The sequence below is a fragment of the Thermobia domestica genome, chromosome 8, assembly GCF_964235325.1.
Source record: "Thermobia domestica chromosome 8, izTheDome1.hap1.1, whole genome shotgun sequence".
Classification (NCBI taxonomy): Eukaryota; Metazoa; Arthropoda; class Insecta; order Zygentoma; family Lepismatidae; genus Thermobia; species Thermobia domestica.
In genome coordinates, this window is record NC_137461.1 from 47,395,587 (window position 1) to 47,533,776 (window position 138,190).

The 138,190-nt window shown below is 36.1% G+C and overlaps 2 protein-coding genes across 7 annotated transcripts; one reads left to right on the forward strand and one right to left on the reverse strand.

The window, feature by feature from the left end:
* Positions 1-16,582: 16,582 nt before the first annotated feature.
* Sas-4 (spindle assembly abnormal 4) lies at positions 16,583-82,229 on the reverse strand. 6 transcript variants are annotated; one of them, XM_081768425.1, is made up of 10 exons: positions 82,101-82,229; positions 77,572-77,771; positions 76,703-76,929; positions 71,919-72,584; positions 52,085-53,377; positions 48,828-48,983; positions 35,817-36,802; positions 32,679-32,874; positions 29,551-29,704; positions 16,583-17,232 (listed from the first exon to the last, which is right to left on the reverse strand). In XM_081768425.1, exons 2-9 carry the CDS (start codon positions 77,738-77,740, stop codon positions 29,576-29,578), a joined length of 3,822 nt encoding a protein of 1,273 aa, XP_081624551.1. In that variant the 5' UTR covers positions 77,741-77,771; positions 82,101-82,229; the 3' UTR covers positions 16,583-17,232; positions 29,551-29,575. The 6 variants fall into 6 exon arrangements, with proteins under 6 accessions (XP_081624551.1, XP_081624553.1, XP_081624549.1 ...); XM_081768427.1 differs by having other exon boundaries at positions 52,085-53,374; positions 82,014-82,169; XM_081768423.1 differs by having other exon boundaries at positions 82,014-82,169.
* Positions 82,230-108,792: 26,563 nt separating this feature from the next.
* On the forward strand, positions 108,793-136,506 carry LOC145692884 (coiled-coil domain-containing protein 86). Its single transcript, XM_081768430.1, has 3 exons — positions 108,793-109,121; positions 114,472-114,676; positions 136,308-136,506. The coding sequence occupies exons 1-3, from the start codon at positions 108,931-108,933 to the stop codon at positions 136,398-136,400; spliced, it is 489 nt and encodes a 162-aa protein (XP_081624556.1). The 5' UTR covers positions 108,793-108,930; the 3' UTR covers positions 136,401-136,506.
* Positions 136,507-138,190: the final 1,684 nt, after the last annotated feature.

Sequence of the window (138,190 nt, forward strand, 5' to 3'; positions counted from 1 at the left end):
TCCTTATTACATATGGTTGTAAACGAGATTTTACGACAGAGTTCCACTTATCGTTATGTTTACCGCAATGAAGTATGAATTGTCTTTCTTAACACATACAAAGAATTTACCAACTTGGTCTTCACATAAAACGGTTCTTTTAGCAATTGAGCCATTAAAATACATCAATTTATCTTTTATATACTTAGTTTAATAAATATAAATGAGAAGTGTACAATTTTCCTCTACACACTTTTCTTCAAGATGTCTACCTAGTCAACTGAATAAATCTATTTATTTTTATATTGTCATGACGACGACAAAACCTTATAATTTCTTTATATATTGACATTATTATTTCTTTTTCTTTCTCTTCTTCTAATAAACAGAATCAGCCTAGTACAAATTTAAAATGCATTATGGCGCAAAATTACATGTAAATAATGATTTACAAGTAAAATATACAACATAATGTTGTATATTATGGCGCTCGACGAACTTTTCTTTTTATTCCATTATCCAATAAAAAGATAAAGAACTGGACCATTAACCTTTATATACTTTTAACTGCCCTTCGTATATACAATATATCTCATATCACAATAGACATGTATTTCCTTATGTTTACATAACAAATATTATTATTAATTAGATTTCTTCATAATCATCGATTACAAGGCACAAACAAAAAATACGGTCAACATTATAATTAAAGTCCATTATGGGCCATAAAGAGATCAGTTATTAACAAAATTTAAATCACTAAATTTGGGCATAATAAACGAAGATGTCAACATACATGCATTCCAGGCAAAAGTAGTCAGATAAATTGAAATGTATATAATTTCATTATTTTAGACCGAAAGTAATTATAACAAGAATGAACATGTGAATGAAAGTAGAAATTAAGACTGAATCCGTAATACGTTTAAATTCAAAGTTCTTTGAAAAACATATAAATTTGATTTTCATTTCTCGTAATCGTTCTATAAAACACATAACATCAATTTTATATAACTGTTATTACTTTCGTACGTTTTCATTAAAAATATCCTCTTTTATTCTTTAATATTTATATTATTTACATAAAATCCAAATAGAACAAGAATATAAAAGCAAGAATTGCTTAAATACGAATTCATTAGAGAAAACATAAATTATTAAATTTCATATATATTTTCGCATTACAACAGTGATTTCAAATATACTCTATAACATGAAACACGAATAATGGGATTAATATTGCGTTTTTGCAATCATAGGAAAACACATGAATAGTATAAAATACAAATATCAAATAAAATATAACTTCTATTTATCAATCCAAACACTATACGATTATATTTGTATCAATAAACGGTATTGGTATCTAAAGTTTTTAAATCAGTTTCATAATCAGAAAATTGATTGGAAGTATCTAACGCTGACATGGGTTCAACCCCTTCCATATCAGTACAATTTAGTTTAAATTACTTTGACTCATAACTTCGGTTAAATTACACTATATTCCACAATCTTGAGTACTTCCTTGGCGATTATGCACTGCTACAGCATTCGGATTTCTATGCGTGTAATTACTGCCATCTGTAAATAGATTTTGTGTGAACAGGCGGTGATTATTGTTCCTATTGAAATTCCGACTACTATTTCTAAAATTCCTGTTTCCATTTCTACGATTAGGTTGCGTTTGATTACCGGTAACATTGTGACTATTTACTCTACTATTAAAACGATATAAGTTAGAAGTATTTTCAGGTTGTATATTTAAGTTGCGAACAGGAGCATACAGCATAGGGTTACGACCAGAATTACCTTGACCTCTATCCTGCCCTCTATTACCATCTTGTATTGCAGATTGATTCTCATAATTTTGAATAAGCATAATCAAATGATTGAAATTGATACACTGTGCGGACATTCATAACCGTTGTAACCTGAAAGGTAATAGAATTCGGATGGAAGCAGTAATTCGGGATTCCGGATGACTTGGATTTAAGGCTCTTAACTCGTTATAAGTAGAAACCACAAATTCAGTAACGCTTCTATGTACCTGGGGATTGAATGGTTTCGTTCTCAGTAAGGCATCCCTATTCGCTATCATAAAATCATTCACATAATTGGATAGTAAGGCGTTCTTAAAGTCGGAATAAGTACGGAGACTACTTTTAATGGCCTTGAACCATGTTAAACAAGGTGGCAATAGTATATGTGGCAACAACTTTAAAAATTGAGACTCGTCTACGTTTATTAGTTCGCACTCATCCTCAATTTTTTCAAGAAACCCTCGCGCAGGTATGTTTCCGGTACACCACTAAATTTAGTAAGTGCTTTTACTTCACTAAACCGTAATGACCTGTATTGACCTTCTTCAAATACCTGTAGTGATTACGTTTCTGCCTTGACGATTGCCTAGTTCTCCTTTCTCCTTCGGTACTATCTTCATTACAGCTTGAAGGTTCATTACATTCAAACGTTGCTCTGCGATGACGTGTAGATTCCCAACCGATGGACGTAGGGTGTACAGTATTCGTGTGGCCACCTTTTCGCACTGCACTCTCGTGAATACAATTTTCTTTAATGAAGTTCACTTCATCCTGCAACTGTTTAATTTGATTGGCATGTTCGTTTACCGCAGTTTCTATAATATCTACAGAGTCCTGAACTTCGGTGCTTCTCTGTACTATCTTTTCCATATCTTCATCATAACGTCCAAATTTGGCTGCAATTTGCTAGTTCATCTGATTTAATTGTTCTTGTATTTGGTCCCATTTGGCGTCGTTGCGTTGCTGCAATTGCTCTAGCTTTTCATCAAAATGTTGTGCTTGTAGATCCATTCTTTGGTCTAACTTCTGTGCTTGTAGATTCATTTTTTGGTCTAACTTCTCAAACTGTTGAGCTTGGTCCTTAATTTGTTGTGATATATCTCTTAACACATCTATCAGGTTCTCTGGAGAATTCCTTTCAGTCTGAACAGTTTGGTTATCAGTCGCATCACTATCCGTAGTACTCATGATATTCCTGTTTATTATCTTTCCACTTCTTAAAATAGAGAAATTGATGTTGGGCTCAATGGTGATCGTTTTACTATTCTTCTAAACGATGCACTTCTTTTCTCACTCTCGGCGTTTCGGCACCAATTTTAAAACGGTTCGTTTAGCAATTGAGCCATTAAAATACATCAATTTATCTTTTATATACTTAGTTTAATAAATATAAATGAGAAGTGTACAATTTACCTCTACACAATTTTCTTCAAGATGTCTACCTAGTCAACTGAATAAATCTATTATTCTTATGTTGTCATGACGACGACAAAACCTTTTAATTTCTTTATATATTAACATTATTATTTCTTTTTCTTTCTCTTCTTCTAATAAACAGAATCAGCCTAATACATATTCAAAATGCATTATGGCCAAAATTACAAGTAAATAATGATTTACAAGTAAAATATACAACATACTGTTGTACACACTTGACGTATTTCAAAATATATCTATATATTTAATAGCACTATAAGCTGTTCAACACATATCAAACTGATGATACGCTTCAATTCATCCCATACAGGGGTATGTTGTACGTTTAGGAGAAAAGAACTCGAAAAGGCGCGCACTTTGTAACGACTAGCAGCGTGGAGGCTGCGTCCACGAGGGTGCCCCAAGCATTAAAGCACTCTTTGCACAAAGGATATACAGACCGCAAACTTCCAATATGTGGAATTGAAATCAGTTTGTATCGTCTGCACAGCGAAAGAGCCAATCAGCGCTCGGGTGGGCGGGACGATGCATCGTCCCAGGTGATGGTGCTGCCATCGCTCTGTGAACGTGACGTCATGGGTTGTCATAGTAACGCACTGTTGCCACACTTGGTACAATTGTACCAAATTCAGCCCTTTCTAACATTCATCGGCCAGTTGGTACCACGCCGGTACTTTCAGCCCCTTTTGTGAAAAACTTGGTACAATTCTACCTAATTCAGCACCATTTAACAAATACTTCTCACATTTTCAAAAGTGTCAGTAAAACTTTTCATACATTTCACGTTACTTGTGTCTTGGACTCTTAAAAAATGCTGTTGAGCAATCATTCTGTGACGTTGCATAGCATAACGCTACAAACTTTGTATGTCTTTCGTGATCCTTCGATCGTGAAATTCGCGAGAATAAGGTGCAATAATTTATATTTTAATATTTTATTATAATATAACTGTTTACACACAGAGATGATTGATTTGTTCCTTGTTTTATATATTTTTCATATATGGCCATAATACCGTTTTGGTTTTTTGGTTACTTCGAAATAGAGGCGCGTTTGATTTCCTTACAATACGTACCGAATATCATAACTATACCCTATGAATTTACGGCCTCTTGTTATACTTCCTACGTGAGAGAAAAGTTTCATCTACTCTCACGATTGTTCGGGGTCCTCCTATTTGGATGTTTTTAAAAAGAGCACTTTCTTGATTTGGACTCTTGGGAGAGGGGGAGGGGGTATAGAACTTTACCTCTTTTAGTTCAGTGTTACAGAGCGATGTATTACACTGGCTTGAAATAATGAATTCAGCCCTTTTTGTCACAATTTGGTACTATTTTTCAGCCCACTCCAGAGCGAGGACTGTGGCAACAGTGTAGTAACGAGCGAATTGTTTTCGTCTGCTTTGCATCTCAAGTGTTAGACGCAGAGCAGAAAGATTAGATTAGTTAGTGCTCAGTTTTTCTTGTACTGCGCCTAGACCTGACATTCCTTTCCAGCTCATATATATATATATATATATATATATATATATATATATATATATATATATATATATATATATATATATATATATATATATATATATATACAATAAACCGTGTATAAGACAAATGTATATAAACCGATTTGTCTTATTTCCTTTTCACTTTTTAGAGTTCACTTTCAAAGTATCAAAGTACAGAAAATGCTGTTTCCCAAATGCAACTAAAGGACCGAAAGACTAATGTTTGAAATTAAAAGAATACAAAAATTCCTTCTGGAAATGTAATCTTACATTTTTATCCAAACTTGTATCCGTGTACACTTAACTCCTTGTATATTCATTGACAAATGTAAATAGAATATTTCATATTTAATTTTTTATAGCAGAAAGAATTTATACTAAATGGCTTAATATCTCTTGATCTTTGTTGCAAGCTTCAATTACAAAATATTGCATCCACGGTGTTTAGAAAGTTTTTGAAAGGTGAACCACTACAGTATCCGGAAACCAAACTCATCACTGTGTATACAAATCTATTAGTTGCAAGGTGGGGAAACAGCTATGAAAATAAAATGAAATCTTTCGGTCTGACGTGCCACGATTATGCTCCTGAGGGTAAAGGGAGGGAAGAATTGTTGGAACGAGAAAGTGGAAGGAAACGGGAGTATCCTTAGAAAACCCAGAGATACGATGTTGTTCTCCACAAACTTATTTGCTTGGGGTAACCAGGGACCCTACGTATTAGAGGTAAGTGCCCCACACAATTAAGCCACCTTGTGCGCTTTGGAGACAGTTATGCATTGGACGTAACTCGTAACAAGTGTTTAAGTTTAATAGTGTAAACCTATTCTCTTGAAATATTGGGGGGCCGCGGTGGCTCAGTGGTAGAGCGTTCACCTCTGGTGCTTGGGGTCTCGGGTTCGATCGCAGCCCCCACCAAGTGAAATTTGTGGTGGACAAACCGTGTGCGTTGGTTTTCTCGGGGCTCTCCCGTTTCCTCCCACTTTCTTCATTCCACCATTTCATTCATTTCTCATAATCACCATCTCCTTTAGCCTAATCGGCATAACCGTGGGACGTTAAACTTAAAGATTTCATTTCATTTCATTTTTCTTGAAATATTGAGGTCACTAACAAATGCATTTCACTATATTTGACAAGTACTAGTACACTGTGAGCTAAAATTGATACTGTTAACTTCAACGTGAAATTTTAAAAAAAATATACCAAAAAGTAGAATCCTACCACCAGTTTGGTTTTAACCTGAGACCACGTATAACGAAGACGTCACGTAAGCTCAGTGGTAGTATGTTCACTTTTGGCACAAAGCTTCCTGGTTCGATTCCAGTTCCCGACATGTGAGCTTTGTGGTGTATGAGTGGGTTTTCCCAACTACTTGCTTCCTCCTATCATCGTCCATCTCATTATCACAGTCTCCTGTAGCGTCGGGGGTTAACCGTGGGATGTTAATGAAAAAAAAAAATGTTCCCAAAAGAAAGTGCTTTCATCCCTTGGCGGCATAGATGCGTACAAGACGAAATTACCCAGGAATTAAATTCAAATGTTTCACAGTAGGCACATTATATTGGGCTATACTGAACATCAATAACAGCAGATCGGTGGACACCAGTCAATTTATATAGCAAAAATCTAGAACACCGTTAACCTCAAAAGTGAGTTCCCTCTGGTTAGCATTTATCAATTTCAATGATCAGATTTGAAGTAACGTTTAGTTAAAAATAAATCACTGAAATGAAGGAAATTATTACAGCTTCTCATGGGACAAACTAATTGGAGGTAGTGCAATGCATCTTAGTTTCTCTCGAACAGTCGAAAATGGTTAGTAACCTCTATTTATCCACTTTGCAGAGGCGGCTATTAAGTAAACTACATCAGTAAAAACTTACATTTTCTCGATAGGACTTGACGACAAAACGCCTTGTATACAATGATTACTACATATTTTAAGCATTAATCCCTTATTTTATACTGAGAAAACGTCAATTTTCAGCAATGTGCCTTCCCTCAGAGCAATTCTGTTCCAGTCACTTGTAACTCACAAGATTGAGAATCAATATTCTAGTATACACAACGAATAAATAATGTTGTCTCATTTTATATTTAAATTTACTTACCAATAAAAACAAAGAAAGAAGGGCAACTAAGATTGGTCATTACTTTCGTTACCCATAATTCCGTAGTGCATGGATTACAGAAAAGTCGAAAATAGCAATTTTGCCTTACAAAACGAAAACGTTTTGCGCACTGTTGAGTCTTAACTCAATTTCGGCATATAGTGACTGCGCCTCGAAAAGCCGATATGTGCATAACTGGGATATCTCCAGAAGCAAAAAATATGTTTTCTTATCATTAACATTTTTAGCAAGTATCATTTTTGTTTCCTTATTAAAACAAAATTATTAAGAATTCACATATAAGGCACTTATTACAAGATTAAACACAACTTTGGGCTCGTAACGTAGTCAATCGAATATACTTGTTTTCGTCGGACATATTCGAGGAAAATGTCACATAGCGATTTATCAAAGCGCAGCGACGATATAATGTACTGAGAGAATGAATAATACTAATAAATAAATTTTTACAAACCTTAAACTTTTTTTTTTTTTTTTTTTTTTTTTTTTACAAATTTTTAAAACATGAAACAGTGAACTTTAAGTTCCTAGTATTAGACCATAATTCAAGGTACAAATACTTATCATTTACTCCTCCAAAACTATATTATTTTTATGTGCGAAGCTCATATATCCTATATGAAAACACGATTCAAAGTTGACTAGAAAAAGAAACTGCAGCCCAACTTCTTATGATAGCTGTAAAAGGAGTTAGAATTTAATTCCTTTAAACGTAAGTATCGATTGGATCACGAAAATGTTACAAATCACTTCAAACTACTTCCATATGAGCACGACATAGCTTGACATCGACTAATATTTAAAAAAAAAAAAAAAAGTCAAATTATATACAAGAGGTGAGAGAGAATGCACGACTGGATTAAGATTTGAACCTGGATCTCCACCTTACCGTAACGATGCATTAACCACTACGCTACTTACTGTTCCAGAACAGTCATACACTCTATCAGTAAAGTCGGTGTTAAAGCATCAGACTGCACTGACTGTACCGCAGCTTGAGCAATCACTCTTTACTAGAGATGCAAGGGCTCAGAAAAAAAAACGGCTTTTTTGGGAGAAAAAAAAACTCGGTGTTTTCTGCTTCGCTTTTTTGCTTGGGAAATTTTGGGCTTTTTTCAAAATTCTGCTTTAAATTGATAAAGCAGATTTTGTTTCGCTTCTCTATAACACAAAAAGTCATTTAATTAGTGGTTGATGCCGATAATAATATAATATCTTATACGTAAAGTTAGTAAGATTCTAACTACAGAAACCTTGAAAACAATTTATTTCGGATTGATCCAGTCAGTTCTATCGTATGGAATCATTTTCTGAGGTAATACCTGCTATGCGAAGAAAGTATTTACAATGCAGAAGAAAATGTTACGAATAATGTTATCAGTTCCGTTTCATACACCAAGCAGACCACTGTTTCAGAAACTTAATATTACCATTGCCGTGTATATACATTCTCGAAACAACATCATTCATACATATGAATAAAAGTAACTTTCAACTCAATTCGGACCTACACCAACACAACACAAGAACAACCAATCATATTCATATACAAAATTTCCGCCTAACAAGAACTCAAAATTCGTTACACCACATGGGAATAAAACTTTATAATAAATTACCAGACTGTGTCAAACGAATGCCAAACTTGCAGTTTAAAAGGCACCTCAAGTTACTGTTACTTAAACATCTTTTCTATGGTTTAGATGAATATCTTCAGTGTGATATTTCTTTGTAATGTACATATTAAGATTTATTTGAATTTTGAAATATATAAAACAAGATACAATTTATATTTTCTCTAAAAATACACTTTGTTTTATTGTTACGTATATATTTTGTATTATTATAATATATATTTTTTTTAAATAATTGTATTATTAATTGTAGCGTTTCTCTTGTAATTATTATTATTATTAATTGTAATAGTAACTGTATCTCTTGACGAAGCCATGAACGCTAAGCTCTTATGGCGGAAAATGAAATAAATAAATAAATAAAACCTCGAAAATAAACCATGAATTTCGAAAAGAAATTTCAAACAATTTTACTTCTCAACATATTTACATTATGAATTCCAAAGGATTAACCAATGCATATAGGATTTTTTTAACTTCCTATATACAAAAGTAAGCTGGTTTGGGAAGAACCATGGTTTTTTGTTGAAAATGCCAAAAACCCGCTTTTTTGGGGGGAGTTTAAACTAGGCTTTTTTGGCTTTAACCAGGTTTTTTGTGTTTAAATATTTTGCTTTATGTATTTATATTACATATTGACAGAAATAAAGTACGGGTCAAGAATAAACGAACACAAATGCCATTAAAACTAATGGCGTTTTTGGTTGTTTATTCTTGTCCCGTACTTTAAGTTTGTTTCGCCTTGGTGTTATTATGCAACAACGGGGTTATGCTGGAAGAGGTCACATAAGCTTAAATATACCCGGTCAGTAAATTTCTTAAATTGGGAAACTCCCGCCCTAGCCATCAGGAAAATCCCGTTATTACTCTAAATGTAAAACAATAACGGAAAAATCCTGTTATTGCTTTGCATGTAAAATTTAAAGGTCAACATATCATAATCAGTACGCTAAAACTGAGGCATTAAATTACACATTTAGTACGTACATATCATTGAAAGTCCAATCCAAGCTAATATTGGAAGCTACGTAGGCAATCGATAAATTATGCTAATTTCTATCAATATATTTAAGCAACCTTGGCTTCTTTATAAAACAACAGGCATTTGGGCATGCAGAAATATACAATTTGGTTTCGTTTCGTAGTTTAGGCTTAACATCCTTACGTAATAGCGAGGTTATCAAGGAGAAGACTTTCGCTTAAAGTTACATCCGAACCGCTACTTTGTTTACGCATGAAAGAAGGGTTGTGGTTCGACCGAGAATTGAACATGGGACACCTTGATTAAAAGGTGAAAAGGAAATAAAACTAATGCAGATTGTTTGATGTGTGGAAATGTCACCATAAAGTTCACACGCTTCGCATTTTCGTTTTTTTTTTTTATTTTTTTGGTTTAAACCAGTTGTTTATTTTTTTAAAAAAGAAAAAACAGCTGGTGTAAACCAGCCGACACTAAAAGTAAATACTTCTTTTAAAAAATACACAAATAACTAGGAAAATTCTATGTAGAATTTTTACTTCAAAATATTCCATACCCTCTTTTTGGAACAAATTAAAATTAAAATAAAACATAAGAGAAATACTTAGATTTATATGATACACTTAAAGGCTGCACATCTAGAGCTTTTGGTTTTGTATATTCTTGAAATTCTATAGTTTTATATAACCATCATCACGGTTTACTCAGTCCTCAAGTTTTCTGAATTTTTAACAAGAGGGATCCAACATATGAAGGGCGTGAGGCAAGAACATGGTAACCCACAATTTTACTATTTTAAGAAATTAGAGATTTTCTGCTGCACAATTCATTTTGAAAGTCGGAAAGCTGATTTATCACATAAGACTATACATGAAGGATTAAACGAAGCGGTATGTGTTGCTGTCTATCTGGTGCTGCATAACTCAGCAATTGAAAATTTGTTGGATACCATGTTCTTGGCTCATACCCTTTATATCATTACGGAACTCTCCCCACCCCACCACCACCAAAAAAAGAAGAAGAAGAACTACGGAATATATTTAAGATAAATACAACTGCACAACAAACATGACTGAGTGGAGCTTTTGCGATTCTATCAACCCAGCATTCGACCATTCTGAGAAAGCCTTTCTTTATTCCATCTGTGAAGTAGAAATACTGCGTGTACTGTGAGTTGGCCGACTTCCTTTCTTATTGTTTTTAAATCGTTATTATTACTAATCACCAGCAGTGACAGCTTGGCGAAGGTTAGAGGGACGGTCTTTCGGGCTGAAGCCTTTCCCCAAAATTATGGAATGTCTAAAGCAAAGGAAATATCTATTAGTTATGCCTTTACTCAAACTTTAAGCTCCCGTCAAATAAAAAAATGAAATGAAATCTTTGAGTTTTACGTCCCACGGTTATGCCTGTTAGGCTAAAGGAGACGATGATGATGAATAATGAATGAAATGGTGGAATGAAGAAAGTGGGAGAACCCCGAGAAAACCCACGAGCACGGTGTTTGTCCACCACAAAGTTCACTTGGCGGGGGCTGGGATCGAACCCGGGACCCCAAGCACCAGAGGTGAACGCTCTACCACTGACTACCGCCCCCCCCCCCCCGTCAAATAAAAATTACGAATGTTTAGAAAAACTAAACATTAGTAAGAAAAACCCCTCCCAAAATACTCTTCTAAATCCGCCACTGATTCTCAGAATAAAATGATCTTCAAGGTTGTATTCGGAAGATTATCGCTAAATATATAAACGAAACGAAATATTATGCCTGTACTCATAAACTTCAAGCTCCTCCCAAATAAAATTAGGACATTTTAGAAAATGAAACAATCAGAGAAACCCGTCCCAAAGTACTTTTCTCAATCCGCTACTGATTATTTGTATAAATTAGTATTCAAGATTGTACCCGGAAAATTATTGCTAAATCGTTGCACAGCTACAGTGTAATAGAAATGTGGAAGTACGGATTGACGGATATATTAAAAAACGTACGCTTTGACGGATATATAGAAAAACGTAAGTTTAACTTTTGCGCTAGAAGCTAGACTACTAAGCTCTTAGAAATGAAACACGGATGACAAACTATAATGATCTAGAGAAGAAAAAAATGTTGATAACTCCAAAGTTAAATAGCCTCTAAAATTGCCCTCAAATACTACATTCTTCATGTTAGCTTTAATTCGTAAAACATGTGCTCCATCCATCTTGATGGTGAATTTCTGAGCGAAATATGGCATTTAGGTCTTGGAATTCTTATCTAACTATAGAATATACTATAAGAAAGCTATTTAGATAGAAAAATCATGAAAATGAAAAAAGCCAAAATTTCCAAAATTCTCGTTTTTTTCCCAAAAAAGCCGGCTTTTTTGCATCTCTACTCTTTACACTACAGAACACCTCTGATGGTTGGATATATATATATATGAGAAATGAAGGAAATAACTGATATTATATCACGTATATTTTGCTAATATTTAATGTGATACAATCGATTATTGTCTCCAGTTATCGTATATAATAAAGAAACAGTTTATCCTTAAAATTATATAAATTCCACCATCCTACATTACTTGTGATCGCATAAGAAGTTGAAAGATAAACAAAGGAATGAAGTTTCGCAAAAGACAACACACAAAATAAAACCCTGTTCATTTATTGAGAATGGTTACAGTAGTAATTAGTTAAATTTAGATTAAGTATCCATTTCTAGAACACAATATATTTAATGTGAATACATAAACCAAAAAAAAAAAAAACTATAATAATTTAACTTTATCGTATTTGGAAACAATGTTTCATCTACTGATCCAATTTGAAAGCAGCTGAATGGAATCTTTTCACTCTTCAACAAACTTTGTTCTTTATAGATCACAATGCTAGTAATTGCATATTATACATTAAAACAGTTTGAAACGTATATAGGAAAATCCTCACTATCTTTTAAATTTTGGCTTCAATAAACTCATTTGTGAATCTTACATTGATATAAAGCTATTATGTTTTTAGGATAGGGCCATATGTTCGCAATTATCCCGCAACGAAATTGTATCACTGTTAACAGTGATATGTCTCAAGTTACTAGAATAGCAGAAAAAATCAAGACCGTCCCTGTTAGTTTTTGCGATTTTAAAAAATGAACATGTTAATGATCTGAACTATTACGAATGTAAATACGTTAGAGAGGTTCAAGCATTCAATTTAGGTCGTAGTGAGTAACGATAAAATTAGTGAAGTGCGTTGTTAACCCCTGGATTTCTTCATTTCCCTCAAAAAAAGCTCTTTGAAAAAGTTTATTTTTTCTGTGATGGAAAATAATTTCAAAAAATGTTAATGTTGTCAACATTATATAGGTGTACATTGACAACAGTATGATTAAAGCATATCAGGTCTTAGCTCTTACACTATTTTACAAAGTTATAATTTATTTGTTTAAGAGGAAAGATCTTGACTTGCAAGAGGAAGTCATGACTACTTACAGATAGGTCATAACAGAAAGATTGTTTTTACGAACACGATACCTGGGTTTAGTATTATCTATGTGGGTAATCTTGAAACATACTTTTCACACTACGTTCTTCAAAATTATTTTCGAATATCTTTCATTATTTGAGTTATAAAAATATTCAGTTAAAAAAGTTAAATGTGCGCTAGAATTCTTCTAGAAGCTGTCAGAACCAAAAGGTCAGTGCGAAGTCGCTGCTTATCTAACATTGGGTAGCTTTCAACCGCAATGTCCAGAATATGTTCCGGAAATTTCTTCGAAAAATCACTAAAATTTTTAGAATCCGGAAGTTTAGCGGCATCCAAATGGCTTGTTTTCTCAAATCGATTTCGCGCCTCCGCAGAAATGCGATCACGTATTCTGCAATATTCAATACGCCCACATTTGTTTTCACCAACTGTTGGAACAACCATATCACTTGTTATAATATTGTCAGTAACTAACGACTTGGCGTAACAGTCCAAATTTCTGAGCCGCTCCATGCCATCTGTTAGCGATTGGTGGAACTACATCCATCCTAGAGACGAATGCGTGGTCATCGCGCCGCGTCACCGTATCGTTAACCGGGGTATCGGGAGCTTTCTAGACCTAGTAACCGTCAGGTCTTTTATTCTTTTATTCACATGACTTCCCAGTTTGCCTCACGAGTCTGAGTGGACGCCGAAAATTGGGGAAGCACCGGTCGGGAATCGAACCCAAGACCACGCGGACAGCAATCTAACGCTCTAAACACTAGACTACGAGGTCCCCATAATACTGTCAGTGTCATTCCGAATTTTCTCAATGGCTTCCATGAATATTTAACTGCTTTGTAATTTGATGGTAGGCCTATCAGTTTGCCTGCACTGAATTTGATTATAGAAAATATCCACATGGGGAAGGGGCGCACAAAATTCGGGAGGAAAAAGAAAATATATAAAATGGAGGAAAAAAGTAATAGAAAGTGCTCAAAATCAAGGAAAAGCATGGCTTATTCTTGAAAATTTTCTTGTGCTTCGCGGCTGGTCTATCGGTTTCACTCATATGTACGGGAGGAGGGCACCGTCGTATACTCTCGCCCCGGGCGCTGATTTTCCACAGCACGGCACTGGTTGCGGTTACTTCTTGTTTGAACATCATCATCACAATTTGTAAAATAAAAAAAAATCATATTTACCGGAATGTATGACTTTCTTTCTTTCTTTTCTACATTTCTTCAAAATTCTTAATTCATTGTAGATCCTAAAATCTGCAAAGTTTCTACTCCAGGTTAAACTATAAGTCTCCATGATAAAAAAAATATCGTTAAGTTTAGTCAATTGAAATTCTTCGAAATGAGGCTCCTTACCGGGTCAAAGCATCCACTTTGAAAACAAACCAAACTGAACTGGACAACGGTTCTATTTTTTATTGATCATTAACATGTTCTCCCAAAAATATTAAGATAAAAACACGGGAAATCGTAATTTCGTTCAAAAGTGAAACACCAGTCCACAATTACTTAACTTAAAATGAAATCATTACATGCCTTTCGAGCTACTCTAAAATATGTAAGAATATTCTTGGACGTGTCAATCTAGTGTCTCTTTTCAAGTTGAACAGAACCGAATTACGGTTGTTTCTCCCTCATGTCCTTGCTTTTTTTTAAAATTTAAGTTCTCTGGACTATTCTTTCTAAGTAACACCTTAGTATTTTATAATGACCGAAATCAAGACTTTATGTCGTTATTACATTGGAATCTTGGTGCAATTTGAATAAAAGCACTTTACAATGAGACGTATTTTCTCTTACTTAACAATGATGTCTTCGAATAATGACTTAAGTATCCGTTTCACAAGTTAGGGGATCCTCGGTTAGATTCCCGCTGAGTTAAGAAAATTTTTATCATTTCCAATATTGATACTTCTGATGTATAATAACATGAAAAATATTCAATTTTTCTGGGTTTTAGAATTGAGACGACTTTCTTTGCAGGTGAAATACCAACAACATAAAATGACGTCAGTCTTATCAATCTTGATTCGTACTGTCTGGGAACGTAACGTGTTTAGACAATTGATGAATACAAAAGGCACATCCTTTGTATGGGTAAAAAATGTGACTGATCAAAAACAGACGTTGTTTTCTAGCAATTTGGAATTGTTCATAATTTTCTACTTCTATTACTACTGCTAGAAATAATGTTTTAATTTCCAACATGTTTCATACATTCATTCAACCAAACTTTGTAAATCGGAACAATTCTTTATTATATTCGTATGTATATTTTCTTAAAATATCAATATAACGCATAAATAATCCTAATACTTTTACTCAAAAAAAAAGGGCGTTACCATGTACCGTGATGAAGACGACAAATGCTTCGTATTTTATTATGAGCACTATAACGTTACTATCAACATCAACACACAGACAGATCCTTACAGAAAACTAATCTTTCATTTCTATTCTCCGCTTTAGTTTTTGTTAAGGAATCACATGTTCGATCTTCATATCGTTCATGAGCTGACACGAGTTTATATTCTTAACGGTTGTCTCGAACTTTTCATTTATACGTTACGCCACAGCACAGATCTGTTGTCCCTTACTTGTGGAAATTTCATACCCCTTTTCATTAATAAATTACCACATATTTTAAAACTTCACATTGGATAATTATTTACGAAAAAGGCGAAAAGGATATGGAAATTTTCATAAAGCTGAGAGCACAACTCTTCGTTTTAGAGTACGTGATGAATATTTATATTCGTGATAGTAAAGAAAATAAATATACCTTCATTGCAGTGAGTGTATTTTATCAAAAAAAGAAAAAGTTTGTTTTCAATTTACCAGTATTGTATGCTTAATTGCTGTTCAAATATGTTTGCAGTAGAAACGTATTTTATCAGATATACAATTAGTTTTGCCTTTCTAATTACATGCTTATTTGCGCTTATTTCAGTTTAATTTCACAACTATCCAAGTGTCACTGATTATTCTAGAGATTTTAAACCGAGAAATGTTATAAAGTATTTGTTTTGGAACTAATAGTAAAAAAAATGCAATATACAACAATTTTAACATCAAAGTATTTAAGATTTAAATGTTTAACAAACACTACACTTTTAATTATTTCATTTTAGCTTCCTGTTTAAAGAAGAAATAAAAAAAAAGTATCTCAGTCCGAGTTTCGAACCCTCGATTTTCAAGTTTCATAATTTCTTTACGAAAACTCAGTGCCTCATCATACTTGGCTACCGTCAGTACAATCATTTCTTGCAGCAAGTGTCTATATAGAGGACAGAGGGAAAATGAATTCCGTCTGTACAGATCTGTAGGCTCACGTTTTTGGACTTACTGGACGAGTTTCTAGGTTTATGTGGACAGAAGTGTACAAATTGCAAATTCAGAAGATGAGGGGAAATTATGTTCCATTTTTTGATTAATGCTAGTGTAAATGCTTAAACGTTTCTGCCGTGGACACACATTACAAGAGACGTTTGTTTCAGTGTACCCATTAAAAGTTTGACCTATGAATTTTGAACTACACGTTGTATTTTAAAGATACATTACGAAATTAATTATCTGTGGTAGACATATTCCCTTAAACACAACAGAACTAGAACAATAATGATCATAAAAAAATACTTTATTACAGTTTCTGATTACATCAATTATTTTCAAAATGAAATTCGATAACTACTAGCGTACATACATACATATTTTACATATACAAGCATTCACTACAATGAGGAAGATTGTACTCTGTGCAACGACACACAATTTATATAATCACAAAATCTACAAATTGTTCTTTATTAGTAAAAGAGGCAACGTGATTTTAGATATAAATTCTGCTTTTCACATTCTCCGTACAGGAATTGAAGGTTCTCATTTTTTAAACATGGTGCAAGATCACGTTACCACAAAAATATACATTTTTTATAAATTATTATGGATATTCGAGATTTTTTCAAACGAAAAAAGTGCAAGTTTTGCATATGCAAGACGATCAATAATAAATCAAATCCTTTAAACCTAGGATAAAAATTACAACATTCGTTGAATACAATGTCTTAAACAGAGATAAATGCATCAATTTATGCTGCATCTACAATAAGATATTATCTATCAGTTTTTCAGTAACTGAAATACCAGTACTGACAGCAATTAAAAGAAAGAAAAAACGTTATGTCTATATCTTTATCATCCTCGCTTACTTCTTTTTCAGGCACCAAAACGTCCATTACAACCGTTACTGCGTCTTCAACTGCATAGAAAATCTAAAATAAAATAAATATTAACTTAATTCTTGAATATGTAAACAGAACTAGAAAAGAAAGTGCAAGTACTGTTTATTATACACGGTGTGACAATAACGAAACGAGATTGAATTTGCTGCAAGTTAACTTTGACAAGGAAATTTTTCATAGTGCAAAAATTTTGAGCTCGGCCAGTCACCAATATAGTGCGTGACGCACCTCACGAAAGGTAGAGAGAATTAGAATAATTGATTAGAATGTTCTAGGTGTCATTCGACAGAGCTTCTTGTGACCTACTCATAAGTATTTTCAATTTCATCCTGTTCGATTTCATTCGAATTTCCTAACTTGCTTTATTTCCCATATTCTTCCAAACTAAGGTATATTTAGCAAACGCCAACTACTGGATAATATGTCACGAAAAATGCGCCATTGCTTGGTGTACAAAGCACCCAAAAGTAGTTAAAAATAAATTCATACATGGACTAATCAAGAAGCAATGAACAATTTATGTACGGTTGACTCTCGTTTTATCGGGGTAATAGTGGGCAAGATATTCACGGTTAACTTAAAATTACGCTTAATCCAATGGGAGGGAAAAAACGAAAAAGATAAATAAAAATTATATAATTAACAGAAAAATGCAAAATGGAAATTTACCTGTACTGTATTTTCAGGAACGCTTTAAAGTTTCAACTCAACTTTATCAACAAAGAAAAAAGAAATACGCAAAAAGAAACAAAAAACAATCTGACACTTCAAATTCACGTAAAAAAGTCAATCAGAACTTTCAGTTTCTTTGCTGAGTTTTCTTATTTTAAAATCGATTATCTTATCATGTGTAGCGTCATTTTGTCATTCAGAGACTATCTTCTCTCCTTCTAAGTAGTCCAAAAGGCACTCGATGTGATGAAGTGCAGGTCTGCGCGAGATCTTGTTTTCAGCTGACTGCTCCACATCTTCACTCAATTCCCCCTAACTGTCACTTGATGCAGTCAGGTTACTTAAAAAAAAAAAAAAAAAAAAAAAAAATGGGTAAGAACGATGGGAAGGAAACACCTAAAAAGCCATTCTCAACTTGAATCTTATTGTCAAATTCCATGTCTGTTCTCTCTCTCTCACTTTCTCTTTAGAGTGCCTGCTGATGATTCTTGCGATGGATGTAAATCTTTTCTTTTTTCGTTAGCCCGGTTAAGCCTCCTCCGTTAAATCGGAAGTCGACTGTAGAAGAAGTATAATATATAAGACAGCAAGAATATACAAAACGTAAAAGCTTATAGTAAAGTAACTTTTCAATATATCTGCCGAAAATTATCTCTACACATTTCTCTCACCGTAGCACAAGTTTCAAAGTACTCTGTTCATGGAAGTCTGTCTTTTGTAAGTACAGACATCTGCACACAACCGTTTTGGCTTTGTTACTGGAACTTTAACGTCACAGCCAAGAATTTCTTCGCACTGTACTTGGTAGTAATTCGATTTGGTGTCCCTCTACCGTCAGAATCTTGAACTACTGTGCAAAGACGGTGCAGAAATTACAGTAGTCTACTAGTAAAGAGCAGAGATGTGTAAAATGAAAATTAAATCTAAGTTTTATGCCCCACGGCAATGCCGGCTAGGTTAAAGGAGACAGTGATGATGAGAAATCAATGAAATAATGGAATGAAGGAAGTGGGCGGAAACGGGAGAACCTTAAGAAAAGCCACGCATACGGTGTGTGTCCACCACAAGGCTCATTTGGCGCGAGCTGGGATCGAACCAAGGATCCCATGCACCAGAGGTAAAAATTCTACCACTGAGCCACCGTGGCCCTAACAAAGAGGTGTAGAAAACCCGAGTGAAATTCGCAGAGAAAATGTGTGCATGTATGGGGAAGACTCTACTGAGCGTACTAACATCTCAGGGTTACATGCGTAGGATCGACACTGCGTAGCATCGACACTGCGTACGATCGAAACTGCGTAGCGTCGAAACTGCGTACGATCGAAACTAAAACCGGCGTAGGATCGAAAACAGATAAGGTCATATGATCGAACAATAAAAAAACCAATTATTTTATAATCACAGAATATTAAGTAATAGTATTTTTTTGGAGTTATATAGGGAAAAACCGGAGTAGGATCAAAACTGTATACGACCGAAACTGCGTAGCGTCGAAACTGCGTACGGTCGAAACTGCGTAGCGTCGAAACTGCGTACGGTCGAAACTGCGTAGGATCGAAACTACGTGCGATCGAAACTGCGTACGGTCGAAACTGCGTACGATCGAAACTGCATAGAAACGAAACTGACAAATAAAATAGTGACAAATATAATTAAATAATCATACAGGGGTGTACCCAGGAAGTTTTTCTTGGGGGACTATGACTTATTCAGGAGTACCAAAAAAGCTAAGTATTGTCTCAGCAGGGAGAAAGGAGAAGCCTCCCCCCAAAAGCCACTACTTCTGATCAAGTTGGCAAATTCCTTGTTCAGAAGATTGCCGTTAAGTTCAATTAACTTAGCTTAACATTTTCTTAGTTACCTAGTTGCTGTGAATTGTCACTTCTTTTATGGGCTTTGCAGGTGGCACAATCGAAGGTTCATGTAATTAGTTCAAGTTTTTGCTAGTTTGGGCTTCGTCCCAAATTTACTAACTTCCAGGGTTGTTTTGTTTAAAACAAAATATTTAAAACAAATGATTAAAACTTTTTTTAATTGTAATTTAATGTTAATTGTAATTGTTTGTGAAAAATTTGGGAAATTTATCCTTTCCCCCTATTATTTCAGTGTCCTTGGCTATATTCAAACCAACGTACAACTGTCTGGAATCATTCTTGGCCTACAAAACGCACCATAGAGGAGCACGATTGGATAATTAGGGAAGCCGGTGAACCACCATGTATGCTGATTTTTGCTTCTGACGCGTAAGAAGTACCAAAATGTCATGTGTATTATGAGAGAGTTTTTTTCTTTCTCTCTTTGTATGGCAGCCAGCGACTTCAGGTTTTTACTGTACCTTGTCAACATACCAGAAAATTCTTTTTAGGTGACTTGAACCCATGTGGCTTCGGTGTTGCCAGCTAGAAAAAATCATGAAATTCGGCTAGGGATTTAAAAAAAAAAATTCACTCCTACATTTTTTCAATAATCCCTCCCGTTAGCAACACTGCAATCTAACTTACACCAAAAAATAGCCATGTCCCTCTTCTAAAATACAAGACGTAAACGATATCAATCGGGCTAACAGTGTTTGGGCAATAAATCATTAACTGAAAGTCTACGAAAACCCCAAAATCGATTTTGTCCCGAAAGGGTTAATGAGATATGCGCGCCAAAGATTTCGGGCTCTAATTTAACGTGATCCCCCCTTCAAGTTTCTGGGCTGGTCCATAGAATGAATGGCCTACATAGTACTGTCTACGGGCTGGATGGGCTACCAAATTTCAGCTTTCGTTCTCCATAGTTAATGTGATATAGGCGCCGAAAATTTGGAGGCTAACTTCACCAGAGCCTCCCAACTTTCTGGGCTAGTCGAGATAAAGATCGACGGGCTAACAAATTTCATCTTTTGGGCCAATATAGTTAATAAGGTGTGAAAACCAAAGTTTTGGGGCGTTAACTTAACGTGAGCCCTTAACTTTTTCGGCAAGTTGAGATAATGGGTGTACCAGGTACTAAACTTCATGGGCCTTCCAACCCATTATTATTTAGCATTTGGGGCACTCAACGAACACAGATACAGGGTCTCCAAATGTGAAAATGAAAATGCAATCTTTAAGTTTTATGTCCGACTGTCATCCTGGGTATACTAAAGGAGGCGCAGATGATGAGAATAAATGGAATGGTGAAATGAATTTATTTGGGAGGGAAGCAAAGTATAATACATATCAGTCATTACACATGCAAATAGATGTTTTATGGTAATTGTTTTTTGCTGAAATATAACTTCGGTATCTTTTATACGTGTTTAGGAGCTGAGATTATTATCTAATAATTATAAGAAAAATACTTTTTTTTTTTTTTTAAAGGAAGATACAAGTTTTTCACCTTCGTACAACAATTCATGTTTAATAGGCGTATAGAAGGGGCTCATGCCCAAAACATTGGGACTCCATTTCTGGGACCCGGTTCCTGACCACCACTGTGCTGAGGGGAATCGGATCTTTCCAACGTCACCATCTGTATGCAACAACTCCATGCTTAAACGAGAAATAGAGTGGACTCGAGCCCAACATTTCGGAACCACATTTTCTGGAGCTTCGAGGCCAGGGCCCAATTTCTGACATTACCGCTTTCGTTAATCGACCCCGACCTTTCAAACGCTAACACTATAGTACAACACCATGTTAAATAGGCAAATAAAAGAGACCTGAACCCAAACTTTTGGGATCTCATTTCTGGAGTCTCAGGTCCCGGAGCTTTCCAACACCACAATATGTATCCAATAACTCCATGCTTAAAAGAAAAATATAATGAAGCCAAGCTCAAAATTTCCGGACACCATTTTTGGACCATTGAGACAAGGGCCCAATTTCTGACGTTAACACTGTGCTCAGACGACCCGAACATTTCCAACTTCACCACCCACATACAATTCTATGTTTAATAGGCGTATAGAAAGAACCAGCGCCCAAAACTTCGGGACCCCATTTTTCTGGAGCCTCATGGCTGGGGCCCGGTTTCTGATATCACCACTGTGCTCGGGAGACCCGGACTTTTCCAATGCCACCATCTGCATCCACTAACTCCATGTCTAACACGGCTTCTCCATTGTAGGAGAATTTTTATGAATTTTCTCCAGGTTCTTTACAACTATTTAAAACGTTTCAAACTATTCATAAGAAATGAAATTTCAATACATTAAAAACTATGTTCTTTTAAAATGTTCAAAATGGATGACAGCATTGATTTCCAGTAATAATTGTAAACTTTCGTAATTTTATTCTCTATTTGAATAGTAGTTTAATTTCGAATCTATTACGGTTAAAAATATTTTTGTGAAATGTAACGGAATACATTGAAATGCTCCTACCCCCACGGATACGTGTTCCAATTATAAATCGATTTGAGGTTCAGTGTACAAATGAGAAACTCCCAAAGCGAAGTACAATATTGTAACGTTGGTGACATACATATGAATAACTGGTGATTAGGTCGTTAAGCTGTACATAAAATCATATAAATTTTCATTCATATTACGCAGACAAGTACACACAGAACAGCATATGAATCTTTATCTGACTTTTGTTTCTCTAACTTTCTGACAGCCTTTACAAAATAATAGAGATGCAAGGGCTCGGAAAAAAACCGGCTTTTTAAAAAAAAAACTCGTTTTTTTCTGCTTCGCTTTTTTGTTTGGGAAATTTTGGGCTTTTTTGAAAATTCTGCTTTAAATTGATAAACCAGATTTTGTTTCGCTTCTCTACAACACAAAAAGTCATTTAATTAGTGGTTGATGCCGATAATAATATAAAACCTCGAAAATAAATCATGAGTTTCGAAAAGATATTTCAAACAGTTTTACTTCTCAACATATTTACATTATGAATTCCAAAGGATTAACCAATGTATATAATAAGATATTTTTTTTAACCTCCTACATACAAAAGTAAGTAGGGTTGGCAAGAGCCATGGTTGTTTTTGAAAATGCCAAAAACCCGTTTTTTGGGGGGAGTTTAAACTAGGTTTTTTTGGTTTAAACCAGGTTTTTTGGGGTTTAGATATTTTGCTTTATGTATTTATATTACATATTGACAGAAATAAGTTTGTTTCGCCTTGGTGTTATTATGCAACAACGGGGTTATGCTGGAAGAGGTCACATAAGCTTAAAGAAGTGCGGTCAGTAAATTTCTTAAATTGAGAAACTCCCGCCCTAGCCATCTCGAAAATCCCGTCATTACTCTAAATGTAAAACAATAACGAAAAAAAATCCTGTTATTGCTTTGCATGTAAAATTTAAAGGGCAACGTATCATAATCAGTACGCTAAAACTGAGGTATTAAATTACAAATTTAGTGCGTACATATCATTGAAAGTACAATCCAAGCTAATGTTGGAAGCTACGTAGGCAATCGATAAATTTTGTCAATTTATATCAGTATATTTAAGCAACCTTGGCTTCTTTATAAAACAACAGGCATTCAGGCATGCGGAAATATACAATTTAGTTTCGTTTCGTATGTTCAGGCTTAACATCCTTACGTAATACCGAGGTTATCAAGGAGAAGACTTTCGCTTAAAATGACATCCGAACCGCTACTTTGTTTACGCATGAAAGAAGGGTTGTGGTTCGACCGAGAATTGAACATGGGACACCTTGATTAAAAGGTGAAAAGGAAATAAAACTAATGCAGATGGTTTGATGTACGGAAACGTCACAATGAAGTTCACACGATTCGCATTTTTCGTACCTTTTATTTTTTTTCGGTTTAAACCAGTTGTTTATTTAAAAAAAAAAGAAGAAAAACAGCTGGTGTAAACCAGCCAACCCTAAAAGTAAATACTTCTTTTATTAAAATACTCAAATAAGTAGCAAAATTCTATGTAGTATTTTTACTTCAAAATATTCCATACCCTCTTTTTCGAACAAAATAAAATTAAAATAAAACATAAGAAAAATACTTAGATTTATATGATACACTTAAAGGCTGCACATCTAGAGCTTTTGGTTTTGTATATTCTTGAAATTCTACAGTTTTGTATAAGCACCATCACGGTTTATTCAGTCCTCAAGTTTTCTGTATTTTTAACAAGAGGGATTGAACATGAAGGGTGTGAGATAAGAACATGGTAACCCATAATTTTACTATTTTAAGAAATTAGAAATTTTCTGCTGCACAATCCATTTTGAAAGTCGGAAAGCTGATTTTTCACATAAGTCTATACATGAGGGATTAAACGAAGCGGTATGCGTTGCTGCCTATCTGATGCTGCGTAACTCAGCAATTGAAAATTTGTTAGTTACCATGTTCTTGGCTCACACCCTTCATATCATTATGGAACTCTCCCCACCCCACCAACACACACAAAAAAAAAAGGACTACGGAATATATTTAAGTTAAGATAAATACAACTGCACAACAAACATGATTGACTGGAGCTTTTGCGCTTCTATCGAGAAGTCCGGAATTCAACTCAGCATTCGACCATTCCGACAAAACTTTTCTTCATTCCATCTATGAAGTAGAAATAGTGCGCGTACTGTGAGTTGGCTGACTTCATTTCTTATTGTTTTTAAATCGTTATTATTACTAATTACCAGCAGTGACGGTTTTGCGAGGGTTAGGGGGGGCGGTCTTTCGGACTGAAGCCTGTTCCCCAAAATTACGGAATGTCTAAAAGAAACGAAATATCTATTAGTTATGCCTTTACTCATAAACTTTAAGCTGCCGTCAAATAAAAATTACGAATGTCTAGAAAAACTAAACATTAGTAAGAAAAAAAAATACTTTTCTAAATCCGCCACTGATTCTCAGTATAAAATGATCTTCAAGGTTGTATCCGGAAGATTATCGCTAAATATATAAACGAAACGAAATACAGTATTAGTTATGCCTGTACTCATAAACTTCAAGCTCCTCCCAAATAAAATTAGGAGATTTTAGAAAATGAAACAATCAGAGAAACCCGTCCCAAAGTACGTTTCTAAATCCGCTACTGATTAGTTGTATAAATTAGTATTCAAGGTTGTATCCGGAAAATTATTGCTAAATCGTTGCACAGCTACAGTATAACAGAAATGTGGAAGTACGGTTAGACGGATATATTGAAAAACGTACGCTTTGACGGATATATAGAAAAACGTAAGTTTAACTTCTGCGTTAGAAGCTAGAGTACTAAGCTCTTAGAAATGAAACAGACGACAAACTGAAATGATATCGAGAAGAAAAAATATCGATAACTCAAAAGTTAAAATAAAGTTAAATAGCCTCTAAAATTGCCCTCAAATACTACATTCTTCATGTTAGCTTTAATTCGTAAAAAATGTGCTCCATCCATCTTGATGGTGAATTTTAGAGCGAAATATGGCATTTAGGTCATGGAATTCTTATCTAAGTATAGAATATACTATAAGAAAGCTATTTAGATAGAAAAATCATGAAAATGAAAAAAGCCAAAATTTCTAAAATTCTCGTTTTTTTTTTTTTTCAAAAAAGCCGGCTTTTTATGTGAAAAAAAACATCGATTCAAAAAAGCCGGCTTTTTTGCATCTCTACGAAATAATATCTTTACAATCGAAATATTCGTTAAACATTATTATTATTCTTATCCTTCAATATTCATCATACATCATATTCTTCATTACTTTAAATTCTTCATATTACATAACTATTTTACATTATATTCCGTCGAAGCTGTTTCAAAGTTAGTATTACACTTCTGACATAGTTATCATTACAAATCATAATTGATTCTCAATCCATACGCCTGTAACTTGTCCATCCTACCTGCAGTGTGGATCCTACGCAGTTTCGATCGTACGCAGTTTCGACGCTACGCAGTTTCGACCGTACGCAGTTTCGATCCTACGCAGTTTCGACGCTACGCAGATTCGACCGTACGCAGTTTCAATCCTACGCAGTTTAGGTCGTGTGGAGTCCATGAATATAATCCTAATTTATAGCTGCACAGGTTAAACAAATTAAAGAGAGAGAAAAAATATATATTTTTTGAGCGCATGGGCAACTGCGTAGGATCGAAACTGCGTAGGATCGAAACAGGTTTTGAGCTGAATTTTTCGATCGTACGCAGTGTCGATCCTACGCCGCATTCCCACATCTCAAGGTGGTTCAAAATCTTTGAACACTGTGGATTTGCAAGTTCACTAACAGCATCAAGTGAACAGAATGTTATGGTCTTTGAAGAGGCAATTCGTAACAGGGGCGGATCCCCCGATCGCCCCCCCTTCCCCCGAAGAGGAAACTTTCTTATTTTATATATATAAATAAAACCCGTCCCAAAGTTTGGAGCCCTTAAAAGTAGCAGTATGACAACTCACCGCCCCTCCCCCCCCAAAGCAGAAGTCGGTCCTGGAACCGCCCCTGATTCGTAATGACCGGAAAATCCATGTTCGAACGTTGTCGAGCATATTCAACATTTAGTACAGTATAGTGTATAATGTGGTATATGACAAAGGGAAATTTTGGAAAGTCAGTACCCAGTGAGAGCCAAAGAATCTTACAGACACAGAAAGACAGACAAAGAACAAGAGGCAGCGAATTATGACATACCTGCACCACCTGTCACTGTACACTAACCAAAGATGTGCTTTTCTGGAACGTTACAGATGAGTCGTGGGCGTACTAGAACACGCCTGAAACAAAGGTGGTATCCATGGAATGGATACATACCGATTCCCCACGAAAGAAGAAATTCAGAATCGCTCAATTTGCGAATAAAATGCTAATGATTGTATTATGTAACATGCAAGGGGTTCCACAGGCGGATTTTCCAACTGTGAATACCGAATCATATGAAACAGCATTGGCAACGTTTCGTTGTGGGCTTCAAGACACACGCTCAAACATTAGTACTGGAAAGCTTTAATGACACTGCACGTTCCATGTTGCTGTTTCTGTTCGTAAGAAATTCGCTGTGTTTTAATGGGAGGTGCTTGAGCACATGCAGTACAGTTCTGGTTAAAAGCTTTCAGGGAATCATCGTATTGCTCCAATAAAGAAATTGTTGGTTGACCAATGTTTCAATTTCGATTATGAAGTAAAATCGGTAGTGCACAGGTATCTGTACTTAAAAAAAAAAAACTTGTGGAGGGTACTTTGAAACTTGTGCAACGATGGGAGAAATGTGCTGAGATTTGGCGGCTATGCTGAAAAGTGGCTTTAATTATTAGTCTATTTTGTATACAATTTTGTTGTTATATACTACACTTTCCTCTACATATATATATATATATATATGGGTGCTTCTTGATCTGTCCTAGTATCAATTTATTTCGAAGTATTGTTGGTTGCTTTGTACACCACAGTAGCATACTCGTTGCGACATCTTGTCCCGTAGTTGGCGTTGCTAACAATTCTTTAGTTAATCAAATAAAATGAAATTTTACTTCAGTGTCCCATGCTTATTGCTTTTAGACTAAAAGAGATGGATGATTAATGAAAGTGGATGAGTGAAATTATTTATTATTTTCTTTTTTTTACGTCCTCCCATTGGGAACTGAACCTGGGACCACGTGCATCAAAAACACACGCGCTAGCCACCAGATGAGCGGGTAGGGAAAAAAAAAAACACAAAGCCTTAGTTTAGAATATGGAAAATAAAGATAATCAGAAAATTCGGATGTAATTGACCACGGTGATATTGAAAACAGTTCTGAGTTGGCTATAAAGAGCTGTATCGACACCCAAACCATTGCATCTCATTATCCTAATCCTACCCTTCCTGGTTAAGTATAGACTGGTGTTGTAGTATCTCGCCAACGATGCAACAATGGAACAAAGAGTGATCTGTGCGCGCCTAGGAAAAACTGCACAGAAATACCTGAGCTATTGAATCGAATGGAAATTTATGACGTGTTGAAAAAGGTTAATGAGGACAATCCTTTCTCGTTCCCATACTTTTTTATTTGTGTAAGAGGTTCAGTACTGGCAGAGAGTCTGTGGAAGCACTGTGCGAGACCTAGATCCAAGTAGTCTGTCAAACGAGTTGAAATGACTGATGAATTTCGGGATATCATTCTATATGACCGAAATGCAAGTATCAGGGTAATATCAGACTTCGTGGGGATGAATAAGGAAACTATTTATCAAATGATGACGGAAGATTCACAGAAACTGAAGCTATATGTATGTTTTGTGTCCCATCCGTGAAATAGAAACTGAAGTGATTGTTCGTGAATATTTGACCCCACAAAGTGTTACCACACTTCGTACACTCGTATACTCGTGAGACCTGACTCTCTGTGATTACTCTCTCCTTATCAAATTAAAAGCACCGATGAAGGATCGCTTAAAGAAAGAAGAAAAAAAAAAAAAAAACATCACCATCAAAAGCTGGAACACTCTTACAGTCTAACTCGTTAAGTCTTCCAGAAATTATTCGCTGACTTACTGGATTGTGTATAGATGTGTGAACAAAGGAGATTCCTACTTTAAATGAAGTGTAGTAAGTTGGTTTGTTTTTCAGTAATTTTTTACAGACCCAGTCTCGTTTCCTCATTGCCATACTGTGTATTACTGTTTATAATTTATTTTCATATCGAACGCTACAAACTGAAATTTGAATATTAACGCTACAATTTTCACATTACTTCAATGTGAAACTGCATTAACTAAACACAACTGAGACCAAAGACGGATAAACTTTCGTAACATCAAAATTTGAAGGAAACAAATCAGGTTATATCAGACACACTGAACAAAATACTATTTATATTTATTCATCTGCAGTGCTTTCTTCAATTTTTGTTATAGAAATATGAATTCATACAGTTAAAATATAAAGTTTCAATTTAAGGCGTAGCTTTTAAATAGAAAGTAAGTTTGTAATGCATTAAACCCTTAACTTGGCTTACCTTCCGTAAAACTGCTTGACTTTTATTTTTCTTGCCAAGGCAAGCTTGAGCCAAATCCCTACCCTATCAAGAGTAAATGATTTTCACAGGTAAGCTTGCGAAAACCTAACTTGTACTAACAAGCTTGGCACAAGAGTTGTCAGAGTTGGTTTTCACGGTAATTTAAACAGCTCACCAGAATTTTAAGTTATTGAATTTAACTGAAATGCTGAAGAAGTAATTTTTGTGACGAAAAGATATATTAATAGGTAGGGTTGATTTTTAATATTTTAATAAATACCGAGTATCAGTATTATATTTCATGAAGCTCAGTACCTAATATCATACATATATATATACATCTGTGGCTTGGGCTAAAAGGGCCAATGTCACTACTTGCAAAAATGAGATACTCTTCAATTTTAACGCCTATAAATGGATGTTTTCTTGTGCAAGAGGAGCAAATGCCAACATGAAATAGTTTGGAATGTATACCATTCATATAACCATTTGCTTTTCTTGCACAAGAAAATATCCATTTATAGGCGTTAAAATTTGACGAACATCTCATTTTTGCCAAAAAGTAACATTGGCCCTTTTAGACCCAAGCCACATTCACTTCTTCTTAAACCTTGCTCAAGATTTGTCATATTTTGGTAATTTGCACATGTACTTATTTATTTCAGATATATTCTTACTGGCGAATTACTGACATGATAAAATATTTGAAAGATAGATTATGCAAAATTGGGAATTTTGTAGATATTGACTATTATGAAAATGTTTTTCAATTTGATGTAAAATAGTGATAAACAAATGGCCAATGACAGAAGCTTTTTACTTACCTCTCTCCATCTGGTGATGGAAATCTCAACCACCAGAATCCATGACTAAATTTCCATCCTTATCTTTCAATCGTACACGACCATTGGCATATCTTGTTTCCTGAAGACCGTTCGGATATAATATTTTCACAGTTCCATCCGGATACTCTCTTCGCTGGAAATAAAAACAAAGAAAAGCTTATTTACATCGGGCACTTCCAATGAATTAAAAAAAAAAAGTTATATGCAAGAAAAGATTTACATTTTTATCTTATTCTTAAATATTTTGAGTGGGGTAGTCACTCTTGAATACTTTTCTGTTTTATATGCTTTAGATTGGTTGAAAACATTTTTATTCTACCGAAAAAGTAAACATGTGAATACATTGTTGAAACATGCTTTTAATATGTTTCTGAGCTTAACGCCCTACGCCGGTGGTTGCGAAACTTATGAAGTTTCTGAACTACAGTACTGTTTTTAAATCTTACTGTCAGCTACCAACCGAAAGAACTACCAACTTTCTTTTATTTAAAAAACATCTTACATTTGCTTATTGTCTATAAACTTATATTTTTGGTATTATGAAATCAAACTATCCATGTTAGCAAATGTCTAATATACACACGAAAAACTTAACGTGCACAACCCCACGCGTATATAATCAACTGTGCAATGAGGCTGATAATGACAGTTATGCGGGAGAAACAAGCAGTTATTGTTGTTAGTGCCCCCTGTCGTTAGCGTCAGCTCAGTGGAGTGATCAAGGTTAGCCAACCGGAGCGTTACCACGATCTACTGAAAATATCCTCGTGAGCTACTAGTAGCTCGCGATCGACGGTTTGGCGATCACTGCTCTACGTTCAGCTCATCCCTACTTTTGTCAATTTTAGTGAACAACTTAAAGGTAATGAGGAACATAAAAAGAAAATTAAAAAGTAATTAGATAATACCTTTCAAATAAATTAATAACTGTTTGCAAATATTTCCTTATAAACCGGAAATTTGGGTGCGCAGTTTCTAACGTCATAACTGTTCGGCACTCAAACTTATACATTTACGAAAGTTCTTGCAAACGATTATTCGTTCATGTAAAAGCATTTTGCAGATATTATATGATCCACTTTCTAAATTTTTGCCTTCTTCATTATCAACGGTCCAAAAGTACTGATGTTAAGAAACAATATTGCCTGAACCGAAATATTGCAGTACCGAACAATATCCATTTCTTCCATTTGATTCATTTTATACAAATTTTCATTAACAGATAAATAAAAGTAATCAGATGCACGTAGTTCCTTAAATAGAGAAACTTAGGGGGGAAAAAGACTAAGTCCGTAAGTTATGTGTACGAAAGTTGATCTTTTAACATGTTAAATTTCTGTGCTATTACAATGTCAGGATATCTGGCACAACTTCGTGCTGTAGCATGTGACATAATCTTATTTACTCCCCACAATATTTCTACATTCAACACAACTTTTGAAATGACAAAATAACTTAAATCACAAAACTTTGAATCACACTGTTTTCAACTTTCGATGATCCTGGTTTTCAAATATTACCCTGCGACTTTTCTGCCAGAGAACACTTAGTTTGTGATGCTGGCATATCATCTTTTTTGAAAGGAAAAACGCTCACTTTTCTACAGTAAAATGCTGCTGACAATTCAACATAGCTCTTGCCTTTGCTATGAATTTCCATTACATTTAGATCACTGTGAGAAACAGCAAAAATTGCTGAACAGAAACTAGAAAAATGCACTATTCGGTAGTATTTTTCTGTGACCAGAATCTTAATTTCGAGTCTTTTGGGGAGATTTTTGAGACTTCCGGATGGTAAACACCCTGCATTTATAGAGAATAACAGAGATGAATTCACATGAGACACTCCGAGGAGTAAAGGCAAACTAAACCAAGGCTTGTTTCGTGAAAATGCACTATGAATTGTCAAAATAATAGACCATTTATTTCCAAACTGTATTTTCTAAGGGAAACAGGAACGATTTCCATTAACTATAATGCATATAAGCATGAGAACTAACTGCCACAAAACAGTTTATTATTACTATTCGAATACCTCGAATGTAACTTCCGAGGAGTGGTCAGATTGCACGCAGCTTTAGTTGAATACGCCCTTACTACCCGGAACGCTTCAAATTGTCTTAAATTTCATAACCACTTTTGAACGAATACTTTTTTATGAACGTATTTTGTAAGATTATAATATTTTCTGCTTAACCGTCAGTCACCCAAAAATATTAAGAAAATGAAGAATATTTAAGTTTCATATTCATGAGTTTATAATTAGACCAATAACCAATAAATAATAACTAAAACAAAAAACATTTACATAAAAAAAACTATATATAAACGATCCCTTAATTTCTGAGCAGGAACATTTACACATTACTCATAGTAACAAGGACTGAACTCAAGTTATTGTTTATGAATTTAATGTCTAAATCATAACTTGCAAACCTATTTTGCTAAAATATTTTACAAGTGCTGTATTATACGATAAAAAAAAAATGAAAAAAAAAATACTTTGATTCTTGAAAACGAAACATATTGTATTTAATATTTGCGCTTCACATGAGAATTTTAAGATGAAAAACCATTGGAAGCTCCAGAACCAGAGAGGGGATTTCTGCATGGTGGGGAAGCTTGTTTAGCTACAACTAGATCTACGTCAACCAATCAAAATCTAGACATATGTCATATCAAATTACTGTTTTGAATAATTTTATTTTTTCTCACCAGATGCATAGATAAATCAGCGCAGGGTGGCGCCACTTGCCGACCATTAACATAGCTTTATCAATCACAAATAAGATTAAAGGTAATTTTAATTCCTTCTATTATCTTTCTCGTAATTGAATAAAGATCAACCTTTTAGCACCACAAACTAAAATTACGTCTGTAAAGTAAAAACAATCTAATAGAATACCGCTTAACCAAATCCTTTACCTTATTTCAAACTCGAAGTGTATGATCTTGTTCGTACTGTATGTCTAAATCTTGGCAATTCTTTACACGAGCAGAACTCGATCTTAAGTTAATATATTCAGTATCTACTTTCTAAGGTATCTGAAAAACGATAATAATAAAGGATAAAATCGCACTAAAATATCAACAATAGAACATGCATACCTTGTGATCCTTGGTGTGATACTCTTTCTGTCCGTTAGGCAACTCTAGAACAGTTTCTCCATTGTTTTGATTCTTCATAACCGTTCCATCGGGAAATATAAACTCTTCACTTCCATCTACATGGTGGAAACTTGCAGAGCCATTTGGGAAATTTACTTCGATTGTTCCGTCCTTCTGACGTCTTTCTACCTGTCCACTATAACAGATCAAACCATAATATATATAAGATTGTAGACAGTTCTGATTTTGTAAAGGAGATATATGAAGTTCTCACCTTGAACACAACCAATTCTGATAGGAAAATTTTGTCCATAATATTCTCAAGGAAAGTAGCTGTTTAGACCAAAGATACATTCGACTCTTCTCTAATTTCACTCATTCCTCCGAGCCTCTACGAGGAAGCACAAGGGATATATTTTGAAGGTCAGAAGGATATTTTCCATTTTCAGGTCTGAATGTAAAGAAAAACAACAAGTCCTGCTCACAAGGATCTCCAAAAAGGGAAAAAAGAGTAAGATACATCTAAGGCACTATACACTACATACATAAAATACGCAGTTTTTCTCATCATACGTCATATTATCATACCTTACTTTTAACCCTAACATTGGCATCCCGTATATATGGCAACTTCGTCACAGTGTAGTTAGTATCTATTTTGTTTCATATATAACCATTACAACAATAAGCAACTTCGTCACACCGTAGGTAGTACTTTATATTTGTTTCATTACAACGATACGTTAGCAAATAAATATCTACATACCTAAACCGCTCGATGAAACAAAACAAATTTTATTCATTTTCTCAAAATCAAGAGTAGGTAAATCGTTTTGTCCTACCTATAGGAAAAGTAAAATATTGATTACGCTTTCCTTTTAGCCAGAAGATTAAGCATTTTGGATAGTAAGACAACTATTAAATGTAGTATACTTGTTGTATGTATCAGAGCTACAGTTACTTAATAAATAAATGTCTGTTAATTCAATATTACGAATTTAATGGATTACGGAGTCTTGTCCCTTGTGAGCAGAAAACGGATTCGAAATTGGGGCGATTTTGTGTAAATGGTTCAGTAATTCTTAATTGTACGAAGATAAATCAAAATGTAATGCCTCCCTAGCTGGCTCCTTAGATCTCCCGAAATTGGATTTATTTTTTTTTAATATCTCGGGAACGGTAAGTGACGCGAAAAATTCATCACTTTCTCAGATGGTTTTTGATGCTCTATGGAATGCAGGGTTCAAAATTGAAAAATTCGCACAGAGAGAGAGAGAGAGATATGAAGAATTCAGTAACGAACTTTTTTTAAGTTCGTTGAATCAATTTTTGAAGTATTTCTTATAAAAACAACACAATATTAAATTTTATTCGTTTGATTTATCTGTGCGTGCGGCAAAGTTGAGAACTGATTTCCTTATTTACAAACGACGTCAGTCACATTACAAGGTTTCCAAAGGTATTAGTTTTACTTGAGATTGCTTTCACATGCAGTTTTTCAAGAAAATCAAAAGAATATGCCAAAATGAATCAAATTTAATGGAAGCAGTCGTGTACATACTTTTAAGTCGATGTGTGCTGAATACGTAAAACTATTTACCATGAAATTAAACGCTAAGGCATGTAGATGGCTATGAACTTAATATTCCTATATGAAAATCTAACTCACAGAATGTTAAATACTATTTTAAAAAAACTTAATATAATAAATCTACAGTAGTGGCAGACCCAGAGACACATCATAAGGCTAATAAACTGTCGAAGAAGTGCAAACAAGCATATATATATATATATATATATATATATATATATATATATATATATATATATATATATATATATAAGAAATCCCGAGTGAATGAGTGACTAATCAACTGATCAAGTGGAAGGAAACGGAAGAACCCCGAAAAAACCCACGCACACGGTGTTTGTCCACTACAAAGTTCACTTGGCGCGAGCTAGGATCGAACCAATGACCCCATGCACCAGAGGTGAACGCTCTACCACTGAGCCACCGCGGTTTTTCCCAAAGGTAGAAGAATTCATTACATAACCAATTTGTTGAAGTCTTATCTAGAGTTAAAGTAAGCTTCTCGGAAGTTAGTTCTGTTTTTAATACTGTGTACAATACTTTTGATAAATTATAAAAGTCGTATTATCGGAGATTACAAATGGAATACACTGCACATTAGCAGAATCAATTTTTGATATCACTACACTAAGAAAAGGTAGAAAAGGTAGGCTAAGAAAAGGTAGGTAAGAAAAGGTGGCTCCTTTCCTACGCCATTGGTCTAGTATTGATTTATGCATATACTTTGAATAGTATGGTTGAATAAATATACCAATTTCAATAACAGTTCTCACATTTCTGTCTACCGCACAGACAGCTATTTTGTTATTTTATTAAATTCAATATGAGTCCACTTTATTATTATTATTATTATTATTATTATTATTATTATTATTATTATTATTATTATTATTATTATTATTATTATTATTAAAGTTTAACATTTATATGTACTCCTTCAAATATCGAAATTCATAACTCTGTGTGATAATTTTCTTCTTCCCCGTTTCCATTTTCCCCTTCAAATCACAACAAACATTAACAATATTGTAACCCAACAAACCATATACTGACTTTTATTAGTGATCGTATGTTCTAGCCACCCGTAAAGTAAAGCAGGAAAGTACTCATACCTCCCCTTTCAACAGCTCGTTCAACCATATAAATACACAACAACGACTCCAAAAACAAACGCAGTGAATCGTTAAATAGATAATACGTATCTTTGTTCCACTCTGATTGCTTTTTTCATTTAAAGTGTACTATTTTATGAATAAAAAAAATTGTTTGTTTGGAACTCAACGTCAAAACTGCATCAGAGCTGGATACGGACCAGCAGCTTAAAGCAGAATTAAAATCATATGAGCTAAAAGAAAGGAAACTAGGTGTCCCACAGGTGAAAATGCCATTTGCCTGTGAAAGAATCTGTTAATTACTGTGGAGTACAAAGCTATTTACAGATTAGAATATTTCATTATTTTTTAACGTTATTATAATAAGCATACATCTAAAACATAATTACAGATAATACTAAGAATATAAAAAAAAAAATTATGCGCAAAACTTACTTCGGAAATTCCAAGACTTCTAAGCCATCTGGGTATGTAGTGTGCCATGTCCGAGTTTCAGAATAGTAATACTTTACTATTCCATCCGGAAGTGTCTCCTTCACATCCCCGTTATAGTAAATCATCTTGATATGAGAAGCATCGGCTGAGATTTTTTTACAATTTCCATTTGGATACCAAATTTCTCTGCAGCCACTGGGAAACACCCTCTCCCTGTAGCCATTAGGATGAGCTACGTCTTTTACTTCATTTGTTTTCGAAGACGCTGCATCTGACGACCACGCACTCTTTTCTGCAGATTTTATAACACCATCGTCATCATCATTATTTTCACTGACATCCGATTGCGATGTCTTGTCCCAGTCGGAGGAATCATAATCATCCTCATTGTAATTATTAGCAAAAAAGGCATCAAATACCATTCGAGCAGCCCTGTCTTCTAGGGTTTCGTTGCCTTCATCTTCAGACCCAGAATTCAATTCAACTGGTGACTTTGAAGTGGGTTTATCTTTGACAGTTTCATTGACAGTCTCTTTCCCACTGTTGCCACCAACTACATTCTTATTATAATTACTATCGTAATTATCATCATCATCATCATCATCATCATCTTGAACAGCTCCATATACCACCTCGGGTATAGTCGATAGAAGGCCATTTTTTAATGCACCTTTTCCATTCTTTACTCCTAACGGTTTACCACTTGCCTGTGGTACTTCTTTCACTACATTCGAGCTTCTCGAAATTTTATTGGGAGGCTCACGCTTCTGTAATTTATTGTTTGGACCATTTAATTTTGTACTACTCTTGTCCACGTTTGGTTTCCCTTGTGATAACACTGTTTCAGGTATCTTTCCTGTCGGAACCACTTCACGAATAATCACAGCATTTTCCATATCTTTCACGTCAATTTTCGCAATATGGCGATTTATAACATCAATTATATTGGTATCTATATTCTTGTTCTGCCCACCCAACAACTTCACCTGAAAATAAAGAGACAAAGAAAAGGCTTAATACACTTCATACTAGTTTACGCTGTTTTCTCAAAGTTAATAAAGTGATGGAAAATCAACAACCGCCTTAAGTTTCCTATACATAAACGTACGGTTCAAATCTATTTAGTGCTACCTAAATGAAAATAAAACATGATCAAAATAATAAGATCCATGTTACAACTTCGAGAATATTGTCAACCTAGGTTGTTACTCCTTTAGAATTTACTTTGGAATGTAGCATTTTCTATTAATAGAGCACTTTGAGTAGACCCAGATTGGTAATATTAACTTAAGGTACATTCTACATTACCTACTATATTGCTAATGTTGAATGAACGCACCTAAAGCGTGCTATGAGTAGTCTTGGGGCCATACATAGAACCTGTTGGAAAAGTTGCGTATACGGCATTTCTCTTTTGGAATAGTTTGTATGGTAGTAGTGGACTATTTATGGGTTGGTCACGTGATCGGGATAGTGCGCAATTTCTCCCAATATGGCCGACCAGCCAAAGTGCAATCTTTGTGAAAAAACACATATCTCCTAAACTTATAGTCCAATCTTCATGATTTAAAAACTAAATGACGTAGAAGGTAACAGACTATAATAAATTATCTAAAGTGTTTGACTAATCATAGAAATAAACGCCTATTAAAATAATTGTATATTAAAATTTGCCTTTTTTTGATGGGTATAACTCATATTTTTAAACATGATAAGTAAACAACTAGAATGATCGAAAAACACATTTTTTAACTTAAAAGGGTATTAAAATATCTTTCATTTGACACATAAATCATTAAGATCGGTTAAGAAACAAAGAAGATACAACGAATTAGTTGGGAGCATACATAGGATCTGTTGGAGACAGTTGCGTATACGGCATTTCTCTTTTCGGATAATTTATGTGGTGTTGATGGACTAATTATGGGTTGGTCACGTGATCGAGATTATATGTGTTCTCTTTTAGTTTTGTTTCAAATTTTAATCCTTTGCGGACAGTAGTATATATAGATTTTATTTAGAGTTACGTCACTTGCTTGCATATGTATTATTGAATTACAGTGAATTGGTTGCTTATAATACCTTCTTCTGTTTTGTATCGTTTTTGATAATTTTTTCTACATCATTTGAAATGGAATGAACAATTGTAGTGCGATCTCCTATCAAAAAGATATCGAAAACAGAAAACAATGCGAATCCAGTATGTATTTTGTGCAAGATCCAGACTCGAGGGAAAAAAGTTTATGGAACCGACAGTGGTAGAGAAAACATTTCATATTCTTCGCGGAAGCTCCAGGATGGCTTGTTAGATAAAGTGGAGTTCAGTGAAATTTACTATCACATTGACTGTTATAGACCCTACGTGTTAAAATCGAACGAATAGAAGAACGAATAGGATATGTGGAAAATGTTTGTGTTGTTGGTGACAGTGGTAACTACGATAAAGATCGAGTTTTGCGCAATCAGAAGAATACTTCCATAAGGGAACGTTGCGTTGTGTGTGATCGTATATCAAACAAAACTAACAAAAATTGTACAGGATTTGTGAAAGAGACAGAGCTGCTCAATTTCTCGCAGCATCTCGATACTTTCAAGAAGATGTGTTCTCAAGGACAAGGACTTTAACAGACGAAGATAGTGTCTTTGCCAGTGATATCGTGTACCATCGCCAATGCATGAGCACGTATTTGTTAAAATACACTAGGGATACCAACAACCAGGAAAAAAGATGTGAGTCCTGTTGAGAGTTTAAGAAACTTCTTGAGACGATTTCGTTTCCCGCCAAAGGATATGAACTTTCTCAGCTGTGCTCCTTCATGAAGGAAGAATGCAAATCTACCGAATATGTGACAAACAAGATGCTTAAAAAGCTATTGATAAATCATTTTGGTGAAGAAATAATGTTTATCTATCCTAAAGAAAAAAAAACAAAAAACAAATCGCAGTTAGTTTACTCATCACAAGTACGTATTCCAGATGTTGTTGATAAAGTGAGGAATGTAGAAACTTCTTTACATAGTTTTACAGTATGAAAGTTGAAAAGAGTGTTCAAAGATTATGATTTTCAACTTGAAAATTCCGACTAGCGACAGGGAAGGTAATTGGGAACTGCATGTGTCCGCTTTCCGCAGAGCGCTGCCATTATTTTTTTGCTTTGGAAAGATAAATTACATTAGGTGGGGAAGTACTCACTTTGAAGACTGTCTTAAACTAGCTAAAGAGCATCCAAATTTGTATGAAGACTTTTTAGGAGGACATTTCGTTGTGCAGAAAACTAAGACATTTCAGTAGTGTCGCTATGGATCAGGCATTAGAGCAGGTGTAAACAAGCATGCAAAAGGCCCCAGTGGAATCATTGCAATAACCCGGGAAAAGAATTTGTAGCACTAAGAAATCTCGTTCAACATGAAAAGACTGCAATGAAACATCTTTTTCATACTTTATGTCGGATGCAATTCTATGATGAATGCGTGACGCACCATGAGTTTTCAAAAACACAAACAGCTCATGATGAATAACTAGTGACAAGACCTGTGAATTTCATCGCTGAAAGGGGCAACCCATTTGACTTATCCGATGATGGAATTCAGAACATCATCACAGGACGTCGTTTCACTGAAGAAGAAAAGAAATTTAAGCTAGAATGTGTTGATATAGGAGAGAAGCAATACCAGGAATTTAGGAAATATGTTTTTGTTGAGAAAACAAAGATACTGCTTTCACCCTTACACTGGATGAAGAACAATGTGTTCAATTCAGATCCAAAGAAATCTGTTGATGTTCAGAAGGAAACCACTGACGCCTTGGAACTTGTAGATATAGCACGTGAAAAAGGCTATTCAATCGATCGTCTGCTATGTTGGGAACTCACATCTAGATCTTTTTACTTGATGAGAAATTGATTCCTCCCTAAATCTCAAAAGTCAGAAATGGTTTGTGAGCTTGAGAAAGATTTACCTGATGGAACGGTACTGAAGCAACTTCCCGAGTCCACTCTTCCAACCGCCACCATGATTGACTTCATGCTTTATGTAGCAGCCGCCGGTGGAAAGTCGTTGTAGACCTTTGGAGATCTAGTAAAGAGCGTGTTTCAAAGAATACTTCATTTATCAAAAGGATCTGTGAGGGTAGATATTGTTATGGGTGTTTACTTGGAAGGAAGCATTAAGTCGTCAGAGAAAAGAAGAATGGCTTTTGATCCTATTGAAATTACTATATCTAACATGGAAACACCTCTACCAAAGGACATGAATTATTACATTATGGAACATGGTTCCCGTCACAATATTTCCATCTACATAGGCGATCTTGGAATCAACGAGGAAAAGAATGTACGTATTTTGAATGGCGAGTCTACTGAAATAGAGGATTTAACATCACATCTTGAAGAAGCAGATGAAAGACTTGTTTTACATGTGAATCACGCCATCAGGACATCAGAAATGACACGCATTGTACTTGCTTCATCCGATGCTGATTCATTTGTATGTGCAACGTACTTTTTTGCCTTGGAATTTAAGAAGAGAGGACTTCTTGAAATGTGGGTTCTGTGTGGCGCAGGGTCAACAACCAGATATTTACCAGCTCACACACTTATTGACTACATTCCAGAACCTTTTATCAACATTTTGCCAGCTGTCCATGCGTTGTCCGGATGCAATACCACAAGCAAATTTTCGACAAAACACGTTGCTGTTAAACGTGCGAAAAAGCCACCCCAACTTTTGGAACATTTTTGGAAGAATGAGTTAAACAATGTAATGGTTCAACAAGCTGAGTCATATCTTGCAAGTACCATAAAAGCAAACTATACAACATTCGATGAACTCAGAGTTACTGAATATCACAGAATGAAATGTATTGATTTCACAAAGTTCCCACCAACATCATCATCAACACACTTACACATAAAAAGAGCGTATCTTCAAAGTCATCGTTGGTACAATATACTTCAGAATTACACACCACTTAATCCAGCGGACTATGGTTTCGTAGAAGACGGTGTTTGATTACCATCTGTAGTAGAAGAAAGACTTCCACCGGATTTACCTGTACCGTGCACATGCAAGAAATGTGCCAAAAGCACTGTCTGCAAGTGTCGTTTAGCAGTGATTTCGTGCTCGAAATTCTGTGAATGCGATCTAAATGGTTGTAATAATCCATACAACTAGCATGCAAGCTGTAGTACCAAATAACAAAGTTCATATAATAACATTGTATTGTGCCATTCTTTTGTAACATCCAAAATGATGTTTATTTTTTGTGGTTTTTGTTGACTATGTTACTATGATATCATCATTTGTACTATGTACACTACGTATTATTTCTGAGACTATAACAATTGTTACTACATACTTAATTAAAAAATATAAGTATTGAGAGGAAAGACTGTCATTAAAAGCTTGAACTTATCAAAGAAAACTTATTAAAAGATTGAACTTATGAAATTCTTCTAACTCCTAAGATTGTAACTTTTAGTTTTAAATATTTAGCAACATCTTGGAAAAATCTGTTCATATCAAATCTTTTGATCAAACTGGAAATAATCCCATGCAGCAGTAACGAGAATGGTGCTCTGTAAGTGTGTATTCCAATATACGTAATGACGTCATCAACCCCTCCTCTGTGGGCGCAAAAACCTAAGGAGCCTATTTATTCTTTAATACAAACGTGCACTATCCCGACCATGTGATCAACCCATAATTAGTCCATCAACACCACATAAATTATCCGAAAAGAAAAATGCCGTATACGCAACTTTCTCCAACAGATCCTATGTATGCTCCCAACTAATTCGTTGTATCTTCTTTGTTTCTTAACCGATCTTAATGATTTATGTGCCAAATGAAAGATATTTTAATACCCTTTTAAGTTAAAAAATGTGTTTTTCGATCATTCTAGTTGCTTACTTGTTATGTTTAAAAATATGAGTTATACCCATCATAAAAAATGCAAATTTTAATATAGAATTATTTTTATAGGTATTTATTTCTATGATTAGTCAAACACTTTAGATAATTTATTATAGTCTGTTACCTTCTGCGTCATTTAGTTTTTAAATCATGCAGATTGGATTATTAGTTTAGGAGATATGTGCTCTTTTCACAAACGTTGCACTTTGGCTGGTCGGCCATATTGGGAGAAATTGCGCACTATCCCGATCACGTGACCAACCCATAAATAGTCCACTACTACCATACAAACTATTCCAAAAGAGAAATGCCGTATACGCAACTTTTCCAACAGACATGGTTTGACCCCAAGACTAGAGGTATTTTGGAGATCTCCACCACTATTTTGAGACAGAAAACCAGAACCATGTGTGTAAATGAGACACACAATTCAAAGTATTATTTACCTAGGTAACATGTATTTTGTCTCATTCTTGCTGTGTCTAAGTTTGTGTGTTCCTGTAGCGAATGTCTGTTATGTAACTCTAAAATGTTTGACAATTTTCTGTTAACTGGTTCATACTTGACGTAAATGATGATGTTGACCAAAAGTCAGGAAGTCCACTACTTGAGTGCAGCGGCCTTTGTTGTACTCAATTCAGTCTATCAAAATAACGTTGTTGTTGAATACTTAATTCTCAACTTGAAGATTTTAACTATGAGATGTTAGCACAATGGTCCTTCAACTACTACTCCAGTGACTCCAATTCTGAGTGACTACGACAAAATAAACTGAAGCATTTATACAACAAAAGGTGCTTACACTGCAGCTCGTGGCTCCCAAAATTCAATTCAAAATCATTACACGTGCGTATGAGATTACTCTGAAGAAATCTTAATTAACCAATACTTCTTAAAGATTGAGCATCCTGTCAACACTGTGAATTTTACATAACTTAATCACGCTGTCCGATGCAATGTGTTTTTCTTAATAACAGAAGATACAATTACAAAATGCTCATGTTAACAGAAAACCTTTCAGAAAACTTACAACATTCACAGACTGCTCTTTATGAAACTGAAACACTAAAACCAAAACAAACTTTGATAATCTTCCAAGACTGAGAATTAACATGCACAATATTTCCAATAATGAGATTAAAATATTAAGAATCCTTGACAATATATCATTGCCTTCATCACACAATATCTGATCTAAGATAATGTGTCTGAAGAAGACAATGATATATTGCCGAAACTATAATCCAGATTAGCAACAGTAAGTGCCTGCGTTTGTCTGATTTTATTTTTATTTCAGTTACGCGTAGTTCCAAAGCTAGAATAAGCAGCAGCAGCACTTAACTTAGTTCTGATGTATGTAGGTCAAGACTATTTCCCCATATTACGAGACAACCTCCTGAAAAGTCTTACTATCTAGTACAGGGTCCGGCAGAAAGACCTCCCGTATTTGGAGAGGGCACTGTGTGAGTTGTGGTGGGGATACGACAGTGGAGGGGTATCGATCGATATCGGTACACGTGACATTTTCAGTAGTCGCAATGGCGTGGAGCGGTGAGCATCGTGCTTATTGTGGAGAAGTATATTCGTAATGGTGATTTTGTGATTACTACTCAGCAGGCATTTCGCATTCGGTTCGGACTTGGCCGACATGATTCTGTTCTGGATAGAAAAACTATTCAAGTTTGGTTATCAGACTTTAGAGCAGCATGTCCTGCACTGGAAATAAAAATGCCTGGCCGACCTCGGACTAACAACGCGGGAAAATGTGGTGCATCGAGAACATCCATCCAGCAATCTCCAAAGCGCTGGCCACTTAAAACAGGTCAATAATAATAATAACAATAACTCCCCACACACACATATATATATGCACTTAAAAAAATATAATCTTTCAATACCCGATCAAGCAAAGATGGGGACTCTCACCTGTACAGAGTTTTTTGGAAAGAAAAGTCATACTGCTAATAGCACAATAGCAATCAAATTATTATGAGTCAGATGTCTTCTTTCTAAAAATATATATACAGAGGCTCTTCCGCATATATATGACCAAATTGTACTTAGGATAGGTTATGAAAATCCATGGCGTCAAACCATGCACGATGTGTTTTCTATAATTTCGAACGGTGACACGGGAACGTACTTTTTTACTGCAGAAGGCTCTGTTGGATAACTACGAGGGGGATCTTGATCCATTCCTCTTTACACCTTTCCACAGTCCACACGCCTTCGGCCAAACCCCTTTTAAGCAATTCAATCCACAAAAGTGAATCGGACTTGCTTCTAGAGACTTCACAAGTGTCGCGCCGAAAAGTATGGTTTGTGCATAGCTATTCCAGTGGCCTCTATCATACCCTGGTAGACTGTGTGACGATCTTGAGGTAAGTGGTGAAGCTTTGTCTTTATGGATGCGGACCATGATGATTTCGTTCGTAAATTTTTTTCTTAAATCGTTGGGGTTGGGTAAATTCATATTTTCATTCCTGGTAAATTTCAAACAATGGGAACGATTGGAAAGTCCTACCACAATTAAACTGTGTTAAATCAGAATAAAAATAGTTTTAGTATTACTAATATAGCTGCTGCCGTTGGAATTAACTACGTCCGTTTCAACATTATAGCAACTACTGCACTGTCGCAGCTGTGTGGTAGTGGTGGAAAATTTCACAACTAAAGCAAATGAATAGAACATAGACAAGCCCTAAACAGCATATCTAAACGGCAGCTGTTCTAAAACTCATTTAGCTACCCAAGTCCTACAATGCAAAAGATCAATATTTTTAGGGCTTATGAACGTTATATATTTACATACAAACATAAATTTGTTTCAAAATATAACACTTTTATGGTGCCTTGTTTGTTTTACTAAATGTTTACCAATTTAACGCGACACCCTGTATATAACTAAAACCATATCTTGCGAAGTGCATCACTCAATACATAGCTACCCTATCTACTTACCTATTTCTATTTTAAAAGAACATACCTGCTAATAATAAATATTTTCATGTGGACAGGTGTAAATTCTATGCAGATCAATTTATGTGACAAATACCAAAGGATTTACAGAATCAAATGGTTTACTCAAGTCTACAAAAGTCAGTTTAAGTTGTGCCCCAGAATTCAAGGCGTTTGAGATTTCTTTTGTGATCTGGAAAAAAATTAGTTTCTGTGAACTTATTTCTTACCAGACCATTTGCCACTCATGAAACCCCATATAAAAAAGTCTACTTATGATATCGAATAGTTTCATGAATACATAGTTAACTTATCTTTAGTTAGAGTTCTTACTCGTGCATTTGTCTTGAACGTTACGTTAATAATTATTCTGTTTTGTAGGAATGTTTTCCTTGATAAATATCATTGATTGTCTTTACGTATCTCAGAAATTAAACTAACTTTATTTATTCAACAATACCCTATGTTGGGGAAGACTACTTCCCTCTCTTTGGCTGTGGCATCTGTTTCAAAATTCATATAGAGTCACGATAAACACAAAATACTAATTAATAGCTTACTTTTATTTATTCCCAAATAAGTTAGGGAAGATACCGTGAGAGAAGGTATATATTATTTTAAATATTAAAAATTATCCCGTTTTGATTCTGTTCTTAACTTTTTTCTGGCCATTGTTAAAGAGTTTCTTTAGTGCGTAGTCTTAATAAAACAAAGTTTCTAAACAAACTTAATATACAGACTCCATTTATTCGACGCATGGTGGCAGAGTTGCTGCTTCTCCATAAAATTATCAACGGAAGAGTGTATGTATAGTGTCTGATGAAGGATATGGTAGATATCCGAAACTGTAACACTTTATAGTTTAAAATACAGTGTCCGTTGAAGCTTTGGTCAGTATTTCTTTTGTTACAATATTCAATCCAAAGCCATGGATAGTGTTATTACCGAATTATTCGTTTCTGTTCTTAATTTTCATGTACCTTCACGCCTTACTCGCACTGATATGTTACTAACATATGTAACACCCAGACTATTAATTATAGAAAGTATTTATACTTCGGGCCGGCAGCTGGCATCACTGTATAATAGTTTACCGTCACATGTTAGTTCTGACTCTGAATATCATTTTAGAAACAAACTGAAGCTTCAATAAATGTGGTACATATTATATATATATATATATATATATATATATATATATATATATATATATATACTGTTGTTATTTCTTATATAATTTGTTAACTTGTTTCAGTGTAAAATGGACATAGATCTGTATCTGAAATATATATATAAATAAATAAATAGTATAATTTATTTTATTAGCTGATTAATAATGTCTTTACTTCTAATTGTACTCGTATTAATGAGATTTTGTTTTAAAACAGAATTGTTTTCTGGGGCAATTTGGTAGAAGGTTCGACATGATTATACAACAGTGGTACCTGTCTATGTTGGATATTTTTATGTCATTGACCAACTTTTTCATAACAAAGACATATATATATTATTTTTTCATAACAAACCCAGTTTGAAACAAAAATTAAACGATCATGTGTGACTAGTAGCATTATTGACAAACTAGAATTTTAAAAGGAATCTATACTGCTGAATTAGAATTTTTACTATAAAAATAATATAAATTAAAATACTTACACAACTTATTCGTATCCATTCAGCGTGTTAACAATTACTTTTTCTAACGTCTGTCCGAGGTAAGCAGACATATGCGTTTTCCATTTGAAATTGTAATCTATTAGCGACTCAGTGTAAGCAAGGCGTGAATTCAAGGACAAGGCCTGCATGAAATCGCCTCCAAGAAGAAAAATCTCCCCAGGTAATTTTAAATATTACGATTAGAAAATTTACAAGAATGCTTACAAAAGAAAGAAAAAAGCACCTTTCTTCCGGGTTAAAATGTCTGAATTCGCCACTGTTTCTCAGCGACAAAATTGCTTTAAGAAGTGAAGAAAATATTTAGTTTAATAAGTCTTTCCTTTCCTTCTAATAACCCCATGCGATAAGATCCTCAAAATCCATTCCATCGAGCGAAGCAGAAGAGGATATTTATCTTCAAAACATGCCATTGATTGCTTTTCATTATAATAATAACGACTGAGTTTCGTTTCGCAACCACGGTAGACTTCCAAACTATGTGAATTCAATACTCAAACTTGAAGCAGTACATCTATAAGTATTGGTTGTAATAGAGAAATAAGATCAAAGACAGAATCTGTTCCTCCGACGCTGAATCCACATCAAAAAGCCAATACTCACTATCTCTTATTGTTTTTGCTCCATGGAGATTACTAATTATGTTTATCACTTTCGCTTACAATAGAGGAATAAAATTAGAGATGAGACATATTCTTACGGTACTGAATCTCTATTATTAAAAAAAAAAAAAATCCTTACCGTTTAAGCTCTACAGAAATATGTACTGAAACCTGAAATCCTAGAAAATTTCCATCACTCACAGTTCTAGTCGAGTATTGTGAGTGGTAATTGTATTTTCTTTTGAGACGAATCGATCACAAACAACTGCTTTCCGCTATCTGTTACCATTCCTGATCTACGGCGACTAACACTGAAACCAGAAATGGTTGACTTCTACCACTTCCGGTTTGAACAGAGGGTTAATGTATGAGATGGAACCTATTTTTGGGACGCTAAATCGACTGCAAAAAAAAAAAAAAAAAAAAAAAACTCTTCTCGATATATTTTATTTTTTCACTCTATGGAAACAAATATTGAAACCGGGAGTAATGGCAAATTTCAACCACTTCCGGTTTCAGTAGTGCGTTGCGGGTGGGGATGATATGCTGTTTTGAGACGCTGAATCGATTGAAAAAAATGCTTTTCCGTATCTCTTACCGTTTTTGCTCGATAGATAAAACCGTTCTATAACACCTTCGAAACTTACGTATATCATAGTTTGGAAGTCTAACAATATTTTAGTAATAGCTCTCCTGTTCGTCTAGTGGCTATCACGTGCGTCTTTGGTGCACGTGGTCCCGAGTTCGACTCCTAGTAAGACAGCATTAATATTTGAAGGCCTTACGGATATTATGGTTCGGATTCCATCTTAAACTGCAAGTCCACTTTTATGAAGCCTTGGTGCTGAAATTGACGCTAAATTTAAACAACAAACAATAATAATATATCACTATCGCTTGTAGTCTTCATTCTATTCAAACCCTGAATTTAAAGTTTTGAGATTCCTATCGGTAAATCCTGTATTTGGGATCTGTAGCTACCGTGAACTTCATCAGGATTACCTAAAACTGGGAAAAGCAGGTACTTCCTTAAGTAGTATCATCTGTCGTGTGTGTTTAGGAAAGAATGGTTAGAAATCTCTTGGATGGGTATGCTCATTCTAGAAAAAAGCCTGAAAAAATATACGCACTGTATACACAATAATTAGTTTACATAAACACATATAGGTATAATAATAAAATAACACTAACTTAGGCATCCAATTGGCGCTTCAATCGCAGACGTTTCAATGAAAAACTTTCGCCATCATCGCCTTAAAACTTACAATACTCGAAGAACTGCAATTTTGATCATTTTCTTCTCGGTAGAAATAATGGTTGGCGTAAGAAGTATTGCTCTTAGGTCCCCTGTCACCACTAATTTACTTAGAACCATTCCACAGAAAAGAAAGTTATCAACAAAAGTCTTAGGAATGTTAAAAAAAAAAAAAAAAAAATGGATTAAAAGATTGCGATCTTAGCCACATATTTTAGGAAGATCAAAAAAAGAAAGAAAAGAAAAGAAAATGCATCATTAGATTGCGCTCTTGGCCCTAAATCGAGTTTTCGTATTTTCTACGAAATAAACACATCGTACTGAGTTAAGTGATAATTTAGGTTTGGCTACACTATACGTAGTTCTCCAGATATAAGGCCTACAAGAAATCCTTTTGATTGAAATATATTGAATCTTTTGATCCAAAAATGCCATTCCTCGAGCAACGTAAGTTTTAAAAGACAAATACATTGATGATGGTGAAAAATCATCTTTGAAACGTCTGCGACTGGAGTGTTTCTCAAATACACTTTCGTTAGTATTAGTTGATATCCATTCAATTGTTTCATTAAGTAATTCACATATAGGTGCAAATTAATTGAAAATATACCTTAGAAAGTTCTTCTTTCTCTCTTTTGAGTTTATTGATTTCTTCCTTCAACTGTGAATTCTCCCTTTCAAGAACCTTCTGCCTTTCCCTTGCTCTGCTGTTCGCTGCATTCCATCGGCATTCTTTCTTCTTCATTTCACTCTGAAGTTCCGTCACCTTTAACAACAACACATTACATTGTATTACAAGCCCAATTAAAGGAATATCAATCGATTTACAAGTTCATAGTCATTAATATCCATACAATAAATACAAAATAATTTGTAGATTAAATGAGCTGAATGTTAATGAAGATCTCATACGTCACTATGACCTTTCAACCGCTGAACCGCGATCGCATCAAAGTTCGCAAACTGGAAATCAAGAATTAGGGCAGGATTAAGACGATTAGAAATAGTAAGCATTTAAAAGATTCTGGTGTCCCATATATATGTAATTCACAATATAAACAACGATACAGTGCAGTTATTATTGTATACAGGGTTTTCATAAAGTCTGGACGGATTTAATTTGCTTATAATTTTCATAAAAATGCTCATAATGAAATCAAATAAAGTGCAAACGGTAGCGGAAGGATTAAATTTTTAGTTGGCAACACTGTTAGATAAGCGGCAACTCTGAACACGTTGAGAAAGGGAGAGGTAGGGCAAGGGTCAGTTTCTTACCAAATTCCATCCATTGTTGTTCTGTGGTACGCAGAGCTAAAATCACCAATTCTGGTGTGTCGAAAGTTCACCAAAGAGTTCAAAAAGCCGGCACCGACTGAGAGTGCAATCCGAAAGTGGCATGCTAAGTTCTTGGAGACAGGAAGCGTCCTGGACCGTCCTCGAAGTGGATTCCAGCGCCGCCTACGCGAATGTGTGGATGTAAATGGCGCCCAGTTGGAGGTGTGGCGGTGAATGAACTGAGCTGGTACAGATTACAGGTAAAAATTTAATCCTTCCGCTACCGTTTGCACTTTATTTGATTTCAGTATGAGCATTTTAATGTAAATTATAAGCGAATTAAATCCGTCCATACTTTATGAAAACCCTGTGTGTATATATATATATATTAATTTTTGTCATTTAATGTTAGAGTCTTCTTTCGCAGATTTTGGTTCCCCTACATCATTTACAGTATAGCCCATGAACCATGGTAAATTCGACTGTGGAAAATTTCCGTGGTGTCCTCTTCCCTTGATGCCCTACGTAAGTGCTTATTTTGCTTAATGATTAATCCACCCCTGCCGAGAAGGAGGTCTGTGTTGCTGAAAATCTGAGATAGGGATGACTGAGGAAGAACATTTAATGGGATGTTAAAATTTTTCAAGAAATGATTTTAATCTGTCGTTTCTAAATGCGAGAAATTCATTTCGTTACTTCGTTTCGTTTTAACTTGGGGGGGGAGGAGTGAAGACGAAGTAATGTCGAAAGTAAGCCTAACGCTTTTTCTAGTATTTTGAGCGAGATATTAACTTTGAGAAAACTCACTTAGCGGTCATTTCAATGGGACAAAATAATGAAAACTTACTGAGAATTATACGAGATGGATTTCAAAAGGGTCGATATTTTTTTACGTGGGGTTGGCAACACTGATAAAGCTGTGCATGCTCGGAAGACGTCTTAATATTCTGTGCTTGCAACAGAGAGAGAATCGTCCAAGTATAATTCCGTACATGCGAGAAGCAGTAAGGTGAAATGAGACCTGCCACATGATTTCTGAACGCCAAAGGACAGAATGCAGCTGGTATAAAATGGGAATTGTGTGCCATTTACGGACTGGCAGTAATGAGTGACGGGAAGGTCACGCAAATGGTGTAGAGAGTTGCGGGAAGAGTGTTCAATTGGCCATGACGATGAGCATAACGGTACGCCTAGTATTCAGAAGGACGAGTAGTAGAAGGTGTTAACGAAAAAGTGTGATCTAATCACCGATTCAGAATAACTGACTCGACACAATGTGTCCAGAATGGTCTGAGAAAACAGTGCACCGAACTGTGACTGACAAGCAAAGTTATTACAAATTGTGTTCGAAGTGGGTGTCAGAAATTCTGACAGACGTTCACAAAGAGCAATGCTCCGCTGAAGGGAGGATAGGGATGATCTCTTTTTTCACATAGTGACGGGCAGTAGCGTATTTAAGGGGAGGCTTCCAGGCTTAAGCCCTCCTCGAAATCTTACTTACTATAGTAAAGTAAATGAAATATCTTGCAGAATTTTCACATTTCCAGGCAAAGCCCCCACCCGAAACGAAATCGTAAATACGCCACTGGTGACGGGGGATGAAACCTGGATATCGTACACCACTAGGGAATCGAAGCAGCTGTCAATACAATGGCGGCATTCTGGTTCTCCTAAAGCGAAAAAATTCAAACACAATCAGTTCACAAAATCATGGTAACTGTGTTTAGGGATTAAAAGGGTGTGATACTTGTGAAAATTCTTGAAACCAGGACGAACAATTACAGCAGATATGTATTGCCAAACACTGAATAATCTGCGACGTGTCATCCAAATTCGGCGGAGAGAAATGTTACGCTCTGGAATTTATCTGATCCATGGCAACGCCTGGCCAATACTTCAATAGGAACGATTCAATAATCCCCCTTACAGACCCGATCTTGCTCCCAGCGATCTTTTTTTTTTTTTTTTCTTTCTTAGAAAAGTGGCTTGCATCGAAGCATTTCAGTGACAGTACAGTGCTCAAACATTAGTTCTGGGCTGTCTGTACTCTTAGGCGGAGATTTTATAGGGAAGCTTGTGCACGCGACGAGAAATATCTGGAGGTTCATAGTGACTACATCGAAAAATAATCGAGATATGTACTTGTATACCAACCACAACAAATTTCTTCAGCTATCATTTTCTTATTTTTAAAAAGATATTTTTTTATATTTTATTTTACTTATTTTTTTAAATTTATTTATTTTGTGCAATACTTCACCTCGATGAAACTAGCGCCCTAATTTTTTACAGAACTTTCTACACTTATTTGTGTATTTATTTAGTTTATTGTTAGTATAGAACAGTTTGTACATTTATTTACTTTAATACATACCTTAAACTTTTTCGATACCTTTGTTGTTCACCTAAATCATTCAGGTATATTTTGATACAGAATGTACGAGACACCTTACTTTAGCATTTCATTAACCATAGATGGAGAAATCATCGGATATACATTTCGCGAAATTAAATTGCTTTTAAGACCATGGTGCCATCATTTTCAAATGAACGGCGCAAAATAAATGCAAGTTACTTAAGATATTTGCTTACCTTTTTCTTTAATGTTTCCAACTCCTTCCTTTCATTCTTGTTCGGTTGATTCTTTAAACTTTTGCAATATTTCTCAAAAACATGCTTTTCTCTTTGCAATTTCTTTCTTTCTTCTTGAAATTTACTATGCAATCTCTGCTTTTCGTCAGCCATGAATTTTTCAAAGTCCGTCCGTTGTTTTGTTAGCGCTGCCATATCTGTTTCATAATTTCTTTTTAATTTTAATAACTCGTCATTTTCCCTCCGAAACGTCGCAATTTCATCTTCAAGTTCTTTTAACCTTGTACGTAACAAACTACTTTTAAACAAAATATCTGAATCATTCGAATTCTTGGCACTTTCCTTCGAATTATTAACACTTTCCAACTCCTCGTTTCGCGAGTCTGATGTAGGTTTCTCTGGTTGTATGTGTATGTCGTTAATATTAATTGCTGTTCTGATATTATCTCTAAACACTTGTTCATTAGAGCAAGTATCTTGACTATCGATCTGTGAATTACTTGTATCTGTTTGAACAGAGGCATTCAATTTATTAGAGCATTTATTAGACTGAGTATATCGCACTGTATCTTCAGAATTGTCACTTTCTTCGGCACTAGATTCATGTGTGTCACTCCATGCTTCTAAATCATGGAACCGTCTTGGATTTTTGTTAACGTTAGGTGACGGGCTTTGTTTTCGCTCGAAACCATTCACATACCTTGACGGTGGTATTTTTTGAGGTGTGCTCAAACAGGACGTACTGCTTTCATATTCAGAATCATACACATGCCTCTGATCCTCATCTGCAAATCTAACATGCATACTCATATCAGATGATTTGCCTCCTTTCGAGTTCACTGAAGGCACGATCACGATGTCTTCTTGGTTATTTTGTAACTCTCTATTATGTGCAACTAGTTTCGCAAGAGCAAGTGAAGCATTGATCCACTGGGAACCAGTAGGTACCTGTCGACCGTCACTCTCACTATCTGTCGCGTCAGTGCCGAACGGTAAGAAAGCAATGGAACCAAACTTCTTTGTATTAAGAAACCCTCCAGCAGACAAGATTTTGTCATTTTCCCTCTGTGTGTTTGCAACATTTGTTTCCCCTTGTTGTTGTGTCCCTTTTTCTGGAATAGTACTTAAGTGATCTTTGGTAGGCGTATCCGCTAAATGTTCCATTTGCTTTCTGGGTGTGGATTTAACCGAATTCTCCATGAGTTTTGTTACAAGAGACGACGTTGAACAGAAGCTAGAATCAGCGGCTGCTTGCTCGAGGAGTTCGAAAATTTTCAGTTCCTCCTGTTCCTTCTGAAACAAAACAATAAAAATTAAAAATCTCTACGGTACGTACAGTCGTCAATGAAAGTTCTCTTCGGAAAATATACTTTACAATATGAGAACCACTACACAATTTAACACTTTAATTTTTCAATTTAACCAGAATCCTAATCAAGTTTGTTACCAAGAGCCTTAGATATTTTAATTATAATGTGATCAGATGCGCAACACGAGGATCTTTCAAATTTGAAATTACACTTAGGAATTCAATAAAATTCGAAGAGTAAAAAAGTGTTACTATGCCGCGAATAGAATCCAGGTATACACTTTACTGTGAAGATGGAAACAACTTGGGTTTCATCGAGAATACGCTGTAAGAAAAAAACTTTCTTTTTATTTGTCATATATTTAATCAACTGTCATAGGTGTTTCTTGAATAGACAATGGCTTGTCCAAGCACAAAATAACTGTAGTACGGTCCATGTGATTCAAATAGGTGAACACAGACATTAAGAGTGATAATAGGTGAATAGTCAGAGGATGGATTCGGTTGCGAAATGCTTAGCGCACCAACACTGTACGCCGGAAAACCAATTTCGATCCCCGGCCCATTCGCACTTGCTTTACTGCTGTATTTTCATCAGATTTGTGTACAAAAAGATCATATTTCTTCTATTTCACATGTAATGTCCCTAGGAAATTTGATTATTTGTTGTACGATCATGTGAAAACGTTTACTCTTAATGTAAATTTACACCTACTAATAATTTCGGAAGGGATGAATTTATTTCACTAAAAGTTAAAGAATAGATTATTTAATTAACGCCACACAATGCTCTAATTGGATAATTCAGTCAAAACTTAGTAACAAAATTCATTACGGGGGATGATTTTGAATGTAACCGTACACATATGCAAATTTTGGATCAAAAGATCCGATTTTTTTTTCCCCTTATATCTGGACAACTACATATAATGCAGCCAAACCCAAACTATCACTTAACTTAATATGATGTACTTATTCAGTAAAAAATACGAAAACTCGATTTAGGGGCCGTTCAAACATTTTGTGGCCCTTGATCAAAAAACTAATTATTGGTCAAGATCACAATCTTTTGATTTTTTTATATCATTCCTAAAATTCTTGGCCAAGTTCACAATCTTTTGATCCATTTTATTGGATCGTTACTAAAATTCTTGTTAACAATATTATCGAAATATTGCTAGTGTCATATTTTTTATCTACTTTGAATTCGTGCAAATAATAATAATAATGATAGAAATATAATATCGTAAACAATTTACATATGAATAATAAGATAATTTCAACTACGTCAAAGAAACTGCTTCTTGTAACAGGTTGAGCGCCGTGGTGAATTTTGCTGTCTTTTTATGGGCCGCCCTATAATTTTGTAGATGAAACAATACATAAAATGCAATATTACTGGACCGTTAGCACAAAACCCTTCGAAGGGGCCGCGTCGGTCCATTCTAATGGGGAAGTCTCAATAAGATCGGACTTACGGCCTCCTACGAAAGTAACGTAACAGAGTAGACATATAGGACCGCCTGCCGGTCCTATGAGACGTACATGGCGCTTAACGTGGAAAATAGAAGTAAATGCTCCAAATGTAGATCTTTAAGACTAATATGGAACTGTACCCTTCCTAAATATGCTTTCCACGAACAATAATTCTTTTTCTGACAGAAACTTACGAAATAAATAAATAAAACTGCCTTTGTACTGAGTTGTATTAATCCAAAGCGGAGGCATTATTATTCCGATTTTTAAAAATTATATTTCATAGTTCTGAAAGCACTAGAAGTGTTATTCAAACGAATAATCACATAAAGATGTTTACATAATTTGTTACTGAAATTTGTAGAAGGAATTAGTTAGAATAAAATATGTAACATTATTGCTGCAACAACTATCATTTACGGTGAGTTTCATTTTTATTATTAAAACGCAAAACGAAACCCGTCTAGTCTAATTTTCTAGTACACGGTAAATAGTATTCGAGGGTCCATTACAACAGAAGGAATTGAAGGGAGATAATAAAGAGAAAAAAAATACTAATTTTCAAAAAATTACAGACCGAGAATAGGAATACTATCTAAAATTATAATTAGCTTTATTGCATACAAATATTTAATTATTATAGTAGAAATAAGTTGTAATGAGATGCAATGAAATTTTAGCTGGTATATTAACAGATACTCTAATATCTGATTACTCAAACTTTCATGCATCGCAAGACAATTATGTAACTAATACTCATCATAATGGCGACATTAGTATATAATGTAATATTTTACAATGCTAGTCTGGCTATTCTGACCACACTAGCATGGAGCCATATCTATGTACTATCAGTTATTTTGTTATCCAATCTTTCCATTATGACAATGAATCAAGAATACACAACATAAGGATATGAAATCTCTACGCATTGCAAACATTGTGACAATAACGTTAGAAAAAAAATTCGTTTACGCGCATACCCACCGTCGCTACCACGCTTGCTCCCTACGAACATTATCATGCGGGCTTTCAGTTTTGCCCTGCCCTGAATGGCTCGTTCAAGTTGACCCAGTGATCATCGTAAAATCGTTTCAGGCACTGAAAAAGTCGGCGGTGGTAAAGAATATGTCAGCGAAATTTAGGGTAAAATGTATTGCTCCATAAAGTAGGGAAATACCTAACAAATAATTTATACTTAGGACATACCGTAGACTAACGTAAACTAAAGCAAACGTAAGCTAATCAATATCAATCTACATTATTCTATTCGATTCTAATTTATGCTAAGCTACTTTATCATATTCTAAGCTAATTTAAACTTTTTCATTCTATGCTATTCTACCCCACCTTACTCGATACTTTACTACCCTATTCTACTGTACTCTGCTACTCTTACTCTCTTCTACACTACCTTACTATTCTATGCTATTCTACTCCAACATTATGATACCGTACTATATGGTAATTTTCTTCGTTAATCTGCTCTACGTTTCGTTACTTTACTCATGTCTATCCCACGCTAGCCTACCCTATTCTACGCTACGATACTCTACTATACGATCAACGACTTTTGTTAATAGTCATTTATTCCGAAAAGTATCTTCACATCTTACTAAAGTCTAATATTGCACAACTAGTCTTCAATAGGATTAAGATTTCCAGGCTTTTGGCATCTATGGCCATGTTAGCCCATCATGTACAAGGGATGACGTCCCTCGGCAATCGCACTACCAGGAAAAAACAGGGAAAGGTGGAAGCGGCCTGGGGCGATTATGTTAGGTACCATTCCTGAATTTGCCTGGTGTCAATAAGGAAAACAACTAAGAATGACTGGCCTGATAAGATTTTACACTACCCACAGAGAATCCAACCTGGGACCACTCAACGAACAGACTTGCGGTAGGATTTTTGCTTCCATATCATGTTTCGTAAAATAAATAAACACGATAAACGAATGGTTAATTCGAATGTTTAGTTCAGATATATATTTTTAATTTGTATTTTTGATTAGCAAAAAATGTTATTTTACTTAATAAAAAAAAAAAATAATATAATAATATTAATATGTTGTGTTTTCTTGTATGATGTTCCCTTTCCTTGAGATTACATGCTATGTTGAATGTATCACTGACTAGTGACACCGAACCTACTGGGCCCGTATGGGCTCGTCATCAGCAGTCACCGATACACTCACCAAGCCAATCATCTACGGAAAATAGAACTCAAATTTGGCCCGAAATATAAAGCTTCCAAACTCTGTTCCATCTCAACCCGCAGCCCGATATCCAGGCCTGCAGTTCATCATTCACATCCCATCCGGAAATAGGTTGTGAACCACGACTACAGACACAGGACACCGACCTACAAGTGGAGCTGGCACTGAGCACAAAGAAGATCTTGATGTTGTCTGTGAAAGCCCTGTCTGAATTTAAAAAAAAAAAATCTTGAAAACAGAATTTTGTAAATTTTAAAAAAAAAAAAATCCAAACTAAGATTTTGATTGAAACTGATAAAATGAGAAATTTCTACAGATTCGGTTGTTTTCAACTCGGTCACACTAAGGAAAGTCTCTTCCCTGAATTTCACAGCTATTTCATTTCCCCAGTAAGCTTATTCTGCACACTGCTCTTGTTTTTTTTTTTCATGCTTCGCAGGCATACCAAAACATCGACTACATATTTCTACTATTTCTCAAAATTACAAGCTAGTTAGATTTCGTATTCGAAAGGAAAGATGCATTCACGGCTAGTATGTTTTATTTTCTTTCAAAATATTCATGAATGTAGCACAAAATATTCCTTAATAGGAAAATATTTACATTGAACTGACATACCCATCTGAATAAAATTTTATAAAATCGATTTCTATACTTTCAAAGCCAAAAAACATTATTTACTTTTGTTTATATTCTCGAAATATTCCTATTCTTTGATATTCATTTAATATTCTTGCCTTCTAGAGCATTTCCATGGTATCGACACGCAAAACAAACAAAAGAGTACAATAGAAAATACAAAACACTACCGAAAATAATAAATTCACTGCCTACAGATTGTGGTTAGCTTAATTCGCCCTTTTGTTTACATATATTCCTTGGTGCTTACACTCTTCTGTGCATCGATTTCGTGGCCGGCGTAGAGGATTTACGCTCTTCGCGACCTCTTGTCAGCTCGGACCCACATGACAATCTAGCACAGGCAAGACATGCATATAATATATTCACACAACTTAAACCTAAAGCCCTAATCTAACTAAACTAACTTAACCTAAACAAGTATATATATTTAAAAAAAAAAGAATCACACATACATTTCCTAAAGCACCATACTTAACTTGCATTTATATTTTATTTTCGCTACCACATTTCTACCGAAGACGCAGTGGTTAGTCTTGCATTAGTGTCGTTCAGAATATATTCAATTTCTTAAAAAGAAGGAAAAATATTTACTAGTAATTATCAACATTGCATTTTATAACTTGATGGGTATCAGATTTCTAAAATAGTACGTAGGTTTAACCTATTGATGAACGTTTTCGGTTATCGGTACGCAAGATGCATGTACCCTTGCACTAAACAATAGCCGTGAAACTGACACTTGTTTACATCTTTAACATTCATAATCATTCTACGTCAAACCAAAGAAAACATGCCAAAATGAATAAAGGTTGAATTTTTGAGCAGAATTACCGAAAATGAATAATTTCTAGATTTTTGGGGAATCCAAAACATCTTTCAACTCTGGGGAAAATGTGTGTGTGGTACACACATTTTCTTGAGATTACGACAATCGCTCTGTGCTGAGATTCTAGCTTTCTTTCCCCCCCATCAAATGAAAACACGGTGTCACATTGCCTAAATCTACATGCGTGCGGCGTTGAGGGAAACTTTACGAATTTAGTGCTTCATATTACGAGAATTACACGAACACCAGAAAATATATTCACTCATGATAGTTTGCCAGAACAAGGAAAATTTTGAAGCCAAATACCTGAGTTTCACTTTCACTGTTCCTTACTTACTTGACATCCTCTTCTTACACCAAGATTAAACGGATATGTTAAACAACAAAAAAAAAGTCCTGATAACTTCCACCCGAGGTTTCCTGGGAAACTCGTGATACGTGGTCTCAAAAATAATTTTTGGAAACTCCTTCAGCACCTTTCCAGAAAAGCCATCGAGCGTGGCTTGACTTCTTCTTCCTCGGGTCTGCACCACTACTCAATATTCTCTCTCTCTCTTCCACCGTCTCCTCTTTCTTCTCTTAGGTTCTCTGGTTGACCGAGAACGCAAAATTTGCTAAGGAGCTCATTCCATACCACTGGATAGCTACAGGCTAGTATCCGTTATGTTATGCGAAATTACTTCACAATTGCCTTATTTCCGGATTAACAATTTGTTGAAACACCAAATGTCGTACAGTTATCTCTTCCAATATTCGCCAAAACGAAGAATTTGACACAATTTTCACGTGATTACAAATTATTCCACTTTTTAGCAGACGCTAAACACTGCACGTCTGACTCTTGAAATGGCTGACGCCGTAAGACCAAGAGTTACGAGAAGATGATCCCCAATTGGAAGATAATTATGACGTAATCATAGGATGATAGGCTTCTGAGTGAAGATCAAAGAGAACCGAAATCTCAGCCGCAGCTGTGATTGTGGATTAGCCAATCAGATAATTTTACTTCGAAACAAAGAGATGCACCAAGAAGAAATTATGGCTGACTTTATTAATTTGGAATTTTGATGAAGATTTTACGAAATAAAATTTTTAGCTTTCTTGTGAAGATTCCCTATGCCGAAATATGAATAGAAACGAACTGAAAACCATTGAAAAAGCCGAAATATATACTTATTTGTCTAAAATAATAATATATTCATGAATAAATGCGTAAAATATATAAAATATAATTAATAATCATGTAATCTTCATCTAACCTCTATTGAAATGATCTGTTTTACTAAATTTACACAAAATTCTCAACCTACGGTTTGCTCTACTATAAAATAAAAGTTTCTATTAACATTCTAAATAAATTTTAAATTTTTCTACCAACATACAAGGTGCTCAAAAGCATCGGGCCATGTTACATTATGCTGGGCATAAGGTAACAGTTATATGTTTGTCCTCGTTGGAATGAGCTTATTTTTATCATAGTGGTGAACATTAGAATGATTTATTAAACATCAGCTCTGAATATTAAATTGATAGTTAGGTATTAGCGATTACATCTGAGATAGGTTGATTTAATATTATTTTCCATATAAACTTTTCCAAAAATAAACTACGATCTAGATAATATGTATATATTTTAAATTTATCAAGTAGTAGTTATTTGTTTATTGAATAATGTTCCCATTCACTGCTCCGATTACTGTGATTTATTTACGTGATTTGTCATGTATTCAAATTACAGGGCTCATAGTGCTCTGGTCTCTTGTAAATAGTTGAAAAGTGACCAAAAGCACACGAAAAAGTGACTAAAAAGTGACCAAAAGCACACGAAAAAGTGACCAATAAGTGACCAAAGTCTCATCATGCGCCTTTTTTCCTTTGTCAATTTCTCCATCACCTCTCTCTGTTTGTTGTTTTGTTTCATCTTATCTTCTTTACTTCTTCTTTTTGAGTTTCCTCCTTTCTTAGGTTCTCTAAGTATGCTTTGTACCTGCGGTAAGCAGAATTAGCAGATGTAAGAGCTTCTGAGTAAGTGGAATCAGTTCTGGTCTATTTCCGAATTTCTTCATTCCAGACATTATATTTAGCTTAGCACTGAGAGTTCTCTAAGCCATGAAATATTCAAATGCATCACCTGCTCTTAAGACGAACATACAAGAAGCATAACACAAGACGAACATGATGAACCACACAAACACACACACACACACAACGTTGAGCGGAGCATTAACTATTACGAGAGAAAACTAAAAGACTATTATGATACACGAAAGAATAGACACAGAAGCGTTTTCAACCCCACCTTGAGAGTTTAAGCATCCACCAACCACCCACTGTGCTTTAGAAAGAATAAAAGCTGAAGTGAAAATAAAGCTGACTGTTTCACATGTGGCAGCAAGTACTGAAACTTTCAGAAGAGTAATGAATAACAAGTTAGTGCCTTTTTCCATTTATTTTTATATTTTTCTTAGATAACTGCCAATGCAAAACATAAATCACACGAAAAAGTCACTTTACCTCCCAAAAAAAGTAACTTTTAGTGACAAATTTTTAAAAAAGTAACTTTTAGTGACCAAGTTGAAAAAAAGTAACTTTTAGTTAAAAGAAAAAGTGACTCGCTATGAGCCCTGAAGTTATTTGTGACTGGAGTAGTGAATCACATTGAATCGTGTGCGTCATAAACTGTAATTGCTCTATAAATTTAGAAACAATTTTTCCTTTACATTTATGAAAAACACTAAAATAGCATACTGAAAAATGTAGAATGATCTATTGTATACTTAACTGCAAAACAACATATTCTACAGCTTATATCGTATAGTCTTCAATGCCACGAACACGATTACTCAGTTTTAATTAGATATTTAATTGCTTCAATCTGAACCCTACATCATTTTACTAACTATCTGAATCTAAACAAACAAGTAACAACATTTCTTTCTTTTTCTTAGCCTCAGCTGAAGTTTTATACTTTCAGGTGCAGACCTAGATCCCAGTTACCTATATCACTAAATAATGTCTTTAATTATCATTCTGTATCATAGTAAATTCAATGTAAACTTTTGTTAAAATTATGGCTGGGTGATGATGAAAACTAGTCAATTGTAGGTTCCAGCAACAACATTTCAGGACAGGAAAAACGTTTCGCTATTGCACATAAGGTGTAATTGTAAGGAGATGAAATTACATCTCACTCTTGAATTCAATTCGATAGCAATGACTGATTCGGATCTCAATGATATTCTGATTTAACAACAGTGACCCTCTTTTCTACACTTGATTTGTTGTGTAATGGAGTGATTTATTAAATTTATATTTTTATTACTTTTTTAAAAAAAAAACTACTGTATTTCTTTCTAAACTAATGAATATTTACATCTAAGATTTATATCGCGATATAAATATCATGACTCATATTTCCCTCTTATACTAAACGTACACACTAGACACAAGTCTCAACACTTACAACATTAGGTTTAGTTGTATATTGTTGTTCTCACGGCGCTGATAGTTTTTACCATAAATTTCAGACATACACGCAAAATACTTTTACTAACTACAGGCAAAAAATAACTACCATAAAATATCAGTTGCTTAAAGAACATTCTCAAATTAAAATATTCTAAGATGTTTACTTTAATTTTGTAAGGTTTTTATTATTATTATTTATTTGAATAAAATGTAAAATTTACGTAATTCTATTATTTGGAATACTAGTACTGAAAAAAAAAACATAAAAATAAACTAAAAATGTAACAAAACAATTGTACTTTTCTGTAATGACATATGACATTTATTCGAAAAGTGGCAATCATATGACAAAACAGAAGTAAATTATTCGTAGCTGATGAAAGATTATTGGTTTGTCTGAATAATAATAATCATACGTTTACTCTTTTTTTTTTTTTTATTTTTTTTTTTTTTTTTTTTTTTGTCGTCCCGGTTAAAGGGTTTTGCCCTTTCTTCGGGTGAGTGCTTCAGATATACAAAAGTTGGATTGAACTTTAATGTGGTTGGTCTAAGAGTTACGTATATTTAATTATTTTTTTTTCTTATTCATTAATTACATATTCATACAGAGGGGTGATTGAAGGGTAAGAAATAACATATAATGACGTACAAGCATAATATAATGGGAGACCAAGTGTGCAACTAATATTGTAGAAAAAAATACATTTATTAGCATGCCGTGCTGAGTTATGATGAATGTAAAATTGGAATGAATACAGAGCAGGGTGCAGGAGGCAGAGAAGTAGATGAAGATGAGATGCAGTGCTCTGAACGCCAGATCACATGGATTTGTTAGTACTGACGAATGCAAGTTATCTTCTGTTCCTGGGGCGATTAAGAACAATCTGACAAATAAGTGAAATATGAAGTGATAACTAGCTTTTTTGTTGTGTGTGAAAAGCTATGTAATTACACAAAGTTGAACTGATTTCAACAAGACCACAATGGTGAAATATGCACTAGTATAAAGACAACATTTTTGCTTTCCTGTAGTAACACTGCAAATATTGACAACGGCTTCTCCGTGTGTGAATATATATGTATTAAAAGAAATATGTGATCGAAATAAGTCACTATGTTTTTAGAGTAGTTAACCTAGTAGACCCTTATTTCTAAAATGAAACACTAAATTTAATTATGCTGTCATCCATTTTGTTCCAATCCAGTAACTCATATCCAGCATACCATCGAGATTGCTCCTAGTCGCTATGCAACATGGCAATTGAAACTTATGATACGCAATAAGAAAATGGATCATGTATAATAAATGAGTTAAATGAGCCATCAACCTCTACAGCAAGAAACATCGTTAGTGTATACCACAGAGATGGTGTGACGTTCTGCTACTGATGTGTTCACAAGAAATTTTACTTGCTCGGAAAGATCGATTCATTATGCTGGGTGCTCGGAATGAGGCTTTATCTATTCATTCTACTTAATATATAGTATACACTGCATTTACTTGGATCTTCTAATACGCCATCTATTTTAGTACGCATACCCGAATTTTCAACATGCTGAAACCGCAAAAAGTCTTTGCTGGCGAATATAATACAAAGACAGAACATTTATTTTATATGAACAATGATTTGTTGCGTCTTCCTCAGACCACTATTTAATAACAATGGAAATGACAACGCAAAGCTATGCCATGTTTTTAACACAAGACAAATTTTGTATTCGAATCTAATACACACTTTAGTTCTGGAGTTGCGAGTTTGGAGCAGAATAAGGAGTACATTACATTCGAATAAATACGGTAGGTCTACAATAGTCCCATAAAACAACATATTTTTGCTTCTTTTTATTTTCGAGATTAATGATAGGACTTCTCGTAATCTTACAAGGAGCGGACATGAACATGACATCCGAATCAAACCTAGTCCATTCGATAAACATAACAAAGATATGTTCATGCACAAAAAATTAGGTGCCATGGACAACGGAGTAAGTCCCTGGGACCCATTAACAGTGTTAGTATAAAGAAAATAGAAGGCTAGCAGTGAAATAGCTATTGCATCAACACTGTTCATTGGAAAGTCATGGTTTATAGTTCATTCTCTTCAGCACGAAATAAACTTTCCAGAGGTGCTATGTATTGGGGCCCATAACGTACTTGAACAGGGAAAATTGGCAGAATATCGGGAAAATTTCCTCCAGAAATCCCTCCCATCAACTTTGGACCCCTCTGGAGTGGCCCCGGGTAAAAGCACACAATCCAAATGTATTTCGAAAAATACTATATGGCATATGAAATGTGTGCACCAATTTTTGTATTGATAGACAAAATAGGTATGAGGGAAAAACGTGTATTGGTATACAAGTTTTTCCCTCATATCTATTCCGTGTAAATCCATCACCTTTGTATTTTTATACGTATATATCTACGTATGTAAATAAATATAGTCGAAACTTCAGAAGATATATACAATTCATGGCTTACACATTCAAACTGTTTCTAGATGTCCGTTTACCTGTGCACAAGCAAAGAGACCCTTCAAAATATCGAGATCAAATTTAAACTCAAGATTTGTAAGTATTTCCCAAATATTTTTGCATTTACTCTTCATATACCTCAAGTATAATGCCATTTGTAAGAATTTTTTTTTTTTTTTTCGAAATCAGCCCAAAGATACAAGTACAAATAAATGTTTCACAGTGATTCTAAAGTATAGCATAATCGCTATTTCACAATGATAGTTCTATTTTTAAAATGGTTTCACTTTCAATCCATATGCATGATTACCTACTTTTTTCTAGAACAACATTCTGGCTGTATTATTATAGAATACTATACCAATCGGAGGTAAGTAAGGAAGGAGTTAATAGTATGATTAATTGTTAGTTTTAAAATAAAGTATGTAGGCACTTTTGTCTTCATGATTAGTTTTGGCTTCAAAAACTGTGCTATGTATTTTGCACTTACCCCATATCTAAATTATTATCTAGATTACTATAAATCCGCCGTTCACATTGGATTTCTCCAACAAACATTCTGGAGTAATTGATGACCTACTACTACCAGCTATTAAAAAAAAAAAAAATGCAACTGACAAGTTAGTTTCAAAGTAAGTGTTCTGTAATCACTGGAAACCACTTCATGCAAATTAAGAAGCTCACGTCTTTCTTATTTCCCACTTTTACCTTCTACTATATCATTCATTACATTTCTATAACTCCCATGCTTTCTACCCTATCGAATTTTTATTTTCTGCCATATCTTCTGTTACATTCCTATAGCTCCTATGCTTTCTTCCCCCCTCTCACTTTACCTTCTAAAACATTCCTACTGCTCCCACGTTTACTCCCTCTCCTACTTTTACCTCCTATTACATTTCTATAGCTCCCATGCATTCTTACTCTCCTACTTTTACCTTCCAGCATATCTTTTATCACATTCCTATAGTCCTCATGCTTTCTTCTACCCCCTGCTTTTAGCTTTATCACATTCATAAAGGTCTCATACCTTCTTCCTTCCATTTTTATCTTCTATCACATTACTATAGCTTCTATGCTTCCTTCTCCTACTCTTTTAAGCTCCTACCATACCTTCTATCACATCCCTTTTGCTTCCATGCCTACTTCTCCCTCCCATTTTTACTTTTACTTTCTACCATAACTTGTAACACATTCCTAATAAGACAATTTAAGAAAGAAGGACAACTCGAGAAAAGAGTTTTTTTTATCTCTAAGTTATTCAATATATATATTTTAGCAAATAAAAAGTCCTAACTACGTTCTTTTTCTCTAGGAAAACCACAAATACTTCGGAAAGAACCATATTTTAACATAGCACTATTTATCTTTCGTCTTGATTATTCACTAAGAACATTTTCTACAGTACGTTACACTAGAGACATACGAGGGGCAATCAGATAGCTTCGATCCTAACATAGAACCGAGTAATTACTTTATGAATGAATTTTCGTATTGTTATTGTTTATGAAATAAAAAATGAACTTTTTATTTTAACGTGACACAGTTATGTCCTTTAAACTAAGGGAAACGAGTGATTAATGAAAGTAAATGATAGCAATATTAAATATTTTGAGCTCTCTCGCCGTGAATCGAACCCGAGACCACGTGCACCAAAGGCGCAAGCGCTAGCCACTAGACTGCGAGGACTTGCTATTCCCTTTAGTGACCCTTTGTATACTTGCAACTGTGAATTTTAAGTATGACTAAAGTTCCGTTTTATTTTTACAGCGATTCAACCGAGTGAAGTTGTAACAACGTGTCAGAATGAAAAAGAACTGAGGTGAAGGCAGTCATCAAATATTTTATGAAAATGGTAGCCAATATCCGAAATTCATGAAGACTTGGTAGACACACTAGGAGATTCTTCTCCATCATATAGAATGGTGGAGAGGTGGTGTAGTGAGTTTAAGTGCGGTACGGAGTCGTCTGAGAATTAATAAGAATGTAGAGCACCAAAAATTGTCACGACGACCGAAAACATCAACGAAGTACACGATAGTATGCTGCAGGATCGTCAAGTCACTATCCATTATGTCGCTTGAGATATGTGGCTTCTCACGTGGCATTGTCCAAACCATTTTACCTAGGTCTTGCAAATGAATTAATGCAAAAACAATTGTAAGGTGGGCCCCTCGAAATTTCCCGCCTCAAGATCAGAAGTGCATATGAGTACTCATTAGTCGCGAACTCCTTGACAAGTTTCGTGCTGATATAGACAATTTCTTTGCTCAGTTTGTGACTATGGGTAAAATTTTTACTGCATCACTTAAACACAAACCACGGAGTGAAAATATCCCTAATCTCCACCAATAAAAATGTTCAAGGTGCAATCGTGGATGATGATGGGCTCAATTTTTTGGGACTGCAAAGTGCTCTTGCAGACATTTTATAGTAAGGCCATACCATCGCTGGCACCTACTACAGGATCTAATCAAGGAATTACGTTATCACATCAACAAAAAGTGGCATGGGATGTTGGCATGTGGTGCGCTCTTGCACCAGGACAATGCATCTGTCCATATTTCACGCATGGCGAGGGCCACTATCGCAGATGCATTGTTAGAATTCGTGTCCCACGCGCTCATTTCCCAGATTTGGCCCCCAGTGACTTCCCTTGTTCCAATATTCGAAGAACGACTTACGTAGGCAGAAATCTTCTGATGATTCTGAGGTGATAGCGGCTGTTGACTCATGATAATACGACTAATAGGGTCATTTTATTTATTCATTTATTTACGGCACCCAGGCATTGAAGCATCAATGGAAGACGTGGTTCATGTTGGTTTTCCAGGGAAATACGTTTAAAAAAACTGCCAAGCTAGTGCCATAGTTTCTTATACATATCCACTACCTAATTGGTGAATTGACGCAATTAGTTCATTACTTTACAATCACATTTTCAAAGTTATAACAAATTTTATTTATATCCCTCCAGAATTTGTTCAAAAGATAGTAAAACATGAAATAGCCAATTTTTTCACCACCATGATTAATTAAAGTGAATGATTATGAAAGAATTGGGAGAAGGACAATGTGGGAGGAAATGGAACTTCCTCCCTCACCGCCAAAATGAAGAGGAGAGACCTCGGGCATGATAATGTAGGACAAGAAACTGTGAAACCAGTGGACGACTATTTTAGTCTGTTATTACTTTGTATGAAATATTTATTCCAGCTTCATTAGGAAAACAACAAGGCAGAGCAAATAGTGAAAATACTCCTTGCCTACACCCAAGGTTCGTTCGAACGAGAAAGTTCTTCATGTTTTCTTCTGGGACCAATTCGGGTTAATCCTCAGCAAAAGGATAAACGATCATTTGGCAGTTCATTGCTCAGCTTCTGGATAAGCGATTGCTTCCTCTAATGTAGGGAACATCGAGCAAATCTCTTACAATTAGGATTTGTCATATACTACCGGAATTTTAGTATTTTTTTTTTTTTTAAATGACAAGAGAATCAAACTGTTTCCTTACTCGCCTTGCTTACCTAAGCTTCCAGTGTCTTCTGGGTGTTTTCAAAGCTGAAAGACTTACTACGAAGCAGACGTTATGTCATCCGAAAAAGCCAGTTATCAGTATCTAAAACATACTCTCAAAATGATTTCTCAGACCTTTTAATAGTTTAAGACTGCAACGATACGCAGAGGTATTTAAAAACTGAAAAAAAGGTATCGCTTGAAAATTAAAATTTTATGGAGATACGAGAAACCAGTATGTAATTTTGGAACGTACCTCGTATTCTCGTTCCGTTCGGGAATGTTTGATTTTCCCACATTGTTCCATTTCTCTTCAGCACTCCGCTGAAACATCCCAGTTCACTCGGACAAAAAACTTTTTCCTACATTAATAAATACTACATATTCTTGTTTTCTATGTATCTTTCATCGCTTACCCGAAATAAACTAACCGCTTCTTCCGTTCTCTGAATTCAAATTATTCGTTATATATTTTGCTCGATATTCAAAGTTACACTTCGGACGCATGTTGTATTAAAATAATTATTTAGCATCCCTCCCATGATTATGTGCTTTTCTTTTCTTTTTCACCAGAATCATTAACAGTCTGCAGAAGTGGGCTAGTCACTTAGACTTAGTCTCCCGTTACTTAGACATGGTGAGATAAAAGCTTTGACACACCCTTGCAATTTCAAAACACATATTCATATCTTCGCTGGAGGAAATGGAATCATATCTTGGAGTAGCTTTCAACCACGAACAAAAATCTGCAATTATATCTGACCTAACTTGACTCTTGAAAGACCTGCAGCAATGTGGAAATGTAGCAATGTAATGCTCCATTGCTTCGTCTTTCATATGATCCAAAATGGCACTGTCACTGTAAGAATGCATTCAAGTTGTGTCGATGAGAGAAAGGAAATAGGTTCTGTATTGGAAAAGTCACGTTGTGGACATCCGAAGACCGCCACTAATAAGAAACTGCAACAGCAATCGTGGCATCACTTAAAAAGACACCAAAATGCAATATACACCGGTAATCGAAAAGGACGGGTATCAGTCAACGGTCAACGCTGCACGTGCTACATAGAGAAAATGGCAGCGATACAAGATTCAGTTGCAACAACACTTCACAACATGTTTCTTTCATCATCTTGAACCGGCTTTCGGTATCAACATCCATCAAAGCATGTCGTATGCACTGCAGCAAAGTATTACATTTCGAATATTTTGGTTTATGTATCCGTCAGAAAATTGCTGGGAATCCCTATCTTCCTTTGGGGAATCCTTTGCGTCCTCAGTGTACAAAACAGATTACTTCACCTTTGGATTTCCTGCATACTGTTTCTTTGTGTGCTGCCTGTCGTCGCAGTTCTACGACTCGCTGTTTTGCCAGAATTCCAAGTGGATATTCATTTCTTCACACTTTCGGACCCGTAACTCCAGATAAATACGGTATTCGATTTTGTGTTACATCGACACTTTTCCTTTTTTCATGTCTACAATCACCTCCCAAGTCTTGTAAACAACGAGCTGTTACACCCTGTATACCAGGTGAGGCATTTAAAACTGGTTTTGGAAAAATCTGGAAAACTACAAATCGGATTTTTAAAAAGTTGTAACAAAAGTTATTCGTCTCAAAGGGGGACATCCAATGATACCACACTAACCCCCTACCATATCCCACAGGGGCGGGAGAGGGTCAATTTTGAAATCTTAAATAGGAACCCCCATTTTTTACTGCATATTCTGATCCTCCGTAAAAAAAAAAAAAAAAAAAAAAAAGAACATTTGTATTGAACATTTTTTCGTTGCGTGATAGATGGCGTTGTAATCGGCGAAAATTAAAATGGGTTACAAACACTTGAAAAATGAGGCATTTAAAAGTGTCCTTGGTAATATCTGGAAAACTATAAATCGGATTTTTAAAAAGTTGTAACAAAAGTTGTTCGTCTCAAGGAGGACATCCAATAGTACCATACAAGAACACTTGTCCCAGCCTCTGGGGGCCGGAGGGGGATCACGTTTGAAATCTTAAATAGAACCCCCATGATAACATGTAGTAGTAGTAGTAGGATCATTGATAATAATATATTCTCTATGTAGGATACTAGAAGAGAGTACTTGAAATTACACAGGATTTGGCTCAACTCGGCTTGAAACTCGACCCGAATTCGAGTCGAGAACAAAGATATCTATTTTGAGTCGAGTCGAGTCGAGTTTCAAAGAAAACTAGCTCGTGCCCTCCCTAAACACCGTTGACAAATGGTAAGAAAATGTTCGAAATGGTTACTATTTTCTGCGATATATTCTTTATTATTCAAATTACCGTCTACGAATCAACGACTGCGATCATGCATTGCAGTCCGAGGTTAGACTTTCGCTGTACTTGTAACACTTGCAATCTGTATTGCAGAAAACGGGCACCATTTAGACATTTGTTTCTCTAAACAACGGAGATGTGTGAGAATCTCCTAAAACAAGCACCTCGGTGGTAAGAGGCAAAATGATTCACCTGAAACAAGCACTCCGATGGTGAGAGACAAGGAAGGACATATTAAAAAGCATCCTGAAGGGAATAAATTATTACTACGTCCACGTCGTTGTTCCTGAGGAACGCTAAAACTAGATTTTAATTCATAGATAAAATAAATCATGAATGTTTCCAACTGCCGTCCATTTCAGCGACATCCGTGACAGAAATTACACGAACAATGTGGAATTAAGTGTTTCCATTACAGATTTTAGAATAACTGCCTTTCTAACCTCCTGAGAAGGCATTGGGGGGGGGGGGGTCAACTATGGTGTCATTTGAAAGCATTTGCGAAGATATCAAAGGTTTTAATTTTTCTAATCGGATGTATATTTCTTGAGATATTATTTTTCAACTGTTTGTAACTATTTTGATTTCGCCGATTACAGCACCATCTATAACGCAACGAAAGAAAGTTCAATACAAAAGTTACGTATTTTTCTTACGGAGATTCCGAATATGCAATTTAAAAAATGGGGGTTACTGCTGAAGATTTCAAAGTTGACTCCCCCGCCCCCGGGGATGGTTGGGGTAGAGTATGGTATAACTGGATGTCCCCCTTCGAGATGAACTTTTGTTATAACTTTTTAAAATCTGATTAGTAGTTTTCCAGATATCCCCCCCCCAAAAAAAAAAGTTTTAAATGACTTGTTTTTCAATTGTTCTCGAACACCTAAAACTTTTAATCTTATACAGCAGTGGTTGCAGTTTTATGCGAGTTTGTCCTATGTTTTATTTTCACTTTTACCGTAATCTCGTGACATTTCATTTCCTTTTGTATTATTTCTGACAATGTTTGAGGATCTTTTGAAACGACAATTTGAGTGGATTATTATTATTATTATTATTATTATTATTATTATTATTATTATTATTATTATTATACAGGAATTCTAATATTGCAGCAAATAAGTAACCTTGCTTTGCAGCTTCTCTGCGTACTATCATATAAATATGAATAAAGAACAGTATAACACTAACATTTTATGTGCCCTGGGAATCCTAATCGGATGATTATTTTTCTGAAAAGAAATTGTAAAATGCGTGTGTATATAGCAGCGTCTTAATTTGTTTTTTTATTTATTCATGTGTATTAGTACCGTTAAATTGTGAGTGAAGGTGATAACCAGCATTTACATTGTTACTGCTGATTACAATGGTTTCTTTTGGAAAGAAAAAAGAAGACGATTAATAAAATAATATGTACAAATCTCTATGAAGACGAAGGTCTTCTTTCAGTGTCTGGCAGTCGAAAGCAGCAGGACTGGCTGCTGAAATCATTTCAAGGAAATCACCATCCTATTAGAATTCCCAGATTGGTGGTTGTTAATCTTAACAAAATATTCGGGATTGCATCTGTGTTAAAGAATAGTATAATTTCAGGATACTTACCATGTTTTTCCTAGCAACATCGCTAATTCTCTCCCAAAAAGAAACTTCTACAGAATCTTGAGTAGAACTTTCTGTCTCATTTGGTGACTTTTCTTCCACTTGTTTTGCCAGAGCTTCATTCGCTGCTCCACTGGACAGAACATCCGCCCACGTTCCAGTTCCCTCTTTCCTCTCAGCAACAGCATCACTGATAGAACGTCTAGGCAATTGAAAATTCAACCTTGTATATTTTATAGCTGGAGGTCGAGGTTTTGGTTCTTTCACGGTATTGATTTTTGCCGCAGCAACTTTTCTTAATGGTTGCCTTCTCAGAGCACACTGTGTATTTTCTGACTCCTTGAGATCAGATTTCAGAGGTCGAGGGGAAACTTTTTTAGTTGGATTTACATTACTTGATTTGTTACTTTGCACTGTTTTATTTTTATTACCTGCTGACACAGGTCGTTTTTCAGGTAGCTTCATACGAAACCTTGCCAATCCTTCCCCTTTTTTCAAGAAAGTCCTTCGGGGTTTTTCTGACAGATTACTACTACTACCACCACCACCTCTTCCTTCTTGGGTACTGTAACCAGAATCACTTTTTAATTTCTCTTCTAACAGTTCATAAAAGTTAGTTCGTGGTGAGGTAATTGGTATGTTATCCACATCTACAACACCATTTGTATTCTAAGAAAATGGAACAAATGAAATTAAAAATAATTAACTCAAAACTTATGAACATACACATAGTATACATACATACACATAATATACAGGGTGTTTCAAAACAACACCAACTTGAGAATCCTGCGATATTCATGCAACAATTTTTATACAGGGAGTTTAGCTACGGGCATATAATTTGAAGTACTCAACAACTATCTCTATAAAAATTGTTGCGGAAGTACCGCAGGATTCTAATATTTGGATATAGCACATAGTATTGGAGCTATGGACCTTTAAAGTTATTTTTTCATGATTTCGGCAGCCTATAACTGAAAGGAAGCATTTGTGCACCCAGGTTGGTCTATACTTTTTGTCTTATCTTGGTGTCAGGAATCACCTACCAAACGTTGTCGGTGTTGTTTTGAAACACCCCGTATATTATACACCTACGCCGTACTACTACTTTTGTTTACGAGCTCATTTTCCTCTATATTTTAACTCTCTCGGATGACTGTACATGCAAGCTTTTTCTGCTGGCTGCGAAAAATTAATTTGGGATCCTGTACTGTTCTTGTCCTCCATAACAATACAGAATGCCAACCAAATTAGTGCTTCCTAGCTAGCAGAAATGAAATGAAATGAAATCTTACGTCCCACGGTTATGCCGATTAGGCTAAAGGAGACGGTGATGATGAGTAATGAATGAAATGGTGAAATGAAGAAAGTAAGAGGACACGGGAGAACCCCGAGAAAACCCACGCACATGGCGTTTGTCCACCACAAAGTTCACTTGGTGGGGGCTGGGATCGAAGAACCCGAAACCCCAAGCACCAGAGGTGAACGCTCTACCACTGAGCCACCGCGGCCCCCCAGCTAGCAGAAAAAGCTCGGGTCCCAGACCCTCCCAGAGGGTTGAAATATAGAGGAAAATAATTTCACAAAGAAAAGAAGTACAGGATGCAAAGATATATTTAGCTTTTTATATTACGTGGCGTATTCTTTTAAGTATGTACCATTTTGAAATTTTAAAAACAAGTATACTTTTCGTAACAATTTTATTGTTACGTGAAAGTCTGTGCCTTAATCTACTTTTCTACACAACTTCCACCAATATTAAGCCACTTGTCGTATCGTATAACAAGCCTTTGAATACCATTCTCATAGAAGTCTGCCGCCTGCTTTGATAATTACTGCAACACGGCCATTTTTACTTCATAATCGTCGTAGTGGCATTGAGTCACAATTTCATATAGAACACTTCTTCAAGTTTGAGGAAACTTACCAGATAACGACGAAATCATAAAGTGCATGTTCTCTTTCACCTTTCCGTCAAATTTCTGCATGAAGTGTTCAATGATGACAGAAGCAGAAGGCTATCCACTTCGTTCATCATGAACATTCGTGCGGCCATTTCCGTACTATTCCATTGCTCAGAATGTTTTTTCCATACACTTCACTAATCTGGCGATGAATTTCAATTGCTTTTACACCTTTGGCAATACGAAAACGAATCACAGTGCGTTTTCCACAGTCGCACAGTGGGGCGAAAACGCAAAAAGCTGGCCAAAAGGAAAAAACGAAAGTTAGTAATATAGGAATTTTTTTATGTAGTTGGCTAGAGTGATGTTAGAAGGGCCCAAATCCATAAATAGAATAGAGTTTTTACTTTATTCCGACTACCTGAGCCACTCTTAAGTAGACCCTTCAGCAGGTCAAATACGCAGAGAACAATATAAGAATTGTGACGCGTCCGTTTAAACGGTTGTAACTTTCGAACGCTTTCATAGTTTTTAAATCTGTAAAGTTTTCCTATATTGTACTGGTAAGTAGAATAAGTGTATGAAGCGAAAAATTAATAATAATGATGTAATAATTTATAATTTGAATCGCAAGTCAGGCAAAATTTTCACATTGTTTATATATTTTATTAACTTAAAGCTTTGAAAACATTATGTGCACCCTCGTGCACCACGTTCATATTTTGTAGAATGGTAGTCTGACAATTAATTAATGCTGTCGACAAAAACTTAGCTGCCAAAACGTGCCAATTACGAAGCATGTTGATGTTAATTATTGCTCATTAATGTTAAAGTTACAAGCCGTTGCAGTTATCATAACCGAATCAAATACCAATAATTTGTGTCATTTAAGTAATAATACATTTCTAATAAATAAGAACGTAAGTAACAAGTAATTGTTCATCAAAATATGTGAAAAAAGTGAATTTTGTTAAAGATACATTGTGAAAATTACGAAGTATGTTGACATTCTTGTTATTCCGCCATTTTTTATCCGCCATTTTGTTATTTTCAACTTTAGTTGCAGAATCGTAATCAGCAACCTCAATAACCCCACTTTTGAGAACATTTCTACAACTTTTTCGACTTTTGCAAATTTTATTCCGCCATTTTGGATCCGCAATTTTGTTTTTTTTAACGTTAGTTGCAGAATCGTAATCAGCAACCTCAATAACCCCTTAATGCTAAATTTCATTCAATTTGAATATAGTTATCATATTTTGGCCAGCTTTTTGCGTTTTCGCCCCACTGTGAGTCGGTGGGATTATCAATCAGCAGAGGCATTTTAATTACTCACGCACAAACGTAAACACGGTTGAATATTCTCGTAATGGTGTCTGTGGCTTGCAACAGATGAATGTACACAGCGCGCATGCGTGGATGGCGACCGCAGCGCTGCAGCGGTCAGATTTCAAAACGGTACTTTAAAATAATATGCATCATAATATGTACCCTATAGCATCTATTAATAATTGACCTAGCATCTATTTTACCTGTGTCAACCATCTGTCGTCTTGGCAGTATTGGAAGTCAAAATTACCTTCTATCAGAGAAATATTATCGTAACTGAAGTATGAAAGTGAATATGTGTGAACAAAACTGTAATTATTTAATATATTGGCAGGTGATATCCTAATAAGTCCAGTTCTCAGTACATCCCTCCACTCCAGATCAATAATTCCTTTAGAATCACAAAGAACAGAAACTAACCGAACTATCCACGCTCTATTGTAGAGCACGAATTACAGGTCTGAATTGAGTGGCCAGATCAGAGAAATCTGTCGCCAAAGTGGCACAATATTACGAAATGTCTATCTGACTAAAATTTAAAATTAACTCTATGAAACACAGAGTTCTGCTGCATTCATAAAGGATTTCTATGAACTTCTGTTCTTAGCCGCTGGATTCGATTTTACGTGTATTTGTATTTCTGCGAGACCCAACTTAATATTGTCCTCCCATCTCAGCCTACGACTTCCTAATGGTCATTTTCCGATTGGACTTCCCGTTAAAATCTTGTAAGCATTCCTACTTTCTTCTGTTCTAGCTACACAACCTGCCCATCTAAGATTCCTAGACTTAATTTTGTAACAACGTTAGGTAAATGCTATAAATTATGTAATTATTCATTATAAAGCATTCGCCTTCCCAATTCCTGTCCGTCTTGGATTTGAATGTTAGCCTCAGTACTTTCATATTGTGTTCCTTCCTTAGGGTAAGCAACTGTTTCGCAACCATACAGCACAGCAGGCATAATTATCGTTTTATATATAATTTGAGCAAATTCTTCAACATAATTCGTTCAGGCAAAACAGTTTGCAAAAAACAATAACACGAATTCTCTGTTTTCAGTCGATACTTAATTTCTTTGTGCCTATCCTCGAACGCCTATCGCCAAACTAAAATATTTGGTCGCCAATGGAGACCAGATATTTCGCACCCTACTCTATACGCTTTATTTGTTTGTGTATTCAAGGTTAGCGACCCTTTTCAGCACTGACGATGAAATGTTCACTTACATTTTGTTGTGCAAAAAAGTGTGATGGAAATTATTACTGTCTTATGTCATTATATAGAAAATGTTGAAATACAGTAGTTGATCATTGTAGAATGTCTCAATTAGATGTTGAATGTTTTTACTTTCCATTAAATTTACGATTCTAGTCCCGTATGTGTTTCTTATTTTTTGAATGAATTAAGTAAATGATTGTGAAATTAATTTTTTTGTGCTCCGCTACTGAGAATCGAACCCAAGACCACGTACACCAAGAGCACATGTAATAGCTGCTAGACCAGCGGGGAAGTCAGACTACTTCCATCATTAGTAGTTGGAGTAATTACCTGTGATTCACATGGTGGATTCCCTTGATCTTCGAAAGTCACTACTCTCTTGAGTGCTGTCTCTTCAGTATCCGTATCTGGAAGAGGAGCCACGCCGTCGTCAACATATTCCTTTTCCTTCGGTTGTGGCTTCAAGGGCGATGCAGGAGTCTTAACCTTGGAATTAGGCGTCAGTTGAGTCTTCTCTGGTTCCTCTGTTTCCACAGGCTTTGAACGCTCTTCGCTACCTAGTTACAAACAGTAGTTACACTGTATACTACACTTTGAAAATAAACTATTTGTACCATAAGCAGATGAAAAAGTTATGTGTAAATTAAGGCTTAACTAAGATACAAAAATTTACATCTTGGTACCTGACTCAAGTTTTTCTTGATACCTGGGTACCAACTTTAATTATATATAACTACTGCATGAAAATACATGGAGTTCTGATTTCAATTTCAGTTGCACTACATATTCTGCCATGTAGTACAGTAAATGTTCAAGGCGCTTTCCCGTAACTTCAACGACTTTACGCAATCTTATCTCAAAATTTGACAGGATTTTGTGAAAAACATCCGTTAAAATAAACGAAAAAATAAATAAACAAAACTGATTTTAGCACTTCCAATTCCAGGCAAAATGTCTCACGTAAGTTTTATCAAATTTTGAAACTTCATTGTAGACAAAATTACTTTTAAATTGCGCCATCCTGTATACACTCAAAGAAGAAAAAAGTTTTAAGAAATAAATTTCTTTTATGCAAAGCAAGCTACAAGTAGTGTCACTGGTTATCGTAAGTAATATTACACTGAACGAAATTTGTATCAATATTATCATATCTTACACGCAGTCCATAATTTTTCGTTGCATATTAAGAAATAACTTACTGTGGACATTTAATCCGAAGACTTCATACAGACGCCTCTGTTCTTGCGTTAAAAACTCTCTCTGCTGTCGCTGTTGTTGTAAGAGCTTTTCCTGCTGTTTTCGCTGCCATTCTTGAAGTTCCTGCAACCGCTGTAGAATGACGTTGGCAGCTGGCTCGAAGTTCGTCATTGTAAAATATCATCAGCTGGCCTTGGAAGTCCTGCCAAAGAAGTATTTTCTTCATATTCAGCATCAAAAGAAACTAAATTATAACAAAAATAAAGAAATACAGGATGAGTCAAAAGTCCTTGAATACCCTTTTATTTACCCGAGAGGAAAACGTATAATTTATTAATGGGAGATGGTAGTAAAGAGGAAATCCCAAATATTACCTCTCTCCTCCTGAAAGTGTCCCAAAACAGGGTGTTCAAAAATATCAGAAAAGGGCACTTTTTCAGTAACAGTGATTATTAACAATTGTCATAAAATGGTTAATATGTGCACTAGAGACGTGGAACAAAGTCTCACGGAAAGTATTTTCTAAAATATAAAATTACATATTTTACTTCAAATAGGCTATAAATACAATTCATACATTAATTTGTTCTACAATTATCTCAAGCTAAGGTAAGCTTTTTATTCATGCAGTGAATTCAGGTCTTCATATAGGTCTACCGCTGAATGTTGTTGTATACTTTAACATGAAAGCATCTAATTCGCCCAAGGAAAGTTCAAGATCTGATAAAAATCACTTTCAATGTGATCACCTTAGTTGTACCAATAATATACTAACAAAAAAAAAAAAAACAATAAAATGGGTTTTTTCAAGTTGGTCCAACGCTGACCCGGATTGACAGTAGAGATTGACGAGCACTCTTTAGACGGAAAAAATATAATGTTGGAAGGCGAAAGAAGAAAGTGTGGATTGTAGGTGGAATTTGCCGAGAGACAGATATTTTTTTGGGTGAATGTCCGAATAATGAGAGGTCGGCAGGGAATTTAGTTGAAGTTATTACTAAACATATTAATGTTAATTCCACAATTATAACTGATTGCTGGAAGGGGTATTCATCATTAAGTAGTGATGAATGGCATCATTTGACTATGAACCATTCTTCAAACTTCGTTGACCCAGTAAGTGGTGCCTACATGCAAAATATAGAAAATCTTTGGTGTCATATGAAGAGAAATTTAAGTTGTACTCATGGCTTTGAGTCCATGATATTGCAATTTGCATATTATCTATCATGTCGAAAATTTTGTAAGGATGCAAGAATATTTAATTGGTGAAAAATAATTAATTTTTATGAAGCATGTTGGTGAATTGTACGCTTCAGTTTAGTGTAAGGTATGTTGTTCTTTTATATATTTAAGTTTTTGATATGTATGTAGTGCTTTGGAAAGGGGTTAGGGGGCTTGCCCCCCTTGTGGTACAGTATATTCCAATATATAATTTGTGCTTTAGAGGGGGGTTAGGGGGCTTGCCCCCCTTGTAGTATAATGTATTTTAATATATAATTTTTGCTTTGCCCTCACTTGTAGTATGATTTAACACGATTTGTTTTATATTTCATGCAACTTTTTGTAGGTTTTTTTTTTTTTTTTTTTTTTTTTTTTTTTAAGAGTGGGGTATTGGTGGAAGGTTCTAGAACGCTGCTCTACCATCTTGATTATGAAGCAGGTTGTTTCCTTTCTCTATGAAATTGCATATAGAAAGTAACCAATCTGGTACAACAGCGTTCTAGAACCTTTCTCGAGTTGATTCTTTAGGAACTGGTTCTTTGGAACAGTTGGGAAACTGTTCCGTGGAATCAGTTTCTAAGGAACGAGTCAATTGAATGAAATGTCTGTAGTAAAGTCTTGCCTAAAAGGGCTTTGTTCCGCACAAAAGGACTAAAAATCTGGACAATTTACAGTAGAAATGCATTAGTAGAATATATTTCTAAACTACTTGGTGAGAGAAAAATCACGTGACTAATTTCTTGTAATATGACAGTCCAATATACAAAATGTATAAGTTGCATATAGATTACCATCTCACTCCATGGTAATGCATAAAGCTAACTAACTCTATGCCCTATGGAACCCGGAGGTTCAATGCCGCGTTCACAAAAGCTCTCCACTGACTTCTATCCTTAGCTAACTGCATCCAGTTTCTACTTTGTATTCCAATCTCTGCGAGATCCATCTTAATAGTGTCCTCCCATCTGCGCCTAGGTCTTCCTAATGGTCGTTTTCCGATTGGTCTTCCACTCAAGACTTTGAAAGCGTTTCTACTTTCTTCCATTCTAGCTACATGACCCGCCCACCTAAGCCTCCTAGACTTGACGAACCTAACAATGTTGGGTAAACCATATAAATTATGTAGTTCCTCGTTATGAAGTTTCCGCCATTCCCGTTCCTCTTGGGTCCGAATATTCGTCTCAGCCATGGTAATGCATAACCATTTAAATGTCGGCTTATGTTTAGTTGAAGAGGACAGCTTTCTTTCGAAAAAAAAATGTTAAAACTTCGCTTTTATCATTACATTAGGTTAGTTTAGTTTAGGGGTAACTACTTGTATCATTGTGTGGATATAGTATACTATACATGAAGCTGCATCAGTTCCCGGAGCAGGACGCTCATACTTTTAGGGATTATTCATTGAGTATGTACGAACTTACAAAGGGGGTAACAAAGCGACTTTTATTTACTTATCGACTGATACTAAAATAAAAAGGAACGTACCTGTATTTTATATCTGCATGTGTAGTGTCCTTGTACTTTACCTAAGACTATGTGTGTGTAGGGGGGGGGGGTTAACGCATATCGCATGTCTCGTGCATATGGATACTTCTTACTACTGCGCTACGTAGAAAATTTATGGTATTTCATGTAGAAGTGGTAATAGAACACAGAAGAAACGCAGATGCGGGGGTTCTCATGTATACTATTACCCATTGTATTCATATTTCCTTATGTGTGCTTCAGTTAAGTGGCTACATATAGTATCTATAGAATCTCGCACTTCTACAAAATGTATTCTTATTACATCCTTAAATGAGACACAAATCGGTAAGTCTTTACTTTGACTCCAACTGTGACTTTAATCGGTTCTTATAGGTTCAGTTACTTCCTGGAACTGTTTGTGCGTGAGTCACTTGTTAGAACTGTTCGTGCCTTTGGTGTGACGGCTTAGTTCATATTTTTCCCACTAGGTGTCTGTGTAGTCATATGGTAGTTAGTAGTCACATGTTCTGTGTGCATGTGTGTGTGTGCTGCTGTTTGTGGCATGCGGGAGCGCGTAATTGAATTGGTTGAATTGAGTTAGAGAAAACCTATCATAGTTGTGGTCTAAACTGAAGATATTTTCGACGTATTCTAAAAGTGGACGTTTATTGGTTTCTTGTTTGTAATAATAAGCAAGTGTGCTCGGTTTAATAAAACGACGTGTGTGCGGAAAGGAACATTTTTCAGTAATGTTGAGTATTGCGCATGTGTTCTTGGTATCTTATTTTTTCGTGTGTGGAATCAGCAGTTATGAGTTCATTATTCATGAGATTTCTCCTATGGCGAAATGGTGAGTGTTTTCTTTTTTTAATTCATATTATTTTTATTCTTGATTTGTTTTGCATTTGAGTATTAGGCAAAGTATTTGGTTTGCTGCTGCTTGTCCTATTGTCTTGTTGAGATGTATTTTTTTTCTTTGTCATGCACTGATTTATGATTAGAGACGAGTGTTTTTTTTTTTTAATTTTTCCCTTCTTATCTTAGCTTTATAGTAGTGGTGTGATTATTTATTATTAATTTGGATGTTTTTATGGTACTTGAGCGGGGGGTTGGGGGGCGGTAGCCCCCCATTTAGATCTCAAAATTCATAGTCACCGCTTCACCTGAATTGATGTTTAGTAACATTGTGGCCCTTGTACTTATAGTATTATTCTTAACTTCGTATAGTAACATTGTGGCCCTTGTACTTATAGTATAATTCTTAACATCTTATAGTAACATTGTGGCCCTTGTACCTATAGTATAATTCTTTAACATCGTACATTACTTTCACTGTGTTTGTAATTGTAATTGATTCATGTGATCCGGTTCCGGGAGCAGTTTAGGAATGATTCCTAAACTGCTCCGGGAACCGGATCACATGAATCGGTTGAAGTCACAGTTGGAGTCAAACTAAAAATTTGCCCACAAATCAATTTAAGTTTGTTAGGATTTTTTTTTTTACCTACTTCTGGCCCCTTTCATCTAGACATTCTCCCAATTTTCTCGCAAAGCTATCCTCAATCTTAACCTGCTCTTCTTCATGAAATCAACTCATGATTCTATAGAATACAGTGCAATTTCATTAAAACTTCGTGCCTATTGTCACAGAAAAAATAACAAGACTGCATCATCAAACACTCTTAAAATCATGAACTTATATACTTATCCGTAGTCCATCTGTCTACTTCCCACCATTCAAAATCTCAATTACCTCTAAGTTTATTTAAAACTTCATATATATAAACTGTATCGCTCAAAAATCAACTAAAAACAATAACAACAATTATGTTCCCATTACTTTTCACTTGACATGTCCCGCCTTCACTCAATTCTGCTACTTTTCCTTACATCCTTCTTTACGGAGTGATTCATTCAAATTAATACAATATTTATGATAATTGAAATAAAATATTAACAATCCACTTTCCAATCAATAATCATTTATTTTATTTTCATATGTAATAATTTTATACATGGAGAATGAAATACAAATCCTATAAGACTCTTATATTGTAGTAAAAGATTGAACTCTTTGGTAAATGATTAATTTGTTTCGTCAAATATCTTCCTCGCAATTGTTAATGGCATGAAGTATTGCCAATGCCAGACAGTTTCCACTAAGTATGGTAGTTTTTATTATGTCGTTTGATTGAGGCATATTCAGAGACGATTTTAAGTGTGACTTTCTCGTACTAAACGTCTTCAAACATCATAAGTAGCTTTTTAAACGAAGTATTTAAAAAGGCTTGTTAAGGAGTCTTGTACAGATGCAAATTTAAGTCAACTTTCTTTCCGTTTCACCAAAAATGATTAAAGTAAATAAATTCATTTATTCATGCTGTACTTTAAAATGACCAACCTACGTACGGGTTTTCCTCAGAGCTGTGTGGCTTAGTGTGAAATAAATCCTTTGTGGGTCCATGGTAGTGATGTCAACCGGCTCGGCTCGGTTCGGTTCGGCTGAGGTGAGGCATCGGGGCAGCTCGCCTCGGTTCGGCTGAGGTGAGGCATCGGCTCGGCTAATGTGAGCCATCGGCTCGAGCCGGCTCAGTTGGGTGAGCTGTTGGCTTGTCTCGATGGTGACTGAGCCGTTAACGAGCCGCTGGAGCTGTTGACAACACTAAATTAAAGTTGCTAACTACTTGCTACGAAATGTTAAAACAAAGCCCAATTTTAGAAGTTGGACTACGTGAAAACAAACAAAACGCCTTATTCAGAATCGTTTTGAAGTATGATTAGAGTCATACTAAAGACCTGAATACTGCAGGAAACCTATGTTAGTCGAACTCCTTAGTATGGCACTAATCATGCTTCAGAACGACTCTGCATAAGGCCCAAAATGTTTTATATTTGAGTTTGTAGTAACTGATTTGTTAATCAATCTCTTAAATCAGTGGGCACTAGTTTGATCTCTGTTGCAAATATCATTCAAAAAACTAATGAAATAATAGCACAAATATGTAAAAGATCGAGTACGCCTTCTGTTAAGTCGTGTAACAGCATCTATGTAGTTTTTTTTAAGGAATCCTTTGTATTTATCTAGACTTGTCTTGTTTTATTATGTAACGCCCCTATATAAACGATTCTACAATTGTATCATTAGTACAAGTTACTACTTACCTCTTGTAATCCTTTTGTATTTGGCAACCCTGCCGAAACATCATGTTCGCGGGTTCGCGCAAGGGATTCTGGGTACTTGAAGCTGAACAGGAAGGCGCAATGGTAACATTAACTTGTGTGCGTTAACAAAAACTATGTCGAATCTCTATTTACAATGGCCATCGTTATATTTAATAGTGTGTGTGCTCTACTTCTTACTTTAGCGAACTGCTTCACATGGTTTTCAGGTGTGCCACTAATTTGCATAGTATAAAACTCTGAATGGAGTTGGGTAATACTCATTAGCCCTAGCTACCACGTGAGCCATCGTTGTGTAGGTGCATGTTTTAGGTTGGACTGCATCCTGTTACATCATCATATTCTGATATCTAGTGTGAACCATTCTCAAAGCAGCTTGGTCATCATGTTTTCAGTGAACTGTATTTTTAACTTGCAGCTTGAACTAATGTACTTAATGTCCAACTAAATTCTTAGCAGCGGGGCCCCCAACTCATTCGCAATGTCCGTGAAGCGAAGCGAAAGTAAGCACTCTCTCCATCTGTACTATTCAGTGATATCCGTGCCTTTATGTAATATGGAAGCATCAAGAGTTTATTGTAACTTCGCCTGTAATAATATAACACTCTGGGAGTGGAACCCAGAACATTGTTATCATTGTGAGTTATTTGAGTGGCAAGTATGGCTACAGGGTTATCATTTGTTCATACTAATTTTCCTCGTGCTGTTTAGCCACTTGATCGCATGTAACCTTGTAATCTATGTGATCCATTATTTTTGGGTGGCTATTCAAGAAGTTAAGAACCTAGCATCGCTCCAAGTGGTTAAAGTGGAACTTTGTGCATAGCCTCACACATGAAGTGTTAAGCAATAAGAGTTGATATCTATACATTTATGTTCTCATTAATCCACTATCTGTGATTTCCACAAAGTGTTCAGTTCCTATATTATCATTATGATGTTATAATATTACTACCTATCAGTTAGACTTCAGTTAATAATCATAAATAAGCATATCATCATCGGTTTTCAAACTGTCCAGTGAACGTCATGGATTGGGTGCACACCAGCTCCCACCTGCCCAGACCGGGTTGTGTAAAAATGAAGAAATCTTCTTGTGTCCAATCTTCTAGGCCATATAACTTAAGGGAAGCTCTTTACAACAGTGATCATTTATTTTGTCCAAGTTTCTGTGCATAGTGTGTGCTTTGAGCAGCAGTTAGTGTGTATATCATTTATTTTCCTATAGGAGTGTGTTCCGTTAATAGTGAAAGTGCATTTGTGAAAGGTATAATAATTTCTGCTTGTTTATACCTGTCAAAGGGGTAAGTACCCTGTGTTGTGAGTGCCCGCCTTCGTAGCAGGCTAACCATAATTCTGCTTTGTACAGAATTATCTTTTCTATTGCTGATTCATGGAATCGTGTTTACATAGCACCCTTATGTGGATTTGCTGATGCACGTCTTAAGAATGTATTTTCTACAAATGTTTATTAGCACTTATCAATGCTGAAGTACGCCATAGGATTACCACTAGCTACATGAGTGTTTAGTCTACCGCTATTCATTGAGTTTATCATTGTCTGAAACATGAATACGTTTTCTGTATTTAAGAGGCACCTGGCCATCTAGCACAAGTGGATCAGGAATGCTGTCCTTTTGGTTTGCTACTTTAAGGTCACCATGGCATTAACTCTTGTCAGTTCATATTGACCACTTTATAGTCTTTCCCTTTTAAGTTCTGTCCGAGTGTGCCACTACATGACGATTAGATGGGTTTTTGTTAGTCAGATCATTATGTCTACATAATTATGACGTTCATTTGTACCTAGCATCTTGATCGAGGCTTGGTTTTTAGCAACTCGTTGTCCGGTCTATTTATAATGTTTCACAATTACCTTTGTCTAATTTGTCCACCCTTTTGCCCACTTTTATGTCCTCATTCAGTTAGGACAAGTCATTTGTTTTATGTTTATACGCGAAGTAATGAAACTCTATCTAGCATGATGTTTCTTTGGGGCTCATTACTGCTATGGTAGTTACTCATAAGTATGTCATGTTGCATTTTTGAGTAGTACATAATTGGTGTAAACCCGACTAGTCGTGGTAAGTAAATCTATATTTTGCTCGAGCCATTTATCCTATTATCTGTTAAGGTCATAATAAATTACTCATTATGCCATTTTATTATATATATATATATATTTTCCAATATTTTTGTTTGATGTGAGTGTTTAATCCCGTATCATTATTTTCAACTAAGGTGTAGTTATATTGTGGGCGTAAGTTTATTCAGTTAAGTACCTGAATAAGTCACGAAGTACAACATTGCATAGGGTTCTCAGAAATCAGTCGCAATCGTAATCTCAGTATAATTTTGTTGTAATATTTAGCAAGATCGACTACTCTTAAATTGTGAACATTCTTTCAGTCAAATAAATGTTGCAACACCCTACCTTAAGTGTAATATTTGTGCGATCAACACTACTGTCTCTTATTTCAGCTTCTGCATTCTCATGAGATTCGCATAGGTAAGGAAATCACAGCACAAGGGAAGGGCTGTTTTCTGTGCACTCGTAGAGTGTACAGGGGGCAGTCTCGCACATGTTGGATTCGTTTGCCGTTGTACTAAGTTTTTTTTCTTTCTTTTCCCTGTTTTGTTATTATCGTATTACTTTAGCGCAGTTTATTCCTGTGTTAGCATCTTGCGTTATTCTTCTCCTGTGTCATAGGTTGATCACAGGTGGCGACCCCTACCATATACTTATTATCTCAGTGCTCCGGTACTGAGCAATCAAACTTAGCTGTAGCCTGCCAGGGATTGGGCCCTCTGGGGCGCTACAGCGGGTTTGTTTGTTTTTGGCGACCTGATCGCCAGGATATCAGCTGGTACCTTTTGATTTTTCTTGTGTTTTAGTGATTTCTATTTTTATTTCCCTATATAGGATTTTGTTGGTATCGTATTGCAATCTTGTTTATCAGTATCTTGTACATTTTGTATATTTCTTAGCTTCCGAAGATGGATACCGTCATCTCTGAATCTTTCATAAAAAAAAAAAAGTCTTACTGTTTTAAGTCAACTTTCATTGTAGGTGAGGCGCAGCGCTCTTTGTTGACATTGTCGGATTGGGTTGGGGACCCGCATCATATGTCAGTGAAGTAAAAGTCAATTGAGTGTTTAACGTCAAACAAAACTATTTTTTCAGTGTATCCTTTTAATTTTAGTGTATGTGTTAAACTGTTAGTGCCAGAATGAACAAGTCTAAGAGGAAAGCTCGTCAGTGTGGCCATTCAGGCACTTTATTAGAGTGTACTTCCTGTAATACTTGGTACTGTAAACAGTGTTCAGGTTTAAGTGAGGAAGCTTTTGCCGAGAAAGGCAAGCCCAATGTTTCGTGGGATTGTAATTCATGTTTGGTACAATTCCCCGGAGTAGCAGATAATACTATTGAAATAGATGATGTAAATACTGGATCTTTAGTGGAGAAGAGTCAAAGCGGAAGTAGTAGTGAAGTAGGTGTTACTTCTAATTTTTCGGATCTTCTAGCGCAGCTCACCGCACAAATAGATTCCATTAAAGTGGTTGTGACAGAAGAAGCCGTGCAGCTGAAGTCAAAGGTGATTGAAGAAACTACGCAGTTAAGGTTGGATGTAGCCAACGAAAATTCCCAATTAAAGTCGGCCGTAACCGAAGAAGTCTCTCAAGTTAAGTCAACTGTGATTAGTGTGGGAAAAGAAATGTCGGAGCTGAAGGACACTGTAGACCGTCATATCAAAGAGCAAGATGCTCGTATTGCAGCATTGAGCAACCAATTGGAAAATAATACGGCGGAATTGAATCATCAGCTGGAAGTGGTGAATGAGAATTTAGCCTCTCAGGAAGAAACCTTGCTTAATTGCTTAAGAGACAATAGTATGTGCAAGCGTCAATTGGAAGCGTTGTCCACCCAAGTGAAAGAAATCCATCAGATCAGCAACTCCTGTTTAGGACTGCGGGACGAACTTGAAGCCTTGAAGGAGAAGGTTGACAGTCTCTTTGATCAAGATTATGACGAAGTGGAAGAGCAAAGTAACCAGCTCAATTCTGATATTGTTAGTGTGGAGCGTAGACACTTCACAGACTTTGAAAGATTTTTGGGTCTTGTTAAGCCTAGCACTTGTGAAGGTAGTAGCCAATCTGAAATTCCAGTGGTTGTTTCTCGTCCTTTGATTGGAACTACTTCCGTAACCACTACTTCTTGTCTTCGCCCTGCCCAAGTCAATCTGTCTCAGGTACAGCATTTCTTTAACAATGCTAATTGGGTTTCCACTGCTTCTTTTCATGGTATGCCGCATAGTCGTTGTGCTCATTCTCAGCCCAGTCATGATAAAGGTTTGAATGGTCGGAAAGCTGATGGTTTTCCTAGTTATGAGCGAAATAATTTATTCAACCCTTTTCCTTCTCAGCATGCTAAAGATAGAAATGACTTGCCATGCGTCTCGTCCGTCAATATTGGTCGAGGTTATTCTGCCTACCCGAGAACTTCCACCTTGGAGCCAGACGTCCCCTCTTTCTTGTCCAACGGTTGTCCACTGTCTAGCATCAATGGTAACAATAATAATGGTCATGGTCTAAAATCGTTACGTTTGTCAGATTTGAGTCATTTCCCTGAGTTTGCAGGTAATGTGTTGGAGATTTCTCCACTTGATTTCTTGCAACAATTAGAACAGAATTTTAAGTTGTTGAATCTTGATCCCGAATACCAAGTGTTAGTTGCTATGAGAGCCATGAAAGATTCTGCTGCTTGTTGGATTTCGCAGGTCTCAGATCAGATTCATTCATATCATGATTTTAAACGTCTTTTCTTGTCGCAATATCTAAATCCAAAAGTTTGTAGGGCTCAGTGGAGATATTTGCTGTCCACCAAGTATAACCCCAGCATTCACGGAAAAGCTTCTGAATTTGTATGGAAACTTTCTAAAGGCCTAAGAATGCTTAAGAATAATATGTCACAAATAGAGTTAGTGGATTATCTAATTGATACATTACCTCCAGAATATCAATTTACTTTAAGTCAAGTAGAAATCACTTCCGTCTCTGAACTCGCTGAGCGCCTAATGAGACTAGAAGTACCTGACAAAGCCAAGTTACTAAACAGTCCTCTAGTGTCTTTAGAGTCATTTAGTTTTAAACGTAAAGCAGGTAATGATAATGACACTCCTAATAAGAGTAAGAAACGAAATGTCCATTTCGATGTTAACCTAGCCACTACTATGATCAATGAAAATAATAATGAACAAGGTAGTTCTGGTGCAAATTCTAGTTCTGAAGATAAAGTACCTACTAAAGAGAAATGGGCTCAAGTGGGATACGCCAATGTAAAAGATTACTTAGGCAATAATCCTCCTGGTAGTAACAATAATAACAGTAGTAACAATAATGTTAATTTTAGACGTAATAATCGAAGAAGGTTTGGTTTTGGTAATCGTAATAATAACAACAGCAGCAATAATTTTAACAATAGACAGAATAATGATAATTTTAACAACAGACAGGCTAATCGTAACATTAGACGAGTAAATGTTAGAAATAGAAATTCTAGTAGAAATGCTAATAATCAATCAGGGAATTCTTGTGAACAGGCTGAACCTATTTCTTCTTGTTGTAATTGTACTCATTGTCCTAACTTTAGGAATAACCACGAAAGTATGGGTGTAAATTCACAAACTGTCTCTGAGCCTTATGCTCAATGTAATGCAACTTTAAATTAACAGGGCAGACTCCTGATTGGTCGCCTGGAGCCCGTCAAGATTGTAGTCAGCGACCAGAAGCTATGTTATCTAACAGAACTAATGGTACCTGGTTCACTCAGTCTCCTCTTCAAGTTTATTTTATTCTAAATGAAAATTCTCATGATAGTGTTAATGAAAATAGCACCTTCGTAAAGTCACCTTATCTGTCAGGCCAAATAGCCGGTTTATCTATATCCTGTATAATCGATAGTGGTTGTGAGGCTCACCTTTTGAGTTATGATAATTGGAAAAGGATTGTAGAAGTGTTACCTACCGCCAAGCTAGTGCCAGCTGAGCATGTAACTTTGCAAGCCTTCGTAGGTGATAATAAACACCGGGTTAAAGGTCAAAAGACTTTATACCTGGAATTCTCCGGTCATGTTCTCGAAGTTCCTTTCTTCATTGTGGAAGGTATGAAGTCAGACGTTCTCCTAGGAACTCCTTTCTTGAGTAAATACAGCTGTGTTGTGGACTTTGCTAACCGCATTCTTTCCTTCAAAGACCTAGATGGCAAGCCAGCCAAAATGAATCTGAACTCCTTATGGATAAGTTCAGTGGAACCGGAACCTTTAATACAAGAAGTGAACCAAGAAGATGATTATTTGGTACCAGTGAACGAAATTCGAGATACCATCTTGTCCAGAACTGACCTAACCGAGGACGTTAAGTCCAGATTAGTGGATTTGTTAACTCGTTACAGGGAGTTATTTTCCGAGCGACCTAGACCAGTAAAAATAAAGCCTTTGAAAATCGAGCTCACTGATAATGAGCCAGTGGTGTGCAAGCCATACCCGATAGCCTACTCAATGCGGGAGCCATTCAGAAAACTCTTGCAGAAATGGCTGGAATGGGGAGTGATTGAAGAAAGATTGTCACCTTATTTAACCCTGTGCACTGTGTCTACAAGGCCGACAGGCAGTCTATTAGGCCCACATTGGATTTAAGACATCTAAATAGGAAGGTAATATCTACTAATGTGCGCGTGGAGCCCATACAAGACATTTTGGCTCGCCTTAAAGGTTCTATGGTGTTTTCCTCATTTGATTGTAAAGATGGATATTATTGTTTACCCTTGGAAGAAGAGTCCTACGAGAAGACAGCTTTCTTGTTTGAAGGAAGACAATATTGCTTTCGTTACCTAGTGATGGGACTGAAATCCGCCACAAGTTTGTTTCAGTTCGTTATGAACAGTATCTTCGACCTGTCCACAAAACATTTTGTCTCCTGTTACTTGGATGACCTCCTTTGTTTTTCACCCTCTATAGAACAACACTTCAAGCATCTGGAATTTATCCTGTATACGTTAAACAAGTTGAACTTTTCTCTAAATTTTCGTAAATGTACATTTTTGTTTCCAGAACTGTTATTCCTAGGACATATCATATCTGGCCGAGAAGTTAAAGTTAACTCCAAGTTAAATGAAACCATCAGAAATTTTCCTGTGCCAAGAACTCGTAAACAGTTACGTCAATTTCTGGGTATAGCCAATTGGCGTCGCAAATTCATTAACAATTACGCCGAATTAACCGAAGATTTGGTGCATCTTCTACGCAAGGAAGTGAAATTTCAGTTCGGCCCAAAGCAACTGAAAGCCTTTGAGTTATTAAAGCAAGAATTAATTTCTCCTCCTGCCTTAGCATTGCCTGACATGGGTAAAACTTTTCACATTTTTTCAGATTCCTCTGCCATAGCCATTCGCGGATATATTGGTCAGTTCGAAGGTGACGAATTTAGAGTTATTTCTTATGCTAGTAGACGTATTAAGCCCACTGAAATGTCATTGTCTATTTTCCAGACAGAATTATTAGCTGTAGTATTTCTCTGTGAGAGGTTCGCAGATTATATTCTTGGTAGAGAAGCTGTCGTCCATACAGACAACAAGGCCATAACACATCTTAAAACTATATGTAACCTAGATGCTAGAACCACTAGATTATTGTTAAAACTTCAGGATTATAACTTGCAGTTCGAACATTTATCTTCTGGTGAGAACTATATTGCTGATGTCATTTCGCGTAATCCTCCTGATGAGGATAAGTCTAGTAATGCTATGTACATGGTGAATGTTGTGTTTAGAAATTTAACTCAATCCTCTTTCTTACAGTTAATGTCTAAAGAACAGCAGAATGATGCTTTTGTTAGTAAATGTTTAACTAAATTGGAAGAAGGTAATTCAAATTATTGTAAACATTTAAATTTAGTGTATGTTAAACAATCTAATGTTTGGATATTAATTATTCCTAAAAGTTTAGTACATGTAGTAATAGAAAACATTCATAAGGAAGCACATTTTGGTTCCAGGAAATGTTACTTACATTGTAGAAAACTTTTCTATTGGCCGAATATGAAGCGTGACATTGCTAAATTTATAAACGATTGTGAAATTTGGGCAACAACTAAACCATGTTCACAGGCCAAAGTACATCAAATTTGTCATGTGGAGGCTGATCGCCCGCATTGTAAATTAAGTGTAGATCTTATAGGGCGTTTGCCAAAGAGTAACTCCTATTCGTACATATTATCTGTCTTAGATGTTTACAGTAAATTTCTTGTGTTGTATCCAGTAAGGAATGCTAATGCCAAAGAGATTATTTCTATTTTTACTAAAAGGTATTTTTACCACTATCCGATTCCCCAGGAACTCATCACTGACAGGGGAGCACAGTTCGTTTGTTGCCTGTGGCGTCGTTTCTGTCGCAGGAATGGCATTCAACATTTGTTGTTGAGCCCGTACAATCCAAAATCCAATCCTGTAGAAAGATATCACTCAGAAGTTTCTCGTTTGTTAAGGGTATTTATTAATAAGGATCATACTCAATGGAGTCAAAAATTATCAGAGGTTCAATCACTGTTAAATAACTCTGTGTCTCTTACTACTGGTTATGCTCCTTCAGAGCTTTTTCTAAATTTCTCAGCTCTAGATAATTTCAAGAAAGAATTAGATTGGCCTTTAGAGTTTGGTGAAGTGGACCACAAATTTAGGCATCAGTCAGTATTGTTAAATACAAGGAAAAGTCTTAGAAAAAATAATGCTAAAGTAAAAACTAAAGGTGTCGAAATTAAAATTGGTGATCTTGTTTTCGTAAAGAATCAGAAGCATAGCTCCATGATGGATAAGACTATTAGCAAATTTTTCTTGAAATATTTGGGTCCATTTTTGGTCATAGGTGTAGAGAATAATGCAGTAAGTTTGGTCAACTTAAATAATGAATGGATTGGCACTTATAATTTAGATAATGTTAAATTGTTTAATTGTTCCTTGGAAAAGCGCCAAGAATTGTTGGTGAATACGTACTTATAAAAAAACTGTTTGGTCAAAGTTTTTTTTTTCTTCAACCAGGGCGAGGTTGTAACGCCCCTATATAAACGATTCTACAATTGTATCATTAGTACAAGTTACTACTTACCTCTTGTAATCCTTTTGTATTTGGCAACCCTGCCGAAACATCATGTTCGCGGGTTCGCGCAAGGGATTCTGGGTACTTGAAGCTGAACAGGAAGGCGCAATGGTAACATTAACTTGTGTGCGTTAACAAAAACTATGTCGAATCTCTATTTACAATGGCCATCGTTATATTTAATAGTGTGTGTGCTCTACTTCTTACTTTAGCGAACTGCTTCACATGGTTTTCAGGTGTGCCACTAATTTGCATAGTATAAAACTCTGAATGGAGTTGGGTAATACTCATTAGCCCTAGCTACCACGTGAGCCATCGTTGTGTAGGTGCATGTTTTAGGTTGGACTGCATCCTGTTACATCATCATATTCTGATATCTAGTGTGAACCATTCTCAAAGCAGCTTGGTCATCATGTTTTCAGTGAACTGTATTTTTAACTTGCAGCTTGAACTAATGTACTTAATGTCCAACTAAATTCTTAGCAGCGGGGCCCCCAACTCATTCGCAATGTCCGTGAAGCGAAGCGAAAGTAAGCACTCTCTCCATCTGTACTATTCAGTGATATCCGTGCCTTTATGTAATATGGAAGCATCAAGAGTTTATTGTAACTTCGCCTGTAATAATATAACACTCTGGGAGTGGAACCCAGAACATTGTTATCATTGTGAGTTATTTGAGTGGCAAGTATGGCTACAGGGTTATCATTTGTTCATACTAATTTTCCTCGTGCTGTTTAGCCACTTGATCGCATGTAACCTTGTAATCTATGTGATCCATTATTTTTGGGTGGCTATTCAAGAAGTTAAGAACCTAGCATCGCTCCAAGTGGTTAAAGTGGAACTTTGTGCATAGCCTCACACATGAAGTGTTAAGCAATAAGAGTTGATATCTATACATTTATGTTCTCATTAATCCACTATCTGTGATTTCCACAAAGTGTTCAGTTCCTATATTATCATTATGATGTTATAATATTACTACCTATCAGTTAGACTTCAGTTAATAATCATAAATAAGCATATCATCATCGGTTTTCAAACTGTCCAGTGAACGTCATGGATTGGGTGCACACCAGCTCCCACCTGCCCAGACCGGGTTGTGTAAAAATGAAGAAATCTTCTTGTGTCCAATCTTCTAGGCCATATAACTTAAGGGAAGCTCTTTACAACAGTGATCATTTATTTTGTCCAAGTTTCTGTGCATAGTGTGTGCTTTGAGCAGCAGTTAGTGTGTATATCATTTATTTTCCTATAGGAGTGTGTTCCGTTAATAGTGAAAGTGCATTTGTGAAAGGTATAATAATTTCTGCTTGTTTATACCTGTCAAAGGGGTAAGTACCCTGTGTTGTGAGTGCCCGCCTTCGTAGCAGGCTAACCATAATTCTGCTTTGTACAGAATTATCTTTTCTATTGCTGATTCATGGAATCGTGTTTACATAGCACCCTTATGTGGATTTGCTGATGCACGTCTTAAGAATGTATTTTCTACAAATGTTTATTAGCACTTATCAATGCTGAAGTACGCCATAGGATTACCACTAGCTACATGAGTGTTTAGTCTACCGCTATTCATTGAGTTTATCATTGTCTGAAACATGAATACGTTTTCTGTATTTAAGAGGCACCTGGCCATCTAGCACAAGTGGATCAGGAATGCTGTCCTTTTGGTTTGCTACTTTAAGGTCACCATGGCATTAACTCTTGTCAGTTCATATTGACCACTTTATAGTCTTTCCCTTTTAAGTTCTGTCCGAGTGTGCCACTACATGACGATTAGATGGGTTTTTGTTAGTCAGATCATTATGTCTACATAATTATGACGTTCATTTGTACCTAGCATCTTGATCGAGGCTTGGTTTTTAGCAACTCGTTGTCCGGTCTATTTATAATGTTTCACAATTACCTTTGTCTAATTTGTCCACCCTTTTGCCCACTTTTATGTCCTCATTCAGTTAGGACAAGTCATTTGTTTTATGTTTATACGCGAAGTAATGAAACTCTATCTAGCATGATGTTTCTTTGGGGCTCATTACTGCTATGGTAGTTACTCATAAGTATGTCATGTTGCATTTTTGAGTAGTACATAATTGGTGTAAACCCGACTAGTCGTGGTAAGTAAATCTATATTTTGCTCGAGCCATTTATCCTATTATCTGTTAAGGTCATAATAAATTACTCATTATGCCATTTTATTATATATATATATATATTTTCCAATATTTTTGTTTGATGTGAGTGTTTAATCCCGTATCATTATTTTCAACTAAGGTGTAGTTATATTGTGGGCGTAAGTTTATTCAGTTAAGTACCTGAATAAGTCACGAAGTACAACATTGCATAGGGTTCTCAGAAATCAGTCGCAATCGTAATCTCAGTATAATTTTGTTGTAATATTTAGCAAGATCGACTACTCTTAAATTGTGAACATTCTTTCAGTCAAATAAATGTTGCAACACCCTACCTTAAGTGTAATATTTGTGCGATCAACACTACTGTCTCTTATTTCAGCTTCTGCATTCTCATGAGATTCGCATAGGTAAGGAAATCACAGCACAAGGGAAGGGCTGTTTTCTGTGCACTCGTAGAGTGTACAGGGGGCAGTCTCGCACATGTTGGATTCGTTTGCCGTTGTACTAAGTTTTTTTTCTTTCTTTTCCCTGTTTTGTTATTATCGTATTACTTTAGCGCAGTTTATTCCTGTGTTAGCATCTTGCGTTATTCTTCTCCTGTGTCATAGGTTGATCACAGGTGGCGACCCCTACCATATACTTATTATCTCAGTGCTCCGGTACTGAGCAATCAAACTTAGCTGTAGCCTGCCAGGGATTGGGCCCTCTGGGGCGCTACAGCGGGTTTGTTTGTTTTTGGCGACCTGATCGCCAGGATATCAGCTGGTACCTTTTGATTTTTCTTGTGTTTTAGTGATTTCTATTTTTATTTCCCTATATAGGATTTTGTTGGTATCGTATTGCAATCTTGTTTATCAGTATCTTGTACATTTTGTATATTTCTTAGCTTCCGAAGATGGATACCGTCATCTCTGAATCTTTCATAAAAAAAAAAAGTCTTACTGTTTTAAGTCAACTTTCATTGTAGGTGAGGCGCAGCGCTCTTTGTTGACATTGTCGGATTGGGTTGGGGACCCGCATCATATGTCAGTGAAGTAAAAGTCAATTGAGTGTTTAACGTCAAACAAAACTATTTTTTCAGTGTATCCTTTTAATTTTAGTGTATGTGTTAAACTGTTAGTGCCAGAATGAACAAGTCTAAGAGGAAAGCTCGTCAGTGTGGCCATTCAGGCACTTTATTAGAGTGTACTTCCTGTAATACTTGGTACTGTAAACAGTGTTCAGGTTTAAGTGAGGAAGCTTTTGCCGAGAAAGGCAAGCCCAATGTTTCGTGGGATTGTAATTCATGTTTGGTACAATTCCCCGGAGTAGCAGATAATACTATTGAAATAGATGATGTAAATACTGGATCTTTAGTGGAGAAGAGTCAAAGCGGAAGTAGTAGTGAAGTAGGTGTTACTTCTAATTTTTCGGATCTTCTAGCGCAGCTCACCGCACAAATAGATTCCATTAAAGTGGTTGTGACAGAAGAAGCCGTGCAGCTGAAGTCAAAGGTGATTGAAGAAACTACGCAGTTAAGGTTGGATGTAGCCAACGAAAATTCCCAATTAAAGTCGGCCGTAACCGAAGAAGTCTCTCAAGTTAAGTCAACTGTGATTAGTGTGGGAAAAGAAATGTCGGAGCTGAAGGACACTGTAGACCGTCATATCAAAGAGCAAGATGCTCGTATTGCAGCATTGAGCAACCAATTGGAAAATAATACGGCGGAATTGAATCATCAGCTGGAAGTGGTGAATGAGAATTTAGCCTCTCAGGAAGAAACCTTGCTTAATTGCTTAAGAGACAATAGTATGTGCAAGCGTCAATTGGAAGCGTTGTCCACCCAAGTGAAAGAAATCCATCAGATCAGCAACTCCTGTTTAGGACTGCGGGACGAACTTGAAGCCTTGAAGGAGAAGGTTGACAGTCTCTTTGATCAAGATTATGACGAAGTGGAAGAGCAAAGTAACCAGCTCAATTCTGATATTGTTAGTGTGGAGCGTAGACACTTCACAGACTTTGAAAGATTTTTGGGTCTTGTTAAGCCTAGCACTTGTGAAGGTAGTAGCCAATCTGAAATTCCAGTGGTTGTTTCTCGTCCTTTGATTGGAACTACTTCCGTAACCACTACTTCTTGTCTTCGCCCTGCCCAAGTCAATCTGTCTCAGGTACAGCATTTCTTTAACAATGCTAATTGGGTTTCCACTGCTTCTTTTCATGGTATGCCGCATAGTCGTTGTGCTCATTCTCAGCCCAGTCATGATAAAGGTTTGAATGGTCGGAAAGCTGATGGTTTTCCTAGTTATGAGCGAAATAATTTATTCAACCCTTTTCCTTCTCAGCATGCTAAAGATAGAAATGACTTGCCATGCGTCTCGTCCGTCAATATTGGTCGAGGTTATTCTGCCTACCCGAGAACTTCCACCTTGGAGCCAGACGTCCCCTCTTTCTTGTCCAACGGTTGTCCACTGTCTAGCATCAATGGTAACAATAATAATGGTCATGGTCTAAAATCGTTACGTTTGTCAGATTTGAGTCATTTCCCTGAGTTTGCAGGTAATGTGTTGGAGATTTCTCCACTTGATTTCTTGCAACAATTAGAACAGAATTTTAAGTTGTTGAATCTTGATCCCGAATACCAAGTGTTAGTTGCTATGAGAGCCATGAAAGATTCTGCTGCTTGTTGGATTTCGCAGGTCTCAGATCAGATTCATTCATATCATGATTTTAAACGTCTTTTCTTGTCGCAATATCTAAATCCAAAAGTTTGTAGGGCTCAGTGGAGATATTTGCTGTCCACCAAGTATAACCCCAGCATTCACGGAAAAGCTTCTGAATTTGTATGGAAACTTTCTAAAGGCCTAAGAATGCTTAAGAATAATATGTCACAAATAGAGTTAGTGGATTATCTAATTGATACATTACCTCCAGAATATCAATTTACTTTAAGTCAAGTAGAAATCACTTCCGTCTCTGAACTCGCTGAGCGCCTAATGAGACTAGAAGTACCTGACAAAGCCAAGTTACTAAACAGTCCTCTAGTGTCTTTAGAGTCATTTAGTTTTAAACGTAAAGCAGGTAATGATAATGACACTCCTAATAAGAGTAAGAAACGAAATGTCCATTTCGATGTTAACCTAGCCACTACTATGATCAATGAAAATAATAATGAACAAGGTAGTTCTGGTGCAAATTCTAGTTCTGAAGATAAAGTACCTACTAAAGAGAAATGGGCTCAAGTGGGATACGCCAATGTAAAAGATTACTTAGGCAATAATCCTCCTGGTAGTAACAATAATAGCAGTAGTAACAATAATGTTAATTTTAGACGTAATAATCGAAGAAGGTTTGGTTTTGGTAATCGTAATAATAACAACAGCAGCAATAATTTTAACAATAGACAGAATAATGATAATTTTAACAACAGACAGGCTAATCGTAACATTAGACGAGTAAATGTTAGAAATAGAAATTCTAGTAGAAATGCTAATAATCAATCAGGGAATTCTTGTGAACAGGCTGAACCTATTTCTTCTTGTTGTAATTGTACTCATTGTCCTAACTTTAGGAATAACCACGAAAGTATGGGTGTAAATTCACAAACTGTCTCTGAGCCTTATGCTCAATGTAATGCAACTTTAAATTAACAGGGCAGACTCCTGATTGGTCGCCTGGAGCCCGTCAAGATTGTAGTCAGCGACCAGAAGCTATGTTATCTAAGAGAACTAATGGTACCTGGTTCACTCAGTCTCCTCTTCAAGTTTATTTTATTCTAAATGAAAATTTTCATGATAGTGTTAATGAAAATAGCACCTTCGTAAAGTCACCTTATCTGTCAGGCCAAATAGCCGGTTTATCTATATCCTGTATAATCGATAGTGGTTGTGAGGCTCACCTTTTGAGTTATGATAATTGGAAAAGGATTGTAGAAGTGTTACCTACCGCCAAGCTAGTGCCAGCTGAGCATGTAACTTTGCAAGCCTTCGTAGGTGATAATAAACACCGGGTTAAAGGTCAAAAGACTTTATACCTGGAATTCTCCGGTCATGTTCTCGAAGTTCCTTTCTTCATTGTGGAAGGTATGAAGTCAGACGTTCTCCTAGGAACTCCTTTCTTGAGTAAATACAGCTGTGTTGTGGACTTTGCTAACCGCATTCTTTCCTTCAAAGACCTAGATGGCAAGCCAGCCAAAATGAATCTGAACTCCTTATGGATAAGTTCAGTGGAACCGGAACCTTTAATACAAGAAGTGAACCAAGAAGATGATTATTTGGTACCAGTGAACGAAATTCGAGATACCATCTTGTCCAGAACTGACCTAACCGAGGACGTTAAGTCCAGATTAGTGGATTTGTTAACTCGTTACAGGGAGTTATTTTCCGAGCGACCTAGACCAGTAAAAATAAAGCCTTTGAAAATCGAGCTCACTGATAATGAGCCAGTGGTGTGCAAGCCATACCCGATAGCCTACTCAATGCGGGAGCCATTCAGAAAACTCTTGCAGAAATGGCTGGAATGGGGAGTGATTGAAGAAAGATTGTCACCTTATTTAACCCTGTGCACTGTGTCTACAAGGCCGACAGGCAGTCTATTAGGCCCACATTGGATTTAAGACATCTAAATAGGAAGGTAATATCTACTAATGTGCGCGTGGAGCCCATACAAGACATTTTGGCTCGCCTTAAAGGTTCTATGGTGTTTTCCTCATTTGATTGTAAAGATGGATATTATTGTTTACCCTTGGAAGAAGAGTCCTACGAGAAGACAGCTTTCTTGTTTGAAGGAAGACAATATTGCTTTCGTTACCTAGTGATGGGACTGAAATCCGCCACAAGTTTGTTTCAGTTCGTTATGAACAGTATCTTCGACCTGTCCACAAAACATTTTGTCTCCTGTTACTTGGATGACCTCCTTTGTTTTTCACCCTCTATAGAACAACACTTCAAGCATCTGGAATTTATCCTGTATACGTTAAACAAGTTGAACTTTTCTCTAAATTTTCGTAAATGTACATTTTTGTTTCCAGAACTGTTATTCCTAGGACATATCATATCTGGCCGAGAAGTTAAAGTTAACTCCAAGTTAAATGAAACCATCAGAAATTTTCCTGTGCCAAGAACTCGTAAACAGTTACGTCAATTTCTGGGTATAGCCAATTGGCGTCGCAAATTCATTAACAATTACGCCGAATTAACCGAAGATTTGGTGCATCTTCTACGCAAGGAAGTGAAATTTCAGTTCGGCCCAAAGCAACTGAAAGCCTTTGAGTTATTAAAGCAAGAATTAATTTCTCCTCCTGCCTTAGCATTGCCTGACATGGGTAAAACTTTTCACATTTTTTCAGATTCCTCTGCCATAGCCATTCGCGGATATATTGGTCAGTTCGAAGGTGACGAATTTAGAGTTATTTCTTATGCTAGTAGACGTATTAAGCCCACTGAAATGTCATTGTCTATTTTCCAGACAGAATTATTAGCTGTAGTATTTCTCTGTGAGAGGTTCGCAGATTATATTCTTGGTAGAGAAGCTGTCGTCCATACAGACAACAAGGCCATAACACATCTTAAAACTATATGTAACCTAGATGCTAGAACCACTAGATTATTGTTAAAACTTCAGGATTATAACTTGCAGTTCGAACATTTATCTTCTGGTGAGAACTATATTGCTGATGTCATTTCGCGTAATCCTCCTGATGAGGATAAGTCTAGTAATGCTATGTACATGGTGAATGTTGTGTTTAGAAATTTAACTCAATCCTCTTTCTTACAGTTAATGTCTAAAGAACAGCAGAATGATGCTTTTGTTAGTAAATGTTTAACTAAATTGGAAGAAGGTAATTCAAATTATTGTAAACATTTAAATTTAGTGTATGTTAAACAATCTAATGTTTGGATATTAATTATTCCTAAAAGTTTAGTACATGTAGTAATAGAAAACATTCATAAGGAAGCACATTTTGGTTCCAGGAAATGTTACTTACATTGTAGAAAACTTTTCTATTGGCCGAATATGAAGCGTGACATTGCTAAATTTATAAACGATTGTGAAATTTGGGCAACAACTAAACCATGTTCACAGGCCAAAGTACATCAAATTTGTCATGTGGAGGCTGATCGCCCGCATTGTAAATTAAGTGTAGATCTTATAGGGCGTTTGCCAAAGAGTAACTCCTATTCGTACATATTATCTGTCTTAGATGTTTACAGTAAATTTCTTGTGTTGTATCCAGTAAGGAATGCTAATGCCAAAGAGATTATTTCTATTTTTACTAAAAGGTATTTTTACCACTATCCGATTCCCCAGGAACTCATCACTGACAGGGGAGCACAGTTCGTTTGTTGCCTGTGGCGTCGTTTCTGTCGCAGGAATGGCATTCAACATTTGTTGTTGAGCCCGTACAATCCAAAATCCAATCCTGTAGAAAGATATCACTCAGAAGTTTCTCGTTTGTTAAGGGTATTTATTAATAAGGATCATACTCAATGGAGTCAAAAATTATCAGAGGTTCAATCACTGTTAAATAACTCTGTGTCTCTTACTACTGGTTATGCTCCTTCAGAGCTTTTTCTAAATTTCTCAGCTCTAGATAATTTCAAGAAAGAATTAGATTGGCCTTTAGAGTTTGGTGAAGTGGACCACAAATTTAGGCATCAGTCAGTATTGTTAAATACAAGGAAAAGTCTTAGAAAAAATAATGCTAAAGTAAAAACTAAAGGTGTCGAAATTAAAATTGGTGATCTTGTTTTCGTAAAGAATCAGAAGCATAGCTCCATGATGGATAAGACTATTAGCAAATTTTTCTTGAAATATTTGGGTCCATTTTTGGTCATAGGTGTAGAGAATAATGCAGTAAGTTTGGTCAACTTAAATAATGAATGGATTGGCACTTATAATTTAGATAATGTTAAATTGTTTAATTGTTCCTTGGAAAAGCGCCAAGAATTGTTGGTGAATACGTACTTATAAAAAAAACTGTTTGGTCAAAGTTTTTTTTTCTTCAACCAGGGCGAGGTTGTAACGCCCCTATATAAACGATTCTACAATTGTATCATTAGTACAAGTTACTACTTACCTCTTGTAATCCTTTTGTATTTGGCAACCCTGCCGAAACATCATGTTCGCGGGTTCGCGCAAGGGATTCTGGGTACTTGAAGCTGAACAGGAAGGCGCAATGGTAACATTAACTTGTGTGCGTTAACAAAAACTATGTCGAATCTCTATTTACAATGGCCATCGTTATATTTAATAGTGTGTGTGCTCTACTTCTTACTTTAGCGAACTGCTTCACATGGTTTTCAGGTGTGCCACTAATTTGCATAGTATAAAACTCTGAATGGAGTTGGGTAATACTCATTAGCCCTAGCTACCACGTGAGCCATCGTTGTGTAGGTGCATGTTTTAGGTTGGACTGCATCCTGTTACATCATCATATTCTGATATCTAGTGTGAACCATTCTCAAAGCAGCTTGGTCATCATGTTTTCAGTGAACTGTATTTTTAACTTGCAGCTTGAACTAATGTACTTAATGTCCAACTAAATTCTTAGCAGCGGGGCCCCCAACTCATTCGCAATGTCCGTGAAGCGAAGCGAAAGTAAGCACTCTCTCCATCTGTACTATTCAGTGATATCCGTGCCTTTATGTAATATGGAAGCATCAAGAGTTTATTGTAACTTCGCCTGTAATAATATAACACTCTGGGAGTGGAACCCAGAACATTGTTATCATTGTGAGTTATTTGAGTGGCAAGTATGGCTACAGGGTTATCATTTGTTCATACTAATTTTCCTCGTGCTGTTTAGCCACTTGATCGCATGTAACCTTGTAATCTATGTGATCCATTATTTTTGGGTGGCTATTCAAGAAGTTAAGAACCTAGCATCGCTCCAAGTGGTTAAAGTGGAACTTTGTGCATAGCCTCACACATGAAGTGTTAAGCAATAAGAGTTGATATCTATACATTTATGTTCTCATTAATCCACTATCTGTGATTTCCACAAAGTGTTCAGTTCCTATATTATCATTATGATGTTATAATATTACTACCTATCAGTTAGACTTCAGTTAATAATCATAAATAAGCATATCATCATCGGTTTTCAAACTGTCCAGTGAACGTCATGGATTGGGTGCACACCAGCTCCCACCTGCCCAGACCGGGTTGTGTAAAAATGAAGAAATCTTCTTGTGTCCAATCTTCTAGGCCATATAACTTAAGGGAAGCTCTTTACAACAGTGATCATTTATTTTGTCCAAGTTTCTGTGCATAGTGTGTGCTTTGAGCAGCAGTTAGTGTGTATATCATTTATTTTCCTATAGGAGTGTGTTCCGTTAATAGTGAAAGTGCATTTGTGAAAGGTATAATAATTTCTGCTTGTTTATACCTGTCAAAGGGGTAAGTACCCTGTGTTGTGAGTGCCCGCCTTCGTAGCAGGCTAACCATAATTCTGCTTTGTACAGAATTATCTTTTCTATTGCTGATTCATGGAATCGTGTTTACATAGCACCCTTATGTGGATTTGCTGATGCACGTCTTAAGAATGTATTTTCTACAAATGTTTATTAGCACTTATCAATGCTGAAGTACGCCATAGGATTACCACTAGCTACATGAGTGTTTAGTCTACCGCTATTCATTGAGTTTATCATTGTCTGAAACATGAATACGTTTTCTGTATTTAAGAGGCACCTGGCCATCTAGCACAAGTGGATCAGGAATGCTGTCCTTTTGGTTTGCTACTTTAAGGTCACCATGGCATTAACTCTTGTCAGTTCATATTGACCACTTTATAGTCTTTCCCTTTTAAGTTCTGTCCGAGTGTGCCACTACATGACGATTAGATGGGTTTTTGTTAGTCAGATCATTATGTCTACATAATTATGACGTTCATTTGTACCTAGCATCTTGATCGAGGCTTGGTTTTTAGCAACTCGTTGTCCGGTCTATTTATAATGTTTCACAATTACCTTTGTCTAATTTGTCCACCCTTTTGCCCACTTTTATGTCCTCATTCAGTTAGGACAAGTCATTTGTTTTATGTTTATACGCGAAGTAATGAAACTCTATCTAGCATGATGTTTCTTTGGGGCTCATTACTGCTATGGTAGTTACTCATAAGTATGTCATGTTGCATTTTTGAGTAGTACATAATTGGTGTAAACCCGACTAGTCGTGGTAAGTAAATCTATATTTTGCTCGAGCCATTTATCCTATTATCTGTTAAGGTCATAATAAATTACTCATTATGCCATTTTATTATATATATATATATATTTTCCAATATTTTTGTTTGATGTGAGTGTTTAATCCCGTATCATTATTTTCAACTAAGGTGTAGTTATATTGTGGGCGTAAGTTTATTCAGTTAAGTACCTGAATAAGTCACGAAGTACAACATTGCAAAGGGTTCTCAGAAATCAGTCGCAATCGTAATCTCAGTATAATTTTGTTGTAATATTTAGCAAGATCGACTACTCTTAAATTGTGAACATTCTTTCAGTCAAATAAATGTTGCAACACCCTACCTTAAGTGTTATATTTGTGCGATCAACACTACTGTCTCTTATTTCAGCTTCTGCATTCTCATGAGATTCGCATAGGTAAGGAAATCACAGCACAAGGGAAGGGCTGTTTTCTGTGCACTCGTAGAGTGTACAGGGGGCAGTCTCGCACATGTTGGATTCGTTTGCCGTTGTACTAAGTTTTTTTTTCTTTCTTTTCCCTGTTTTGTTATTATCGTATTACTTTAGCGCAGTTTATTCCTGTGTTAGCATCTTGCGTTATTCTTCTCCTGTGTCATAGGTTGATCACAGGTGGCGACCCCTACCATATACTTATTATCTCAGTGCTCCGGTACTGAGCAATCAAACTTAGCTGTAGCCTGCCAGGGATTGGGCCCTCTGGGGCGCTACAATTACTTCCATCTATTTATCAATAACTGAAAAAATATTTCTAGGAGAACTTCTATTTTTTCTTTGTTGTTAATCAGGACGATGCTGCGCCCAAGCAGGTCGGCTGAACCCACATAAACACTATTTTAACCCGCATAAACACAAAGTCAGATAAACAGACTGCTATAAACAGCATTTATTTTCTTATGAATAGCTTATTGATTCATCTCCTATAATCCGGTTTTTAACTATAGTACTGTCAAGATCCGTCTTTTGATAAGGTAGCATCATGAAAATATAATATGTGTATAGTATGTATGGTGAGTTAAAATGCTTTCATATTCTGAAAGAGATCTTTTGTTCTCTTTTAAATGTGTGAAAAGCTTTCCTATCCCTAAAAGTAATGTTCCCCTAGAACAACCTGCTGGTTACACCCCTGATTAGCCTGTAATAAAAGTTGAGTTCTATTTCCAAATTGAAGAAAAATCCACTGGAAATTAGACGCGGGACTCATTGCTCGTTTTACTAATTCTTTTATATGGAAACCTTTAAAAGCGTGTATCATAACAACTAGTTGACATAAAATATGTAGTTTTCACGCATGTGTTCGTAATTCTTTTCTCTACTTCGTAAAGTGAGCAGTTGATGTGCTAATACAATATTTCTAATAAGCGCCTCTAGTACTGTCAAGATACACAGTAGCGCGAGAAGTCAGCGTGCAGAACTGCTTGTCGCGAATTGTCAACACCGCTCAAAGCCAATTGGACGCCGCGTAAAGCCAACTCAAGGCCATGCCGCTTGTCATTTGAAACACACAATAGGAAGTATTCCACAGGTCCGAGACCGACCAAAAGGACTGCTCCCCCCAGCGAATAATTCCTAATTCCGCTCATGCCGGGACATAAGCCCCGTTTGCTTCCCCTAGTTATGTCACTGTCACCACAAGGAAGTGCCTGCGTTATGTTAATTAGCCCACGTCTGTATTATCAAAAAATCGTAGTGCTTTGAACTGTCATGTAACGTAATAACATAGTTATTGTATACTTGGTATTAAATAAATTCATTTTATACTTCTCTAACACGAGATTTCTCCTGTTATGTCAGCCGTCTGGTCGGAGCTAGTGATTACAAAGCTGTGCCTAACAAATTGGTTAAATTTGAGTGTAGCAATTTTTTTAATTAAAGCTGAGTCCTCCAAGAAAACAACAGCTTCCGATATTTCACTCTAATCCTCTAACCAGATGAAGAGATCCGCGTTTAAATCAAACGGATGAGAGATAGCTATCTCTGTAACGCACAGCTGCACTGCTCTCCCAGTGAAGAGTAGAAAAGAGGATAAAAAAAGGATTATCTAGCACTCGTGACTCAACTCTGACAGAGTCTAATGTACTAGCCTTAAATTGTTAATTTGTGTGGGAAAATACACAGAAAGAATTGAACTCGAAGTATCTATTAACATGTGCATTCCTGTATAAAATTGTAGAGTGAACATGTGACGAGTTGGTAAGAGATTCAGGATCGTATTAGACGGCGCTTCAACCTTATCTCAAGCTTCGTTTCAGAATTCAGAGCTCAAATTATTTATATTATTATTTGAGTATATCGTAACTTTAATTATACACGACGACTCAAACATTAATAACAATTTATTATATAACAAAAGCGAAAGAAAAATGTATTTCGTAGTTCAAGTCTAGTTATATGACGCGAACTATTTGTTCGGAATTTATATTCATATAATACAAAGCATGATACTCATTGAAGTTATTTAATAATTATTAAAACTCAATCTAATATGAAGTCCCGAAGTGTCTCAATGTGGTATAAAAATGCAATAGACCGAATGTGGTACATGGAAGGTCGAGAGAAAGAGTGTGGGGGGGGGGGAATATAAATTGAGCAAATAATGAAAAATGATTATGTGAATAAATATTAAATAATATTTATCTCCACTATCCACTGATATTAATAGTATCTCTCCGTTCGTCGAGGCGACGAGAAAATTTCTCATTTCTTAAAAATACGGTAAAGTTGAAATAATTCCTCCAGGAAGGTATCGAAATTTCCTAAGCGTCATCCTGTGTGAAAATATGAGAAATTCCGATTATTTCATGAAATTCACAAAAGGTATGCAAAATCGACTGTGTGTGAGAAAACGGTTCAATCCTTGAATAAATTTTGAAGAAAAATATTTAGCGGGAAAGGTCAACTGTCCTAGATCGTGAATAAAGGAGGGTCTGGTCTAGACTGATGACTCGCAGGTGTTAATCGCCAGAGACTATAATTTGCTAAAAGGGATAAAAATGAATCAATTTCATAGCAAAAAATGTCAAAGTCAGAAAGTTGTTACATGCGCCAGAAACTGAAGCTTTCCGATCCGATGACATGAAAATCATTCTATTTCCAAATTCCAAAGATGCACAAAATTGCGAAGCCCGAAGTTAGCTAAGATCTACGTAGTTGTTTCATACATGTTGCCGCCAGGATGAGTTCGGTTCCATTTTCGGATTCTAACTGCAGGGGGTAGTTCCCAGGTTGAGATACTTAAGTCTCTTCAAGAAACAGTGATTGAAGATTGGTTGAGATTCGAGTTCATCATGACAGATTTCGTCTTTAAAAAAGACCTTGATGCAACATTATGCAACAAGACAGAAACATCAAAACAGGAAAAACAGAGTAACACTTATCACTCTGTCCTGGCCAAATTACTAACCCCAGATAGCTGAAATTTAACCAAAATGTAGGACAGAATCACAATTTTAAATGGTCTGGTCCAGAATTTGTATCCCAGTCCGGGTATCTCGTATTAATAAATCAATTACGAGTTTCTGTTTTGATTCTATCATAAGGTTCCCATTGATATCAGCACTGTATTTGCTTTATTTGCTCTTATTGTCTCAATTTTGAACTCAGTCAGAACCCTGATTGTTGTTTTATGCAGACGTTTCTTATCGACCAAGGAAATCGGAGAGTAGCTTAACCAGATTTTACATCTATATAGAGGCTCTCCACGATTTTACATTCACTTACTCGTCCAGAACTTGGGGCAAACTTAATCGAACGCTATTGGATTGAGGTGACGGCATTCACATAGCTTGCGAGAATTTAATCTACGTCAGAGGCTTTAACTCAGACATTCAACGCTGGTTAGTTTCTTTTACAGTGCTATTTTTCTTTTCTCACAGCACGAATTCAGAAAAGCGGAAATCTACGTGACTGTAAATAGAGTTTCGACTTCCGACAGCAGGAGCGTCATTTCATATTTTGCTGGGAGGGGGGGGGCAAGACTCCTTGATATAAGTAAAATTTCGCGTTTTTCACTGATTTACTATTATTCTATTGATAAAATCTATATACATCTCAAACTCAGAGGGGCGAATGCCCCTCCCTGCCCCCCCCTAAATGACGCCCCTGTCCGACAGCTGCTAAAGTTGTCTGTAAGGAACTCTTGACAAATTATTATTAAAGAGAAAAAAATCATATTCCTTTGTATCAGCGATCCTGGGTTCGACAACACAACAACAGCACGCAAAATTTACCCGTAATACTCCATTTGGTTGTTCATATAACTATTCAATCACAAGGTAAAAGAACTGCCCATTGCACCACTGATCTCCTGGATTAGTGGCCTGCCTACTAATGCAGTAAAGGAAGGGTACGATGGCCAGCACATTAGGGTAAGTGGGTCAGAACCTTTCTTCTATTAAATATTGATAAGTCCAATCTACTATATAGCTCAAACTAGAGACGATTGACGTTGATTTAATGTCAATTATACACTATAAAAATAAAGAATGTTGATTTTATACCATTCATTATAGGAAGATAGACTAAAATTATTTAGTAATTAAGGGGTCTATACATAGTCAGTTTTAGCGCCATATTAAGAGGTTGACTAACGCGCGGTGCTGACTTCATATATTTATCTGGTTTCTCTCTTACCTTGATTTATCCTAATGTGCCTCGACAACCCTGCGAACGTGATACTAAATACGGAAGCTAGCATCACGCAATGAGACTCTTAAAGCGGCGCTTTAAATAACGACTCTACACTGGCCTCATTATTATTACCCTAAAATAGATGACTTCTGCTTGTTTTATAGGTCCACGTCTCATATAGCCTCGCTGCTGAACGGGACGTTAAATTCAAAATCACTCACTGAAAAGTTCGATGAAATACGGGCAGCAATCTGGCGGGAATATGAGTTCTGCCGTTGGCAACATTGTGTTCCTGGTAGCAGACTAGCGGTTGGTCTTGCATTCCTGCGGTATTATGCACAGTACTGAAAAGTGATTTAATAAAGTTTACTGTGGAAAATTAAATTTAGTTAATTTAAGATAATGTCAGAGGAGGGAAAAATTGTGAGAATGGAAGAACTTCTAGAGAGCATTAACTCAAAGACGAAAACTGAGGCTGTAACTGACAGCAATGAAAAGCGTACCAGTTCAGAGAAAGAAAGTGCAAATGCAATTGTAACTGCTCCACGTGGTTTGCCAAAATCTGGCAGGTTCTGGAAAAGTGAAAGGAAAAGGTAAAAACAATTATATTAGTAAAATACGAAGTGAAATTTTTTTTCGTCAAGTAGTGAGAGTGTGAATATAAGTAATTACTGTTAGTGCACAACATATTGATTGGAGTATGTTTAGTACAAGAGGTCCAGAAGCACGTTAAAAACACGAAATTTACAGGAGAAATGAATGATACAAGTACTTAGACGTAACATAACGTAACTAAATCTAACCTAACCTAACATAAACTAAACTAACTGAATGTGAACAGATATTACCAAAATTGTGACTTTTTGAGAAAAGAGCTGGACCCCTTCTGCTAAACATAGTCCTATTGAATTGGAGTGATAATGAAAATATTGTATGTGTAAATGTGCTCGTCCGCTATCCTCGTTTATACATAAACCGGTACTTCCCGTTGCTGACGCGCCTGTTCCCTATAAAGACACCCCTGCTACGCTTCTGGTCGGACTCGGTCAGATAGCATTCGTGCTTTTTAGTGGCCACTTAGCACAAGTTAGTTCATGTTTATACGCATTACTTTTTATGCCATACTACTACACAATATTTATACTGAATCTTGCTGAAGTCAATCTGCAAGTAGTAATAGAGCTTCTCATTTAGTGCATGCTCTGCTAAAAGAAATACAAACCTCTAACCAAACCTGGAAATGTAGGAAATCTTTCAAAATTTGATAAAACCGTCTGCTCGAGTAATGCTTTTGTGTGTGTGTGTAAGGAGGAACCTGTTACCAATGATATAATGTTCAGTAGAAATCCAACTATTAACTTCATTTTATGCAGATTTACAATGCATCCTCATATAGTATCTATAACTATCTTACTTCAACTTTTTATTGGGGTGAAGCGTTGTGGCATCAACACAAGCATTGAGATGAATATGAGGGGAACACAACAGCACAAAAAATGGTACAGCTTTGCCTTTGGCGTACCACTAGATAGAATTACTGAAATATTATCATTCTCTCTTATTGTCCTATAAAAGGTTTTCACTGCGCGACATGAAAATAGCTCACTTGACATGGATAAAATTCAAGGCGGCCACCAGAAGAAATTGTTGAAAGTTTTAGTTCTTTTACGATTGATGTATAAATACGGCTTCTGGGCGTGTAGCATAAAAACTAGCGCGATAAACGATCCAATCTATGCTAGTAAACTCTAAACCTACACTTGTAAACCTAAAATACAGCTGTATTATTTTGTGTTGAATTTTACCTATAAATCTTCCAAAATGTGGTGCGCCAAAACCACACCTGCATCCAAAAAGTTTTGCAATCCGACTTTAGGAACTTTAGATAATTTCTTCTCAGTGGACAATGAGATTAGCATAGAATTGCGACTTCAAGTACCGAAAATCAGTTTGAAATTGGTTTTATACGATTGATTTTATTCGTTCCTCTCACCGAGATTTATAACAACTGTGAAAAGCATTTTTTTTTTTTTTAACATCGCTTCTGATTTTGCAAAATTTACAGGCAAAATTAACACTCCGCATGGAAAGACATGTTCATAAGGTTCTAATTTTTGCAAGCAGCAGAATTAAATAGTAACATATAGAGGTATATTTTATGTTTACTGTTATAGGATTACTAGTTAAAAGACGCTCGCTTGGCAATACTATGTGAATCAAATATTAAACTTTGGTACAGTAAGGAACCAACCTACCTACTAACTTATAGCGAAGAACCTGTTTTCTAGAACCTTCCCGTACTATACAATGGTTAAAATAAGTGTATATGAAAGATGACTGTAGTAGGTACAATTTTCCGCGGTCAAGTTCCACAGTTGGTCGTCCGTTTCTAGCAAAATTTTGAAAATTTACCACTTTCCCCCTTCGGGCGCTCATGATCATGATTGCAGACCCGTAATTTGAATCCGAAACGAGACAGAAGTTTCGATTCAGAAGAAAATGCTATGGAAGAAACCCACAAGACGCTCACTTTGTCATTATTTTCTCCTACTTACTGGTTAAAAACAAATAGTTCTCAAGTTAATAAACAGTTTTTACCATTTTCGACTTCGCTTAAATAACTCTCTTTGTTTTTTTATGGTATGCACAGCAACACATGGTTCAGCACGCGTAATTTTGTAAACAATAAAAATTTGTAATGATATTATACGTTTGCGTTACATGTATGTAATTTTTGTATTTTAATTCTGCTGTTTATTAAAATTATTTATTTTGTACTCTTTATTACAAAGTAAATAAAAATATTATTTAAAAAATAGTTAACAAGGAACACAGACAGCATGATAAGTCATCAATTGCCGTTGAGTTCACTTTACTAGTTACTGCCATCTAGATTTTTGGGTAATTCAAATTCTGGTCACACTGTAATTTCTATGGATGGCAACACTGCAAATTCTTCCGATTCGTATTTTCGGGTGTAGGATAACATTACCTATTATTGAGGTAAGTTACATGCCATTACCGCTTTTCATTTACTAAAATCTGGCAAAAGAAAAATTGTGAGCTTTCGATTTTTTTTTATTTTTTTTAGTAGTAGTAGTAGTAGTAGTAGTAGTCGTCGTCGTCGTCGTCGTCTGCCCCCTTAACGCTTAACCTTTTAAATTATATTATCTATTTTTAGGTGATAGGATAAAATTTTCATTATTCGATTAAAAAAATACCAATAAAGCTTTTTACTTCAATAAAGTTTTTTTTTTTTTTAGGACTGAAGCATTGTAGAGAACGCTACATATGCTTTCACGCCTCTTTTGCGTCGAGACATAGGATGTGATGACGTCATAAATTTAAAAAAGATATTTTTTTTGTGCCTATTTTTATAATTTTTTGGCGAGCCTACATTTTGCATTCAGAAGACTGAAATTCTGCACACTCGTTCAGTGCACCCTTAGTATTTTTCAGATGATTTCAGATTTCTGCATGAAAACAGGAGGGTCCAGAGGGAAAAAAATATATTTAAAAAAAAGGCTATTTTTAACAAAAAAAATTAGCTTTCTTCGCGATTTCCCCGCCTAAGATGGAGACATATGAATGGTACCATCTGAGAGGCTGTTTTATTCTGAAGAGAATGATGTACGAACCATGATCTTTAGGATAAATAGGGATGTCTCAGGAAAATGTTACCTGAGATCCTGTTTTATACTGGAATCTGGGGTATTTGGGGATATTATTTTTCGCGGGCTTACTTTTGCATCTAGAAGTTGGCAATTTTGAACACTCATTCACTGCACCTATTAGTATTTATCAGATTTGTTTTAGATCTTTGCCTTTAAACAAAGGCGGTACAGAGGGGTAAAAAGTAAAAAAGGGGATATTTCTTAACAGAAAATCCCTTTTTTCGTGATTTTCCAGACCCAGGTAGTCTACACGATGGAGACATTTGAATGGTGCCGTTTGAAACTCTGTTTTATTCTGAAGAGAATAATGTACAAATTATGATTCTAGGATAAATAGGGATGTCTGAGGAAATTTTTATATTACATCCGGGTCATCTGGGATATTGTGGGGATGTTCTTAGCTCGTTGTTTAATATTTTTCCCGCCCTTACTATTCAAGACGAAAGCTTGAAATTTTGTATACACATTTAGTACACCATTAGTATTTCCCAGTTGATTTTGAGATTTGTGCGTTAACACAGGGAGTCCAGAGGGGATCAAAATTTGAAAAAAAAAAATCAGAAAAAGATCCCGACTTCTCTCAAAATTTTCCGCTTCAGGGACATGATAGGGAAAATGTGAATGTTACTGTTTTAAAGGCTGTTCTATTCTGAAGAGAATGAGGTACGAACCATAATCCTTGGATAAATAGGAATGATGCTTAACTGAAAGTCTATAATTTACCCCCCTCCCCCCAAAAAAGCCATAATTTAAAATTGTTAAGAAACATTGTTTGGGATTGATATAAGTTAACGATTGGAGATTAATTCAAAATTCAACCCCAATACTTTCACTTAAATGGCATAATTGGCATTTAATACTAATTCGTAGTGCTTTTTCTTCAGTTCGCGACTTGTATTATACGAGGCGAAAGATTTGATTTAAATAAAATAAAAATCGATTTAAATCAAAAAAATCATCAAAAGGGATTTTTTTTAAATCATGATTTTTTCCACCCTGGTTAATATTTTTTTACAATATACGTATTGTTTTGCTCAGCGAATAGTATAAATGGGATACAAATATGGCAGTTTAAGCGTAATAACTTCAAATTATTTTTGTATTCTTGTGTTTGGATTTTGTATTGAATTTCAAATAATTTAACAGTTTGTCTACTCGTAGTTGAAGTACTAGAAGTTTGCATTGATACTAGAAATCATGGTGCAAAGCTGGAACAGTGTAAAAATTCTCTTTGAGCTATTAGGATGACAACTCCGTCATCTTGAGTGTCGGTGATAGGGATACTTGACCAACGCTGAAAAACTTGCCACTGATGAGATCACAAAACTGAAACAGAAGCACAAAAGCTGCGCTTCACCATGCAATAAATAAAACAAACAGAAATAAACAAGTTGAGAATAATAGTAAAGTCGTTAATCTGAAAATGTTATCTCTTAATATTCAGTTTTTATTCATGTAATATTTTTGAAGTACAAAGACGGTAGCACAGCTAAATGTTAGCCACGAATAGATTTAAACATGTTACTCTGTAATAGTTCTAATTAATTAGTCGTCTACTTGACAGTATTTTATATAGCAAATGTAATACGGAATGTAATAAAAAGTCTAAATATATGTAATGCGGTGAACCATGTGAGGAAAGAGTTCACAGTGGAGGGTGAGTGGTGGCCAACACACACACAGAGAAAGGTGAGTGTGGATTACGACAGGCAATTTGAGAGAAATAACATCCAGAAACAACCTACTCTTTTTATTTTATGTTAAGGGGGCCGCGGTGGCTCAGTGGTAGAGCGTTCAAATCTGGTGCTTGGGGTCCCGGGTTCGATCCCCTCCCTCGCCAAGTGAACTTTGTGGTGGGCAAACACCGTGTGCGTGGGTTTTCTCGGGGTTCTGCCGTTTCCTCCCACTTTATTCATTCCACCATTTCATTCATTACTCATCATCACTGTCTCCTTTAGCCTAACCGGCATAACTGTGGGACGTACAACTCAGATTTTATCTTATGTTAACGAACTAGTTTATGTGCATTCTTTCTGTTAGAATATTGAAAAAGATTTTGCTTTTTCGATATGTTTTATAGGCTGTTAAGTATCACAGCATGTAGTCATGTGTGGTGTCACTCACTTTTTTTTTTCTTTTTTTTTTTAAGTCCACCGTAATATACTGAAAATTTTCTAGCAAGATACCAGAAATACCGAAGTCAGGTACATTAGGCCCCCTGTTTAGGTAATTAATTTAATGTATTTTTAATATCCTTTGATACTTTCAGAGCGTCTTCCATGATAAAAAATAATGGTCTTCGTTCGACGTTAGAAAAAAGACGTCAACTAAAAGAGCAGCAGAAGCAGGCGCAGCAAAAATCTCGAGAAATAATAGAAGCTAAAATGAAGGAAAAAGAATTAAAGAAAAAGCGAAGAAAAGAAAACCTGAAACGACGTTTAGAGAATGAACGGAAGTCCGAGATAGTACAAGTGGTACGTATTATATTGGTTGTATGTGATCTAGGTTAGTTACATTGCACATGTGTAAACTAAGGAGCTTAATTTTCTTCCTGAGTTTTTTGTTGGGTATTGTTGTTTTGTATGCAGCCAATTTGTGAAATACATTGACGAGTGGAATTTAACGTACTAATTTATATAAGAGCAACTATAGATAGGTTTGTAGTGGTTCAGGTAATCCAGAGAGAGAGGCCTGCTGGAAGAAGCAAACACTAAGCTGTGTGAAACATTGCGGCAAAATATAATTCCTCGACGACCACAAAACTTTAAACCAGGGATGCAAATAAGCACTCTATCTGGGCGAGTGGTTCATCGGTACGGGCGAGTATTTAATATATCGAAGGTAAGTAAAAGATTTCTATTGTGGAATGTGGGCTAGTTATTTTTTTCTTGGGTGACTAAAATTCTGTTTTTTATTTGCATCCCTGCTTTAAACATAGATTTACTAAATGTTCCATCTCCGTGAGAAAAAGGTGTAAAATATTAATAGTGTAATTGTATGATGGGTAGAGAACTTTTTTAAGTAGCTGTGATTTTGATTCGGAAGTCCCAGAAATAGGAATAATGTTATAGCTCTCTTTCGCTGAAATTCTTTCTGATAACTCGTAATACTAATATGTTGGTAGAAATACAGTATAGCCTCGTTAACACGAACTCGCTTAAGCCGAACACTCGGTTAGGACGAACAAAATTTCGGTCCCGGCATCGCTGTACGTTATCTTATAGGAAATTTTATCGGTTAACACGAATTTCGGTTAGCACGAATTACGAACTAATTTTTGGTCCCTTGAGTCAGTAAAGGTTTTGATTTAACACGAACTTTCAATTTTTTTTTTTTTTTTTTTTTCAGATCATTTTTCTTATTTCAGATTTCACTCCAGATCAGTTTTTGTCATACAGTATTTATACAGACGAAAATTGCCTTGTAAATAAGAGAAAAACCAGAAGCAGGTATCTTTCCTCTCTTATGAGGTGTTGATTCTGTCCTCCGTCAAGCGCTGAACATGCAGGTGCTTGGCAGAGGAGCTGGCGACAGCTCGAGACAAAAAATCTTCTCTCCCCTGTAACTCCAAACTGGTGACAGCAATCATAAATACCTTTCCATTACTAGCGGTATTCACCCTGCTAGCGGAGTTATCAATTTTATAACTTGACCTGGATTTTCTGCGTGGAAACTTTTTTTTAATCTTCGAAGATAGGATAATAAACTTACTGTAGTGTTTTCACTTTTCAGAGGATGTTACCGAGACCGAAACTAGTCTCGATCTCGATCTTAACTCGAATTTGAGACCGAGTCATGCTTTTCGAAATCGAGACGAGACCGAAACTCTCAGTCTCGTCTCTATACAATTCTGTGGATGGTATCAAGACGGAGAATAGTCTTGGTCTCGTCTCGAATTTGGAACCGAGAGGAGACCGAGGCTACTCAGTCTCGTCTCGATACCATCTCTAGTGTTTTCTATGACATACATAATATACTGTAGTGGTATGTATAGTCTGTATACTGTAGTGCGTATGTATGGAGAAAATTTATTCGAATAATGAAATTTGGGTCCCCGGTTAACACGAATTCTTTTAACACGAACTCCTGATTTTTCAGTCCCTTGGAATTTGTGTTAACGAGGGTTTACTGTAGTATGTAATGTGTCTCTTGACCTTTTATCGTAGTTAATCCTGGCGTTGCTAGAGGTCCTTTCGTACCTAGCACAAGTTGGTTAGTGTTTTTGCACGTCTCTTGGTTAATACTTGAGTTACAAATCACACATCAGTATGTCGGCATATTATCGAGCTGTGCGCAGTTATTTGTGCATACACCAAGAAAATAACACTGCCAACCTAAACTAGTTATGTACACCTTGTCTCAAAAAGGTTGAGCGCATTCTTTACTGGTGTTTTGAGGCAATAATTTTCTAAGTCCAGCTTCGGGTATCTTCGGGAAAAAGTAAGCCAGGTTCGAACCTCCAAGCCAGCCTTTGCAATCGGGAAAAAGTTTGCAGATGTGTTTTTCTTCTTTTAAATATAATAAGACTTGTTACCAAGTGTTTAAAAAAGCAACATTGATTGAAATACTTAATGATACAATATTTCGAAACCTTTTTTTTTAATGTCAGCACATGCTTGTTTGTCATTTAGCTCTCCATACGTAATGGAACATTTAAATACGTTAAAGAATCTTTCCATATATAAAAGAATGCTCAAAGTTAAGAAATAGAACATAATTATCGCCTGAGTACTAAAATAAAAGTCAAAGTAGAACAGAAACAGCGTTTGTAATGGATATGAATGTCATAATTATCTTGAGATCCGTTATACATCGCTAGAAGCATAATTCTAGAAGCCCTTGCGTTAGCTCATTGGTAAGCTGTCGGATTTCAAATCTTAAGGTTGAGAGTTCGAATCCCGTCTAGGTTAGTCCTTTTTTTAAAAAATTATATTTTCCGCAATGCATGAAAAATTATATAAAATAATTACATTAGAATACATAAGTTGTGTATATATAACATAATCATTGCAGAACATAGTAATTATTATGTTTAAAATATAACATCTGAGATAATTTTCACAGTAGGTCGGTATTATATATGAGGATGTAAATACAACTTAAGAAACTCGTTCAATAGCAATAAATAAATCATGTAGTGTATTTATTTGCAGCTATTTGTCATATAGAAGGTAATTCTCAACATTCATAATACAGAATGTCATTTATGTTCTTGAAAAGTTATTCGATGCATAAACAGAAGGTATAAACAGAGAATCCAAAGTCGGAACGCTCACAAAAAATTTCATGAACCCCAAAGGTCACGTGAGCAGACTGGAATTGTCCTTATGAAGCATGCCACAGCAGAAAGTCTTTACATAGATTTTCAATTCAATTCCTGATATACGCTTTTGCAATCTGGAAGTGGTGATGCCTTCAGTCGCCCTCTCTCGCTCGCTCGCTCGCTCACTCTCTATTTATACAGAATATAAAAGTGGATTTATGTGTGTGTTTCAACATAATTCTGATATATCTAGAGCAATTTTAACTATATTTCTTACAGTCTGGAAAAAGAGTACTGTCGGGATACATATCAAAAATGCTAGAAACGGGTCGATATTAGTATCGAATCCATAGTTTCGTGGTCGCTTAGGTGAATGATTCTGCTTTCAATTCAAGTCCAACTAAGCTCCCATTAGCACCCAGGGTGGTTACGTAGCGACATAAAGATATCGAAATCATTCGATATTAGAATCGAATCGTAAGTTTTCAGCGCCGCTAGCAGTGCAGCATTTCCCATTAGTCCACAATAGTCCACATTTCACACTAGTCCCATTGCCTAGAGGGCAACATATTTGCAGAGTGCAAAGTTTAAAACTTGAATAATATTTTATTTTTTCCGTATGAAAAAGTTATAAATCAAGAGCAAATATACTATTTCACGAACAATCCTCTTTTACTATTCTAATATGTTTAATAATAGCGTAAGAAATCTAATAGTAATTCAGAACATGTTTCACAGTTGTTATTTTTTGTTACATAGTTGTAGCTGTAGCATGTAGTGAGTGGAATTTAACTGTAATAAATTCACTAATTAACCATATTCGAATTAAGTTTTATTTTTAAGTTCGGGATGAAGGGGCGGAGAAATATGTAGTTATTGGGGGCACCGAGCTTTTCTACATTTTACTTTCAAGATCTCCATTTTTCTTTTGTCATTTGTTCCTAATAAAAACAGTTCAGTCACTTTTGGATTGTCATAGGATAGTAGGAGTTGGATTTTGGGATGCAGCCTGTGAGATTCTAGAGGAGCTAACTGCTTGAAAAAGTATTTTTGAATCATCTGTAACATATGAAATAAGATTTGTATCATAAAAAATTGAAAGTAACTATGTCTGCGTAATCATCACGGTCAAATTGCAAAGTCAAATAAATTGACGTTTGGTATATAATCAGGCTCTAATCCCAACTGGGAAGTTATCATACGCGTGTCACTTTCATTATAATACATATCCTTAGGGGGAGTAGAAGTCCGAATTTTTGCGAAAAATTGAGTTGAGTTGAGTTTAGTTTAGCGTCCCTTTCAGCAGCGAGGCTATATGAGACGTGGACCTACTGATTAACGTGGAATCCGAACCACATGAGCGAAAAATTGAGTATCTCACAAGCCGTTCAACTGAGAGCTGAAATTCAGCATATAACTCTTTATTAAAAATAAAGAGAATATGTCCTGGCATTTTTTTAAATTATCATTTATGAGCGGGGGGACGGGGGTGCATTTTCTATATATTGGAAATTGGTAGTGGGTTGATTTGTAAAAATAATCGAAAACGATTGATATTAGTTGAGAAACAAATTGAGTAATGCAAATTAAAGTTCTTTTTGAATTTTATACCCACTGCTTTCTATTTATAATTGCTGAAGCTGGTGTTTAATATATGGAGCGTTCCGAGCATAAGGCAATCAAGCCATAAAGTTAGAGAAAAATGGCCATAAAATTTGTATTCTAAACTTAATTGCATGGGCATTTTCAATTAGTACGGCATGCTTAATTATATAGAAAATTAGTTTCCCTCTCTCTCTCTCTCTGTGTTTTTTTTTTTACGTTGGTCTACTTTTCCTTGATTTGAAACTTTCAAATTTCACCCTATTTTCTACTGAAATGTGTCTGTAAGGCAACAAAGAAATAATTATATATGATAAATTTAAATTCATTTTAATTTGGAAGATGAGAAACACTTTGCCATTATATATCGTAAAGGTCAGACACACCAGTATTGTAACAGAGAGGTGCTTGAGCCATTAACGGTAGAAATTCAAACTACGATAAGTGATAATTTCACAGTCTTGTTTTATTACAAGTGTAACCTCTTTAGCCAATGGAGAGGAGGACGTGGGCCATCGGTCAGAGTTGATGTCGATGGGTTTTGGTGGGTCGGAGTTGGTCACAATGGTTCAGAGTGGTTCATAGTTGGTGGTGGGTCAGAGTGGATCACGATGGTTGATGGATCAGTGGGCCAACGGGGCATTTGGGTGGTGGGTGATAGTGGGTCATGGTGGGTCGTGGATCAAATTTTCATTGACCCACACCATCTCTGGTTAAAATTGTACTAAAGATAAGAGGCACCGAAGATGCATGTCGGCTATTATGCTCAAATTTTGCTCATGGATAGTACTCCACCAGGAAGCAATAAATCTGAAACGGTTCACGGTATCACCTTCTAGAACTCGAGATGTAGGGGTTGGTCTGATTGGCTAAATTAAGACGTCAATGATTTATCCTTCAACAACCAAGCTTTTTATGATCGTTTCCGTGGGGAAGTCAGAAGAACACGTGCCTAGTAATCGTAATATTGATAGTTTGCGTCCACCCCGGGTATTTGTTTTGTGTTTTTTGATTCATCTAAATATAAACAAATCACACATATAGGCATTTTGACATATTTTGGGAGAGTAATTTTGTGGTTCGTTGGCGTTTCATCGCGTCTCTGCTGCTGGTAGTAAAGTTTTCAAAATGGAACTTGGGCCACCACGGATCGTCGCTGCGGGGCTACCAATTTCTGGCGAGAGGTCAATAGTTGACCATCTGTAGTCCACCGACGCTTACAGCTTAGAGTAATGAACGATGTCTTTGCCTTGTAGAGTTCATGACTACCGACGTCGGCAGTCAACTAGCTCTTAGTATTCCTTTACTAACCATCTATTGTTCATGTTTGTACACGGTGTTGTCATAATAATAATATTAATAATAATAATAATAATAATAATAATAATAATAATAATAATAATAATAATAATAATTATTATTATTATTATTATTATTATTATTATTATTATTATTATTATTATTATTATTATTATTATTATTATTATTTGTAGTAATAGTAGTATAATTGATGATAGAATAATTATTGTCTATGTATGGTCCAGGATTTTGCTCGTTTTGGTTCGTCTTGACTCTAATCCGAGTCGAGTTGGAAGATATTTTTCGCGCCGAGTCCAAGAGTAGACCTCAAAGATGTCTGTTTCGAGTCGAGTCGAGTTTCAAAGAAAAGTCGTTCGTGCCCATCCCTACTAATGAGAGCTTAATCGGAGTTAAGCGAAATTGAAAGTCTCACTATTTATCTAAGCGACACCGAAAACTATGAATCTAATATCGATCATTTTCTACCAATCTTTTATATGTATCCCCCTCCCATTCACCATAGGTAACCCGACAGCACTCTTTTCGAAACTATAAGAAATGTGGTTAAAATTACTCTAGGCCAGTGGTTCTCAATCTAATTCCTATCACGATCCCCTTTTATCACACGCTCTTGCCAGCGACCCTTTTATAATTTGTTTTATAATAAGCTTGTGTGGGATTTTTAACATACCTATTTCTATAATAGTAGAATCCATTTTTTGTTTATAGTGAACAGTGCCATGGAAAATCAGCGCCCGGGGCGAGAGTATAGTACGATGTCACCGTATATATGAGTGACGTCGACAGACTAGCTACGAAGCGCCACCATGATTGGCACGAAGCTCAATAACATTTTCAAAATAAACCCTACCTTTCCTTAATTTTGAGCACATTTTATTACGTTTTTCCTTCTATTTTACACATGTGCACATGCACTTTCCTAACATGAGTAACACACTTCCTCCGAAATGTGTGGCCCCTTTTTTCGGCGCCCGGCACTGACAGTGGATACAGTAACTGTAATATCTATATTCCCAACGACGAAGGTGCTGGTTCAAGATGGATGTTAAACTCCTTCATTGAAGAGGCCATTAACGTATCCGATCTAAGCCCACAACTTCTTGACCAAATAATAGAATGATCATGCGACAAGTCTTTGCAACTGGTTTTTTGTAACGAAGACTTGGACAAGTTCTGCCTGATGAGGAGAGAAGAATATCCTGGTCTGGGGATTGCTGCTTTAAAAGTAATAATTCCATTTGCTATATCGTACTTGTGCGAAAGTGTGTTTTTTATGGTAAACATTAAAACAAAGATAAGAAATCGCTTATCAGTTGAAAATGGCTTGATAATGTTCGTCATGAAGATTGAACCGGACATTGCTGAACTAGTGAAATTACACCATGCTTAGGTGTCTCATTAGGTTTTAATTTTAATTGTATTTCAATGTGCAGGTTTTGTTGCATGTGTATTTTTCTAGTATTTCTATATACAGTTCTCATTAGTTTTACATCATACCTCTTTGATTTAAATTCATTTTTAAACAACTCTACTAACTAACTAACTCTATGGCCTATGGAACCCGGAGGTTCAATACCGCGTTCACAAAAGCTCTACACTGACTTCTATCCTTAGCCAATTGGATCCAGTTTCTACTTTGTATTCGTATCTCAGCGAAATCCATCTTAATATTGTCCTCCCATCTGCACCTAGGTCTTCCTAACGGTCGTTTTCCGATTGGTCTTCCAGTCAAGATTTTGAAAGCGTTTCTACTTTCTTCCATTCTAGCTACATGACCTGCCCACCTAAGCCTTCTAGACTTGACGACCCTAACAATGTTGGGTAAACCGTATAAATTATGTAGTTCCTCGTTATGAAGTTTCCGCCATTCCCCATTCCCGTTCCTCTTGGGTCCGAATATTCGTCTAAGGATCTTGTTCTCAAATACTTTCAGTCTATGTTCTTCCCTCAAAGTAAGCGACCATGTTTCGCAACCATACAGAACAACAGGCATGATTATCGTTTTGTATATTTTAACACGTTCGCTGCTGAGAACGCCCATTGGCGTCCAGTACTGAATTTGGCATATGCGCCGGACGCCTCTCGGCGCTTGTCCCTGCAGCTGATTCACTTGCACCTGCACCTTGCACCAATACCTGCACTAGCGCTGGCGGGAAAGTGAATCAGCTGCAGGGACAAGCGCCGAGAGGCGTCCGGCGTATACAGGGTTTGTATGATAAGTAATGAGACCAGGTCTGGAAACATTGTTTTATTGATCTGATCTGTACAGGGACTTAAAAGCTTTCGAAGTACTCTCCTCTTGCGTCGATGCACTTCTGCAATCGATGTTTCCACGCTGCAAACGCCCCCTGGAAGTCAGCAGCCGGCATGTCCTTTAGAAATGTGGTCACGGCTGCTTGGATGGCTGTGACGTCTGCAAAACGGGTTCCTTTCAAGCGTGGCTTCAGCTTCGGGAAGAGGAAGAAGTCGGCCGGGCTCACATCTGGGCTGTAGGGTGGTTGTGGAAGGACTTCCACCCCAATCCGGGTCAAAAAGGAGGTCACTAAGAAGGCGGTGTGGGCAGGGGCATTGTCGTGATGCAACTTCCACCGGCTAGCGATCGCCGGTCTTTTCCGCTTGACGCTCCTGTGCAGTCTCTCAAGGACTTGTTTGTAGAAGGCGGCGTTGACGGCTTGTCCTTGGGGTACAAACTCCTTGTGGACCACCCCCACATTGTCAAAAAAAAAACAATCAACATTGTTTTCACCTTTGACTTCGACATTCTGGCCTTCTTGGGGCGCGGGGACGCAGGAGTGTGCCACTCCGCGCTTTGACGTTTCGTTTCAGGGTCGTACTGGAACACCCACGACTCGTCACCTGTTATGACGTCATCTTCAAAGTTAGGGTCACTGTTCATGAGGTTCAACAGTTCCTGACAACAATCAACACGTCGTTGCTTTTGTTCGTCAGTCAACACTCGCGGCACCAGTTTCGCACAGATTTTTCTCATTCCCAATTGTTCCGTCACAATCTTGTGCACTGTTGTGTGGTTCATATCGAGTTCATCAGCAATCAATCTCAACGATAATCGACGGTCTGAGTTCAGGAGATCCCTCACTTTTGCCACAGTTTCGTCCGTAGTCACTGTTGTCGGGCGTCCAGCCCTCTCCAGATCCTCAACGCTTTCCCGGCCGTTCCGGAACGCACTGTGCCAACGAAACACCTGGGCTTTGGATAGGGCTTCCTCTTTGTAGGCCTCCGTGATGAGAGAAAGCGTCTGAGTAGCCGTTTTCCCCAGGCGAACGCAAAATTTGATCGCATAACGCTGTTCGATGGAACCCTCCATGTTTGTTGATTTTCCGCCGTGACATGAATGTTCACAAGGGCTTTGTCCAAGGCTTGTCCGCGCTCCACTAAGGCTCGGAGCCAACTGACGCGCGGTGCGTTGCTTTGCTCGGACCCCCCCCCCTACATCCTCCATCACCGACAAACCCGCTCCAGCGACACGCGCGCCGCGGCGCGGCGAGTCTCATTACTTATCATACAGACCTTGTATGCCAAATTCAGTACTGGACGCCGATGGGCGTCCTCAGCAGCGAACGTGTTAAGCTTCAAATTTCTCGACAGAATTCGCGACGACAAGACTTTGAACCGAATAATAACACGAATTCTACACCCTTTGAAAATGTTCAGTAGACTTATTTTTTATTGTTCTTTACAGTGTGTATAAAAAACAAAAGTATGCCTATCAGAACAAAATTAAAAATAATATTTAAAAATAATTTCTGGTATTAGATTCTAACTATATTTATCTCTTCCGCCTATCTTCGCGATCCCCTAGGGGCCGCGACTCCCAGGTTGAGAAACCCTGCCCTAGGCATACATGAGTTATGTTGGAACTTACATACATACACTTTTATGTGTATAAATGCAGATAAGAGAGAGTTGAGAGAGAGCGATTAAGGAATTACCGCTCTCAGTCTCTTCACTTTACTTTTGCGATTCGCGAATTTCTTACGTGACAGTTTGGGGCTAGCTAGTTTTTTGTCTTGGACCACGATCCGATTTTCGATATGCTCTACCTAAATGCTGTAATGCGAATATTGAGAAGTTATCTGCGATGAAAGTAGTTGCGAATAAATACATTACATAACTTATTTTTTGCTATTACACGATTTTTTAAATTTGTATTCAATATTCACACATAACACACCGACGTTCTGTCAATACCTCAGATGTTATATTTTAAAGATAAGAATTACTTATGTCGTGAAATGATATGAATATATATATTCAACTGATATATACAACTGATGATATGAATATATATATTCAACTGATATATACAACTGATGAATTGTAATGTAACTATTTTACATAATTTTCATGCATTGAGGAAAGTAGAATATCATAAAAGAATTTCACCTGAACGGGTATCGAACTCACGATTTAAACGCTCGGTGGTGTACCACTGAGCTAACATGACCGCTTTTCGGAAGCTGCTTCTGAAATATAACTGAGCTCATACGTAAATGCTCTTTTCCGTATGGAAATCACAATGACGAAACGAGAGTGTGAATACATAGTCTCGAAATATTGTATCATTAAGTATTTCAATGTTACTTTTTTCTACACTTAATACCATTTCAACATGTCTTATTATATTTAACAGAAGGAAAAACATATCTGTACATCGTTTCCCGATTACTAAGGTTGGCTTTGGAGGTTCGAACCAGCAGCTTTAGTTTACTGTTTTCCGAAGATACCCGAAGTTGGACTTCGAAAGAGTTTGTCTCAAAACAGCTATCATCATATTGCTCAATCTGTTTGGTATATGGTATATGTTTTTATACGTGTAAAGTCAGTATAACAATTCATTCTTTAAACAGCTTTTCGTATGTATTAATATTCCTTTATAAAAACTGTTTTTGATATTATTATTACGGCACACCATTTTCAGATTTCTTTCGCGAGTCGTTGACCAAGTCGTTCCCCACCAGCGTTGCCAGACTCACAGCTCGGAATTATTCCAAAACCTGATCGAACTTATGCTAGATTCGGTCAAATTATGCTAGATCCTCATAATTACTAATTCAGGAGTTTAAAAAAACGAAGTTGAGATATGATAACGTAACTTAAAATACACAGAGAGCAAGAATGCAATATTTCACGCACCAAAATTTTAACTCAGCTAAATTAATGCAGTCGTTGCCAGACTCAATGGCGTATATATCGTATAAATGAATGCAAAGTTTTTGTTTACATATTTTGAGAGAAAATTACTTCGCAGCATAAGGGGAGTTGGGAATCGTCTGCTAGGGGGGGGGGCGGCAGATTTTTGGTCGGTCTCGGAGCTGTCATTTCAGGAATAAATATGATCATGAAGTCAGAAATAAAGATTGTGAAGTTGTCAAAAAGTTGGGGGGAGAATGGCCCCCATAGCTCCGCCCATGCCTCGGAGTTAAAGGATTAGAAAACCCTGGGTGGAGCCACAAAAAATCCCAAAGACGTTTCGAACTTACTTCGGAAAATAAGACTGCCTGTATGGTTTACCGACTGTATGAATCAATGGAAGAGGATACATTTCTGCCGTTCTTTTTCTTCCCACGACCAACTTCTTTCTCATCTCCAGGTTTTAAGGCTTTCTGATAAACTTGCTGAAATTGTGCTAGATTTGGGCAGGATGCTAAAAGCAAGATGCTAGATGCTAGAGACATGCAAATTATGCTAGATCTAGCATCATTATGTTAGATCTGGCATCATTATGTTAGATCTGGCAACGCTGTTCCCCACAATAGGCGTGTCGTGCAAGTAACCAATCACACGTCAGGTACTAGCTTTTACCTATTGCTTCCTTCTCACAGCTCAGAACATTGGTAACTATGGATAGACGTACAGCAGTAATTACTTTATGGGAGTTGGAAGGTTATTCTGCAACTGCAGCTAGCAGGCGAGTAGGTGTCCCGGCCTCTACAGGAAGGCGATGGAATCGGAAATATGGTGCTACAGGTCAGACTGATAATTTACGATCTCCTGGTCGTCCGCATGTGTCAACCGAAGCCCAAGATGCGAGATTAGTAAACGAAGCCCGGTTAGACCCACTAAGGACGTCTAGACAGCTAAGGGAAGTTTCTCTCTTTCCTGGTAGAAAGCATACAGCTCTGCGAAGGCTTCGTCATGCTGGGTTACGTGGCCGAGTTGCTGCCGTGAAGGAATAACTCTCAGACGACCACAAAATTTACCGTCTCGCGTTTGCACAGGCGAATGTGGGTCTCAATTGGGAAAACGTAGTTTTCTCAGATGAACCCATATTCACAACATCAAAGGAGGGACGCCGTTTTGTGTATCGTCCGAGAGGCACCCGATATGACCATGGATATGTGGCTGCTTGCAATCGCAGTGGCCATGTATCTATTTTATGTTGGGGTTGGATTTCCAGTCGCGGAGCAGGACAGCTTCATAGAATTGAAGGACATCTGGACAATGCTCAGTACTTAGACATTATCAGTAATATCTTGGTGCTATCTGTACGAGTATTTCAGCCTGATGGTGTAATTCAGTTCCAGCAATACCAGTCGCCAATACATACTTCCCGTGTGATTCAGGAATGGTTCGCAGGGCATCCTGAGATTGATTTAATCGACTGGCCGCTCGTGGAGCAGACCTCAATCTCATGGAAAATATGTGGGCAGAAGTGAAGCGTACTCTAAGGGAAAGTTGGCCTGAGGCAGATCCACCAAGAACTCAGGATGACCTGTGGCATCTTGTTTCCGAAGCATGGCTGGAGGTAGGGGAAGGAGATAGATTTGTCACCCATGTAATAGATTCCATGCCCAGAAGAATGGAGCGTGTAATAAATTCAGAAGGGTCTTGGACACAATATTAATGTCCCCGCCATAACTCCCGAAAACAGCCCTTTTCAGGGCTATCTAAACGCTTCTGAAAATATTTCTAGAAGTAAACCACTCCTTGTATCCGATTTCTGTGCAATCCTACTAACAAAAGAATGATTATTAGCTGTAGGCTTTGAACTCGAGACCTCTTTATTGGCAAGTCCGTACTCTACCAGTGAGCTAACATGAACACGCAAACCCAACCTGAAGAAACACGACTTTCAATTTCTGGTATTCGATGACAATGATGCTCATATACTTGGCAAATGTTGTATTCAACTTAGGATATTCCGCAACACACACACACATAAACAAAGCGAAAGAGAGAGAGAGAGAGAGAGAGAGAGAGATGAATATACAAAAGCATATTCAACGTATTCGAATGAGACTCTAAGTAACGACATTCCGTTCTAAAGAGAGTTTGTGTTTCTTCCCGTGACGTTAAGGGGTTCGGGAAAAGTTATGTGTCTTGAAGCAGGATACGACTTTGGATACTCTGTTTATACACTTTCTATATCCGTAGGAATATATTGTATTTCACGAATGTAAATGACATGCTGTAATGAGAATATTGAGAAGTTACATCTGTATGACAAATAGATGCAAATAAATACACTACATAACTTATTTATTGCTATTGAACGAGTTTCTTAAGTTGTATTTACATCCTCATATATAATACCGACCTACTGTAAAAATTATGTCAGATGTTATATTTTAAACATAATAATTACTATGTTCTGCAATGATTATGTTATATATACACAACTTATGTATTCTAATGTAATTATTTTATATAATTTTTCATGCATTGCGGAAAATATAATTTTTAAAAAAAGGACTAACTTAGACGGGATTCGAACTCTCAACCTTAAGATTTGAAATTCGACAGCTTACCAATGAGCTAACGCAAGGGCTTCTAGAATTATGCTTCTAGCGATGTATAACGGATCTCAAGATAATTATGACATTCATATCCATTACAAACGCTGTTTCTGTTCTACTTTGACTTTTATTTTAGTACTCAGGCGATAATTATGTTCTATTTCTTAACTTTGAGCATTCTTTTACATATGGAAAGATTCTTTAACGTATTTAAATGTTCCATTACGTATGGAGAGCTAAATGACAAACAAGGATGTGCTGACATTAAAAAAAAAAAGGTTTCGAAATATTGTATCATTAAGTATTTCAATCAATGTTGCTTTTTTAAACACTTGGTAACAAGTCTTATTATATTTAAAAGAAGAAAAACACATCTGCAAACTTTTTCCCGATTGCAAAGGCTGGCTTGGAGGTTCGAACCTGGCTTACTTTTTCCCGAAGATACCCGAAGCTGGACTTAGAAAATTTTTGCCTCAAAACACCAATAAAGAATGCGCTCAACCTTTTTGAGACAAGGTGTACAACCAAATTTTCGTCTAAAGCGTTTGAAAATGTTCAGTAACACTTTGGATTGTAGCCACGATTGGAGAACAGAATTAATACAAAACATAGAAACACAAAAGTACTAATATGGTTTATATACATATGTATATATTCTGGATGCTGTCTGTTGGGCTTTTAGTTAATTTGTCTCGTACGGCGCTTAAAAGTTCAAGAAATAATATTCGAAATAGCCTTGGAAAGTTAAAAAAAAAAAAAAAAAAAAAAAAAAAAAAAAAAAAAAAAAAAAACATTGTTTGCTTCTAAATGTGGCCAGAAAATTTAGTATATACTTCTGTGTTTATCATATAATCGGAAATAATTGGATGTACTGAGAAACGTTTTTTTTTTTTTTTAAATATTATTATTATTAATTTTCCATCTTCGATAAATTAACAGGATGAATACTAAGCCGTACTGCATTCAGCAGTGGGCAAAAAGTACCGCCTGCTTTTCGACGCGGCGCCCAGGTGGTTGGCACTTTACCGTTTGAATGTGCCGCGCTTGTGAGATTGCATTAAATGCAAATCTGATCCTCTTTCCATTCTTAAAAATTTGTTCTATAGTTACCGGAGTATCTAGTAGAGTATTCAGTGATTTAAGTGTGAACATTATGTAAAATAACACACATCATGTAGGTTACGAAAGAGAAATAAGTTATTTATGAGATAAACTTACATCGTAGGACATAGTACCTGTGCATATGTATAAGTATTATTTAAAGTAAATTCTTCCAATTCTAATTGTAGAAGTTATTTCATATCTTGCTATGATTTATTTATTTCAAAGTGTTATGACGTTGATGTAAAATTGTTTAATATTTTGAAGATATGGTGTTCAAGATGTGTGGACCCATTGTTACCGTATTATTATTGAAACTAAGTTGATTAAAACGTCTTCTCCAATAGCTTCTATTACGATTGACTTGGGTTTCCGCTGGTGTCTCACACTAGCCTATGATTAGTACTCCAATAATAAACATTTCTGTCTTGAATCGACTCATTATTTTATTTCTGAATATTAACATTTCCTCCGACTATGCCACAATGTAATATCAGTCACATCTTACATATCACGAGAGGCCGAATCAACCTCTCTGTGTTGTAAACAAACATACAGGGACAAAACATTATCTTTCTTAATTAAAAAGTTATTATCTTCTTTGTCTTTCACTTTCCTCCTCCTCCGCCTCTTTCTACTCTAACAACAATCACCACCACTATCATCATATCATTACCAACATGCTGAAGAGAGTAAAAGCTAAGGAAGCAGGGAAGGTAGGAAATTAGAGAAGTGTTGACAGTGTGTATAAGTAATTAGGAATCCAAGAATATTGTCTCTAGAGTCATCGATTCTTCAATCAATGCTTTTGTGCGCCTGTCACCACTGTCTTTGTGAAGATCAAGTTTCTTGTTTTTTCCCGCTGGTTTGCGGAAAATGGGAGAAGCAAAGTATAATATCGTAGTGCCTTGTGTGAGAAATTACTTCTCGGTGCACCGATATAGATTGCGCTTCCACTGGGGATGGCAATTGGAACTATGTCGATCAGCATAGTAATAAGTTAGGAGTGCCCAGGAACCCTTTTGCAAATCTGGTAAGAAGATTGGCAAATTACTCTTCCTCATCATTATTATTATACAGGAAGTTGAAAAAAATATGGAAAAACCCAAGAAAAACACTAACTTGAGTATTAGAGCGGGGGAAATCTTTAGTTACAGTACAACTTGCAGTTTCCCCAGAATAGATAAATCATGAGTTTCAAAGGAATATTGTACCATTCTTCCTGCAAAACATTGGGGCAAGTTCGGTTACTAACAAGGAGGTAAATCGCGCGCTCGCGTATTTGCCTCCAAGTACTGACCACAAGGATTAAATAATATTGAGTTCGGGCGATTGTGGAGGCTTGACATATATGACACTTCACTTTCATATATGACTCAGGAAACCAGTTCTGTGAGTTGTGTGAGAAGCTTTTTCTTTTCTTGATAAACAGCGTCACCATTTGATGGGCCTGATCTCTCAAAGTGGTCACATAGCCTGATAATGATATGAACTTCCAATGGAGTAATGGTAACGATAGAATACCACAGTATGGCTGCCTAGGGTTGCCAGATTTTGTAAACGTAAAACCGGGACACCAATTTCAGAGTTCCTACTCATTTGGTCAGAATCAATTAATTGCCTGTCTTTTCCAGGTTACTACTCACTATTTTTCAGTTTATTATAGGTATACACCGTTAACACACATGAAGCCGCACAAGGAATGTATAAAGAATGTGAAAAGGTAACATAAGAAGAGCTGTCTGGCGTCCCTTATTTTGAATTCCGATTTGTTGCCTTAAGAGGTCCTAAATATTGCACCAATTACGACACACTCTTCCATTTATGATTGAAGAGATACTTTTTTATTTGTTGTGTCATCATCTGACTCAGAAACACTACCCTTAAAAAATACAAATTTAGCATTTAGCGAGAAAAAACACATTAACGTAAATTCAGAACGATAATTGAAAATATATCTCTCTGGGTTCTTAAAACTTTTGGTGCTTTTACTTCTGAGAGGAAAAATGACTTAAGTGCATCATGAAGTATCAATAACCTCCCTGCTGCAGCAAAGATAACCATCTAGATTTTGTATATAATAACAGTGTGGTGTTATACATCCACAAACTCGCAAAACTCATTAAGACGCTCCGTACGTCCAGTATATATGGAAAAGTATTTGAAAAATTTAATTATAACCGTCTCCACATCTATAGTGAAAACATCAGTGGTTGTCTTCGCCGCATTATAAAGGATATGGGCTGATCATCCAACACGCAGAAGATTTGGAATTCACTCTTTAATTTTGAGAACACATTGTTCGTACCCGTACGTTGAATACTACCAAAGTTTGTGTTTGCATTGTCACCACAGGAAGCAATGCATAAGAGTAAATTTACTCTTATCAATGTTATTTTCTTATATATTAACGTAGTGATTGCTTATTTCACAGTTAGTTTTTTTAATAATAATAAGGAATGTAGTTTAAGCAGATTTAGTTTTGCCAAATTTTTGGTGTAAAGTATTGAGCAATCAGTGGAAAGTTTTCTGTGCGTCATGGTTACTATCGTCGGTGGCAATAACAAAATAGTGGGCATTTTCTATATCATTACATATTTGTTTCGTAGTGTCAGGAGCCAAAATGGATTTTACTATCGCTGTTGCTTTAGTTCTCCCTAAAGCGATGTTTATTACTGTTTTGGAATCACTAAAAATTTTAGAGTTTAACTTACTAGTGCAATCCATCGATTTAAATAACATAAATGGTGTTTCATTGTATAGAAGCACATTTTGTTAATTCAGCCGCTTCTACCAATTTTTTCTGTCGGAAAAATTTCGGTACAAAATAAGTGTCCAGTCTTTTTGAATTGCTAGCAGAATAAATGTTTCATTTATGCTTTTCGCATGCTATGTAGTCGTTGATATCTCCTCTTTCCCCATGGCCTATCTTAATGTAACACTTACACGTTTCACACTGGACTTTATGGTCATTTCTTCCTCGTTCTATAAGTGACCATTCCACTGAATATTTCTCCTGGAAAAAAACACTTGCACTTGGGAGTAATGGAAACACTTTGTACACCAAACACAGCAATGTGAAACAAGAACGTTGACTTCACTCTACGCCAGTGGTTCTCAACCCAATTCCTAGCACGACCCTTATTTTATCATATCCTCTTGCCAAAGACCCCCCTTATAATATCTGGTTTGTAATAAGTTTGTGGGGGGATTTTTAATATATCTATTGCAGAGATCTCACGATATGCATCTATTTCTATAACAGTAAAATCCATTTCTTGTATATAGTGGATACCGTAACTTCCCTAGAAGCGAATGGATTAAAACCAAATTTGGTCAGTGCATTCATATTACAAATATCCAATCCGATCCGTCATACTGTTTCAAAATGGACGCCGTTTGAAAGTTTTAGAACTTTATAACTTCCTTGATTTTGGATCATATGATAAGAAAATAATAATTTCTAATTTTGGTTTAAAAAACTTGGACAGTTGTTAAAAAAAAAGTCATTGATATTTTAAAGGGTTTGATAATGTGCATCACGAAGATTGAATCGGACATTGCAGCACTAGTAAATCACACCATTCTCAAGTATCTCATTAGCTTTCAATTATAATTGTATTTCAATAAGCAGTTTTTGTTGAATTTGTATTTTTCTGTTATTTCAATATGCAGTTCTCATTAGTTTCATATCGTGCCTCTTTCATTCAAATTGATTTTTAAACAGCTCTACACTTGTTGAAAATGTTTAGTAGATCTATTTTTTGTTGTTCTTAACAATATGTATAAAAATAAAAATATGTCTATCAGAACAAAATTAAAAATAATATTTAAAAATGTTTTCCGGTATTAAATTCTAATTATATTTCTCTCTTCCGCTTATCTTCGCGACCCTCAGGTTGAGAAACCCTGCTCTACACCGACAAAGAAATTCAATTCACTTCACTTCACTTACAAAGATATGTAATTATAGTATACCTACTGGACTAAAGAAAACGTTTGATTGTAAAATTGTGACTCAAAAGACGGCAGATATGACGAAATAGTTTAAATGCGGTTAACGTTCAGCGACTAAGAGCAGTATCGCCATTGTTGATTAAAGTTCCAACAATGAAGCAGTTCTGAGCTATCGATTGAATTTGCTAAGGTATAAAATAACTAGTACTTAGAGCCCGTCACTATTGAAAGTGACATTCAAAAAAATATTGCCATAACATATGCCCTCTCGAATATTGTTTTAAAAATCCTCTTTTTCCCTCTGGAAGCTAAACAACCCAAGGACGAAAGAATGGATGTGATTTTCAAACTCCTTGTTGTTTGTTTAGTAAAATTAATTGGCAACACAAATCTTCCGAAAACCCTCCGTTTTAGGTGAGACATACTAGTTCTTGCAGGCTGATTTTTTTTTTCAAACTAAAGTACGAAAACCAGGACAAACAGGCGTCCCAAAAGGCTTTTTTCTAGACAGTTGCTTCTTTCATTGAAAACCGAGACGTTTGGCAACCCTATGGCTGCCCAAATCTGAGCCATATTTCACTCTTGGCAGCAAACATCCGGATCGTACGCTTATAGATGGCGTTCTCCACACAGATTCGGCCAGCAATCGGAAACAGTGTGACGAGTGACTCATCCAGCTAAATGACTATCTCCCATTGCTACGTTTTTGCAGGGTTTATGACTGGCGTCATTACCTCCTTAGTAGCACTTCGGTCACAGTTTTGGAATTGTATTTCGTCCATAAATAACCTGGTTGTGAATTTCCTTTGTACTGTTTTGGTGCTTATAAAATTTGAGCACGGTAGTAACTTCAATAGTCTTTTTTGCAACAGAAGTGTTCGTCACAATCTTACATTGTTTGTCGCTCAAACCACTTGTGTTTCGCGGATACAGTTTTGTAGCCTTACTGTATGCGGTTGTAATCTTGGATACTGTACTTCGCGGTACCAGACACTTCGGTTATCTTGGTTATAGAGGCTCCCACTACATGTGCCGCAACAGTTCACCGGCAGTCCACTTCCGTTGGCTCAGACATGATTTACTGACTATTGCACAGAACGCTGTCCCGGCTTTGAATGATGCTTACCACGTGTTGAGAAGATTGTATGGTGGTTGCATTATGGGAAAAAAGCCATGTTCAAAGTTGAATCTGTATTATAAAATTGAAAGTGACTAGTGTGTGACTCATAATCTCTTGAACCACGCGACCGATCTTGATCAAATTTTTAACATTCATGAAGTTCGGGCCTGGGAAGTTTTTTATTATTTCAATTTGACGGTAGAACTTAGGGGAGGAAGGGGAATTATAAGAAAAATAAAATAAACTTAATAACTCTTCAACCAAACGACCAATCTCGACCAAATTTTCAACATAGATGAGGTTCGTGCCTGGGATGTTTTTCATCGTTTCACTTTGACTTGCAACATGGGGAGGAGGGGAAAATATACCAAAATCAATGTCGATAATAATAAAAGTGACTATGTTCGTGGGTTAATGACTCTTGAACCACCCAATCGATCTTCATCAAATTTTCAACATAGATGAGGTTCGAACCTGGAAAGTTTTTGTATCATTTCACTTCGACGGTAGATGCTAGGGAAAGGGGAGGGTTGGAGGGGAAGTATGTGAAAATGAATAAAACTTAATAACTCTTGAACTACCCGACCGATCTTGATCAAACTTTCAACATACATGAGATTCGAACCTGGGGTGGTTTTTATCATATCATTTTGACGGTAGAGCTTAGGGGAGGAGAGAGAGATATAAAAATTTAATAACCCTTGAACCACCTGACCAGTCGCGATCAAATTTTCTACATAGATGAGGTTCGGGCGTGGGATTTATTCATTCTGACTATAGAATTTAGGAGAGGGAAAGGGAGGAGTTTAAAAAAATAAATAAAACTTAATAACTATGGAACCAAACGATCAATCTCGATCAAATTTTTAATATAAATGAGGTTCGGACCTGAAATGATTTCTAGCATTTCACTTTGACGGTAGAACTTAGGAGGGGGAAGTACATAAAAATAAATAAAGTTAATAACTCTTAAAGCACCGGACCGATCTCAATCAAGTTTTCAACATGGATGAAGTTCGAACCTGAGATGTTTTTTGTCATGTTACTTTGACGGTGTAACATAAGGGAGGGGAGGGGAAGAGACATTTAAAAATGATCGAAAATGACCGATATTAGTGTCGGATCTATAGTTCTTAGGGTCGCTGAGACAAACAGTGACACTTCCGATGCTGTTTAAATCCAAATTGAGCCCCGCAGCTTGGGAGAGAGAGAGGGGGAGATAGATATACAGGGTGGCCCAAAAGTAGGTATACAGTCCCGTACAGATTGGCTCATGGCATTTTATATCATTTACCTGTTATCCACACAGATATTGACTTAGGTGTCCTTAATTTATTTTCACTTATTCCTTAAGCTTCGAACAAACCAAAGCAAATAAATTCATTATCTTAATAAATTAAAATGTCATACTTGATCGATACTGGTCTGTATACCTACTTTTGGTACCTACTTTTGGACCACTCTATATATATCAAATGATCTAAAATGACCGATATTAGGGATGAATCTATAGATTTTCAAGTCGCTGAGATGAACAGTGACACTTCTGATGCTGTTTAAATTTTAATTTAAATTTGCAGCCCCGCAGCTTGGGGGATGATATGTACAAAATGATCGAAATGACCAATATCGGTGTTGAATTCATAGTTTTCGGTGTCACTGAGATGAATGAACTTCCGATGCCGTGCCCTGCAACATGGGGAGAGAGGGTATATATAAAAAATCATAGAAAATGAGCGATATCAAAGAGCGCTTTAGTAATAGTAAAAAGTGACTGACTAACGGAACATACCACTATTTTTTTCTTAATTTAACCCTGTGAAGCGGATAATTTGATGCTAGTTTAATAATAAATGTCGATTCAGCCATGCATGTTAATATATCTAAGATCTTTAATAAGCAGTATGTACCTTTTGTTGTTGAAATTAATATTGATTTAAATTAATATAAAGTTACTTAATAATGATATTGTTGTTTTGTTGCAGATTAAGAACACATCAAAATTGAAGAAAATGAAAAGGAAACATATAAGAATGATTCAGAAACGAGATACTTGTGATATGATTGGCAGAAGATGAAGTTGGTTAATGTATTTCATTGTTGACGACCACAAGTGTATTTTTTATTATTATTATTACTGTAAAGTTATAAATATTTTTAAATTAAAAAATAATTTTCGTTTAATCTCGTTTCTTTGTCTTCATTAATTCTCCAGTTCCTTCACAGCATTTGTGTAAGTTTAGTGTCTATAAAGGATCAAAGATTAACACTCATCTAAAATGCCTCTTTGGTCTTTAGTAAGGATATTATTTCGATGTTTAGGCTGCCATCTTATTCGTATCGATGAAGAAATAAGTTGAGTGTAGGCCTATATTCAGTGACACTTAAATTTATTTTTGGAACACGTGATATTACATATAAAACAATTAGGTTAATCACTACTCGGAGATAATATCAAAAATAAACATTCTTACATAGTATGGAACATACTTATGAATTTGTGTGTGGTTTGAGGAATTCAAGCGATAACAAACAAATTTCTGCTATAATATACTTTAAGATTATTTTATTGTCTCTTTTCAACATTAAATTGTGTCATAGAAAGAACAGCCGGTTGGATAGTACATAACTTTACAGTTCAGTGTGTCCTTGACCTAACTTTTCTTAAGGATGATTTGTTCCATAGATAAATATAATTGCTATTAATACATTGACTGCCACGTGTACCATATATGACTCACATAGACTGAGCTACGAGGCCCCGTGAGCGGCCATCAGTGACTTGCGGGTGTTTCTTTTGTTTGGGGCAACTTGTGTCTTCATGAATTCATAATTAAATTTTGTATTTTGGAAGGAGATCACTTTGGTTTACTCTATTGCTTGTTAGCTTCTCGAAATTTATAATATTTGTAACATGACTGTGGTGGTTTTAATGTGTGATTAAAAAATAACTGTCTAGTGTTGAAGTTCTACATATGACTGTTTCTTTCACATTCTTGCTGTATAGAAAAATGAACAAAATGCATGTAACATTTCGTTATTTAGAAATAATGTAATTATTTCATTGTTCTGAATGTGACCTACACGTGGATCACTTGGCCTACATGTAAATGTGCAATTGCGAAGCTCCGTGAACATTATGGCATACGGACCTTCCTGATGCAGGGATGAAGATATAATAAAAATGTTTTAGTGTTTTTTTTAGGTCTCTAAGACACAGTTGCAAAATTCGGTCGTGATCTCCAGATGGACATACGTGCAAGGGCGCCCATGTTGTGGTTTCCAAGGGGGGCAAGTACAAGCGACGTTTCAAATTTTGCTGTAACTAACTAATGTAAAAATTCTATTGGGTTTTCGATATTCCCAATTACAATTTCCTCTTAGAGGGAAGCCAAGCGCCCCACCGTGACCCCCTGATGGGCGCCCTTGCATACGTGTGATATCCTTAGGCGCCCAGAGTACGAGGGCTGCTGGAAAAGTTTCTGCAATCTATATGAAAAAAGATATGCAAAATTCAGGAAACGAGAAGTGAAGTCGCATGCTGCATTGTATCAGTGTTAAACTACATTTGAAATCGTTACCCGAAAGTGTCCACAAGAAATTTCATTTCTCACACAAAACAACTACTTTAAACTGCTGTAAAAAATAAACATATAGTCAATTCCAAATTTTGTAATATTGATACACTAGCTCCACAGTAGTAGTTTGCAAAAAGTTTTCCAGCACCTCTTGTGCAGGTCCAAATTCAGTCAGTCTTAAATATACTTAAAGCACTCTCCCCCATGTTCCCTGAACACACACAGGCCCTATTATGAATTATCATCTTTAACATTTCAAAGCCTAATCGGATTTTTTCTTTCTTTAGAAG

What these genes read in the sequence shown, in the direction of transcription:
- Sas-4 (XM_081768425.1), bottom strand. Translation starts at nt 77,740, where the DNA reads ATGACGAACTTCGAGCCAGCTGCCAACGTCATTCTACAGCGGTTGCAG. An exon ending in AGAAAGAAGAACTTTCTAAG is followed by an intron (nt 36,803 to 48,827) that starts GTATATTTTCAA and finishes CTTTATTTTCAG; the next exon opens with GTGAAGTTGTTGGGTGGGCA. An exon ending in ATCACACCAAGGATCACAAG is followed by an intron (nt 29,705 to 32,678) that starts GTATGCATGTTC and finishes TTTTATTTCCAG; the next exon opens with CGAAGAGAGTATCCGGATGG.
- LOC145692884 (XM_081768430.1), top strand. Translation starts at nt 108,931, where the DNA reads ATGTCAGAGGAGGGAAAAATTGTGAGAATGGAAGAACTTCTAGAGAGC. An exon ending in TGGAAAAGTGAAAGGAAAAG is followed by an intron (nt 109,122 to 114,471) that starts GTAAAAACAATT and finishes TGATACTTTCAG; the next exon opens with AGCGTCTTCCATGATAAAAA. An exon ending in AGTCCGAGATAGTACAAGTG is followed by an intron (nt 114,677 to 136,307) that starts GTACGTATTATA and finishes GTTTTGTTGCAG; the next exon opens with ATTAAGAACACATCAAAATT.